Raw genomic sequence first — 144,179 nt, 5'->3', positions numbered from 1 at the left:
GGGTACCAACCGCCAACACCAGAGGGCTACGACGACAACGAGTCTGTCTATCTCGCTAGCGGTCGAATATACGGGCGAATGATACAAATACCGCACCTAGCGAGACACCCTCTACGTTTAAGGCAGGGACTACCGGGCATAGCCTTACTGACGAGTCCACCGGTAGTCCCGGGACGAAACGCAAAACTCTCTTTTCATCCGCCACACACAGAACCGGATTAAATCGTAAACAATTACTTAAGTACGGCTTATGATAAGAATCTAGACTAAAGTATTGGGGTTTTCCCAAGGATTCCAAAGAAAAGGCCCCGATGTCCTTTCATCTCCGATATACATAACATATATATAATAGTATAACTGTACCCGTATACATATATAATATATTGTATATCAACTTTATGTATTAACTTATTATTAATTTTTAATATTATATATCAATATTTATTATTAGGTATATGTTCTTATGCGCAATCGTGTTTAAGTATATCATACATAAACTTAAACGTAAGATTTCGCAACAAGATACGCTACTATTCAGTCAACTTCGTCAATATATAACAAAAGAGTTATAAATATACAGAGCAAAGAAGGAAAGAAAGAAATATAGGATATAATAATAATTACTGCTATTTATTAGTTATTAAAATATGTTAGAAATTAAATAATCATAAACGTTTTTATGCTGCCGCAACCTTTGACATTTTCAGGTATATTCCATCAGCGGGTTGGAGAAGGAACAATTGCCTCTTCTCAGGTTTATATACTTTGCGAGTCTTCTCACATACTTCGACCTTGAATTTAGACACGATGGTGACCATTCCTACATGCAATTGTTTCATTGCCAATCGTATGCCTGAAAGAAATATTATTTGGCATTGTTATTAAGATATTTGATATTATTATTATTAAGATCATTTGAAAATTATTGATTTCAAAATTCATAATTTAGGAACATTTTATTAGTTTTTTTATAAGAACGCTTCTTACCACTGCAGTGTCTTGGACCATCTCCAAATGGTAAGTGAGCCATTGCATGTCTGGTCTTAATATTTTCATCGGAAAATCTATCAGGATCGAACACTTCCGGATTTGGATAGATTTCTGGGTCTTTTTGAATTGCATAAACAGGTAGGAAGATTTGTTGACCCTTTGGTATGGTGACTTTTGTTCCTGAGAATGTGTAGGTTTCCATCGCTGTTCTTGACAGCCATTGGATTACTGGATACTTTCTTAAAGTTTCTATTAATAAATATACAGTAGTTAGGTATATTGAATACGCTTGGCTGTAGAAGATAATAATTTTTCAATTTTAGGTAGTAACTGGAAATTAAGAATTAAAAATTACGCATCAATGCATTGAAAATAATTTCAAATGAATTAGTAATAGACCCCGTCATGAAATAACGTTTTAATGAAAACTGTAAGAATTACATATACCTAGTAGGCACGCATTTAGATATTTCATTTCGCATATTCCGTCATAAGTGATCTCCCCATTATATTTCTTTAAGACACTTTGGATTTCCTCTCGGAGTTTGTCTTGAACTGTTTGGTTCCATGCAAGTTCGTACAAAGCGTTGCTGATCGTCAATGAGGAATTTCCGAAGCCAGCAAGGAAGAAAAGCTGAGCCTGAGATGCCAGGAACAAACTATCCGCTTCTGTAAATAATATATTATAGTGACTGTATTTATTTGATGAATTTATTTACAATAATGAAACAGGAAAGTACGACTATTTAGAGTTATTTCTTAATGTAGTAATGTAATACAACTAAAACAACTAAATTGGTACAACTAATCAATTTGCAATTCACAACTCACTACAATCGACAACTCGCAACTAACTAACTTTCCCCACCGAGTCATCCATTTATCACAGTTTTCACACTCCCATCACATGCACATGTTCCGCAGCCGTCCATGACCAACGATAGTCACGTACGCCTTTCCCAAGTTCTTTTTTTTTGTGCATACAATTTGTTCAGCAAATTTAGTAAATTTTTCTAACACTTTATTACTATATAACACGTGGATGGCTATCCCCAGTGGGATACCATTTTACAGTTTGTCAATTATATTTCTTTAACAAGATCGGTGAGATGTTTTGTCCTTAGCCTTCTTTTGATATGGGTTTTGCACGTTTTAGCAGCCAGCTGGTTTGGATGTGTTGTCGTTCTTTCCTTGTATTTTCTTGCGTACTTGCCGATTTTTTTTTAACCGTTGGTATTTTCAAGTCCTTGCGTATATCCTCGTTTCTAACATACCATGGGGCGTTGACTATTGTTCTGAGTAACTTCGATTGTAGCGAGTTTATTTATGTGGTAACTTGTATGGGTCTTAGAGTAAGGACAAGTGATGATGTTTTATTTAGAGTTAAGTTTAGTTTAATAGGCGATACCCAATATAAAACCCGATTACAATATCGTCGTACGTCTTATTATCATACTCGACTCTCAACTTCCAGATTCATACTCTCCGGCTCCTCCACTTACACTCTCTGACTTCTCAACTCACACTCTGGCTGTTCTAGCAACCCTTTGTCTTTTCCTAGGCCCACCACGCACGTGTTCCGCAGACGCTCGTTGTCAGGGTCACGTAGGCCATTTCTACAAAACTATACAATTGAAAAGACCGACGACACATTGATGGACCCGACGGCGCCTCGGCTCTCGCGACATTGTTCATGGTGAGCTTCATGTTTCTTAGGCCAGCAGGCATTCGACAAAGTATGGCACGAAGGGCTACTATACAAACTTAAAAAAATTTCTACCACACACCTACTACTCCACCCTAAAGTCCTACCTAACCAATAGACAATTCATGGTCAATACTTAGACGCCACTTCCACAACATTCCCAATAGAATCTGGCATGGCAGTGTCCTCAGACCCCTGCTGTTCTCCATCTACACTGCCGATTTACCAATATCAACAGAGATAACAATAGCAACATTTGCTGACGACACAGCGCTATTAGCTTCTCACGCAGACCCGATAATTGCTTCATCCACTCTCCAGCGATGTCTCGACTCAATGGAAAAGTGGTTTCATAAATGGGGCTTCAAAATTAACGAAAAGAAATCCTCACATGTAACCTTCACGCTCCGAAAACAAACCTGCCCCCAGGTCACTATCAACAATGCAACAGTTCCTAGCAGGGACTCAGTCCGATACCTGGGCATGACCCTGGACAGGAGGCTAACTTGGAAAAAACATATCTCAGATAAAACGAAGCAACTCAAGGAGAAACTCAAGAAATTCTATTGGCTCACAGGCCGACGCTCCAACCTAAGCACACAGAACAAAATTAGCCTCTACAAGACCGTAATAAAACCTGTCTGGACCTACGAAATCCAACTACGGGGAACAGCAAGTAACTCCAACATTGAAATACTTCAACGCTTCCAATCGAAAACGCTAAGATCCCTAATCGACACACCTTGGTATGTTATCAACGAAATAATTCACCGCGACCTCAAGATACCCACCAACCAAAATAGAGGCAACGCAAGCTAAAATTCTTAGAACAATAGTAAACGCACCATGGTACATTAGAAACGAGGACATTCGGAAAGACCTGGGAATACCAACGGTCAAGGAAGAGATTAGCAGATGTGCAAGAAGGTACAGAGAAAAAATAGCAACGCACCCGAACCGGCTGGCAGCGGAAACGGTCGGCACATCAAGCATAAAAAGAAGATTAAAAAGGAAACACCCAACAGATCTCACAAAGGACATAACCTAACAAACAAACACTCGCCTCACTAAAGAAATAAAATAATCAAATTCGAAGATGATATCTCACTGGGGGTAGCCATTCACATGTTACTTACCAATTAAGTTAGAAAAATTTACCAAATGACCAGCTGGACAAATTGTAAAGTATAAATTAAATAATAAAAAAAAACTGGATGAATATTTTGTCTAACAAAGGTATCGAGTAATAGTATATATAGCTCTTCTTAAAAAGAAATAGTTGTAGCGGCACTCGACAGTAAACATTACAACGGTTTCTGTCCCGTAGCTCGCCATACGCAGACTCTATTCTCCGGGTAAGATGATGACCAAATGTCGATGCATCTCCACAGTACATGTGCAGCTAGCCTGAGGTGCCGCTATCAATCTTAGGATTTAGTTAACTAAAGTCCTTCAAACAGACAAACAGTCTTTGTCCCAACTACGGGAAGATAGGGGAAGTCTGCTTTTCTCATGAACGATGCTTCCCGCCAGCAATTTTCCCTCAAGGGCGGCTAGCATCCTTTTCTAACCACCAACATGGAAATTGACCAACTAGCAGTAACGCCAATTTCCCTCACTTTCCGGACGAAGGCTTTCCTCGACGAATCCGATGATCTCGTGTCCTTATACACACCCCATCATAGTTTTCCTCTGCAGCATCATCGCGACGGAAAGTCATTCTCTCGTGAGGTCGTATTAGCGAGTTACTTAGCGTCTGTACACTCGGTGGATATTCCACGTTTTAACAAAGAGTTAGTTTAGTAATACTTGCACCGTAGCCAAGCAAGTTGAGTACGACTTGGGTTTTGGAAGAAAGCGCATTCTGTTATCCCGCGAATGCGATTAACGAAACGCGGTTTCGTTATTGAACCTAGGATCATTGTCATTAGCTTCTCGAGTATCTAATTACCACGGTTACTTGTCAAATTCTGTAATAATCATATTGGTACTAGTCAATGTCTTCTCTATTTCATAATAACAACGTGTAATCCAAATGAAGATTTGTTTCACGCCCCTAACCCTAATCATAATGTGAATCCGACAAATATATTTCGCATCTTCTTTCTCTTCCTCCCTCTCTCTCTCTCTCTCTCTCTCTCTCTTTCTCTCTTTCAGTTTTTCTTCTTCTTATAATTAAAATTATAATATACTAATTCTAAACAATAATATATGAAAGATTATCAAAATTTAAAACTTAGTTTTTATTATATAATCTTCAGGTACTTCAAGTCATACTAGCACATAATAAAAAATCAGTGTCTCATTTACTCTATACTTTACCAAATTTGTATGGATTCTGCATAAATAATTATGTACATATTTGCAAACTTGTTTAAAAGCATTTAAACATTTATCGAAGATGAAGACAAAAATACAATTTTTTATACAAAAACAATTTTAATCTTTTTTCTTACCTTTAAGGTTAATTTTCTCAGGGTGTTGTCTCAAATCTGCCAAAATATCGATAACATCTTTTGTGTGAACATTATTCTGAATTCTGTAATCCATAGCTTCTCTGGTGGCTGTTTCGAAGAAATTAATAACATCATGATCAGTGAAGAAGCGACCAAAAATTCTGAATAGGAATGGATATTCCCTCAATCTATCCGTGAGAAATTGTCCGTTGTTTGCTGCAAGAGCTCTCTTTCCCATTTTACGAAACTGACAGTTCTCATCCGTTATAGCATTCGTTTGAATACTAAACGCGCAAGCAGCGATCACGTCAATGGTGAATTTCGCGGCAGTATCACGAAATTCAATCGGCTCGCCCTTTTCTGCTAATTTCTCTAGGTACTTGTCATAAGTGTTCGCACAGTCTGTCATCAAGTGGAACATTTCCTTTAGCTTTCCTGTCGAGAAGAAGGGTGAAAGTTTGATTCTTAGTGGTCTCCATCTTTCTGCTTCCAGCCTGAAGATTTGCTCACTTAATGGTTCGACCTGTAAAATTATAAGAATTTTACCTGTTTGTTATATGTGGTATGAAAGATAAGCCGGAAACAATTTTAATACAATTATACCTATATAATTAGGTTATAGTTAATATAAATAAATATATTATTATACGACTACTCAGCGGCTACAATGCGGGTACCACAGGTTTTTTTTATTTAATTATTTACATTCACAATTTGTCCAGTTTGGACATTTGGTAGAATTTTTTAGCTGTTTGATTATCATGTGGGTAGCTACCCCCAGCGGGATACCATCTTCGTGTTTGTTGGGTTGTATCCTTTGTGAGGTCTGCTGGGTGTTTCCTTTTCAGTCCTCTATCCATGTTTGAGGTGTTGATCGTTTCCATAGCTAGCTGATTTGGGTGTGTTCCTATTCTTTCTTTATATTTTCCTGCGTGTCTTCTAATTTCCTCTTTGACCGTTGGTATTCCCAGGTCCGTATATCCTCGTTTCTAACGTACCATGGGGCGTTTATTATTCTTCTAAGAATTTTAGCTTGTACTGTCTCTATTTTGTTTATATGGCTCATTGCTGCTGTCCCCCATAATGGTATTCCGTACGTCCAGATTGGTTTTATGATCGTTCTGTATATTTTTAATTTATTTTCTATGCTTAATTTGGATTTTCGACTTGTTAGCCTATGCATTTGTCCCCTTGTTGTCTGTATTTTGTCTATTATTGATTTAGTATGCTGTTTCCATGTGAGTTGTGTTTCTAGGTGGAGTCCTAGGTCAAATGACTTGCCTTGTTTGCGGTATGTGCGTGCCATTCAGTAGGATGTTTGTTGGTGTCCGTTTTCGCAGTGTGAATGTAATATGGTTGCATTTATCGGGGTTTGCTTTTATTTGTTTATCTTGCAGCCACTTTTCTATTTTTGTGATATGTTCTTGTAGTAATTTGACTGCTGTTTCTGGGTTAGTGTGCCTGACTAGTACGGCCGTGTCGTCCGCGAATGTCAGTATTTTGCTATTGGTAGTTGTTGGTATGTTGGCCGTGTATAGTGTGTATAGTATTGGTCCTAAGACTCTTCCTTGCGGAACCCCTGCCTTGATGTCTTTGACTTCAGAGTATGTGTCCTTGATTTTTATTACGAAGGTTCTGCTGCTTAAGTAAGGTTTTATTAATTGGTATATTTGCTCCGGGAATTGTTTCCTGATTGTTTGTAGTAGGCTTTCGTGGTTTATTTTGTCAAATGCTTTCTCTATGTCCATAAAGAGGGCTGTACAGTATTGTTTGTTTTCTAGTGCTAGTATTATTTCGTTGACTAGCCTGTGCATTTGCTCTATTGTGGAGTGTTTATTCCTGAATCCAAATTGATGGTCTGGTATTAGTTTTTCTTTTTCTATTGTTGGTTTTAGGCGGTTATATATTATTTTTTCTAGTAATTTGGAAAACGCAGGTAATAATGATATTGGCCTGTAGGATGCAGTTAGATGTGGATTTTTGTTTGGTTTGGGTAACATTATGATCTGTGCTATTTTCCATAGTGCAGGTAAGTACTGTATTCTTAGAATTGCGTTGAATATTATCGTTGTTAGTCTTATTGCCTTTGAGGGAAGGTTTTTTAAGATTTTTCCATTGATCAAGTCAAATCCTGGTGCTTTACTTGTCTTTGTTGCCTTAATTAAGTTTGTAACTTCTTGCGCTGTTGTGCTGAGTATGGTGCAGCATTTATCAGTTGTGTTGCTGGCATTTTCCACTTCTTCATTTGTTTGCCATCTGGGGATGCTGTTATTAATTTCGTACGGTGAAAATATATTTTGTAGGTGCTTCGAAAATTCTTCTGCCTGCTCTTCGTTGCTTCTGGCCCATGTGTTGTCCATTTTTCTGATTGCTGGGTTTGATTTTATTGTTTTCTTAACTTTGTTAGTGACTTTCCATAGGGAGTAGTTGGTATTCTCATGCGCGGATAGTGATTCGATGAATTTTGAGAATTCGTTATTATGATGTTCCCTTATTTTATTCGTTAATTCCTTTGTAAGTTTATTTAGGTTTTTCTTGTTTTCTCGTGTTCTCTGCGTTTGCCATTGAAGCACTGTTTTACACGTCCGTTTAGCTCGGCTGCTCGAACAGAACTCGGTACCATAAGTAACGCGATTACGACAAGAATTAAAATGATTCTGGTATAATCGGACATTTCCATTTGATACTATAAATTATAAAAAATTATAGGTTGAATCAAAATCAAAATTAAAGGTAAGTCTTCGTTAATTTTTGCTAACAATAAGAAGCATTTTGTACTTTTATAGATTTTGCACTTTTGTAAATAAACGATAAAATGTACCTATTATGGTTAAAGAAGATACTCTTACATAAGATATTGATATTTAGTTGATGTTATGTAATAGACGAACCAACATCATAACAATGTCGCAATTGATAAATTTCGTATAAGTAGATATGTCCGGTTCGTCGTTATTACAAGAATTTCAACAAACGCACATATACAAAGTTTAATATCTACAAAGATACAGACTAGTATCTAATAAGGTCCAAAAACCTTGAGTTGTTGATAGCTTGAATTTAGATTATTTAATTTAGATTACGATAGATTAATGAATGTTTTGACAAAAGTAATTATTTGCATTAAAATTTTAAGTAATTTCATTATACAACTTTGATATAAGTGTAGTAATTGTTTTAAATGTCAAATAGTAGTTTCAATTATAGTACCTAACTGCTTCCGATTTCTGGGTACATGTACTTGGATAATACTTTTTTACTATAAAGTAATAATATTACAATATATATAAATGCTAATACGAATAATTGTTAAAAATAATGTATAACACCAATAATTTGTTAAAAATAATATAGTGAATGTGTATTCATTTGTGAATACTGAATTCTAAATTCAGTGGTGGGAAATTTTTTCTCTTTGAAGCTACTATTTAATTTACGTATCTTTGCACATTACGTATGCAAAAGTTGTTTATTCGTATCGTTAATATGAACAAACACATCATTTGTTTTCACTTATTCATCATTTCGTAGCAAAACATAGTAATAAATATGTGGAATTTACAATTTATAACAAGCTAATATATCTAACAAATAAAGATTCGCTTAAAAACAGAATGTAAAAAATCATTATAGTCGCATTTCTGACTATAAGGTAGGGAATTTGCAATCAACGGGTCATAACAGATAAAGTATAATCACACGTAAAAAAAAAATATTGAACTTTGTATCTTATTTACCAATAGCTTATTTTTAAAAATAATGATGTATTTCAATTTGTGTGGAAAATTTTATTTCATTTCGTTCTAATTTAAAACAACGTGAACGCCAACTCATTCAAGCTGTGAATAAATGGCTCACACAATAATAGCTGCAGGTGTTATAGCAATTGAACGTGATTTCTATCAATACAAGTATTGCGAAGCGTAATAAATACCAATAAATATAAGAATAAAATACCTCAATATTTTAGCTAATAAAGCCAATCAACTTTGGAAAATAACACGGAATAAAAGTACAGTCACGCTATGAAACTTCACATATCGAATTTATGATTTCCTTGCCTGTCCATAGGCTATTATTATGTAATTCAGCTCATATCTTAGTCTCTATTTTTCATACGACTTAGAGCGATTGCAAGAAATAAGACCGGAAAAATTGAACAAAACATTGAAACAATAAAAGTTTCAAATACGGTTTTAATATTCCGAACTTTTGTCTTACTTTGGTTTGTTTTTCCAAAATTTGTTTCACTAGCTATCAAACATACTGTATATTTGACTATTTTTATTTGTTCATTCTGGAACTTCTAACAAAATTTATTTAATAGCTACAACAGCTTTATTAGAATGAGCAATTTTCCAATAAACCCAATTATAATATAGCACGTAAAATTTCAATTACTTCATAAGATGTATATATCAATTATCATAATAATAATAAAATTAATGATTTGTTTCAGTAAAACATAAAATGTTAATACATATACCTCTCGTACGGCGCCATGCGTTCTTTGAGCAAACTTGTTAAAATCTTTAATAAGAACATCCTTGATCAAATCCAGATCTCTTAATACTAACAGCGGTTCGTGACCTCCGTAGACTCCAACCATCGGTTCATCTCTAAATTCATTGTAGGCTTTTTGGAAACAGTCCGTAGTCGAATCCTTTCCCAGAAGCACATCCTTGAAATTACCCAAAAATGGAAGAGGCTTTGGTCCTTTGACACCACGTTTTCGCCAGTAGTTTAACTTTATCATAGAATAGTAATAAAGCAGGACGAATACAGTGACAATAAATCCAATCGTCTCTATCATTAGCCAAGACATGATGATTTTGTTAAATTCTAATTTTTATCAAGTTGGAAGAAATTTTGCACAAGCACAAAGTCGATTTCCGAAAGGAATCTACAAAATTAACTTTTTCCCAGTTACTATGCTTTCTTTGATGCTTCACTGTCCCGATCTATTCGACGAAGTCCCGAAGAATGTAGATATGCTAATATAATTTGCGTCTTAAATACACCCAAATGTCGAAGTTTATCGAAATGTACGATATGCCTGTCTAAAGATGTATTCTGAATTTCGATAGCGCTGCGCCGCGTCGTAAAAACGTCGTTTCAGAATCTTTCTGGGTTCACGAACCTCGCTATGTTGTCGTGTAACAATACTTGCTATATTATATGCAGAAACGCGACAAAACAGACAATGTAATTGATAACGTGATCGAAATCGAGTTGCATTCTTTACGCAGATCTTGAAACGTCGAATCAGTAACGTCAATTTATATCAGAGGCCGGATGTGTGCAGGTTTCACCGCGTATCCTCAGTCACTTAAACTTTTTAAGTTTACTATTTCTGTGTTATCTGTTTATGGGTGGTCCTTGAAACAGCCCTTAGGTTGTTATACGTCCTTACTAATTACGGGGAAAGCAGGTAGTTTCCTAATGAGAAAAATCCAATACTTGACTAACGAAAAAGCTGGTTTTTCCCATAAACAATATTACCTACTAGCCACGTTGGTAGGAGGCTTTCTCCTCCTATCTTCATTTATTAACATGACTTATAACCAATTGGCATCGTGGATCGTTACCCTCACTTTTCCTAACGGAAGGTGCGAACAGCGAATCCGCGTTGTTAATTAAAAAGGGCACACCCACACCAAACTTTCCTCCGTAATGAGACGAGAACACCTGAGAGAAATAGAAAAAACCATCGAAGAGTGAACATCTCTCCGATCAGTGTATGATAAACTTGTGCTAGAAAATAAAGACAGTAGTTGTGTTACGACTCAGCTACTTTATTTCATCAACCTGACATTTACGTGATAATACACTTTAAATTTACGTGACAATACACTAAGCACAATACCACTGATTTCTGTTATATATGTATAGGTATACATAATTGCTAATATTATAATTATGTATTTTTATTATAATCATCGATTAAAATTATATAAGCAAGAAGATACGAGTCGATTAAAAAGAAAACATCTAACGAAGATCACTGACTGTGAGTAATTTTATAGCTAAATATGTAATTGTTACAAATACCTATACCGTTACATTTTAATATTTTATAATCTGTATTGTCATTTTTTGCATATGTTATATGTGTTATATATATATGTCGGAGATGAGAGGAAAACCGGAGCCTTCCCTTTGCAACTTTGGGAAAAGTCCTTTAATGCTTTAGCTTAGATTTTATCATAGCTGTAATCAAGCAATTGTTGTCATTCCATCTGATTGTAATTGTTCGAGATTTGTGATAGCGAAATTGGGTTCGAGGTGACAACTGGTCGCCGAACGTAGCCACGGTCACGGGATAAACGTTTTGCCTGACGAAGGTGTGGAGCGGTTGTATGGTTCTCCCTAGATATGTGGTTGTGGCGTACACGGCCTCAAGAACGGGCCTGGCCACATGGGATTGTACTTTGAAGGTGTCGATATAATGGGGCATACGTTGTATTAACTGCCTAGCAACGGCGTTTGGAACTTTCAACGAGTATACATCAAACTTTTGGCAGAAACTGCCTAGCAACGACGATTGGAACCTTCTCGATGCTTCCAACGAGCATATAACAAACAAATGCAATCGTACAGCGAGAAAAATTTCCATCAGATATGATTCGTGTATCGCCTTGGAGAGTGACACATCGAGCAGTATACCGAGCGTCTCAGCAATCGTATTTTTATGCTTAAAATTATTCTCAAAATATATCCACTTTTCATCGCCAGTCACAATTCGGTGGAGAAATGACTTTCTTTTGTATCTGGCGAGCAGCATTTCGCAAGTGGTTTTTCGGTTTTCTTGCTGTCTTTCATTCAGTTCATGTGGAACCCATTTTCCCACCTTCTGGATCTTTCCCATGGCTTTCAAACGTATGGAGACGGCTTCTCGTGTCACGTTTAATTGATCAGCGAGTTGTTGTTGCGTTTGAGCGTCATCCTCATCCAACAATGCTTGCAATTCACTGTCTTGAAACTTTTTCGGTGGTCTTCCACGTTCTTCGTTCCTCACGTCACAATTGCCACTTCTGAATTTTTTAAACCACTCAAAGCACTGTGATTTACCAAGAGCATGCTCACCGTAAGCTTCGACAAGCATTCGATGCGATTCTGCAGCAGTTTTCTTCAAATGGTAACAGAAAACCAATGCTATCCGCAAATCGTAGTTTCCAGGCACAAAATTTGACATGTTCAACGCTATTACAAACTATGCTGTTGTATGAAACTTGTATTGTTCTGAGTCGAAAATGTTTGTGAGATGTCAACAAAGACTTTTGGCATCAATGACGCAGTTTAGTGGTAACTACATTATCAGCTAGGCAAATTCCGGTTTCATACTTACAGGCCTGATATATACGCGTAAATATAATCTCTGCTTTGTAAAACGATGGCAAATTCAAACGAAGAATCGTTACGCGCCCTAAATTCTAATGTTAACCCGACATATATATATCGTGTTCACATTATTATTAGGGTTAGGAGTGTGAAACGAATTTTCATTTGGATTACATATTGTTGTTATACAATAGAGAAGACATTGACTAGTGCAAATATAATTATTAGTACGAGTGTGAATATTCCAGAATTGACAAGTAACCCCGGTGATTAAACACTAATGACAATGATCTTAATTTCGATAATGAATCCGCGGTCAACGGGATAACAAACTTTCTTTCAAACTTTCTTCCAAAGTCTAAGTTGGACTCGATTTACTTGTCTACGATTCAAGTATTACTAAACTAGCTCTTTGTTAAAACGTAAATATTCACCGAGCGCAAAGACGCTAAGTAACTCGCTAATACGACTTCACGAGAGAATGACTTTCCGTCGCGATGATGCTGCAGAGGAAAACTATGATGGGGTGTGTATAAGGACACGAGATCATCGGATTCGTCGAGGAAAGCCTTGGTCCGGAAAGTGAGGGAAATTGGCGTTACTGCTAGTTGGTCAATTTCCATGTTTGTGGTTAGAAAAGGATGCTAGCCGCCCTTGAGGGAAAGTTGCTGGCGGGAAGCATCGTTCGTGAGAAAAGCAGACTTCCCCTATCTTCCCGTAGTTGGGACAAAGACTGTTTGTCTGTTTGAAGGACTTTAGTTAACTAAATCCTAAGATTGATAGCGGCACCTCAGACTAGCTGCACATGTACTGTGGAGATGCATCGACATTTGGTCATCATCTTACCCGGAGAATAGAGTCTGCGTATGGCGAGCTACGGGACAGAAACCGTTGTAATGTTTACTGTCGAGTGCCGCTACAACTATTTCTTTTAAGGAGAGCTATAAAATTACTCCATTCCTATGTTAGGTAAAAACGTTCATTCCGTGACCGCGGCTACGTTCAGCGATTTGTTGTCTCCTCGAGCCCAAGCTCATTATCACAAATCTCGAACAATTATAATCGAGCTAAGTTATAGAGGCTAAAATATTGAAGTTTTTCCGAAGAATTCCAAAGAAAAGCCGCGGTGTCCTTTCATCTCCGACACGGCCATCCTGGCGATCATACGTCCTCGGGTGTAACTAAAATATTGGGTTTTCCCACATTAGACTCGATACAATTAACGTTGTTTACAATTTAGTTAAATGTCCAAATAAACCAAGGGTCCAGTTCAACAGCAAATTTTGTTCGGAGATTTGGTAACAAAAGGAATAAAAGAATACAAATTAGTAGCAACATGATTAGTATTCAAAATGCTAGTTGCATCCTGCGGGTTATCAGTTTGATCGCAATGGCCTGATGGGCCATTATCGATTTCGCACCCAAATGAATCTCGTTTTTCTGGATCGCACGACCACACAGGTCGTGCGTTTGATTACATTGTCGCCTCGGGTGCATGTGAACCCATCATACTACCTCATCAATGTTCATAGCATTATCGCTCATGGTGCATGTGATCCCATCACATGATCTTAACAAGCTTCATAGCATTATCACTCATGGTGCATGTGAACCAATCACACGCGACCTTACCAAGCTTCATAACATACTCGGCTAGATGTTATGGTCATTATGCTTATGATCCTCCGAGATCGGGGTACTCATATCGCCATGGTCACTGTTCTCGCCATCGCTACAGACACCCAACTCAGCGGGAATACAACTATCTGGCATTTTTCTCAATCTGTCGTGACTGTATTTATAGGGTCGTTCACTGTCTATTGTTTTCGAAACGTACCTATCTCCTTCCAGTATTTTAGCTATTACAAACGGGCCCTTAAATTTTGGATCTAAATTAGATTGATTTTATTTCCTCGTTTTTGCGTAATACGAAATCACCAAGATTAAACCTAACTACTTTAGCTTTAGTTTTGTCAAATCCACCTTTATCGTACCTAGCACTAATTTCTATGTTCTCCATTGCCTGCTGTCTTACATCGGAGATATCTACTTTTTGTGAACATAAGTTTCAACGTACCCATAATATGCTCTACCTGTCCGTTGGCCCTATTCGCACCAGTTGAGATTAAGTGAAGTTTAGTGTTTACCTTGACAGAAATCTTGGAATTCTTTGCCCGTAAAAACATCTCTCTTGATTCGCTATTATCCGGCAAGGACCGCCAAATAAAAATATAGCAGACTTAAGTGTTTTAACGGTACTAAGGGAATCTATTTTACGAGTATGATGCAGATATACGATATGTGAAGACGTCGACCAAAACAATGACATATTCTTTCGAATCACTTTTACCGCTTAGTTTGCCCGTTATGTCCATGTGAACTGTATGCCAAGGTATGCTGGTCTTAAGTATAGGATGTAATTCAGTTTGTAATTTACCTGAACTTGCCTTCGAAACTTGACAAACATGACAGTTCTCTACGAATTTACGAACATATTTCGCCATTCCTTCGAACCAGTAATACTCGTACAGCTTCTCAAGCGTTTTATCCTAACCTAAGTGCATAGTTGACTGGTGAACATGGTTAATAACAGATCACCTAACGCCTCTTGGGACAATGGGCAAGCAGAGAGTTCTGCCTTTTCTTTGTATTTTACGATAAAGGGTACCAGATCATAATTCATACACATTTGCGACATCTTCCGCGAGCTCATCATTTTGCAATTTAGTGACGATTTCTGAAATATGAGGATCCCGACATTATTTAGCTAACAGCCAATCTTCTGAGATTTCGGCCACATTAACTTCTTTTCTTTGACTTTGTTAATTATACTATGATCAACATCTATAGGATTCCGCGCAAAGAAATCTACGTGAGCCATTCGTTTACCTTCTCGATACACAATGTCAAAATTAAAAGTTTGTATGTAAGCCCAACACCTGTAACCCTGTCATTTAAATTCACCTTATTACTAGATACCTTTAAGGAATTACAATCAGTGACAACAAGAAATTCTCGTTCGTGTAAATTGTGGGGAAAATGTTTAACAGCATTTATAACTGCTAACGTCTCTAGCTCATATGAATGATATGTAGATTCCGCAGGGCTAGATCTTTTACTGTAGTATTCTACTATTCTACTTTTTACCTTCATCCTTATGCATTTAAGCAACCCCCTTATCCATCCGAACTAGCGTCAGTATGTAATTCTATCAGATAATTAGGGTCAAATATCGTTAACACCAAAATATCTGTCAGGACGGAAACTACCTTTTGCCTCAGCTTTTCGTGCTTATCTGTCCAAGTTATTTTTTTTTTTTTTTTTTTTTTTGTTACCGGAAGTAAGTGTGTATAGAGACGTGTGAAAATTTAGAGACGAATTTTCGGGAGAAACTAAACCTATGAATTGCCAATGCTGTGTGACGGTCGTCGGTTCAGGTAAAGAACTCAAGGCTGGTATTTTACCCGGATTGGGACGAACTTATCCGTTATGGATTACATATCCCAAGTAGAGTACCGATGTCTTTAGGAAAGAGCATTTAGAAAAATTAGAAGAAAATCCGGCATTTATGAGGGTATTTAATACGGTGTACAATCTTTCTAGAGCTTGATCTATGGAGATGGCAATAATTAGAACATCATCCAAATAGACAACAATGTACGAACGGCACGTTGACGTGTTTTCAAAGAAATCTCAAGAATGATCTCTCGTTTCGTTTGTTCACAACATTAAAACCACTAGCTGTTGTTGAATATAATGAAGAAAAGTGTGGTATAGATTATTCCGACCAAATGGTTTCTTATGCCACCACAATTAGAAGAGGGATCAAATGATACAGAAGACTTGGCATGCAACTTCGTCTGGGAATTTCTGTTGTAAACGCTTTGATGGTTTACGAAATTGCAGCAAGAACATAAATATTAGAATATTTAGAAAAATATTAGTTACAAAATTATTAGGGTTGTTTGAAAATGCAAAAATCCTTGTTTTCGACGGAGTCAGCATAATATCGCCGTTCGGAAAAATGATTCCGGAAGAAACATTAGACGCGCATGCGAACTATGTTATGCAAATAAAAGACGTCGAATGGACCGAATAAAGGCACAAAAGAATTTGAAGGAAATAACAATTTATTGTCCAAATTGTCCATCGGGGGTAACCAATGCTGTATACTTTCTAGAATTAGGATGAATAGGGATTTGGTGAACCCCGCTAGCCATGTCCAGACTAATAAAGTATCTCGCTTTTGCAATCTCGCGATTTGTTCCGCAATAAGGGGTAAAGGATATCGATCCGCGACCGTATTTTTATTTACTTCTCGAAAATCTGCAAATCATCTATCTGAACCATCGTTCGTCTTCACGTGTAACATAGGGCTCGCGAACGATGAATTACTAGGCCTTATGATATTTGGCTCTAATTGATTCGCTTATTCTCTCACGTACTATTCTGCGCTCTTCCTCGCGAAATCTATAAGGACTTCTTTGTACGGTGATGTTAGGATCAATTAATTGTATTTCTAACTGGCCTGTATTTACGCGAGTACGTAGAAAACCCGTAACGAATGAATCTTTGAATTTTCGAAAAGAAAAATTAATCGATTTTCATCACTACCACGTACATCAGTGTCAACTTTCCTCTGACACAGCATCGGCACCGTAACTTACTTATTCTTCAACGTTAGAGTAGTCAACATGTCAGTACCGGGTTAGTCTTTTCCCTTATTGCTACGTCAACTAGAACAAAAACTCTAAGAGCCTTGCTCGATTACTAACGAATATTGTGCCAGTGTATCGCATCTCTATACACCAAATCATTGTCTACAACGTATATCACAAGCAACGGTGTAATTTAAGTGTTAAAAATATATAGTTTTTATAACCCTGTTAATCGCAGAGTTATATCCTCTCCCTATCTCAACTAAAATCAGGGGATCGATCAACTCGTGGTGTCGATTATTATAATCGTAATGGGAATTTACAACTCCCGTTGACGTGTTTCTTCGCGATTGCGTCTCCCCGCGATTGGTCTATTGCGCGATTTCGTTCTATAACGTAAGAAATTTTCTGGTGGTAGATCACACCTCAATATTAATCCACCTTCTATAAAACAGTTTAAAAAACTTAAATCAGACGTTACAGTTGCTAAAATCCCTACAAACCATTCTTTCCCCAGAAATATGAAACTCAACCTATAGTTTCAACTAAGACGCTAATAATCTATTACAAAAAAATAACTTGCTAAAATTTCTTTCTAACTAATAAATAATTATAATGTAGAACAGAGAATCTCCAATTTACTAAGAATGAGTCAGAAGATAAATCTTGTACCTACGCAATAAATTTTCATTATCCTAAAATCTATTACCTCAAAGATCTCGGCAATGACGAGACTATTCTCGCCATTCATTATTTATCTATATAAATCCTCGCCGTTCTTTATCTCTTGGACGTTTCCCTTACAAAAGATATCACAGACGCGCAATTTTTCTAAATCTACGAGTAACCGATATATGCTACACCGATGGTGTTTACAACGACCAAGCTCGTTCGCGATCGTATAAATTACTTTAGCCGAGTAATTTAATCGCGTCGCATCGCACAGGTTACATTCTAATTAACGAAGCGCAGCATGGAGGAACAGGTAGGAAGAAGAAGGAAAAACGCGGCGGAAGCCAATAACGAGCTACGTTCTCGAAAACAACACGCGATAACCTGTTTCGTTTTGTAACACGGTGTTGTTCGATCGAGATTAATTCGATTGCATCGTAGGCCGCATCCGTTCCCACGACTTTATCAGGAACCGTCGTTGCTGTGGCTCGCGTGTACAGTGTGCAGTGTGCATGTACAGTACGCATATAATCGAAATGCGCAACTAAATCAAGTGGTAAATGAATTGATGAAATCCATTTAACCGCGTGTCCATCCAGTCGGAATTAGAATAAGTTCGTAAAGCGTCCGTGCATTATCGAAGTGATGATAGGTCGTAAGTTAGCGTTTGCGAAATTTCCTGTTTTGCTTTGTTGATTTATCTTTCGGGGGATAAATTAAATTTTTTACGAACGCGATTTGTTTAGGAAATTTCAGACTCGATGCACTATCGTTGAATTACAGATGTTTATACACAATGTACATTAAATGCACATGCATATTTTCGCAGTAATTGACTAATTATTAAATTAGTAATTTTGAAAATTCCTTTAGGTCTGTGGAGCAGTTTATTGTTGGAATTTATTAATACTGACTAAGAATGAGAGACTGAAAATCAGAATAAGCAATTTAGAAAATAATTATTTATTCATTGTCAAAATTTATTGTATTTCTGGGATCAAATATAAATAGTATACGGTATTACTTTTAACTTTTCATAAGAAACAAATATTAATGATTGTATTATGTATGTTGTCACTTGAAACGTGAAATTTTATCGACGTTATGATAATTGAGATTCTACATTATTAACCGATGGGTATGTATAGGTGGAAATGTTGGAGGAAGATTAACGTTAAAATCATATTTTTTACATTTACATATTTACACTTTTTGCAAAACACCAATGTCCAGATTATTCGTAGGGTTATTTGGTCTCGGATAGATATCCTCGAGAGCAAGAATTTCATCGTGAAACGAATGCATCAAAGATATTGTAATTTATCTTTTGGCTAGTGAGCGATGTATTGCTTCAGGCAACAATGATAACTCACTCGTTCAAGGTCATGAATCGAAAAATAGCGGATACAGGTCACGTTATGTCCCTTTTTTTGTCGATTAATAGGGAGCATGTCAGTGTTAACGGCCAATAAATTGTCTTATTTGATAGAAGCTGGCTGCAGCCCGAGAATATCATTTTTGTTGATACACAGGCACATTTCTGCGGGAAATTTCAATTTCTCACGGATGCATGTAGTTTTAGGTGAGAGAAGAATGAAACAAAAAATGTAAAATGAAAAGTTGGTCACTCTTTGAACTCTTGTTCAAACGTTATAAGTTTCGACCGATCATTTATCTTATTCGCTCATTCAAATTGAACGGTTTGCTCTTAAAACAGCCTTTAACCATATACGGTAACGAACATATAGGTAAATAGAAAAATTCCTCATTTCACGTTTAATTTAATTTAGTTTATAATTATTACTCGAAATAAAAATTGGGAAAAATTGAGAAATGTTCTACACTTATAGTGCTTCAAGGTATAAGACATGTATTTTTAGACAAAAAAGAAATCGAGATAAAAAGTTTATAATACAACAAATTGAATCTACGATTAAACATTTTGCTATTTATATATTTATTTCATCGTATATTATGCAATAATATAAACAATATTGTTGCGAGTACATATTTAGCAGCCAGAGTGGGAGGAAACAATGTCTTCACTGTATAAAGAGTGAACCTTCTGGAACGTTTAATACATAATCCGATGAGTTCTAATCTCGCAACAGTATTAAAATTCTTCTAAACACGTAAGTTGAAAAAATATCTATTGTATGTATGTTTATGATAGTTGACGATTTAGTGTCGCTTTGAGGAAAGGTTAGATAATGCGTCTAATATCGATGTTGCAAAAAGCTGTTAAAATATGTTTGCGGCGAATACGTTGCTATTTGTCAATGAACATATGTAATGATAAATAATAACATAATAATAGTATACTTACATACGTAATAAATAATAACATAATGATAGTATAGCAATCTTTACTATGACCCTCGTAATTAAAAATGTACAATGTTCGTGACAAATGTTTTTATGTAGTTGTTCATTGTAGTAGTTTCACGACTATAAAAGACAATAAGTTGTGATAAAATCACAGATCCACCAGATGTTACATTACCAAACGGGATTCTTTTCCTGGGATAACCGAATGACAATATTATTAGCTAACAGATTGAAATAGTCCATTTAATGCTACTTGCTGTCTAGGATACTAGCTGTCAGGATGCTCTTCTGGTTGTTCACAGTCTGCGCGTTAGGATGGTGCATGGTGCAGGTAAGGATAAAATAATTGAATAATTAACTTTTTCCTACAAATGATGTATTAAGTCGTGTAGTAAGTTTATTTTCTCTTTGGAGTAATATTTTATGAAATACTATAAAAACGTTCCACGTTGTTCAAAAGTTCGAGGTACGTTTGCTTTTTGGATGAAACAAACCTATTGTAATTATAACCATTTTTTTTAGTAGAAACAATTACAGTTTGAATATTGCAAGAAAATAATACATTTTTAATTTTAATTTAAGTAATTTATATTTGTTAATATAAGGCAGATTACGACATACTATTGGAAGATATTGACTGTAGTCAAATTAATGAAGAATATATAAAGTCATGCGATCTTGAACTAAACTATGATAGCACATATGGGGCTAGTCTGAACGTGTATGTAGAGATCATTAAAACACTTCCTGAGGACACTAAGGTATGTATTTAAAGTATTTTCGATTACAGTATCATAAATAACGATTAATCATTTAGTTTAAACAATTTAATAAAAATTTCAATACATTAGGTTGTCCGAAAAGTGTCTTTCTTTCGCAAACGTGTTTTTTTACAACAGTGCACCTTCATGCACAATCGTGATACCAAGTCTGTGAAATGTCGCGGTGTTTATCTCAACAGAACAAAATGGATCGTACGTAATTCGACAAAATAATATAAAACAAAAAACGTTGTGCATCTATTATTTCCTCATAAAACGAAAGAAACTTTTCGAACAACCTAATATATGTAGTTGTAGTACAACCGTCTTACGTCAACTAAGATTGTCGCTCTAATTTTTTATATTTCGTATATTGGCTGCTATTTCTACCTACATATGTACGTGCATATAAGTATCTTACTATATTCGAAATTTTTCTACAATTGCTTTGAATATTAATCATTTTTAGTTGTTTAACTTATAAAAACATGTAAAAATTTGTAGTTGTTAACACATATTCGAGTTTATAGTTTAAATGTACATTTACCTCAATGTAACAGTAATATCATCAAGTGTTTTAATTACTTAGCGCTGTGAGTAGGAAATAACTATGATACGTAATACCTACCTGGAATACCTACTTACAAGGGAAGTTTTTGTAATGTAATCATGATTACTAACCGTAAGTTAACTTTGCATCTCATTGAGATGCGTCTTCTTATCGATCTCTTTGAATAGAGAAAATTCCGCTTTCTTAGAGGAAAATGATGAACGTATATCCATTGAAAAAAAAATGTTATTTGCATATTTTCTTCTTACAAGTATTCAAACGATCATTATAGCGAGACCAGTGAATTCTCTAGTTAAATCTCTTTTTTTTATTTGAGTTCTTCCAATTATACATGAAAGAGAAATAAACGACGATTAGATTAAAAAAAAGATATATGTATGTATATAGTAATTAGGTAAATTAATTATGTGGTTTTAGAAAAGCTTTATTAAAATAGAAATGGCTTTTATATTATCTTCTCTATTAATAATATGTATTATAGTTTATATTAAAACAATAATCCTACCACGAAAACGGAGTGATTAAAATAAAGGTTAAAAAATTCATTATATTATCATGTAACGCATGTATTATTATAATACATATTATGATATATACAAGACATATTAATTATATCTCCTTGTAATAGAAACGATATGAAATTATGTAAAATATATATAATATATAATATATATAATAGATATTATATATATAACCTATACATGATAGATTACAGAATTACTCGTATCATTAAATTAATATTCGTATCATCAACATTTGTTTTATAGGTAACAGCCGACGTATTTACGGTTCGAATGGGTGAATATACGGTTGATCTTGGGCTTCATGTAGATAAAAGTATTTGTGAGATTGTAGCGGATTCAAAATCTATAATGGTACCTATGCTAAGAGCAATCGACATGGATAACGATAATTGCCCTCCGGACCCGGTGTGTAAACAATTTGATACTCAAAAATGTAATACAGACGAGAACCTTAATTTATTTTTATCAAAGAGGAATTAATTATTTTTTCATCCATATTTTATTATATGCCTAATAAAATACAAATTTTGTTTTTTATTTTGATAAACTATTTTACAATATATGTATATATGTAATGAGCAAAGAAAGAAATCATCTTGTATTACATACATTTTTCTGAGAACGTTAGGTAATTAACTTTATAATTTATTACATTTTAGGGGGTTTACCAACTAGAAGACTACGTAATTGACAACATGGATGGTTTACCGCCATCACTTCCCGATGGTCATTATTTATTTAATATGACATTAACAAACGAAGATACCACCATAGTGCACATTGATGTTTATATAAGAATATACTGATCAATTTTTCGAACCTATATTCGTATAGAATTTAAAATAATGTTTAAAATAAAGATTGACCAGCAAGCATACGATACGTTGTTTACAATATTTTAAATATTCTTACTGAGGTATCTGCTAACTTATAGTTATTGAATTAGCGTACGTATTTTGCTACATATTGCAGATTTTTTTTTTTATTTATTTGTTGAAATTACAATCAATTCTCGCGTTGAGAATTTTTAGTAATTTTTCTGGCGTGGCGCAGTGACATGGCTGTTTATTTACAATAAGTTAATACTTATTATAGATAGGTATAATTTATAAGTATTATAAGTAAGTGCATATGCTTAATTTGGATAATTAAATGAATCTAACGTTTAGGTCTAGCGGATAGTGCCTCTTCAGCCTGCGAATCTGGTCCGTCGTATCGAGTAGTCCAGTGATTAGGGGGTTTCGGTGTTTGTTGATTCTTTTGCTATATCTGTCGCCATATTTTGCTATTTCTTCTTTGACGGTGGGTATCTTGAGGTCGCGGTGTATTGTTTCATTGGTTACATACCAAGGTGCGTCAATTAGGGATCTTAGCGTTTTCGATTGAAAGCGTTGGAGTATTTCAATGTTGGAGTTACTTGCTGTTCCCCATAGTTGGATTCCAGACAGGTTTTATTACGGTCTTGTAGAGGGTAATTTTATTCTGTATATTTAGTTTGGAGCGTCGGCCCGTGAGCCAATAGAGTTTTTTTAGTTTGTCCTTTAGTTGCTTCCTTTTATCTGAGATGTGTGTCTTCCACGTTAGTCTCCTGTCCAGGGTCATGCCCAGGAATCGGACTGTGTCCCTGCTAGGAACTGTTGCATTGTTGATAGTGACCTGGGGGCAGGTTTGTTTTCGGAGCGTGAAGGTTACATGTGAGGATTTCTTTTCGTTGACTTTGAAGACCCATTTGTGAAACCACTTTTCCATGGAGTCGAGACTTCGCTGGAGAGTAGATGAGGCTATTACGGGGTCTGCGTGGGTAGCTAATAGCGCTGTGTCGTCTGCAAATGTCGCTATTGTTATATCGTTTGATATAGGTAGGTCGGCAGTGTAGATGGAGTACAGTAGGGGTCCGAGGACACTACCTTGGGGTATGCCGGCTTCTATTGGGAATGTTGCAGAAGTGGCGTCTAGGCATTTAACCATGAATTGTCTATTGGTTAGGTAAGATTTTAGGATGGAGTAGTAAGGGTGGGGTAGGATCTTTTTAAGTTTGTATAGTAGCCCTTCATGCCATACTTTATCGAATGCCTGTTGGATGTCTAGGAAAACCGCTGAGCAATATTTTTTCTTTTCGAGTGTTTGGCTGATCGTATGAGTTAAGCGGTGGATTTGCTCTACTGTAGAATGATGTTTTCAGAAGCCGAATTGGTGATCTGGGAGTGTTTTCAAGTTCTCTAGGATTGGAAGGAGTCGATTCGTGAGCATCTTCTCGAATAGTTTGGACAGGGTAGGTAAAAGACTGATTGGGCGATAGGAGCAGGTTTCGTATATCGGTTTACCGGGTTTAGGGATGAGGGTAATCAATGAGATTTTCCAAGCCTTAGGATAGTGTTCCAGGCGAAGGATAGCATTAAAAATCGATGTGATGAGTGCTATCCCTTTTGTGGGAAGTTCCTTGATTGCTCTATTGCCTATTAGGTCGTGTCCTGCTGCTTTCTTGGGTTTTAGGCGACTGATTGTTTCTATAGTCTCTGCAGAGGAGAAGGGTTCGATAGGAGGGGACATTTGGAAGGGGGTGTGCAGGTATTCAGTAACGTCCGCGGCGGCTTGGGGGGAATGGGGTTTGAATACTTTTGACAAGTGTTTTGCAAACAGGTCGGCTTTTTCTATAGGGCTTCGCGCCCATCCACCTTGCGGACGGCGGATAGGTGGGATTATTTGTGGGGGGCGTGTGAGTTTCCTGGAGGCCTTCCATAGTGAGTAGTTGGCGTCGGCTGTGGGGGATAAGCTGGCGAGGTATTTATGGAAACAGTCGTTTTTACAGTTTCTTAAGGTTCTGGATAGCTTTCTAGTTGCGTTGTTAAGTTTGCGTTTGTCCTCCGGTGTTCTATGGGTCTGCCATACTCTTCTTAGTCTACGTTTTTCTGCTATTTTTTTTTAGTATGTATTGGGGATATTCTTGTTTGCTGTTAGATGGCTTTGTCGGTGTGGAGAGGCGGATTGCGTTTATTATGCTCGTGTTTAAGTATTCCGTGGCTGCTTCGATATCTTCCTTTGTTTTTAGTGGGGTGAAGGCTGAGGTTGAGTGTGTAAAGACTTCTCTGAAGAGCTGCCAGTTGGTGTATTGGTTGTGAATGGAGCCATTAGGTGTATTCTCGATGATTGTTGAACTGACTGTTGCTATCACGGGAGAATGATCAGAGGAGAGATCAGCCGAGGAGTTGATCTGGACGTGTCTTGATGGGATATTTCTAGTTATGAAGAAGTCGAGAAGGTCGGGTATTTTGTTGGTGTCAGTGGGCCGGTATGTGGGTTCGTATGTGGTGAGGTAGTTGAGGTTGTTGTTTATTATGCTGTTTAAGAGGTTTTTGCCTCTTGCTGTAACCAGTCTGCTGCCCCATTGGATGTGCTTGGCGTTATAGTCTCCTCCAACTATGAATCTATTGCCCAAGGTGTCCAGGAAGTTATCAAAGTCTTCTTTGGCGATGGAGTGTCTGGGAGGGCAGTATACTGCTGAGGTGGTGATTGAGCCATGACAGTCTTCTATTGCTACGTTTGTTGCTTGGAGGTAGTCTTTCTGGAATGATGGGAGTTCGTAGTGCTTAATACTTGCTTTGATTATTATTCCGGTGCCACCGTGGGCCTTTCCGCTGGGGTGTTGGGTATGGTAGAATTTGTAACCATTTATTTTCAGGTAGCTCTTGTCGGTGAAGTGGGTTTCCGATACGAGCATTACGTCGATTTGCTGGTGTTTTAAGAAGAGTTCTAGTTCAAGTTTGTGTTGCGCTAGACCGTTGGCGTTCCAGAGTGCTGTGCGCCTTGGTTTTATTTTGAGTCGGGGCGTGCTAATTTTTCCACGATGAGTGTTAGTAGCGATAGCAAGTGATTTATTTGCTCCGATTGTTTCTCTATTAGCTTTTCAAGCCTAGAGAAGTTGTCTGTGTTAGGTGGGTTGGGGACACTATTTTGGGGAAGATTCCTTTGGCTATTCTGGTTATTTTGGATGCCTTGTACTGCTTGGGCATAGGAGGTTGAGGTGGTAATGAATTTGGTAGGACTGGGTGTTTGGTTGGTTGAGGGGGTTGGGGTAGTCGTGAATTTCGGCGGGCTGGGTGTTTGGTTGGATACCTCTTTTGCTCTGAGCTTAGGGTACCTGTTCGTGTATAGTGTTTTATATGCTGGGCAGCCTTTGTAGTTGGCAGGGTGGTCCCCTTAGCAGTGGATGCATTTCGCTGGGGTTTCTGGTGATTTGGCGCACTGGTCAGTGGAGTGAGTGCCTGTGCATTTAACGCAGCGGAAAATATGGTTGCAGTATTTCTGCGTATGACCGTACCTTTGGCACCTTTTGCACTGCACTATTTCTTTTTTCACGAGCGGTGGTTCGATCTTTACTATCGCGTTCATTAGGCGACTGATGTTGTAGATTTCCTTATTGTTCGGTTTTTGTTTAATGTCTAGGAAGAATAAGGATAACGGGTCTTTCGAGACTCTATGCCTTATATTACTTACGTTGATGACTTCGTGGCCGAGTTTTGAGAGTTCGTATTTTAGTTCGTCTATGTCTGCTGAGTGGTGTATGTTTCGTAGGACCACCCGGAAAGGCCTTTCCTGTTTGAGTTGGTAGGTGTGGAAGTTGGCGTTCAGGGTCCTGAGTGTCTTGGTGAGTTTTCTGTAAGCTTCTGGGTTCGTCGGTAGTATTTTTACTTTGTTGCTGCTTATCTTAAGGTTATATTCCTCCTTGCTGATATCTCTCTCTAGGGACTTGATCATTGTCTGTATGTCAATGACGTCGTCCACAAATATTGGTGGGGGAGGGGGGATTCTCTGTGAGTGTTGGTTTGGTGGCGGTTCTACGATTTCCATGGCGTCGTTTGAGGATTCCAATACGGCGAACCTGTTGTGTGTGTTTATTTGCGTTGCTGTTTCTATTTTCCTTTTCTTTGTAGTGTTAGCGTCGTTAGTGCGGAGAGTTCTGCAACACTTCTGCCACGGGGGGGGGGGGGGCGGTAGCACGGGGTAGCTGCGAGTCTGCTCCGGAGAGCCTGGTCGCGGTTGCTGGGCCATCATCGAGCTAGTTAATTCGGAATGAACAACTAGTCGTGAGGCTGTGAGGCTAGTATTCGGGTTGGGGTTTGCGTGGGATTTTCTTCTCCCTAAAGGGTAAGGGACACTTAGCTGTGTTCTCTTTCGACGGTTGGGCGACACGTGTTGTTTTCGAACTACGCTGGGCACTAGAGACACGTCTGCACGCTTCGGCACTCCACAGCGAACTGACATATTGCAGATGAGTTGAGATTTTACGGATGAGTCAGTAAATTAACCCTCGCAGCCAGGTCACCATAATTTGATCTATAGATCGCTCACCGTATCAGCCGACTCGCATCTTACAGAAAATAAAACGACGAAAACAAAACAATGTTATTGCAAAACTATCTGTCTGTGGATCAATTTAACCCATCATTCGGGCTCTCCGTTGCTATTTCACTATTCGGTACCCAAAAAATTAGTTATGAGGATTCATAATTGATTTTTACTAACCTTTCAATTGTCCCTTTATGAAATCAGCAGATGACCCAATATTTATGTGTATCTATACATACTTGCAATATATTTATTTTCACCATGCCACTTTAATTATAATCTCTTTTATGTTTTACATTTTAATTATAATCATTTTACATATTATAACATACACTCCTTGTCAAAGAGATAGCCCAGGTGTGCTATCCTTTATGTTTTCGCACGTTCGCGGGGAGACACGATCTCGAAGAAGCGCGCCAACGGGAGTCGTAAATTCCCGTTACGATTTGCTAATCGACGCCGCGAATCGTTCGATCCCTTATTTCTTTTGAGATAATAAGGGTGGTTAAATGAAAGATAACGCTGCTGCTAACAGGTTATTATATATTTTCACAAACCAACAACTTCGGTGTAACACAAAATGAATATTTGCTATGAGATGACTACGAATGAGTGCGACCTGAGTCTCTAGACGGATTATCGCGTATACTGATGGATTTGTCGACTCACTGTATTCGAATTGTTGACTGCTTGACGAGATGCTTGATTGAGACTGACTGATCTTCGGGTGCAAACCCGGTCGAACGATGTTGACCGTTCGAAGGATGTAAAATCAGTGATGTTCGGAGACGATGCTGTGGCGGAGGAAAGCTAAGGATGGGTGTGTCTAGCGCACGGGACCATCGAATTTGTTGGTGACGATTTTGGCTAAGAGAGTGAGGGAAATAGTCTTCGTTGTTAACTGGTTCAACGAAGGGTCTTAACCGCCCTCGAGAGAAAGTGGTTAGTGGGAGGAAAGTTGCATCATACGTGAGAAAAACTAACTTTCCCTTGTCAAGCCGTAGTAGACAAAGGTCTTTAGAAATGCTTCGGAAACAGACGTTTGTTCAGTTTGAAAGACCTCGACTAGGAAATTCCTGAGATTTATGGAAGGTACTTGAGACTATTGAGGGTACGCGGTGAGTATCCGAAGACATCTGGTTGCCATCTTGTCCGCGGTGTGTGGCCTGGGCTAGGTAGAGTGTTACGCGACGTAACACTTTAATTTCTCAATGACGCGTGTAAAGTTTTTCGTCTGTAGCGTATAATATTAAAACATTATGAGCTCAGAATATGCGGTTCGTTGAAAATAATTAAAAATATTATGAGGTTTAGTGTGTAACAAAAAAAAATTGTTTTATTCTAAGAACGAAATAATAGCACACTCTGTTAGTATGTTTAGAAATTGCTCAGTAGTTTATGATCTAATGATGATGATGATGATAATGAATAATGATGATGAGTAAAGATAACAGTGCAATATTATATAAATTTGTAAGTATGGAACGCCGAAAAATATTAAACAAGTCTGAAAAAAAGCAAATTCTTGAACTAAAGCAGCAACAGTTGTCAGTAGCAAAAATATCGAAAGTAATAAGAAGAAGTCGTAAAGTAATACAGAATTTCTTAAAAAATGTTGAAGATTATGACAAAAAGAAAAGTACTGGTCGGCCGTTATCGTTATCCGATCGTGATAGGCGAGCAATTTTGCGTGTAACTTCCAACTCGCAGTTAACAACAAAGCAAATAATGGGAAAATCTAGTGTTTTGGATTTGGGTATGGTCGTTCTCACATAAGCAAAGTCAGCCTCTGTTCTGTTCTCACATGTAACTCAATTTTGTTTTTTTAATTAATTTAATTAATATTTTGGATTATGCTTACCTGAAATGTAATTACAAAGCAACTTTTTTTAAATTTAAAATTGCATTCAACTGCCAGAATTATGAGTGAATTACAATACATTGTTCGCATTCTTATGAATATCAAGGCCCTCTTTCTATTTCGTCGGGCAATTTTCATTTTTAACGTATTGAACATTTAGAGATGCGGAACTAACGTGAAAACAACAAATCACACAAAAAAGTTCGAATATTAATTTTGTAACGACATACTTTTTATTTACATATACTTACATCGGCGATCATTAAATAAGAAATAGATGTATCATCGATAACACAATTTCAGGACCTATGTTTTCTTGTACGGTTTGTTGATCTTATAGTTCACTAAAAATTCGTTAAATTCATTAGCTTCAAGAGCCGAGGAAATATAATTCTTCTCATCCGTGGAATGTCTTGGAGAAAACGATCGTCGAACGATGAACGAGGTTAAAGGAAAACCGGATTACAGTGAATCATCTATGCTATGCTGAAGGTTCAAATTGCGTTTTCTCTCAAAGTTCATCTGATCGGAGATTCGAATTAAGTTAGCGTGCTCGTTTTGAAGAGCCCTCCTCAGCTCCTGAAGCTTCCAATCTGCCTCCGTTCGCTTTTCCGCTATCTGTTTCTGCAAAGCAGCTATACGCTGGTTCAAAATATTATAATCCGCCTTTGACGGAGTCGCTGGTTCATAACCATCGCACGGCACCGCTCTACTGTCCTGGTGCACCATGTCCAATGTCAACTGACAAATCTTATCGTGAAGCTCAGCTAACTGTGTCAATGTCAATGACTGCAAAGAAAAAGAACAAAGGAAAAGATTGGAAAATATTTACGTAATGTCGTATTTTTATGGACATAACTGAAAGATTGTCATCACAGAGAATAGATTCAATTGATAAAGCTGACAATTAAGTTAGAAATATCCCATTTTTTGATAGATGAACAAAATTATGAATGTAATTTGCTTAAAGTTATATTATTTAAATTTTTACTTCAATTTGAAGATACATTTAGAACATTCAATTTAATAGAACGGAGAAAGTAGGACATTTATTAATTTCTGAAGTACGGAATGATTTATTAGATCTATCAGGTTTATTCAGTTAGTAAGTAACATCACTAATCCACATCATTGTGATTCACATGCGGTAACCAACGTCGGGGTAATACAATATTATATCGATATTACATAATTCAATAACGCACCAATATTCGTATATATCAAAAAATATTTGTACTATCTATATGTTAAACATTTCCATATATGAATAAAGCGCTTTTTAAATTATTTTTCATTATAGAAATTCTTGATAATGTTACAGCATCGATTCTCAATAACTGATGATTTGAAAGATATAATCAATACCAATAAATTTGCAGGTAAAATGAGAAATAAAAAATTCAAATTTCTCTTATGAGAAATTACGCATGAATTATTAACGTTTATGTTAAAATTTATTAGTTTGTTGAAGATTCGAATCTAGAACCATTTCACGCGAAATCTTATGACAATACATTTTTTCATTCTTACATTTTTAAATGGATGCTTTTTTATCAAAGATTTGAATTATCTATCTATAAATATGTTTCTCTCACTTTTCATTAAGGAAATCTTTTTTGCATAAAAATTGTAGCTAGTGCCAAGTCCCGATTAACATAGAATCATTCGGCCATTAGAAATATACAAAAATAAAATTCCAATACTATGTAAATTCTACTAGTATATCTAATGGATCTCGTCTTCGGACTTACGTTCAGCCAGCTGTCAGGATCGAAAATGCCCTCGCCAGGTTTAGCCTGTGCATTACATTAAAATAATAAATGATCGTATTAATACATATACATATAAATATGAGTTTTTTCGTAAAGCTACATCTAATTGTTAATAAATACTGTTATTAAGTATCTTTATTATTAAGAATCATATTTTATTTAAATATTTAAATATACCATAAATATTTATGCTTTTATACATTTTTAAATATTACGAAAAAAAACCAAAACAATGTGTTGATTTTTATTTTAATAGATATTATTATGTAGACTACTTCAATAAAACGAATATACCTAATTATACCTAATTATAAGAGAAGAAACGTAAAGTCGTTTATCATTTATCAATAGTCACAGTTTTTTTATCCTTAAAAACTTTAAAATAATAACATAATTTTAATTTAGGTTCTTACCTTTTCAGTTGTCAAAATAGTTTAAAATGAAAGAAATTTCGAAAACTGCTTTAGTAGGAAATTATTCAAAAAAACAGAAACAATCACTTGATACGTTATCAATAAATGAATTCCCTTGTTAACTATGTTATATGTTAGTCTTTCGAAATATACGACTTAAAATATTTAAAATATAAAACTTGTTTAATATACCTATCTATCGCATATGTTATACATACTCCAAGATTTTTTATTTCCTGTTCCGTTTGATAGATATCATTAGATAAATCATGAGATTTCTTCAACAAATCTGCAATGTCTTTCTTTAATACTGGATCAATTTCTGGTTCTTCTTCCGGCCTGTCCGCCATTTTCGGTTCTGTAGCTTTACCTTCCAAATATCTAATATAATTCCGAATGCGCAGCACACCTATTTTAAATGTTACAAAATGTATATTTTACACTTTGTAATTTAAGGTATAAATTCGGAATACAATATACTTTAATAACTAAAGATCTAATAGGTTATGACTATGAATACTATCAAATGTAAATCGTTAAAATTGTAGAAACTCTAAAACTCTGAATTTGGAAACAATTCGATATACCTTTCTTTGATTTAACATATTTTTATTTAAGAAACTTTTTTTTTATTCGTTTTAAAATTTCATGATTTTTTCTTCAGCTATAATAATTATTTCCCTCCTCTATCAATTTAATTAGCATAATATTGCGTCGTATTTAGTAATATACATCATAATGTAAAAATTAGATGTAACCACGATGGATTTTTATTTCTCATTTTAAAGCAAGCATGGAAACGAAAATTCTTGAACTTTGAACTATTCATGCACTTTCATCTTTTTCCATGAACGAGGAAAAATATTTGTAGCATATATAATAATATGTAAACATTGAGTATTTATAAATATTTACAATAAAATTAAATAAATTTAATGCGATTCGATATACGATACACGTCATTGAGAAGTATTAATTTAAATACGATTTATTTCAATTATATAGTCACACTTTTATGTGAGCTACTGACAATGAGATCTTTATAAATAATTGTAGAATCGGCAAAGTTTTTAAGATTGTAAGCTCATTTAGATTAAGATCAGAAATTACATCAAATAAAAATTCTAAATAGTCGTATTCAGTAACATTCGTTAATAACAGTTGCTTTAATCATGAATTTGCGGTTGTAACAAGCAATAAAACGATAAAAATCAGTCTTCGGAACTTTCGCGTTCTTTATTTGTAGAAAAGTTAATGTAATTTTTACCTTCATTCTGTTTTTTGAATTTCTTCCCCAGTAATTCATTCCCCTTTATGAAATCACCGCAGTCATCCAAAATATCTTTGTCCATCTCCGTTTCCTTGGGCTCCACCTTTTTCACTGCATAAAATTGATTTCATTAAAAATATTTTATATATATATATGTCGGGTTTACATTAGAATTAGGGTTAGGGGCGTGAAACGAATCTTCGTTTGGATTACACGTTGTCGTTATGCAAGAGAGAAGACATTGACTAGTGCAAATACGATTATCATAGAACCGGACAAATAACCGTGGTAGTTAGATACTCGAGAAACTAATGACAATGATCCTAGGTTCAATAACGAATCCGCTGTCAACGGGATAACAGGATGCGCCTTCCTCCAAAGCCCAAATCGTACTCGACTTGCTTGGCTACGATGGAAGTATAACTAAACTAACTCTTTGTTAAAACGTGGAATATCCACCGAGCGTACAGACGCTAAGTAACTCGCTAATACGTCCTCACGAGAGAATTTGTAACTCCCAGCAAAAAACCAAAAATAACATCAAATGCAAATGCTAGGTGGGCTTTCTTTTTTTTTATTAACGTGGAGGAAATCCGCACGGACACCAGGCCGCTTCTGGGGAAAAGCGGCGTGGTAGTGCCGGACTCCAACCAACTAAAACCTCCACGATGACCGTCTCGGCCCGGGCCCGGGAACCGGTGTGAGCGATATATTCTTCTTACAGTCTAAAAATATCAGAGCACAAGCACTTTAAAGTCGAAGTAAAAGGAGAAGATTGTCGCTGTAAAATTATACCTGATACTGTCTGAGGTAAATAATAATATTAAATGCCGTTCATTAACCACTCTGCTTAAATTTGCAAAGTGACTTGAACAAAAGATCAACTACTTGCTCTTCTAATTTGGATTCCAAACAAATTGAAAGGATAATTATCATACCTTCTTTCAATTTTGCATTTTCTCTTTTCAGCTTTCCCAATTCCTTGCGTAGCCTTTCCCTCTCCTCTTGGCAATCGAATAACTGGCTTTTCAGTTTCTCATTTCCATCTTTTAACTCGTCATTCTCTTTCTTCAATTTATCCAGATCCATGGCTAGCGCAGTATCGCGTTCTCTGTGCCTATTTTTCTCATCCCTTAGTTTACCTAATTCCGACCGCAATTCACCATAATCGCTTTTCAATTTATCCAAATCGGCTTTTAATTTATTCACTTCGTTCTTCGCCGTGTTTAAATCGTCCTGCAGTTTTGCATTTTGCGACTTCAAATCTGTCAATCCATTACGCAATCTTTCGTTCTCTGTTTGACAATCGGCTAACTCACCCTTGAGATTCGCATTCTCTTTCTTTATTTTGGCTAATTCTTTCTCCAATTCTGCGTCCCGTTCTTTCTGACTATCTCTCTCCTTCTTCAGGTCAGCTAATTCAGACTTCAATTTGTCGTAATCGCTTTTTAATTTGTCCAAATCATTTCTTAACCTATTCGATTCCTCTATGGCGTTATTTAAATTGTTTTGCAGTTCTGCATTCTCTGATTTCAATCTATCTAGCTCTGGCCTCAGCCTATCCAGTTCTTTTTTAGCATCTTCTAATTGTTTCTTCAAAGACTCGAGCTCGTTCACTGTGTTCTCGAGATCGGCTATTTTGTTATTCAAGTCGTCGTTTTCTTTCTCTAGATCGTTTAGCTGTTTCTCCGCTTCTGCCAATTTGTTTTTCGTTCCAGTTAACTCCGTCGCCAACTTTGCATTGTCATTCTTTAGATTCGCGTTTTCGTTCTTCAGATTCGCGTTTTCGTTTCCCAGCTTCGTATTATCGTCCTTCAGAGTTTCTAATTGCCCGTTCAACTTGGTTAATTCCACATTCAGCTTTTCGTTCTCGTTTCTCAGCTTATCGTTTTCGCTGCGAACCTTATCCAACGCCGCTTTTAGAGCGGTCAGCTCATTCTTCATGTCGGCCAATTCCTTCTTGGCCGCATCTTTTGCGGCCATCTGTTCTTCTAGCTCGTTTGTACGATTGTTTAGCTGTTCGCGAAAACGATAGAGTTCGTTGACCAGTTCTTTTTTCTCGGCTAACAAATCGGATAGTTCACTTTCCAGCAACTTTATCTTTGCTTCCGCGTCCGCGAGCGCCTTCTTCAGCTTATCGATCTCGTTCTTTATACGATTGTTTCCCTTTGTCAGTTCATCCAACTCATTTTTCACTTCGTTTAATTGTTTTTGCAACCTATCGTTCTCAGTTTGGCAAATTTGCAGATCTGCCCTCAATTTTTCCGCAGCTGCCACCTCTGCATTCAAGATTGATTTCAATCTATCGATCTCTGCTTTCTGTCCATCGCCTTCTCCTTTCAGCCTAGTATACTCGTCTTCGAAATTTTTCCTATCTTGCAGAAGGTTTACGTTCTCCTCTTTAAGAGAATCTAAATCAGCCATCAAGGTATTATATTCGTCCTTTAAACTTTTCAAGAGATCCAATTGAGACTTTAGTGCGTTATTGGCATCTCTTAATATAGAAACCTCTTCTTTGCACTTCTCCAGTTCATTTTTTGTTACCGCAAGCTGTCTTCCTAGGTCGTCTATTTCGTTTCTGTATCTGTTGTTGTCAGCTCTCAATTTACCTAGTTCCTTTTTCAAGGCATCCAGTTCCTCCTTCAAGGCCGCAATTTCTGAATCACCCTTATTTCTGGCCGATTTTTCTGCTTCGAATGCTTTTTCCTGTTGCTCGAGTTGAGAAGTTAAATCGACAAGCTTCTTGTCAAGCTCGCCTTTCTCAATCTTGAAACGGTACATCTCTGCTTCTAGTGCTTTCTTCGAAGCCTAGTAGATATTAAAATCAAATTTAGGAACATTGAAAATGATACAAGTGTTGTAGATTAATGGATGTTTCACTTCTTTTCAATTAATTTATAATTAATAAATAAAGACATTTCTCGTATGAAAGATACAAATATTTTTAATGAAAAATTACGCTAAAACATTAAAATTATTGCTAAAATACCTAAAATACTTAATAAATTTATGTATATTATGCATATACGTATGTATAATATAATACTTAGTACCAAAATTTAATGATACATTATAATAAAAATATATACCAAGATAAATACGCATTTTTAAGTTAATACTTATAAATCAACACAATTTACCTGGCATTCGAGCAAATCTTTCAAGGCTTTCTCAAGATCAGCTTTCGATTTATCAATGTCCAACTGAAGTTTGCAGTTCTCCATTTTCCAATGATCTATGTTTGCTTCCAGTTTAGCAATTTTTTCTTTTAATTCATCGATTAATTTCTTCAGATCAGCAATCTCTCGTTTCAGATCCGCACATTCCGATTTCAAATTCGATAGATCATGATCCATATCCAATAACTTGGCTTTTAGACCTTGATTTTCCTGTTTCAAAGTGTCATTTTCTGTCCTAGCATTGGCCAGGTTCTTACTTAGATCGTGCACCTGATCCTCCAGTATCTTCAGATCGTTCTGTATCTTTTCATTGTCAGCCGTTTCTCTAGCCAATTTTGCTTTGAAATCGTTGGCCTCGTTCTCCAAACTCGTCAAATCGTCCCGCAATTTATCATTTTCACTATGCAAACGGGAGATCAGCGGCTCCAGAGACCGAATTTTCTCCTCGGCTCTGTCGAGATTAGCCTTTAATTTATTCAATTCGTCGTTCGATGATTGCAATTGTTCCCGTGATATTCCAAGTTCGTCCTTTAATTTGTCATTCTCTTCCTTGCACGAGTTTATCTCTCCTTTCAGCTTCTCATTTTCAGCTTCCAGATGATCCTTCTCCACTCTGAATTTTTCGTTTTCCATCTTACAGTCGCTCAATTGCTTGCTCAATCGATCTCTTTCGCCTTTCAAAAGAGAATTCTCATTCTTCAGATTATTTAACTCCGCCGACAAACTGTCCCCTTCGCCCCTCATTCCCTGAATTTCAGACTTCAAACCGCTGTTTTCAGTTCTCAGCTGATCCATCTCGCCAACACATTTATCCAGTCCGTTTTTCAAAGAACCTATCTCAGATTTCAATTGATCCATATCCTCTAGGGCTTTTTCCAATTCATGTCTCAAACGATCAACTTCACCAAGTAAATCCTCATTTTCCGACTTCAATTTATCGAATGCCACTAATTTTTCTTCCAATTCCGCGTTTTTTGCTTTCAGATTGGCGATTTCTTTCGTTAAGCGATCATCAAGTCCGTGAATATCAGACTTGAATGCTTGATTCTCCAATTTAAGCTGGTCGCTCTCAGTTCTCAGCTTTTCCATCTCGTCCACGCACTTATCGAGTGCGTTTTTCAGAGATGTTACTTCGGATTTCAATCGATCAACTTCTTCCCAGGCTTTTGCCAATTCCTGTTTCAAACGATCTACTTCATCAAGCAAATCAACATTTTCTAGTTTCATTTTATCCAATTCACTTAACTTTTCTTCCAATTCTGAGATTTCTGCTTTTAAATCGTCATTGTCTTTCATTAAGTGATCGGTAATTGCTTGCATCTCAGACTTCAAGGTTTCGTTCTGTTTTTTGAGGTCGCCATTTTCGATTCTCAGCTTTTGCATCTCGCCCACACAACTATCGAGTCCATCCTTCAAGGAACCTATTTCGGATTTCAATTGATCAATGTCCTCCAACGCTTTTTCTAATTCTTTTGTCAGAAGATCTACTTCAGCCAGTAAATCTGTATTTCTTCCCTTTAACTTATCCATCTCCTCCAGCTTTCCTTGTAATTCTATTATTTTAGATTTCAAATCATCATTTTCCTTCGTTAAGCGATTCTTTTCGAACTTGCAGTTCTCTACTTGTTCTTGCAGCTTTGCAAGTTCAAGTACCTTATCCTTATCCGTCGCTTTTAACGCGTCACCAGCGGCTTTTAGTTCCTCCGCTTGCCTTCTGGAATCCTCAAGGTCATCCCTTAACGCTTTCATATCTCGTTTCAGTGAATCGTTCTCAAGATTGATCCCATCGAGGCTCTTCTGTAGCTCATCCTTCTGTAGTTTCAGTTTATTAAGTTCTTTACCAGTTTCGTCCAATTTGGCTACCAGACTCTCGTTCTCCGCCATCGCTTGTTCCAGCTGCTTTTTGATACCATTATTCTCGTTCAACAATGCATCGCGTTCTTGCTTCGCCTTGGCCAATTCATCCTCCAGTTTGTTGATCTCTGCTTGCAAATTGTCCAAAGCCTGCTTCATGCTATCGTAGTCGTTCCTTAGCTGGTAATTCAAATTGTCTAGCTCCTTCATCCTTTTCATCAGATCATCGTTCTCGCTCTCCAACTGCTCTAACCGAGCCCTCAACTTTTCCCTCTCGCCGACCGATGCTTCTAACGTTTCGCGAAGCTCGTCGTTCTCCTTCCTTTCGGCATCGATCTGATCTTTCAGATCGAAAATCTCCCTCTGTAACAATTCAATCTCATCTCGGTCTCTCTCCAGTTCCTTCTCCAATGCGGTCCTGGCGCCCCTTTCATCCTCCAGTTGTCCAATGAACGCCTCCATCTGTTTCCTTGCCTCGTCCAGTTCGTTCGACAAATTTTCCTTGTCTCGCCTTAAAGTGTTCACCTCACTTTCGAGATTCGCTATTATCGCTTTCGCGGCTGCAAGGTCCTCTTCGAAGCCGTGTAGCTTTTCCGAAAGTGCGTTTTTATCCAGACAGCACTGTTCCAGCTTCGCGTTTAGCGTCTTGCACTCTTCCAACTCATTCTTCAGTTTGGTTATCTCAGCTTTCAAATCATCGATCTCGTCATTTGCCTCATCGAGTTTTGACTGTAATTCTGCCGTCTTATTCTTGTACTCCTTCTCCAAGTTGTTCCTCTGCTCTAGTAAATCTATTATCTGATCGTCTCTATCCTTCAGTGCTTCTCGCAGTTTGTTTAGTTCGTTCAGTAATTCAGTTTTCTCTGATTTGAGATCATGTAACTCTGATTTCAGGTTCTCCACTTCGGATTTCAGAGAAGATAACCCCAATAAGTCTATTTCTGATTGTCTTAGGTTGTTCAGCAGTCCTGCGATCTAAAAAAGGAGCTACAGTTTTTTAATTGTTTTTAATTGGTATCATGGTTTCGGTTAATATCATATTTTCGAATTTCATTAAAAAATATTTTATTTATATATATGTCGGGTTCCCATTATGATTAGGGGCGTGTAACGAATCTTCATTTGGATTAAACATTGTTATTATGCAATAGAGAAGACATTTACTAGTACCAATATGATTATTACAGAATTTGACAAGTAACCGTGGTAATTAGATACTCGAGATGGTATTATCGTTTTACAATATTAACAAACTTTTACTGCTATATAATAAATTTTACAAACTTATTTGGAATAGCCAGCTGACGTTAACTTTAAGTTTAGAACTATCGAGATGTAATACCTTGTCATCTTTCCTCCTAAGTTCCTCTTTCATGGCTTCTATCTGTTCCTCTAAACCTTTTTGGCTGATCATCGATTCCAGTTCTTTGTTCAGTGCATCGATTTGCTCGTCCCTTTCTTCTAACTGCTTTCTTAGATCAGCCACGATATCCTCGCAGTTGTTCAGCTTATGCAATAAATCTGAAATGTCAATATACTCCGGCACTGTGGTTGTTTCGGCCGTTTGCAATATCGTTTCTGGCGTTTTCTTTCCTTCGAGATCAACCAATGCACTGCGCAAATCTGTCACTTGTGCAAGAAGACGTTCGTTTTCCAAACGCAGATCATCGCAGTTCTTGGAAAGATCCACCAAGGTTTCAATCGATTTCTCCACAACTTTGGAAATCTGTTGTTCAGCCGCTTCACCTTTCATAAGATCACGCAGTTTTGCCCTTAAACGATATATCGCAGGGCAGCTGATGTCCTCTTCGGTCTGCGCCAGCTTCAACCTCAAATCCGATATCATGTCTCGCAATCTGTCAGAGCAAGAACATTTCTTTGACATCTTGCAATTGAGGTCATAAAAAATTTTCAAAGAAGTATGTTTCATGGATAGTTTTGGTAGAAGATATACATTGAAGTGATAACATTAATCAGGTTTGGAAATACAAAACATTTTGATGGATAAAATACAAATTTAAAAGGCGTAAGAGGAAATAAGCAACTCTTGTCTTATCAGGAATGTAAGGTTTCAGACTTAGTTTAGTTAAAATTTACTATAAATTACATGTGTCGAACATTAACGTCTACAATAAAAATATGAAATTTCATTATCGTAACATTAGTATATAACCAGAATGTTGGTGTGATTTCCTCAGGTGAATGTAAATTTGGAAGAAACGCTATGTATGTTTCTGCAGTCGTAGATTTATTTGAGCACAGTTAATCGACCAAACGTCCAGATACATATGAACAATGACATATATATTTCTGCTACCAATGATTCATTGTTGGGAAGCGGAAACGATTAAACGAGATCTACGAAGCGGAGAAAGTAGCGAGCAGTACTCTTTCTTTTCAAGCGCGAAACCCTCTCTAAGATATCTTATCTTCTCTCTGAGAAAGTGGATCGTGGCGTCAGGATCGTCACAGCAATCTCGCTCGGCAAGAGTTTCCTCAAGATCCCTCGCTTTATCTTGCAGCACCGTGTTTGCATTTTGCAGCCTTTCGATTTCTTCTCGGGAGTGCACTAGCAGCGGATCGGGCTTCAACATCTCATCCGCATTTACACCTACACGAAAACATCTGATCTTTAGAAACATTCGCAACAGTGAATATGTACGATACTGTTCAAAGAAAGCGCTCTAAATTTTGAAAAAAGTCCCTGATGCTAGGAAGCTCCAGTCTACATTCCGAAACAGTCTTCGGTTTGTATTACTATTACGGAATTTACTAGTAAAACGGATGAATACATATAGTACTACGTCCTAAAATGAATAATGTAGCGAAAGTTTGATGTATTATGGGAATAGTACAGGAAAGGTGCTAATGAGAAAATGAAGATTACAGAAATAAAATATATCTACGAGTTTGTTGACTTTGATGTTATTTAATAATTAAAATTTATTGGTATATTTAATACAACTAAAACATAGTTAAAAACAGAAACAATCTATCCAATCCAAAAGTGTAAGTTTTATAGCAGTAGGTGAGAAATCCATCAAGTTTTGTGAAAAAACTAACAGCATATCGAATACCTAAAATATGATAACTAGACTGCGAATTTTTATGAAAATTTACATTTTTATAAACACAACTAAAAAACTGGAGATTGAATACAAATTGTTTACCTGTTAAAAAGTAGATACCTAGATATAACCAATACTTCGATATTTATATGCATTTTCTGTATTTTTCCATCTTTAAATTTCGCATAAATGTATAAAAATGCGCAGTCCATTATAATCGATTAAACTTTTAAAATGAAAATATTTGAAGTACATGTTTTTTAAGAGAATCCCCGAAGCAGAATTTTTTTAACAGTTTGCGTTCATAAAATAACCTAATGCTCAGTTAAAGTGTCACGTCCCGTGCGAAAATAAAATTGAACATTTCTTTCAAATCAAGGTAATTTTAAACGTTTATTTGAAACCGTGTTTACAGTATTTGAAGTGAAAGGCAGTTAAAGCCGCTAAAAGCTATATCTTGCGAAAACTTATCTATGTTTTTATATTTACCTAACTATGTTTTTATAACGATATTAAGACAATTTAAATTGTAAACAAATCGGCAGTTTGAACAAAGTTTGGGGATCTTCCCAAACATTTTCAAAAAGACCCCGACGTTTTTTCATCTCCGACAGATATAGATAAATACAGCGACTCAGAGAAGTCAGTAACAATAATTACCGTTCTTCTATCGAATAATAATATTACCGTTCGTCAACCAAATAATTACCATTTGAAGAGTTGGTTATCATTTTGTCAATTGTCAATATCGAAATCGAGTAAGATTTGTATAAATCATTACATATTGTTAATTTACTTTCGAACAACTTTAATCCTCTTCCGTGACAGTATTCCCGCACATAGCAGGTTAGCCGAAAGGGGAACTTACTGCCAGTTGCATTAAATGTCAGTTAACGCTACCTTCTCGTCGGCAACTAAACAGAACGTGACAAAAGACACTTGTTCGCGAACTATTGAACGAGACGATCAGTATGTATGTAATTTCTGCCGTTTCGCTCTTTATAGTACTAATTGCGTGGAACGTTACTCCTTTCGACTTGAATCAAACAACTAACTCGTAAGGGAGGAGAAACGCAATCACAAGAGTATCCGTACAGAATTCCGATTAATCAATTTCGCACAAGCTAACTACTAAACGAATCAGAGAGAGAAAGAGAGAGAGACAGACAGACAGAAAGAGAGAGAGAGAGAGAGAGAGAGAACAAGAAGGAGAGATTCAGAAAGGAGAAAAAAAGAAGAGAAGGGGATAATCTACGAAATATCATACATCGATACCGAATGATTGGAGGGCTTGTTTCAAAGACCTATTTTCGCTCTCGAGTTGAAGTCTTTCCATTCGCCACTTTTTCATCTGACACTTCATTACAGTGAGCTTCTTCAAGGCAAACGAGAGATCGTAGATTTCTGCTTCTTTGTCGCTGAATGGATCGTAACTACAGCAACAGCACGGCTCGTGCGGTGGATCGATCGATTCTTGCGACGATGCCTCGCATCCGCACCGACAAACCTCCATTATTCGAATAATCTTTCAAAATTTTCCGTAATTAGAAACCGCTTGCCTCTCAGCATAAGACAAGAATTTTAACATCGATTCGTAGCTGTAAGAAGGAAACGACCTTAAAGCTTAGAGGCCGAGCGAACTGGTTTTAGAAATTCAGACTTAATAGTAAAGAAGCTTTATACAATAATAATGTCGACCAAAGAACAGAATGATTGTATCCTAATATTTTCTATTCCTATTTGTAGAACATCTACGATCGGCGTTCTTACTTCGTTCTCTAACCTTCTAAATCCGTTTTTCCGCCAACCATTATTTTAGAGGTTATCCAAACATAACTATTTTCCTGCTGTGTGTTCTTTCCTCCCTGTCACCGCGCCGGTGTCGCCGAATCACCGATATAAGTGAATTATGATCGTAAACCAATTACAGACAGTTCGACGCATCTAAGCGTGAAACTAGCCTCGAGCACCAGATCAAACAATACATTTAGTCTAGATATACGAGGTTGACATGATGTATTTTGACGCGGCAGTCACACTTTTGCTGCCACACGATAGCGGTCATCGATAAAGATCGATAATCTGATTTAACGTCAGACTGGTCTGTTTTATTGGGCCACGTAATAAATTCGTTTATATTTTGACGACACGACACTTAGGTAGATGCCATTTTCATACATAATATATATATGTATTATTTAACGTGTTTCCATAAATATCCAGAGCGCACCATTCTCTATAAAATTTAGGATAACTTTTCCATTGTTTGCTATAATTTCCAGATCATAGATTAACATCATCGAAATGGCAAAAAAAAAAATATCTTTCCGTACAATATCAGCTGGCTGCTACTTTTCTTTGCTCTATATATGCAAATTAACTGTCCAAAGACTGAATATTTTTTCTGAAATTCTGTCAAAAATACCTTATTTCTATATTATAAAGTTACTTACTTTAAAATTACAAGATTCATACACGGAAAGTCGCGCTCCTACAAATTTTGAAATTCTTCAAATGAAAATAAAAGAAATATGTACATTTTCAAATAAATAATTCGGTATACTTCTGTAACTAAGTAATTAAGAATAAAGAAAAGTGCATAATAACTTCTCTGTACTGTTTTATTATAAATTACTGGAAGAAATTAAAAATATGATTTTACTATAATGGTATGTTGTTCCACTTTTTATGATTACTGTTACGCCACGAGGCTTACCACAGGCTGTATTTTCTAACCGTCGCTCGCGGTCCTACAGTGTCGCAGGCAGATCGTCTTATCTGCCCGCCGGATCATATACAATGTATCGACGAGCGTGTAACGTCAATTCACATCAGGCCACACACCGCGGACAGGATGGCACCCAGATGACTGCACATCCTTGGCGCGTACCCTCAATAGTCTTAAGTACCCACCAGGGGTCTTGGAATTTTCATAGTTAAGGTCCTTCGAATAGTTCGCTGTGGAGTGCCGAAGCGTGCAGACGTGTCTCTAGTGCCCAGTGTACTCCGAAAACAACACGTGTCACCCAACCGTCGAAAGTGAACACAGCCAAGTGTTTCCTACCCTTTAGGGAGAAGAAAATTCCACGCACCTAACCCCAATCCGAATACTAGTCTCATAGCCTCACGACTAGTTATTCATTTTGAATTAACTAGCTCGATGATGGCCCAGCAATCGCGACCAGGCTCTCCGGAGCAGACTCGCAACTACTCCGCGCTACCTCCTCCGTGGCAGAAGTGTAGCAGAACTCTCCGCACCAACGACGCTAATATTACAAAGAAACGGAAAATATAAACACCAAAACCAGACATGAACGACACCCGGAACGAACAATCAACGATAGAAATAAACACCCACAACAGGTTCGCCGTATTGCAATCCACTAACGACGCCATGGAAATCACAGAACCGCTGCCAAACCCACAAACACAGAGAATCCCCCCTCCCCCACCAATATTTGTGGATGACGTCATCGACATACAGACAATGATCAAGTCCTTAGAGAGAGATATCTCCAAGGAGGACTACAACTTAAAGATAAATAACAATAAAGTAAAAATACTGCCGAGGAACCCAGAAGCTTACAGAAAACTCACCAAGATACTTAGAACCCTAAACGCCAACTTCCACACCTACCAACTCAAACAGGAAAGGCCTTTCCGGGTGGTCCTACGAAACATCCACCACTTAGCAGACATAGACGAACTCAAATACGAACTCTCAAAACTCGGCCACGAAGTCATCAACGTAAGTAATATAAGGCATAGAGTCTCGAAAGACCCATTATCCTTATTTTTCATAGACATAAAACAAAAGCCGAACAATAAGGAAATCTACAATATCAGTCGCCTAATGAACGCGATAGTAAAATTCGAACCACCGCTTGTGAAAAAAGAAATAGTGCAATGCAAAAGGTGCCAAAGGTACGGTCATACGCAGAAATACTGCAACCATATTTTCCGCTGCGTTAAATGCACAGGCACTCACTCCACTGACCAGTGCGCCAAATCACCAGAAACCCCAGCGAAATGCATCCACTGCTAAGGGGACCACCCTGCCAACTACAAAGGCTGCCCAGCATATAAAACACTATACACGAACAGGTACCCTAAGCTCAGAGCAAAAGAGGTATCCAACCAAACAACCAGCCCGCCGAAATTCTCGACTACCCCAACCCCCTCAACCAACCAAACACCCAGTCCTACCAATTTCATCTCCACCTCAACCTCCTATGCCCAAGCATTACAAGGCATCCAAAATAACCCGAACAGCCAAAGGAACCTTCCCCAAAACAGTGTCCCCAACCCACCAAACGCAGACAACTCCTCAAGGCTCGAAAAGCTAATAGAGAAACAATCGGAGCAAATAAATCACTTGCTATCGCTACTAACACTCATCGTGGAAAAATTAGCACGCCCCGACTCAAAATAAAACCAAGGCGCATAGCTCTCTGGAACGCCAACGGTCTAGCGCAACACAAACGTGAACTAGAACTCTTCTTAAAACACCAGCAAATCGACGTAATGCTCGTATCGGAAACCCACTTCACCGACAAGAGCTACCTGAAAATAAATGGTTACAAATTCTACCATACTCAACACCCCAGCGGAAAGGCCCACGGTGGCACTGGAATAATAATAAAAGCAAGTATTAAGCACTACGAACTTCCATCATTCCAGAAAGACTACCTCCAAGCAACAAACGTAGCAATAGAAGACTGTCATGGCACAATCACCACTTCAGCAGTATGCTGCCCTCCCAGACACTCCATCGCCAAAGAAAACTTTGATAACTTCCTGGACACCCTGGGCAATAGATTCATAGCTGGAGGAGACAATAACGCCAAGCACACCCAATGGGGCAGCAGACTGGTTACAGCAAGAGGCAAAAACCTCTTAAACAGCATAATAAACAACAACCTCAACTACCTCACCACATACGAACCCACATACTGGCCCACTGACACCAACAAAATACCCGGCCTTCTCGACTTCTTCGTAACTAAAAATATCTCATCAAGACACGTCCTGATCAACTCCTCGGCTGATCTCTCCTCTGATCATTCTCCCGTGATAGCAACAGTCAGTTCAACAATCATCGAGAATACACCTAATGGCTCCATTCACAACCAACACACCAACTAGCAGCTCTTTAGAGAAGTCTTTACACACTCAACCTCAGCCTTAACTCCACTAAAAACAAAGGAAGAAATCGAAGCAGCCACGGAATACTTAAACACGAGCATAATAAACGCAATCCGCCTCTCCACACCGACAAAGCCATCTAACAGCAAACAAGAATATCCCCAATACATACTAAAAAAAATAGCAGAAAAACGTAGACTAAGAAGAGTATGGCAGACCCATAGAACACCGGATGACAAACGCAAACTAAACAACGCAACTAGAAAGCTATCCAAAACCTTAAAAAATTATAAAAACGACTGTTTCCATAAATACCTCGCCAGCTTATCCCCCACAGCCGACTCCAACTACTCGTTATGGAAGGCCTCCAGGAAACTCACACGCCCCCCACAAATAATCCCACCTATCCGCCGTCCGCAAGGTGGATGGGCGCGAAGCCCTATAGAAAAAGCCGACCTGTTTGCTAAATACTTGTCAAAAGTATCCAAATCCCATTCCCTCAAAGCCGCCGCGGACGTTACTGAATACTTGCACACCCCCTTCCAAATGTCCCCTCCTATCGAACCCTTCACCTCTGCAGAGACTATAGAAACAATCAGTCGCCTAAACCCCAAGAAAGCAGCAGGACACGACCTAATAGGCAATAAAGCAATCAAGGAACTGCCCATAAAAGGGATAGCACTCATCACATCGATTTTTAATGCTATCCTTCGCCTGGAACACTATCCTAAAGCCTGGAAAATCTCATTGATTACCCTCATCCCTAAACCCGGTAAACCGATATACGAAACCAGCTCCTATCGCCCAGTCAGTCTTTTACCTACCCTGTCTAAACTATTCGAGAAGATGCTCACGAATCGACTCCTTCCACTCCTAGAGAACTTGAAAACACTCCCAGATCACCAATTTGGCTTCCGAAAACAACATTCAACAGTAGAGCAAATCCACCGCATAACCCATACGATCAGCCAAACACTCGAAAAGAAAAAATATTGCTCAGCGGTTTTCCTAGACATCCAACAGGCATTCGACAAAGTATGGCATGAAGGGCTACTATACAAGCTTAAAAAGATCCTACCTCACCCCTACTACTCCATCCTAAAATCCTACCTAATCAATAGACAATTCATGGTTAAATGCCTAGACGCCACTTCCGCAACATTTCCAATAGAATCCGGCATACCCCAAGGTAATGTCCTCGGACCCCTACTGTACTCCATCTACACTGCCGACCTATCTATATCAAACGAGATAACAATAGCAACATTTGCTGACGACACAGCGCTACTAGCTACCCACGCAGACCCGGTAATAGCCTCATCCACTCTCCAGCGAAGCCTCGACTCCATGGAAAAGTGGTTTCATAAATGGGGCTTCAAAGTTAACGAAAAGAAAACCTCACATGTAACCTTCACGCTCCGAAAACAAACCTGCCCCCAGATCACCATCAACAATGCAACAGTTCCTAGCAGGGACACAGTCCGATACCTGGGCATGACCCTGAACAGGAGACTAACGTGGAAGAAACACATCTCAGATAAAACAAAGCAACTTGTTGAGGTTATTCGGTGTGTAAACAGAGAAAACACGTGGATAAATTGTAAGGTAGAAAATATATTTAAATAGAAGTGTAATAAGTAAAAATACAATTTGAGCTGGTCCAGATCCGCACGCTAGCTGTGTTACCTAATGACTGAAAAACCCCGAAGCCAACGTCGCCTGTCTACTGTTTATGGCCTGACTTCGTCGCAGTCTTTTGTCTACACGCTGTCGATGGCTTCAGTGCTTGAGAAAACTAAAAAAGACCAGATGTAGAGTTTTCTTAGAAGTGGTAACCACTTCAACACAACTAAAGGACAAACTAAAAAAACTCTATTGGCTCACGGGCCGACGCTCCAAACTAAACATACAGAATAAAATTACCCTCTACAAGACCGCAATAAAACCTGTCTGGACCTACGGAATCCAACTATGGGGAACAGCAAGTAACTCCAACATCGAAATACTACAACGCTTCCAATCGAAAATGCTAAGATCCTTAATAGACGCACCTTGGTATGTTACCAACGAAACCATCCATCGCGACCTCAAGATACCCACAGTCAAAGAGGAAATAGCAAAATATAGCGACAGATATAGCAAAAGAGTCAACAAACACCGAAACCCCCTAATCACTGAACTGCTTGATACGACGGACCAGATTCGCAGGCTGAAAAGGAACTATCCGCTAGACCTAAACGCTAGATTCAATTAGTTATCTAAATTAAGTAATATTCACTTATTTATTATACTTACTTATAAATTATACTTATCTATAATAAGTATTAACTTATTATAAATAATCAGCCATGTCACTGCGCCACGCCAGAAAAATTACTGAAAATTCTCAACGCGAGAATTGATTGTAATTTTAACAAATAAATAAATAAATAAATAAATAAATAACCTTTGTTAGACAAAGCGTTCATCTCTTGACCGCTGCTACGTTTGACGACTGACTGTCGCCTCGAGCCCAAGCTCATTATCACAGATCTCGAACAATTACAATCGGATTGAATAACTGCAATTGTTTAATTACAGCTATAGTAGATTCTAGATTACAATGTTGCTGGATTATCCAAAATTCCAAAGGCTCCGGTGTTCTTTCACCTTCGACATATATATACATATATATCATATAATATTAACAGCTAAAAATATGTGTAATGTTATGATAGAAAATTTTTCATCATTATAATATTAAATATTAATATTGAGTGCATTATAGATTATAGTATTACATATTATCATATAATAATATTACTATTACATATATACTATTACTATACAGTATTATATAGCATTATAAGTTAATGGTAATATTTATTAAAACGTCGTCACTGAGACTCCTCACATTCCTCAAAGTGACGTCCGATTGCACGCGACTGTTGCACGTGGGTATAGCACATATGCATACATATATTCTATATACTTTGCAGCCGCACACGACTGATTTGTCGCGATAAATCGTGCCTTAATTTCGCATTAGCGAGCGACCCGTAGTCGCAACAGCATGAATGAAAATCGTGCCATGTACGATAATGCAGTCGCGCGACTAGTCGCAAAAATAAAAAAAGGTCTTTTCTCTGAAAAAAGAGACCTAAGACTCTAAGAGTTGTATGGGATTGAGATGGAAGTTAGATATATATAAACCAAGCCCTTCTCTCTATGTTCAACTGTAAAACTGAATAAATAAATATATTAATGATAATAATAATAATAATAACAAAACAGCATTATGACGCTGTGCTGCTTTATGTGTACTAGAAGTAAGAAGAAATATATGTATGTAATATCGTGATATAATGTATTTACAGAGTGGACAATAGAGATGTTAATCAGACAGAAAAAGACGATTGTTGATTAACCTGAACTACTCATACCAAACGTACAGAAAACAGCGCAATCCACACTCTCTCGGCAACGCCACTCGCAACCTCCGTCTCCGCTCAACTCGCACTCGGCTCCTCGACTCGCACTCTCTGCTTTTCGACTCGCACTCTGCTCCTCGACTGACCCTCTCTGGCCGTTGTCCCATTCTATTGCCTTTTTCCTAGGCCCACCGCACACGTGTTCTGCAGACGCTCGTAGCCAGGGTCACGTAGGTCTTTTCCACAAAACTATGCACTTGAAAAGACCGATGACACATTGATGGGCCCGACGGCGCCTCGGCTCTCGCGACATTGTTCATAGTTCGCCCGATATTTCTTAGGCCTTTCGTCCACGATACTACATGTATAGAATGCACTGATTTTCAAAAAATGTCAGTTTCTAGATTTTGATATAATATATAATTACAAATTAAATTTTTTACAATAAATAAATAAATAAAACCATTAGCGCTCTGTATACTTCATTTCTGAAATTTAATAATCGATGTACATGCATAGTACATTGCATATATATGTATATATCATGCGATGTAGAAAATATTCAGCAAAAAAGAAAACGTTTATGGATATTTTAAATGTACCCCATCAAATTAGTTGTAATATTCTATTAATTTGTATGATTCGCTGCTTTGCATAACGGCATAGACGGATATTACAGAAATACCAACTTCCGGACGCACCTTGAATTATGCACGATGACGATGTAGTTGCTATGTTGATAAAGAAAATTTTTCAGATGTTAGAAAATGCAATGAAACCATGTTCATAATTACATTTAACCTACTTGTGTATATAAAATGTCGAAATTAATACAAAATATTATAAAAAATGTAAATATTCGAAATATATTTATTCTTTTAAACCCCTGCTATCTTTTAGGTATATGTATCAACAAATCCTTCTGTTTTCAATTTTATGAACATATTTGTATCAACAATAATACTAAGGCATAGTTATATTTATCATCGACAAATTACATAGTCTATCTCTCATCGTTCTAATCGTTTTATAAGTTCAAGTTCACCTTTAAAAAAGAAATATACGATTAGTATAATTCTACAAGAAATAACTCTGTAATCGATATTTAAAAAAAAGAGTATGTCAGTCAAAATATTAATTTCCACTAAACAAAAAACGATATGTGACGGCAACTATTTCTATGACACGATTAAAAATGTCAAATGAATTTTCAACGACGTAACCACAAATTTTTAGACAAAAATTCCTTAAAAATGTGAAATGCTGTAAAAAATAAAAATTTTATGTACGTATACAGATGCAGAAAATCTGAGAACTGTGTTTAATGCCTCCTTAAATAATTTGTATTCAATATATAGTAAGTCATTTATTTATTTATTTACAAAACTTACGCTGTAACTTACATGCATGTATACTGTACATTATTTAGGTCTACAAGTTTAGATATGTACTTGAATTATGAAAATAAGTGAGTCAATAATAAAAATTACAGTTATCAAATATCAAAGTAGGAAAGTATCAAATACAGCTTCAATATAAAAATTAAGTTATAGTTATATGTATATGGCGAGACCGTGATTATCTAAACTAATTATGGTACATGCTGTTCGGATAATCGAATAACTTTGTTCTCATATGGCAAAATATAATTTATTTTCATCTATTGTATAAATATTACTATTAAATAAGAATAAAAGCTATTGCAGAAAGTAAAGGAGAAAAAGAGACAAGAAGTAAGGACAGAGGTAGATGTTGATAATAATTATAGTTTATAAAATTTGTAAACCAAATCCTATTCTATCCCAATTCAAGGCCGCTAGGCTGGAATAAAACTATCTATCGATACAAAATCAAAAGCTTTTGAGTAGAAACGTAACAGTTTCTATTCTTGTTTTTCAATCTATCTTGCAAAGGATCATTTGCAAATTTTTCATTAATCAATATTCCGTTAATTCTTCTACTTGACTATGTAAACAAAATCTACATAAAGGTATTTTTGCATCACTTTCAGCACCGTCAATTCAACCGAGCAAAACTCGGCCAGCGAATATATCTCTGACGTAACTGGATCGTGATCAGCACACCGACTCGGAAATTTCAGTTAAAATTAATCGAAACGAACATTTTGGTTTCACTTACATGGTAGGCAGACGAATATCTAACAATGATGGACGCATATCTTGACAATTGTCTATCGATCGAGGTAAATAACGATAACGCGTTCAAAGAGAAGTCGAGAATAGCACACGTTGCAGCTACCACACTATGTAAGATGAATAGTATAATGAAGCAGATGAGAAACTGGCGAGATGACCGTATGAAATTACGATCCAACATTTGGCGGTTGAAGCTAGCTTTACGAGTCGCTGCAAGAAACACGGACGACACTTTGCACGCTGTCCGATTGATCGAACATCAAAGAGTAGAAATCAGACGGCTAGAAACGGTGAATAAAGATTTGAAAAAAGAAATCGCTGATATTAAATCGGCTCTGCTAAATGGAGACTACGTTACGCGAGAAACCGCTTGGAAATCCGATGATAAGATCGTGGAAGTTAAACAGGAGTACTTAGTCGAGAGAGAACGTTTGAACAACGAGATTCAATATCTGAAAAGTCGGTTGAACGAGGTGGAAGAGAGTCACGAACACAGTTCGGAAGTGGAACACTTAAAATGCAAGCTGAAGCACTTCATGATGGTCGACTACACTATGGAAATTATATTCATCGATATAGTTAACAAAGTCGCCGAGACAATAGCGAATCTATCCGAGGAACTAGTGAATGTAAACGATCGTTTGCACAAGTCGCAAACGAAAAACGATAATTTGTACGTCGAGATCAATAAACTGAAAGCTGTGATAAGATACAGAAATGGTAATCTCACGGATTATCGGAAGAGAATTGTTGAGCTGGATAATCTAACGAAACGTTTGAAGACAGAATTAAATAGATTCAAAGTTAATGACGGCAATAATTCTTGGAACATTGACTCGAATAGTCAGAATAACCTTAATAATATCGAACGACTGGCAAAAGATTTAAGAAACAAGTTAAAAAACAACCATGAGGCACTGCTTGCTGATGGCGATCCGGATTGCTTAAAATATATACAGAAAATCATCGAATTGAGCGTTAATTTAAAGCAACTGCACATCGGATTTGCAAAATTTAGTGACCAACTTAATCCATTATCTCTAGGCAAAGTAATGAAATCTAACGAGTATTTGAAACAACTTGCAACATTGGATTCGACTTTAAAGGAAATCGACGTCGAAATTGATAAGTTAAAGAATAATCATATAAACAACCATTATAGAATTGGCGGCAGCGATGGTCTAGAATACTTAATCAAAATAAAAGAACTCGAGACGATCATCGAGAAGACACGGTCGACCATGAATAGATTGAATCATCGTGCGGAAGGAAATTCAAACAAATCGAAAGACCTTGAAGAATTGGAAAATTTCGTCGGTAGAGTGTGTCACGAGATTAAGCAGTTAGAAGTGATCGTCGTATCCAGCGATCGTCTAAGTACATTCAAGAGAATTGATCAGTTGGAGGGTTTGATCGTTCGATTAAAGTCGGAACTGAATGAGAAAGACGCCCATATAAACGTTCTTGACCAGGAATTGTTCGGTACTGAAAATTTGTTGGAACAAAAAAGAAAAGAATTGGAGCATACACAGAAAGAGATCGCCATGATAATGGAAGATAACAAAATTTCGAAGTTGAGAATGAAGATGATGGAGGAGAAAGCGTTGGAACTCCAGCGTGATCAGGAGGATTCGAGAAAGGAGCTGGTACAATTACAAAAGATGGAACGCGAAGCGAGCTTAACGAGAAAAAAATTACAAAATCTTCAGAGCGATAAGGAAAGATTGTTAAAGGAAATGGGAAAAATTCGTGACGCCGTACAAAAGAAAAGCGAGGAAGCAAGGAGCGTTCTTATCGAGAGAAACACGATGGAGAAAGCATTAAACGCCAAGATCACGGACTTGACACGAAACCTTCAGATTACTTTGAAGGAAAATAAAAAATTAAAAGAAAATGAAAATGCAAAGCGTTCGGAAAAAGCGATGGAGAGAATGAACGCTGAATTACAACAACTGAAGGTGGACTTAGCAATTTCGAATGAAAATTTTGATAATGCGAATCGCGAAATTGCCGATCTGAAAGTTAAATTGCACCATTTTTCTGATGTTAAAACAAGACTGGAAACGAACATTTTTCATTTAGAGTCGAAAAAAGAGGTGCTCGTGTATCAACTAGGAGCAGAAAAAGCTACCGCCGATGAACGACTGAAAGATTTCACCAACTTAAAATCCGATTACAACGAATTAGACATCAAAAGGGCGAATCTCGAGAAAGAAAAGGAACAATTAAACGCCAATTTGACGAATATAAAGATCGAAAAGGAGCTACTAGAAAAATCCGTAAATCACGTTCGCACCAAATGTACCATGCTTGAGGACAAGATTGATAAGTATAAATATGAACGCGACAGTCTACTCGAAGAAATCAGAAACTTTAGAACGAGCAACGAAACAGAATCGAACAGGACCGGCGACAAAATAAAACAACTAGAATTTGAAAACTCGAAACTGCACGACGATTTAAATGAACTGACTTTAAAGAAAATTAGCTTCGAAGACCGCGTGCAAACACTTCTGTTAGAAAAGAATCAACTCGCAACACGTATTAACGAACTAGACAAGAACGATGTCACACTAAACAATCTATTGAACCAAGTTAAAACGGTGAATGAACAACAATCTGTTGTCGAATTAAACAAATTAAAAGCGGATTATAGTAAAATGAGATCGGAAAACATGACTCTACAAACTACTCTCGATGAGGTAAGACAAAACAACGAAACGTTGAGAAAAGCAACCGAGGAACTGAACTTGAGACTGAATGAAATTCACAGCGAATGCAAGATATTGGAGAACCAACTACAAATTTTAGAGGTGATGAACGCCACATTGAAAAAAGAAAAACAATTGTTGGAACAGGAGTATACGACCAGTTTACGATCCAAAATCTCCAATATGGAAAAAGAGGAAACAGTGGCGTATAGCGAGTCGATTCTTAGCCAACAAAATGAACAAATCGTGGAGCGTGCAACGAGAAAAGCTGTCAATAGCAAATCTGGTAAACGCTTGAATGACAAAATAAAATTAATGGAAGTAAAAGAAGAACTAAAGAAAGTGATTGTAGAAAACGAATCGTTACGATTCGAGGTATTAAACTTGAGGAGTCAGAACTTTGAAGTTAAAATGCAATTGGCTTGCACGAAGGACGAGCTTCGAAAGCAGAAGACTGAATTAGTAGAGAACGAAACGAATGGAATCGTGTTTAAACCTATCTCAAACAAGCTAAAAATCGTGAATCTTTATTATAAAGAGATCAATAGTTACTTGAGTCATGATATGAATAATACAAGTGCAGTAACACGTATCAGTCAGCCAGATATATGCCCTTATGACAGGTCGACAACGGAACAAGTCGGAACGCAAATCGAGAAATTAATGGAAATTGCGAACAAACTAAAAGTGCAGAACATTGCCCTAAAAATGGAGATAAATTCTCTAAGATGCAGCTTGGTTGTTAATTTCACGAAAGACGAGAAAAGGAAGGAAGAGCTGCGAATCGCGACTGAAGAAATTCAAGCATTGAAAACGGAATTGACGACACTGAGGGACGAAAAAGAGTCGTTACGGGTTCGGTTGGATACAGCGAATTCGAAATTGGATCGGTTAGAATCTGAGAAAACTGCTTTGAAAAATGAGCTATGTGCCTTAAGGAAAATCAATTCCGGTCTCAAACACAAAACAAGCGAATTACACTGCGCTTATCAAAAGTTGAAGGAGAAGAGTGTAGAATTTGAGAGCTGTATCATGAGAGCGATTAATAAAATAAAAAGATATACGATGAGTGCGGATAATCTGGACAATCCAAGTGATTTGAAAGATCTTTTAAAAAAGTACATCTCGAGCGAAGAAATTTTATATTCAATCGAACAGAGAATAAACATAGAAGATACATACAAAAATTTTAAGATGATGTAATTCGATAAAATTATTTCGTTATAATGAAATAAATTGATAGAGTATGTACGTAACTACGTATAAAGAAGACAAATTGTAATATAGGGCCTATTTTTATTTTTAGGCAGTTTTTTTATAACAAGTGAGCTAAGTAAGTTAAATATGTATTTTAATTTGATTCAATCCTGAAAGCACAGCATTTTATTTACTGTCACGTTAGGGCTAGGTTAGGGTTAGTTTAGCATGGTTGAGGAAGCTGTCGAGATGGTATCGCAGATAAAATACCTGCGTCTCATCATCGACAGCCACTGGACGTTCGAGCCGCATTTTGACTCCTTAGTCCCAAAGGTGTCGGCAGCGGTCAACGCTTTGTGCGGTCTGCTGCCGAACATCGGCGGGGCAGGAATCGCGGTGTGCCGACTATACGAATGTGCCGTTTAGTCCCTAGCGTTATACCCCCATAACGGAACCCCGGTATGGGCAGACGATCTGATGGCGAGTCGCCGCAGCATTCTGCTCTTAACACGTTGACTACCACGACACCGACTTCGGGTGTCAGCAAAGTTTCTGGTCAGGCCACGTAACCCATATTTAGGTGTCGCTTATTTGACTACTTGCGAAGGATCGTCGTAGGTATTTGAAAAAATATTCTGTAATAATAAATTGTTAATTAATAAATAATTGTAATAATAATTGAATTGTTATAAAATAGAAATACGGAAATGGTTTATTAAAAAAATTATTTAGGATGTAAAACTTTAAAGCATTCTATACATAGCTGAGATTGGTCGGGACAATTTGGACAATAAGTTGTTGTTTTCTTCAAATTCTTTTGTACCTTTATTCGGTCCATTCGACGTCTTTTATTTGCATAACATAGTTTGCATGCACGTCAAATGCTTCTTCCGGAATCATTTTTCCGAACGGCGATATTATGCTGACTCCGTCGAAGACAAGGATTTTTTGTATTTTCAGACAATCCTAATAATTGTCTAAATATTCTAATATTTATATTTTTTCCTGTTGCAATTTTGTAAACCGTCAAAGCGTTTACAACAGAAATTCCCAGAAAGAATTGAATGCCAAGTTTTCTGTACCATTTGATTCCCTTTCTAATTGTGGTGGCATAAGAAATCATTTGGTCGGAATAATCTATACCACACTTTCCTTTATTATATTCAACAACAGCTAGTGTTTTTAATGTTGCGAACAAATGAAACGAAACCACTGTGGAGAGGACAGGGACACGGCGCAGCACACGTTGGAATTTTGTCCGGCGTGGGAGCTGTCCCGCTACACCCTGCGTCTCGTAATAGGCGAGAGATTCGCCCCATCGGCGATCGTGCAGGTAATGGTGAGTGGGCAACAGGAGTACGAGGCTGTTCGCTCCTATTACGAGCAAGTTATGCTGGTAAAGGAGCGGACAGAAAGGAAGAGAGAGAGAGAAAAGCTCTCACTCTTGTAGAGTAACACATCTGTGTAGAGTAACTCGGACGACGACTAGCAGGCGCTAGGGGCAATGACCTCCCCTAACGCCACAGTTAATCAGTTAGGTAGTTTACAGGATTGGCTCAGCGAGAAGTTGCGGGCAGTGCACCGGCAGTAATTCGCAAGAGGTCCCGGGGCACTCCTATCAAACGCGTAGGTAGGCCATCGTGGAGTTTTAGTGTCTTCCCCAGAATCCAGCGGAGTGTCCATGAGGATTTCTCCACATATAAAAAAAAAAGAAGATTAGGGTTAGTTTAGGGTATTTGTTACCACTACAAGCGGCCTACACCGGGCACGTCAACGAAAGTGTTATAAATACTTGCTAATTACAAACAGATTATTGTATACGCTTCTTTTGTACCTCTCATCTAACATATTCGTTCATTGCTCATTCCTTTTTCATATTGTTTTAATTTAATATCTGTTTATTCTTTTTCCATATTTAAAGAGTACAAATAAAACGAAACAAGGAAATTTACCTTTGCATTTAGAAATTGATTTTACACCGATAGATCTGACATTACATAATATGTATATGATACCAGAGAGGATTTCCTCTCATATACATATATAGATGGAGATGGAAAGAAGTCCTCTGAAAGGAATGCGAATCTGATTGGTTGTTTTGACATACTCAATACAATCGTAAAGTTAAACATGCATATTGACCAAAAGTATCGCATATAAAAACAGAACAAGGCAGTAACGCGTAACGATGAGTGATATAAGGCCGTATGTAAGTACATACTTACCTCCCTTACCCCTGTGCCGCCACGGTGGACTTCTTCCCATTTCCGTGTTGTACAATCTATGTATACGTGTATTAATAAATATGTACTTACATACTTGCATACTTACATACAACAAGGCACTTTGTGTCTCACGTTCTGAAATACCGACCTCGATTCCTTTCTTAACCCCTCTGCGATTTGCTGCGGTAAATATAGGAATCATCTAATACTATATTAAATGGATAACATCGCATGTGACATAAAAATGGTAAGGGGATCAGGTAACTCTTAAAACAAGTCGTGGGTCATGAAAAAGCATTGCATCGATTACATGTCACGTCTATTTTGTACTTCGTCTGCGATATAATGTTGAAAAGAGTGTAAATTTAAAGACATTTATGAAAAGTTAGTAAAGCATAAAATAGTCTAAAATTTCGTACCGTGATTCGTAAATAGCTATACATATTTTAACTACATCTAAATATAAAATTTAAATGTGAAATATGGAACATTAAACCAAACAAAAATTCAGCACTATTTTGAAGTCAGAGATTGGAAATAAAAGTATTTCGACTTTACCTATAAATCACTTCATGTTTAATCAAATCTTCTAATATTAACATTAATACAATTTTCTGCAAGCAAAATTATTTTCTATTATTAACAATATAACATACATAAATACTAATATCTAAAATCGCTTTGATTCATTAATACATATATCTTCCCAAATCATAAAATCCAGTTGAAATCCAAACAATATTTTATTATTTGTTTTGAAAACTTGTATCTTTGTATCTGTTTCTCTGTAATATTGAAATATATATTTTATGAGCATCATATGAATCGTCATATCATAATATGAATAGCTTTTATATTATTGCTCATAAGATATGTATTTCAATATTGTAGTAGGTTTTAAGAAGTAATGATTAATATTTACATAATTATAAAACTGTGGTCTGTTTACTAGTAATTGTTCTTTGTTTATAGTTTTTGTTTCATTTAAAAAATAAGATAAATTATCTTGTATTTTTATGTTTGTACCACTACATTGAACATCATCAGAGTATTACTGTCTGTTCTTGTTCACGTGGAGTTATAGTTACTATATTGGCAGAAATATCTACACTTTTGTCCTCCACCACACTTCAAGCAATATTTCAGAATTATAGAATGGGTATAAAGTATAAACAAGCAACCATAGACATTGATCAGATTACTCAGAAGTATTAGTTTGACTTAACACTTGATATCAACAAAGAATTAAGCTGAACGTTGCCTATACAGAAGAAATGTTAATAAATAAGTTAATATACAGTAATAATACAAATTATAACTTACAATCAATGAGAAATGCATCATGCTACTGCTTTTCAGTATCTACTGATGCTTCCTCGAATCTGCTTGACTTTATAGCAACTCACTTTAAATACTAAAGTAAAAATTCATATTGACAGATTATATGTACTTAATTTCAAGGTCTCTAACTATCCAACATCTTAGGATTATACCTCTAACATTTATTTAATGCCAACTCCAAAGTCATTACATAGAAAAAATATACTATGAATGCAATAATTATAAACGCAATAATTTATAAATATTCTTTTATTGACTAATATACACACAAAGCCAACATATAAATAAAAATTTCTCTCACAAAGCTTTATCTTTCAACTGACTCTATAGGTATTACATTGCAACCCAAAAGACCATTACCAATCCAAGGACGTGGAATTAAAGTCAGGGCTACAATATTAGATCCACGTTTGATTTTTATATTTACTGTCTTATATCTGCTATTTTGTACCAAAGTTCCAATATCTTTTAACGATTTAAAATTCCGACAATCAATGGAACCAAATTCTAAGATGAGATCATCAACTTGGATTCCCTATATAATTTAACATTTGTAAATCACAGTTTCATGAGTTTAGAAACATTATGGAAATCTAAAATAAATTTTTTACCGCTATTTCTGCTGGAGAACCTGGGGATACTAAATTCACTTTCAAGAAAGGATCCAATTGTGCATTATCTTGAACAATAGCTGTAGTTGCAAGAGAATTTTCTGCTTGATCTCCTGCTAGGGCATGCAATTTATGCAAACCTTCTTCTATTTTCTTCATCAATGTTTTATGATCATTTCTGAGACCTAATCACTTAATAATGTACTAATAAGTCCAAGTTAGTAGAATCTCATGCGAGAAAATTGCGTAGTATTTAGACGCACATATTATCTTATGTCTCACATGTCTCACTTGGTAAACATCAATGTCATTTCGTGGATATCCCTCGCAGTCCACCAGAGGATCATCCATGCCAACATGATTCTACAATTCATACATATGTATAAACATTCGGTCATTTCCTCGAAAATTTGACACATCATTCTAGTATAAACTATATTATGTTTATTTTCAATAACGTCATTAAACAGATATTCTGTGCAAATTTAAAATATATCAATATATGTACATACAATATCTAAGATTTCTTTTAAAGCCTTCAAATCCGATTCAATTTTATCTTTGTCTTTCATAAGCTGAAGAACGTAATCCTTAGCTTCCTGTAACTCCATGTCGACCACCATTTTCACTAGACTGACGTACGCAGTATATCATCAAGTATGTAACTTGAAAATGAAAACATGAAAAATCATTTTTAAATTCTCAATGCATTTTCAAGATTTCACTTTCATAAATTAAAAACGAATATATAATAATTAAAATTTTTTTCTAGATAATGAGTAGTACACATTTAGATGTCGTAATTTGTAATTAATATATTTTTATATACATTTCGATATAATATTTCAATAATATTTTATAAGTTTTATACATATTATACATATATAAATATAAATAAATAAATAAATATATATATATATATATATATATATATATATATATATATATATATATATATATATATATATATATATATATATATATGTATTTAAGACATCTGCAATTTCAAAAATAGGGCTTTCAAATATCGCGCTTCATAAACAACCGTTTGCTTTCCATTTGGAGTAATAGAAAACATATCTTGCATATCAAAAGGCTCTTCTACTACTGTTACCACGTCCCTTCCGTAAACTAGAAAGAAAAGTAATAATATTTCAACAATTGTACGAAAATATTGTTAAATATATAAAAATCGAAAATACATACCTTCACAGTGTTCTAAAAATTGTATACACTCCTGGAGTATAGTGTCTTTTAAAACTACTAATTGTTTAGCCAACTGTTCTAAAAGGGATAGAAAACACCTCTTCGCGTAAAACCAAGTATCTGTTCCTAACTTTTTATTGTAAGGTTCCAAACTTTTCATTACCCTAGATATACCGAATTCGTAATTTCCTTTAGAACAATATAAAGTTCCGATTACCAAATTCACAATACATAAATGAAATAATTTTTTATCTTGATCCTCTCGTGAAACAACTTGCTCTTCTTTTTCTATCTTTTTCATTAATCCTTCAGCTTCCGCATTTTGGGATGTCATGATATAACTTACACATAAATTAGCGAGTACTATAGCGCTCACATCTAAAATCTAAAAGTTTTATAATATTTAATAATTTCCATATTAACATACATATATGTATAGATCGCACTATAAAAAGCTAAGGATGAAACAACTAACATTATCATATCTTTTTCTAACAATTGGCTCATAAAATCCCGTTGCTTCTTTAAACTTATTTTCTTGCATAAAAAGGGTGTGAGCTACATTTAATTTCCATATATCATGTTCATTGCAAAATTCGACGCTTTTCCTAAAAATTTTTTCGACTTGCGTATAATTTCCAAGTTCCCAGTAAATTTTAGCCTGTGCCATTAAAACTGGAACATATCTTTCCAAAGCTTCCTCGTAATCATTAACAGCTTTTTTAACAGCGCTATCGTCATGATTTAATCGTGCTTCCTGAACTCTTTTTGTTGCTTTCCGCAATATTTCCATATGTTTGTTACCGAGATCGTCAAATTTGCGATATGCTTCTTCTGGTGAAGTTTGTTGTGTGATTAATGCATCCAGAAAATCATATAAATACTAAAAAACAAATATTATTATAATTACAATAAAAATTTTCATATTATTTTTAATTTTCATAAATTTGTATTGAATACAAGAATATACTAATAACATTTTCATTTATCAGTCTCTGCATTCTAAAATTCATTTTCTTGCTATAGTCCTGCATTTAGCATTATGAGTATGAGTAAACCTAACCTTTGCATCAAGTTTGACTGATATTTATCTGTTGTTGTTGCTTCTTGCCTAAATACATTTACAGAAATGACAAGGTGCAAATTAAATCAAATATTTATTGGAGAAGTTGCATCTGTACAAAATTATGGAGCTTTTATCAGAATTCCAGGTTGTTCCTTCCAGGGATTGATACATAAATCACAAGTATTAGAAAAATATATTCGCAATCAATTAACTTATTTATATTCTACAATACAATTAGTTTGTATTTTTGTAATTTTATATGTTTTCATAATTTCATTAGGTAAGCTCTGCTCATATCAATAATGTTGGAGAAGTTTTGCAAAAAGGAGAACGTATATGGTGTAAAGTTATTCATATTGGAGATGATGGCAAAATAGGACTATCTATGAAGCATGTAAATCAAGGAAATGGTACAGATTTAGATCCAAATGGAATACAGCTACAAAGAGATGTGCAAAAGAAAAGACCTATAGAAAAACATGATCGTAGAACTATACACTTAGAAGCAATCCTTAATACTACATGTATGAAATGTGGAACTGCTGGTCATTTATCTAAAGACTGTTTTATGAGTCCTGATGGAAAACGGTATGAATTGATCCCAGAAATTGAAGAAAAACAAGACGTTATACAAATACAAAGTGATATAAGTAAAAAAGACACAAGACATAAACAGAAGAAATTAAAAAGGAAAAAGAAAGCAAAAAAAATCAAACAAGATGCACTTGATAGTGATTCTGATGAAAAAGATGTAATTAAAAAGAAAAAGAAGAAATATTCTAAAGACCAAAAGAAGAAAAAGAAGAAACATGAGAGTTCTTGTAGTGATAAAAATTCTAGCGATAGTTCTTCTAGTCATGATGTGAAAGCTCATAAACGAAAGCATTCAGAAAGTTCAGGAAAATGTACTAAAAAGTGTAAACATTCAAAAACTAAATATGCTAGTGAATGAAAGCATAAAAACTAGAATGTAAATTTAATCTTCATGCCGATTTTGTATATTTTTAAATTATTAAAATATTTCTCTTGAAATATCTATTTTACAGTGTATCTAACAATATAATAATAAAAATCATACTTACTGATGTTAAATATTTATAGGTCAAGTGTACATTTTCAGCAAGAACATCTGCTGCTAGATCATAATATTGGTATTTGCAATATAACAATAATAAGTTTGCAAAAGTTTCAGGTGGAAATGGATTTTGTTGTAGTAAAAACTGAAGTTTCTCAAATCCTTCACTTGGCTTTGTATCCATATTTATTAAAGCCTGATTATGCAAAGTGACAGCATCAAGTTCTTCCTCAGATCTAGGAGGCATATCTGTTAATGCTTCTTTTGCTGATTCATCTAAAAGCAGTAAATAAAGAGCATGGAATATTAAATACACTATGGAAACTTAAACTTAAAAAATTAAATTGAACTATGGGATGATTACAATTTTGTAATTGATATTCTATGGCTGCTTTCAAGTTAAATGCTTCTGTTAAAGCTGTTTCATGAAGTGTTAATGTATTTCCAACACTGCGTACTTCTATACCTTCTGTTGTCATACCCACTCCTAATTCTGGATGTTCCCTTATTCCTTGTTCTATAATATCCGCTATCACATGCATAATATGTGTTAATATAAAATATTATATTTTAAATATTTGCTTATGAACCTAATGATTTATAACAATATAAATGTTACCGATATGTTTTAATGATGCAGCATATTCTTTTAATTTAAAATAACAAAGTGCCACATTGTATGATAAATGAGGCTTGAAACCTACAATTTGCAATGCATTTACAAATTTTTTTAAAGCTTGTTCATACTGTTCCTCCTAAACAAGAAAGTAGTATACATTATTACGTAAACAGAAATTTTACTTCTTTCCCTTTGGTACTTTTTGTACCTTATATAGAAGACATCCTAAATTAATTTCTGTATCAACATCATCCATTGGACATTGATCTACAAGATTTTTCGCAGCAACAACGTCTTCTTGCCCATATTTTATTGCTGCCTGTAGTTTCTTTACTTTAAATTCCAAATTGCTTTGATTAATGATGTTGGAACATATTGTCCAAGCCTCTTGATACATACATGCTTGGTGTAAAGATTGAGCATGATACAACTTATATATACTTTCATTAGGACATAATTGAACTAACTTTTCATAACATTGTGCAGAAGCTATGAAATCTTGTGTATAAAAATAACAGTGAGCAAGGAGAGACAAACAAGGCCTAGACTGTAAAATAAGTTATTAGCACAGAACATTGATATTGATAAAGAAATTGATATTTCAACATAGTCATACATACAATGGGGTAAAAATCTAGAAGAATAATCAAAACTTTTATTGTTTCTGAATATCGTTGTTCTTTAATCTGAAAAATTAATTTCCGTACTGTACTTCTTCGATATTTAAAAAAATCGCTTTTAAAATTTATCATTTGACTTTAACACATATATGCTATTAAAATATTAAATTGTATACTTGTAATTAAAGGAATAAATTTTTAAATAGTTAAGTAATCTCTAAACTTAAAACACTGACTAAAGAAGTAATAGAATTTCTGACATGTAAGTGAATTGTACCATTGAATAAATAGCTTTTGTGTATTTTCCATCTTTAATATGCACATTTGGTATAAAAGTAGTCATCTTTTTAGGATAATTTTTCTATTCACAAAACATTGAATTGTCTCTATACAATAAAGTTTTAATGACCTCACTATGTTACACGTAATGTGTGTATAGTATATAATGTTATGATACAAGAGGAATATCGTAACTATGGAAACAACTGCTTTTTTGTAAAGGAAATCAAATCTCATATATTTAATACTATGTATTTTAAAAATCAAAATATAAGGAACAAAACTCAGTCACGACATGATTTTTTTATAATAAATAAGTATCTACAGAGATTTGTTATTTGTAAAACATTTTCTTACATTTTGTATATATGTATTATATATTGAGTTTATATAATATTACAATAATCCCACTATGTACATTTATGTATCAAATTTTTATGTATTCATTTCTTTGTAATTCGAGCTTAGCTAAAATAAAATTACATGAACAACAACGTATTTATTACTCATTTACATTTAATACAGATCCATTTTTGTATTGAATAACAAACTTTTGTTCTTTAAAATATTTACATATGTATTACTCATAACATGATATAAGAACGGCTTAAAACTAGATGCATAATTAAAGTCAAAGATCGTGTCCGTAAATTGCAAAATGTAATGAATTTATATTCTTGATCGCAAAAACATGAGCATAAACTAGCGCCCTCTTAAGGACAATGAACAGTCAAAATAGTAGATATATACTCGTATATCTGACTTTTAAATGAATTTTCAAAGAGACTCGATGCAGAGTATAAGTATGTATATAGGACCACATAACACGTAGTAAGAACGCAAGAACTAAAGAACATTGAAGTATCCGTGTTTCGATCGTCGTTTCACCAATAGCTTTTTTGCGGATCCGATAACATACATATATGTAGTATGTAAACCAACGACGATTCGTACGTACTATAAGTGGTATAAGCACCGCAGAGTCTCGATAGCGCACTAGTACTATACGCAGATTGAGTGCGTGTGTGACTTCCCTCGTTGGAGAAATGTCGTCGGCACTCGTGGCCGCTAAATAAACGACGAAACATGTCCGGACCGATAGTCAGTCGTGCGCAGACACTCGGCGGTGATGTTCAAATTGGTATAACGGTAGGCTGTGTTATCTGTAACAGAACTGACAAGCTCCTAAGGTGTTCACGGTGCAAGGCCGTATTTTATTGCACCAAAGAACACCAGAGGCGGGATTGGAAACGTCACAAAGAATTTTGTGCGACTCATTCTGTGGAATCGATCGTATCAAATACCGTTTCGGCTACTAGTCAAAATTTCACTTTGAAATCCGCTAAAAAGGAATCCTCCTTAAGAAACTGCCAGAATTTAACTACACCAGTGGTTTCTAACCTAAGCGAGAAGTCGGTGTTAGAAAAAACGCGAGGTTTGAACGCTGCTCCAGAAGTGCATAATAACGGGAAACATCTTGGCGGTACGTGAAACTTGATCTTGTTCCCACGTGCCTTTTTATAAAACTATTTCACGTTAGAATTTTAGAGTTGTGTAATCTTTTACTAGCTAATAATGTATTATATACTATAAAATATGTATGATTTTTTGTAAAATAAATACAACTTCTTTGTTTCATTTATTTTAATTAATAATTGTTGCATGATTTTGTTGTTTACAGGAACCAACAAACAGATAGAAAAGATAAAAGGACAATTAAATCATAAGGATAGTCGAAATTCCAAGAGGAAATCCAATAACACTAAGACAAAAGGTACTTGTACTAACAGAGTGGATGGATGGACTTCTCCCATAACATATGAAGGAAGTTCTGAAGACACGATCTTGGGTGCCAGAACAGAATTGTTGAATCCTGCTCTAGAAGGTTCAAGAATCCTAGATAACCTACAGGACCATGAATTAGATATGCCTACACAACATCATAACGGTATGAAGAACTTTCCAGAGGTTCGTTTAACTCGTGAAGAAGAACTTTTACCACCTTTCCTCCATAAAAATAAAAATAATCTTGAAGAATTAATAGATGATATAAGCAGAAATGTGATTAGAGACATGGATGAATATGGTATGTGTGTGGTAGACAATTTTCTAGGAACCGAAAAAGGTCTTGCAGTGTTAAACGAAGTTTTAAATATGTACAGTGCTGGGTTATTTAAGGATGGACAATTGGTTTCTAATAAAGCAGGTGCAAATGACTTAAAGACAATTCGTGGTGATCAAATAACGTGGCTTGACGGAAAAGAAAAACAATGTCAAAACATTGGAATGCTCATATCTCAAGTTGATGCTGTCATTATGAGGGCAAATAAAATGTGCAACAATGGGAAAATGGGAAATTACACGATTAATGGAAGAACGAAGGTAAGCATAAAAATAGTCCCACATTTTATATATCATATAGTTTTGTTATCATTACATATGACAAAAGTATACATTAGTCTTATATTTATTTCAATCTTTAATTTATGTCTTGTGTTGAATATCCTTACTTTGTCAAAGTTTATGTTTGTACTATTTGAATCATAAGTAAGCATTTCAAAATATGTATTAATAATTAATAAGATATGTATTAATACTCCATTAATCGATATACTAATGCCTATTAATAATCTTATAGATATACAAACACATTCTTGTAAGTCTATATACATTATTAAGTTCACTATATTTCTATAGTTTTGATAATTTCTTTTTATTTCTAAATCAATTTTAGAAGCATTGAAAATGTTATTGTAAGGAAAATTTTTCTTTTACTCATTTAATATGATAAATTTGTTTCATGTTTGATTATGCGTAAAATATTAATTCATCGAACGCATAATTGAATAGTTATTATAATTTGAAATAAACTTTGGCAATAAAACTGTTTTCTTTTTTATGAATACAATACACAATCACATACATATATTTTTAACAATTGAAAATTTTGATAGTTTAATATGTTTATACAAACTGCTCATGTTTTATTCCAATATTGTAATCTTCTACATAATTGTTATATTATATGGCTTTTGTTAAACAGTTATATATTTTATTTATTATCATAAAAATTGTACAATATTACTTATACGTGTAAAAAATAGCATTTAAGAAATTAAATTTGTTACAATATTTACATATTTAAATTGTTAGATAACAGTAGATTGAAAATGTTATTAATTTTAAGCAACTATCAGACTAAGTTCCAATCTATGTATGTATATCATTATGGAGAACGAGAATTATACAAACCAATGAAAAAGTAGTTTCTTGAATATCGTGAAAACAATGCAAATGCGGAAATATTTGTAACACTGGCCAGAAGAAATGATCTGTTGTTTTGCACGATAGCCGTAACAATCAAATTAATCACTGAGATGCAAACCAATTCACGTTTTCTGATTTACTATAAAAATCTGATGAACGATATTGGTAAGGGGGGGACGCGCGTTCATTCTAGGTATCAAAGCAGTGAAAAAGCAAATCCCTTGAAGCATCGGTTTAATTTCTTTAGCAGCCAGAAAGGAGAGGGAGGAAGCGACGGTAGGCAGAGAAGGTCAGGATTCCGAAATTGCAGTGATCTTTCGGGTAGCTCGTGCGCTAAACAGAGAACCGAAACGAGAGTAGCAAACCACGAAGTGCAGTCGGTCACGTACGCCGTACGGCTGACTCGTTCATACAATTATGCAGTTATCTCTTTCTCCCTATCTTTCACTGACTCTCTTTCGTCTCTTATGCCAGAAAGTAGGCAGTGTGTATGCGTTTTTCTCGATTACGCATCCTGTCTCCCGTAAGGCCGTAAACAGAATCTAAACCGCGAGCGAATGAGTGGGACGATATGAGGTGTTATGTAGACCGACCTAAGTAATCAGTAAAGTATCAATGATCAGTAGCGACTTAGAAGTGTAGTTTTCTCAAGTAAATACTTTATTCGTATAATATATGCTACATTTGGTTCATATGTTCGTGTACATTTGATTATTTTCCAGACAACGAAAACAAAATTGTTCATCTGAACTTGTTTGGTTCCATACAGGAAACAGAATGACAGAATTGAATTGTCGTGTGATTGGTGGTGTTGGATATAAAGATTTTAAGGTTATCTCGACTCACTTTTTCTTCTATAAAATTGTGTGATTTAATAAACTAATGTTGTAACGCGCTTTGAAATAAATTTATCGAGCTGAATAACTTTTTATATACTCTTGAATAACTTTTTAGATATTACCACGAATATCGACGATATTTGCCATTGTTTTCTCAATATATGACAGCGGATTTCATTTCTCTTCATTGATTTTCCGTGATATGCAGATATTCTACATAATGTTATGAGTATCACTGTTCTAAATTATTTTATCACTATTATTTATTACTATATACAGTAATATTTCCTAACATTGTTTGAAGGTACATGTTATGGAACTCAATGTATTTTTGATATTAAATGTTATTGTGATGCAATGCAAATATACATTTGTATTAAAATACATAAAACACGAACGACAAAGAATAGAAATAAAGAAGAAATAAAGAAGAAAAGTGAATGTGATCCTAAAATTCTTGCAACTAATTGTAAAAGTCTGAAAAAAAAGTTTTTAATCTTACTATCGTAATTGATTCTCCTTTTAAACTAAACAAAGCTTTGTCTCTTCAGAAATCGAAGAAACAAGCGAATACATATTTTTAAACCAAACATATTGCTCCGTTCTGTTGCTGCTTCCATTTATAGTTCGCAAGAAAATATTCGATACAATTCGAATTCTTTTGCTGTCTCGCACCAAATCTCCCATTTAATTAAGTTGAACTTCGTTTCTGGATACCATTCTTCTTTAACTTTTTTTTGCATTTTCTGATAGTACTCGAAGAATTTGGAATTGAACATTTCACAAGTATTGTATAAATATGAGAACTACCACCTAACTGTTATAATTTTTCCTTTGCACGTCGAGTGAAGTACAAAGAGAAAAATAATTGCGGCAATGGTTAAATGTGTTTTTAAAACATATTCACTTTTTCATGTTGAAGTTGAATCCTAACTTACTGACGATAAATGATGATATAATATTGAAATTCATTGATTCAACGTAAAATCATATTTTTTATGTATTCTAGGTTCTAGATAGAAGATTGCTATCTATCTAGACTAGAAGAGTGCTATCAGTATCGTATCTGCATAATGAGAAAGCTAGGTACTTCATCTTAAGGGGAATTTTATCGTTAGATAATTGTGTATTGTTAAAATTACACGATATTGCGTAACGATATTTCGGATCAATACGACTTTATTTACAAATATTCAAAAATAGTGCTGAGTTACTGACAATATTTTGAAATATTGCATTATTTAACGCGAATTCATCCTAATGCAAAGAACATATATTTAGCTCTTCCCTATCAGGTTCGGGCGAACTTCCGGTTTTACAATGTGTGAAGAACATTTATGAAAATAATTACAAATTAATTAGTAATTACCAATAAACATAAAAAATAAAAATAATAATTTTTAAAACAGCGTGCAATATGTTAGATATCTATATTCATTGCTTATTTTTTTGGCAAATAAGTATATTTAATAGAAGTTAAAATTCTATATTTTATGTTTTATTTTTGGAGTAATTGACTATTGTACACAAAGTGACTTGACAGGTAATTAATTCCGTGACTAAATAATTTCATAAGCTAGAAAGAATAATCTTGCATAAATGTGAAATCCATTATATGAAACTGAAATACTAAATGTTATTAAATATAAAGAAATATGACAAATTATACTGTTTTTTTAAAGGTAATATTTAAATTATGCATTCTTTAATACATAGTTCTTTCATCGATAGTCACTAATATATTCGTGTTAGGTCGTTCACTTTCGATTAAGTCCTTACAACCGACTGGTTGCATCTCGCTCTTTAACCTTCGTGAAGGTGAAAAAATCAACGAGGTATAAATGTACATACATACAAAGTATGTATGCATTTGCACATATAGTTAGACGGTTGAGAGCGTGCCAATCATGTCTGAAAACGATTTCATTCGTCTCTCTAGCGTCGTGTCGTTTCCACGAGGGTATTTACCGGTGTTTGTTGACTTTCTGATCGGTATGACATATCTTCCGTGTTATTTATAATTATAATAGCCGCGTTACAATGCTTTACGGCTCACGATATTCCCTTTACATTTCAAAATTTAACTATCTGTTTCGCGATAAGTAGAGATTTTCGCGTTACTATATGAATATTTAAAAAATATAAAACATACAAATATACGCAAATATATAATAAATGACTTGAAATTTCTCAGTTTCATTTTCGTGGTACACGATCATAGGATCTTTTAGACGATTTTTTGAAGATCGATGTTCCGCAAAATCGATGGTCTTAAATGTATATTTATTCAACAACAAGTTTCAGCTATAGATTATTAGCAATGTTAATTAATAATTTTAATGATCAATATGATTCTTTAAATCTACTCTCTAAATTAAACTTTGTTCCTTTTTTTATATTAACATTTTTTCATATCTTATATTTTCTAGATTAATACAAAATAAAAGTCACTTCTCGTTACCAGATTATTATGAAATTCCTTATTTTTGGTCATTATCGCTTATCATTTTGAAATTTTTAACATTTACATTTCTGACTTTGTCATATTTTCATTTTCATCAGTATGTATTCCAAACTTGCACTAGACATATACAAAAATATAACAAAATTTTACATGTCTCTTCGAAAGAGATTTTCAATTATCAGGAAAGGTAATAAATGAAAACTTCATGGCAATGTAGCAACAGGAAATATTATAATCTGGTAGAATCTAGTATGTTGAAGCGCATGGAAATTTTTATAATTTATGACATGCGCATATACAAATACAGAGAGAGAGAAATATGAAGTAAATTGAGCATAGATAACAATATTTCCTTGTTCAATGTGCGATGTATACCAAATCTTTCCTACGAAAAATTCTTTTACAGCAACCATACATAAATGGTATTATAGCGTAGGGAGAGGCATTACTTAAAACTTAAATGATTGTTTAAAACTTGGAATGTAAGGATATGTTTATTAAGATCAAAATAGATGAATACCATATACGTTTTCCTGAAGGGTGATCCAACGACTGTCGAACAATCAAGTGTAACTCAATTACGCCAACCTAACAACAAAAAATTTACAATCCGCGTTCACGTTCACGCCACTAAGTTGCTTCGTGCGCGACAAACATTGGATCGCCTACAAAGTTACATTTGATAAAGAATTTTTACAGTTGTCTATGTAATTATGTATCTACTTAAAAGCAGAATGTATTATGAATATAGTCAATAATATAGAAAAATTGTATGATTCTAATCGGTGACTCATACTCATACTGCAGAAATATTTTCCGTATTCGAAGTGTAACAAACGTCGTATGTTTTCCTTTCGGTTCTATGAAACACGTGCAATAACATTAGTAAAGCGGTTTCCCCCTGAAACGTAATACCTGTTTCATTTAAATGAATAACATACGGATGTTTTTCCATTCCTTTTCGGTTTGTTGCCTCGATTGTTTCTGATTAATTGCATTGTAACTATAGTTGTGAAGATTTGGTTGTCACATTACAACGAGTATTAGTTTCAATGAAATGAGGTTTGAAATAATTTTTGGACGTTGTTCAAATGCTAAAAATCCGATTGTGGCATAGTTGCTGTATATCGAAAATAATGCGAATTTAGAAGAGGATAGAAAGAGAAGAGGATGTGGCTTTGCTTCTTCCAGTGAATTGTCGCTTCTAGTCCAAAGCCTTATTTAATATTCATGATGTCTAAAAACGGCTGTGAAATTTAAGGTTGTTAAAAAATATCTTTCACAAAGTAGCTTTAGTACAATTTTCAGTATATTTTTCGCTAATTAATTTATTTTTTGCGATAAAAACATGCATATCATGTATGATTAGAAATTCGAAATTTAATATAATTCAGTGAGTAATTATATTGTACAAAGGTGTTAACGTTAACCGGTCACTTAAACCAGTTGTATTATACAAACTGTTGAACTATGAATAACGTAAACGTCGTATTTGGTACGACACTGTTATTTATTTTTTAAACGGTATGTTATATTCGTTGCATTTCGAATTTATATTCGTGAAGAAATAGTGATGAAGAAATAGTGAAAAAATAACCTTCATCTCATCTTCGGCTTATTTTCGAGCAAATGATATTTAAGAAGTTGACGGTTGATATTCGTATTAATCTTATAAAATATTTCTCAGTTCTAATTTTTAATATATTTTAAAAATATTGCGTTAAAAACTAATTGAATGTCAAAAAAAGAATTTTCAATAGCTAATGCGTAATTTATGAGAAATATAAACTGCGTCATTCATAATACCACTTCTGCAGATTTATTTAAGCATTGATCGGTCATTTATTCTTCCGCAATTTGTGCTGTGGCCTTTTCTCCGTTTTTTACATACTTAGGTACGTTCAGAAATTTAATCAAAATATGATAATGCATATTTTCAATATATGTATTTACTAAATTGTACATCATTTATATACACGGTAAGAATTATCAGAATTTTGTTAATCGTTTGCATGTGATTGTCTATTTTAAAGTTTGATTGTATTTGAAAGTATTTAAGCAGAATACCCAGAAATATATTTTTTATTTTGGTGTTTCTGTCATCTTTTGTACACAAAGCAAGAAATATTGGGATTTTTCGATATAAATTGCTCTTATTGAAGAAAATATTACGAGATTTATTAAAAATATTTGAATGTAATTGATATTGTATATTGCATTGCGCATAAGTGGCTAAGTGGTTGCAATTCTGATAACAATTCGAGTTTAATCATATGTTTCGTTAAAATCGTTCAGTCGCAAGTACGATGATCAATCATAAATTACAAAACAAGCAGCACATATAATTATCCATCAAACATGCAAAACAATTTTTTATTACTTTCTCCTCTATTAAATTAAACTTTTGTTAGGAAAACAACGGATATAAAAAACAAACGAAGAAAGATTAATGAGCTAAAATCTAACAGCAGGAATAGTAAAACATTTAACATACAATCAACATTCGAGACGTAGAAAAATTTCTAAAACGTGTCGAAAAAATCACCCATAGATATTATTATTATTTATTACTTCATCTATACAGGTAGTTTTTTAATTTAACAATAGGATTGCACTTGAGTAGACAACTTAAATCTTAAATCTTAAACCTTAAACCTGAGAAAATTCACCGATGTTTATTTTATGTTTTACCCATACGGAACATTATAAAAAATTAAACATTCATAAAAAATATGAAGAAATATTTAAAAGTTCAAGGAAAAAGCAGATTTTTCAACTCTTTACGGTCAAATGTTATGTTACGTATGTAATATTTGGTTCGATTTTTTCCACTTCTTATATTTAAAAATAGTAAAATGTATAGTCACTATTGGTTACAAAAATGTGAAAATATACCTGTCTAAATTATGCATTTTTTTAAGCTGTAACTTACTAATCATAGACCATTTAGAATAAAATGTCGAATGCTGCACAGATTATGAAGGATTAATTAAAATTTGACAGATTCTTCCACAAACAGCCACACGAAAGTATGTATCATTTTCTGCCCTCCTTTCTATTTTTCTCTTTCTTATTCAAAGGTATGTACCATCTTCTCAGTCTCTTTTTAAACTTGTACCAAACAAAGGGACAAAGATCGCACACAGACGTTTGACTTTCGGTTTAATAAACACGATAAAACAAATTTCACTGTGCGCAGCATTCATATCAGACGACTCTATCGCGTATTCACGTCAAGAATTCACATATTTTTGACGCTGCTGTTCGTAATCTATCGCAACGATTCTTACGTTATTATCGCGATGGCGTACTTTTGGCAGGTTGTGTTACTTATCTAAGGAACGTGACGAGCTGCACGTAAAGTGTACGATATCGAACGTTTTGTCTCGATGTTGCAGTCTATCTATAATATATCGCATCAGTCTGCAGATAACGAGGTCACTGGGAGGAACGAGAGGAAAAAAGATTTCAAACAAGGTGTACGCGCTCTTTAATACTGTATACGTCTTGTAAATCACAGAATCGCAGGTTATTGTCAATTTAAGTCAATTTATACGATTATGATTCATGTTAGAAAAGAATGTTTCGTATTTAATATGCTTCAGCAATTTCTGTCGTCGAATGGCGCGGCGGAAATTAAGAAAGATAATAGTTAACTGATTACACGAATGTTTTTCTGCTGTCTCTAACGTTTAAAACAAAACGATGAGCACGGCGACGAGCTCAGTATCAATTGTTCGCCTCTCAAGGTGATTCGATGGTGCACAATAGTTATTGAATACTATCGATATGGATGTCAATATTGAACGTGGTAAAATGTGATCGTTTTGAAGAAAAAATATTTCCGATTGAACCATATACGTGTCTGGAAGATGTTCTTTGTTATCGAATAGCTGTTTCGTTTGTATCGTTTATAACTTGGCACGGTGAAAGGTATTTGCCATTCTGGATCACTATTAGAGAATGCGTATCGAGTGTCTATTTACTTGAATTAGAATGCGCATTTTTCGGTAATTCGGTAGAGACCTTGAAGAAGTCAAAGTGTTTTTAAGAAAACTCATTGTTATACATAATATGGAAGTTTGTAAATGGTTTTAATAACTATTTCTTTCCTTTTTTTTTGTTTACTATTCGTGACCAATTGTCAGAGTAAGATTTACGTCGTTTGTTTAACGAATTTATTTGATTAAGTGCAACTATAGAATTCAAAAGCAAATTTTTACCACAATATTTAATTAACAGTAGCGAATAATATTTACTTCTGAGAAAAAGTTTATGATCTCTTGAAATTCATAAAAGAGAGTAAATTAATCAACCTCCTAATATAATATAAACAACAAAATGTATTCATATGGAGCACAATATGCTGATTCGTCAAATTCTCGCACACCTTTCTCATTTTGCAGTTGAAGCGACATTAAATGTTAAGTAAGAAAAACATACTATATATCTCGATTTTGAGAATTGGTAACGACAAAGACACATCCCATGGATTTCTTACGCGGATGACAATGACGCACCCTTATACATTGACGTTTTTGATTTCAAAACGTAAACATAAAAACGATCGTATGACACATATTTCGTGGATTACGTAATAATATACACGCCGCCTAATGTAGTGCCAAGGACATCGAGGTTAGTGGTCTATTTAGGTCAAGGCAAATTGTGATCAGTATTTGTATGCATATACGCCCTACCTCTGAAGAAACTGTGTAACTGACTATCTCAGCCCTTCTCGGGCATATGTGCGCACTCATTGTCAGGGACCTTTGACTGCTCTGCTATTTAACGTTTCATTGATACGTCTAGCTAGACGTTTAGCTAGCTATACGTCTAGCTAGCTAAAGTTTACTTTACGTTTACTGAAACCTTTAAAATATTCCATAAACATCTGCTCTTGTAACTCTAAAATCATTGATTGTTTCATTTGTGTAGATATAAATAGGATTACTAGGTTACGGATATTTATATAAATTCATATTCTTATGAACGCAATTAAAGAAATGGTAAGTATCTAAACAATTTGCAAAATATTTTATATGAAAACACTTTCCGATGGTTATATGTATACATATAACTTGGTACGCAATATGAAAAAATAAACAAAATTATATAATTTTTAAATTTTATCGATTACTAATTGATTAATTTTCTGAATATACATATGTAGGACTAAAACAAAATGACGAAGTGAGTAGAAAATTGCGTTAGAAGTTTCAGTTCTAGACTTTTAATATTGATTACGCTTGAATTGATAATTCAATTTAATAATTGTTATCATTCTTATATTTAAAAAATGAATAAAAATTTCGTAAAATAATTCAACTACGTGTTTCACTACCTATACGAGATGCATCATTACCTATTACGATCTATAATCTGTAATAAAAATCTAATAAATTAATTTTTTATAAAATGATTTAAAATCAACAATGATATAAGAACTTTGGGAAAATACACATACTTATAATACGGTAGAAACAAATACCTTAGATATATTGGTCTTCCATAAATATGCTACGCGCCTATTTAACTTCTGATAATGTAAGATTATTAATTACGATATCTGACATTTGTTTTATTACATCTCTGAGACCACTTATCTTCGTCATTTTGTCGTTTTTAATTTAAAAACGCTGTTTATAAGTAGTTGATTGAATTTGATTTATGTTTAAGTTAAAACGGTTGCCATTATAGAATGATCTCTCTCTGATCTATCTCTTTCTGTTTAAAAAATCAACGAGCTGTTATTACAAATTTCACGACATATTCAGATCTACATTCCTAACGATTAGTCAGCTTGCGAATGCATATAAGCCAGTTCGCAAGAACAGTTTCGTTTTTTCGATTAAGATGATGCGATGCATTATTTTTCAGGCGATGGTGGCTTGTTATCCTGGTCACGGTTCGCATTACGTGAAACATGTGGATAACCCCAATCGAGATGGAAGATGTATCACAGCTATATACTATCTTAACCGAGATTGGGATATCAAGGTAAGATCTATGTGCATGCCACGAATAAATATGCAAAGAAATTTATATCACTTAAATGAAAATTTAGTACCGAAATACATATTTAGTTATTTTTATCATTATACTAAGGCTTCAAGAGATAAAATAGTTATTTGCGCTTGATTGTACTAATTTCTTAATGTTCATAATATATTTCTAATAAATATATAATTAAATACAGATAAGATATATTGAAAATTCCATCAAGTTTCTCCATCTTCTTTTATAACTCATCAATAAGTTGTAATCTGTAATTTACAAATATAATTTTATGTTACATTGCTAACTGATTTTTATTAAGATTTAAAATTTTTGTTCTATTCTTGCCTTTTTTAATTCTAAAATAATGCATGAACAATTTTATAGTCCAAAGTAGCCACTACAATAATGATGTGTGCCTTCTGAAAACTAATTTCCTGTGAGGTATAGATTTCAGGGCCGTCCCTTTGAGTGATGTTTCATGAGATTTTCCTTTACTTCAATGATTTTGTGTAGTCTTTCGAAAGTGTCTATTTTCGTTTGGTTACAAATAGTAAGTAGATAGAAAATCACAACTTTACGAAGTCAATTCAAAATACAAATTTCTATTATAATTTATTCACATTAGAATAGAAGTTTTAAAGATGTATGTATATACAAGAAATGCAACAGTATCGTGCTAGAATAGATGTCTGATTGACTGAACTCTAGTTGAATCCACTTACCTGAAAATTCACATTCTTTGAGTGAAAAAATTTAGTGATTTCCTGTATGAACTATTTAACCCCCCTCATTTTCGAGTAAATGTTCTGCTTCGCTTAACCTTTTGATGGTGTAATAAGATAACATAAAATCAACACTATAGAAAATAATTAACAATCCTTTTTATCGTCGAGTCATTGCATTTTTGGTATTACATATAAGGGACATGTACATACTTCCAACTTTTTACAACAAATAAATATTAATAATAATATTACGCATGGTAATATATGTACAATATATACAGGATATTGTAATTTAGTATATTTGAATGATACACTTGTGAGAGAGTTAAATTCGTTAAGTTAATCAGAAGTGATTGTAAAAAGGTAACAAATTACAAACTGTACAAAAAATAACGATTTGTTTATATTAATGTATGTATATATTTCTATTCTTGTATTATAATAAATTGTAATGATCATATAATAACTAGAATCGTATAATAATTTACAATAAATTATAACAATAACAGCATGATGACTCGTTCTCACATGTACTTTCCTTATTACTTCAACCTGCACGTGCGACTATGCGTGTTTGAATGTTAAAAGTGAGGACACTCTGAGAAAGGGTAGGCGATAGAGTTGAATAGAGCACGAAGGGCATCCAGGGCCTACGTGAGTTGCCCCATGTAACGCTTCCGTCTCGCATATGCACGAGAATCTCGTATTGAGCAATGTTTACGTTGACCTACACAGAAAATAGGGGCTGTCAAACATATGCTGTCTTGAAAAATATAAAAGCACCGTTTGTAGAATGTCTCATCTCACAACGTGTGCCTGTTCCTGTTACCTTTAACCGTGAATGAATACATACATTTCTTTCGAACAAGAACATTATTAAAGAGAAACTTGATGAATTTGTGTAAAGTCCTCATGTTTATATTGACCTCTTTCCAAACAAGCTTTGAGTCTGGAACTTTTGTATCTCTAAATGCGTTCAAATTTTGCTTTAATGAAAGAATTAAAAAGTTAACGAACTCAAAGAACCCAGAAGTTTTCTTTATTGAAGTAGCTAATTTTTAAGAAAATTCATATTGTAATCAATCAACGAATTAAAAAAAAAATAGGAGTAATTGATTTAGAAATTCACCCTCATCACCGATTTTGATGATTTTTGAATATATCGTCGAGGTCCTGATATTGGGAAACTTTTTTCTATACATGTAGCGGCCGCTCGATCCTACTTTCCGAGATATTTGCAAAAAAACTGTCGATATCACTACAGTGAATTCTGTCTATAAATATACATCCGCGGCAGCGTATGCGTTAGTATTGGTTGTCAGCCGCCTTGCGGTGGCCGAATACAATGCCCTAACTCAAACCTAACTCTTATCTTTTGTTTATGGTTAGTATGTATGAACGAGAGTTGGGCGAACTTGAATATTACAATATTTGGATATTCCGATCATTTCTATTAAGCTGGACGAAATGTCTGCTATAACTCAATTAAACACAAATATCATCAATGTATTAGGTTTAGTTTTGGGTTATTTTTCTCAATCCGGATGCAGTGAGGAGACCGGCAATGCTTGCGTAAAATAGTAATAAATTCAATATAGGGACAAAATGATTAAGAGACTCAAAGGTGAAGAGAGTCAAATCTTTTACGCTACTTACAGCCAGATCTGTGATAAGATTTAAATAATGAGTCTCAAGTACATAAGCACAGGACTCAATGTGCTAAGAATGACAGCTTTTTACGAATATCTTGGAAGCTAGGGCGTAGCAGTTACATATATAGAAAAAAATTGTTCGGAATCATCTACTCTCCCTGCCGACAACATACATATTAAAAAATCGTCGAAATCGATGATGAGGGTAAACCTCTAAATAATTAGTTTAAATTTAATTATTCTAAATAATCGAAATAAGAATTTATATCACAACAATTTCATGCTGAGTAACACAAAATATTACTATATTTAAAGAGTAATCTTTATATAAATGTCAATAGTAAAAGTACGTATGTTCTTGAATTTGTGTTTATTTTATTTAAACTTTCGCTATTGTTTTATCTTCACATCTGCAAATTTAATCATTAATTTTTTCTATTTTTCATTGAAATATTATATTGGGACAAATAATATTGTGACTCATTAATACTTAATGAGTATGATTGGTAATAAATTATGAATAATAATGTATTAAAGAATGAACATCTTTTGTATTAAATTGTATTAAACAAAAAACATCTCACACGGAAATTGCAAGACTGCGAAATCTCGAATGAATTAGCTGTACGTATGTGTATTTGATGCTTTAGGCTGATGGTAAAACAGCTTCGAAAGATTTTGAGTGCACGATCTTTTGTTTTCGAGAAATTAATAACTTTTTTATATCTTATTTTATAAATTCTTTTAATATTAATATTATGTTTTTTTTTAATATTAAACTTTTATAGTTTGCTTTGGTACATTTTTTATTCTGTTTATTTATTATGGTACTCTTGCATATGCCCACAATTTTGATGGGAGAAATTGTAATAAAAACATTTAAAATATAAAAAATTACTACACCAAGAACATAATTCGATATTCGCAGTTTTTGCTATCACCTTGTATGAATTTATAAATATTCTTCAGACAATTGTTTAGACATGCTATGATCTAATAAATGAATAATTCTCGAAATATATCACTTTAAATTGACAAATTTATTGTAAATTTTTATTTCAAATTATTTCTCATCTTATAATACTATATAATAATAAATTGTATTATTTTTGCATCAACAGGAAAACGGCGGCCTTTTGAGGATATTCCCAGAAGGCTGGCGTGATCAAGTGGCGGATATTGAACCTCTCTTCGACAGAATATTGTTCTTCTGGTCTGATAGGAGAAATCCGCACGAAGTTCAGCCAGCTTACAAAACCAGATATGCAATCACTCTATGGTACTTCGACGCGGAAGAAAGGAATCAAGCTTGCCGTAGATATCAAAGAGAAAGTAGGTACACAATATATGTATGTATCAGTTAGAACCAAAGATAACAGTTAGAAAAAAATAACAGATTTTTTATTGTTCAAAATGATTATAAAAATGTATTAATGATACTAAAAATAAAATAATACATATTTAATTAAAAAAAGATAAATTTTGAATGAAGAGACAACCAAAATTAGATAAAACTTTACAAGCAACCAATATGTTATTCAAATTTGAAATGATATATGTACATATTTGATTTAACTATTGATTTTTCAGGAGAATTGCACGCGAAGAAAGAGAGTTCGTGAGACATGGAGTCTGAAGGACCGTTACACCGTCCGTCGACTGAAATTGTAACTCTACTAGTTGAACTTATGCATCTGTACATAGTTACACGAAGAAAGCACTGGTATATAAACTATTATGTATTATTCTGTATTATGATATAGCTGAGAGTGTAGGAGATGCTGACATCGGAGTATATAAAAATTTAAGGACGTGCAATAGATATAAGCGTGTTCTTCTTTTTTTATATAGCGGCAGTGTAATATATTTCGATAAGTATGTGAGCGTAGTCCTGAGAGTTCATAATTATACATATTAACTATTAATCTTTGTTTTTTCTAACACTAATGCTCATACCTTAATCGAACGTTTCAGATGTAATAAAAGTTTAACATACGCTTGCCACGATTGAAAGTACGTTATATCGATATGATACTTAGCTTCAAATATTTGGAGCACTAAACGCAGATTTTTGCGGCATTCGTAATCCGTATACGATTGCTAAAATTATATAATGTACAGAGAGAACGAGAAAACGTGTGTGTGTGCGTACGATACGAGTGGAAATTTCTGCTAGAGAAAAAAATCAATCCAAATAATAAAAATTAATGTTTCTACACACACACACACACACAACCCAATGCGTTAAATGATATATGTGTGTGTGTGTGCGTGCGTGCGTGCGCGCGCGCGCGCATATACATATACATACACATACACATACACATACACATACACATACACATACACATACACATACACATACACATACACATACACATACACATACACATACACATACACATACACATACACATACACATACACATACACATACACATACACATACACATACACATACACATACACATACACATACACATACATACATACATACATACATACATACATACATACATACATACATACATACATACATACATACATACATACATACATACATACATACATACATACATACATACATACATACATACATACATACATACATACATACATACATACATACATACATATACATATACATATACATATACATACATACATACATACATACATACATACATACATACATACATACATACATACATACATACATACATACATACATACATACATACATACATACATACATACATACATACATACATACATATATACATATATATATATATATATATATATATATATATATATATATATATATATATCGTAAAATTTGCTGAACAGAAATTGTGTCTTAATTATTATATTTACATAACTTACGTATGTTCCCTTTAACTGTACAGCTGGTATTATTGATAGCAGTTCAGCTCGTTATTAATACGAAATTGTAATATTTGCAGATCATACTATCGCGTTTTATTATTGCATCTCATACGTTATACGTTGTTTTACAAAGTTATGATCCTTATAATGTTTAATTAAACGGCCAGTAATTGACTTATGCTTCCAGCGCAGTGAATTGAGATATGCCGCGGCCCAGTCTGTACCTGTAATATTGTTATGTACATTGCGAAGAGGTAGAAACACATGTGTTTAATATTGTATGTATCTATTTATATAAATCGATAAGAAAAATAATTAAATAAACGCGTATTTCCTGTGTCCCAGATAGAAAGTCTGATATACAAATTTGTTAGGCAGTCTGAAGAGAAGTGAGGAGAGTGTTAAATTTGCCTGAGGTGTATTATGTTGATAATATTAAACATATTCGATCATAAGAGTCACTAAGTTATTCTTCAATATTATTTCGTTGCATTGCTAAACAACATGGACCAAGAAGTTATCCAGTATTCTCAATGAATAAAATAAAATAAAATAATTTTTAATTATAATTAAATTATTTAATAAAGATTAAGTTATTTTCAATAACCAAACTTGGCTTATGAGATCTGTGATGTGAAAATATATACTCTATAAAATTGGCATGCAATTGTTCATAGAGAGGTAGAAGGTACAGTAAATTACTATTATTATTGAATTTACAAAAATATGTTACTTGTTAATACTTTATTTCAAACGTCAATAATAATTTGTTGTTAAACACCATCCATATCTTTGGGAATAGCACAATGTTCAACTAAATTTAGCGCTGGAACGTATACTTTGAAGGAATGGTCGTTTTTTGAAAATGATCCTGGATTGATTATATGACAATTAGAATAGGTAGTTTCATATGCTTCAAATCCATCTGCAGTTACAATGAGATCTGGAGTAGGATATATTTGTAATGCATGATTGTATTTCCAATATATAGGTAACATTGGAAGACTTAGAGGAGTCAGATGAGATTGAGAGATAATTGATTTTGCATACTGAAACATTTATCAAAAATAAAGTTACACACTTTTATATAACATACATAAACAATCAGTAATATAATAAAGCTTACATGATCGTGGATATTGCCTTGAAATGGAAAGTAAAGAGTATTCCTACACATTTTCGTTAAAATATCTCCCCTTAGTACCACAATTTCTTTCGTACAATACTGAATTCTACATGGATTAGTAGCAAATATTGCTCCAGGTATATTTTTCCTAAAATCTTCTGTAAGATTTTTGGGCAGTGGCAATTTTGGCAAAATTTTTGGTGATCCAATATCATCTATTGCAGGTACAAAAATAAATTTGGAAGTTTGGTTTATATCTGGATATTGTATTATTATATCAGCAAGATTTTTTAATCCCTCTATCAATTTTTGCCTGCTTGATGGTTTTGCAGGAAAACTTAAAAAATGTCCACATAATACAAAAGCTATAGGTGGATATTCAGAATATCCTTCCAACATAATTTTAAATTTGCGTAAAACAATTTTATCATCTAACCACATTTCGGATACAAAAACAATCATTCCATCTTTGTTACTTTCTTCATAAGTTTTTAGTTTTTCAGAAAGTTTCAAAGAAAACTTGCTCAAACCACCAAATGTATTAGCATTGCCGAAATCTACACGTGCATTACTAGATGATTCTGCTGGTGGAAAACCTAAATTTTTCACATGTAAAATACCATCCTTGAAATCTCCATTAGCTATTACTATAGAGCATTCCATGATCAAACCATCCTGAAATCTGTATACAAATATTAAGGAAAGTGCAATTAACAGATAATTGATTTAGCATACTGAAACATTTATAAATATTCATGTTTACATAAATGATTACATAAATCTGGAGCTTCAAAAGGATATTGCTTTTTGTAAATCAACTTTTATTGTACCTCCTGTGTCTTCCAAATAATATTCACCCTCTACTAATTGAGAGAGAAGACCCATAACATAAACATTTCCTTCTTTACTTCCACTCAACAGATGTTCAATTGGTACTAATTCAATCCAATCTTTTTTTCTTTCACCAGGCATTGGAGGAGTAAATAATTCATGTCTCATAGTTCTGTACCAAAGCAACTCAAATCTATCTTTAAAAAGTATGGATTTATATTGTGCTTCGGCAACCAAATTTGGTGTTACAGTTTCCAAAACAAATTTGTTCTCAGACAACTCATATTTGATTCTAGGTATATCAAATACATCTATAACATTTAGTACTGTTTCTGTATCCTTTAACGCATTGGGTTTTATACATTCTTCTATTGCTAGCTTCAAATTTTCAATGGTTATCTGTGTATCACTTAAATTTTGAGCTAAAACTTGCTCTATTACTTGCATTAGCCACATTTCACGTTCATTTTCTTCTACATTTAGAAGTTCCTTAGCAAGTGAAATGCTAAGTTTCCTAGGCAACAAAAAATTTCATTCGTAAAAAATTAAGAAATAAAATTAAGATTTGGTATACTTACATAATACTATATGTAATACATTAAAAATTTATATACCTTGAAAGTACAAGTCCGTATAACGAAAAGGTACTTTGTACCGCATTTATTAATTTTTCACCAGGCATAATTACAGATGCTTATATTACATTTATATACATTATATCCTACGGAAAATATTTCTTTCAGATTAGCAATATTGAAAATATCATAAAATTAACAATAAATAAAAATATAAAATAAACATTAAGCTTTCATATAACACTATTACTTTCATCTAATCATTCTAAAGTATAAAGAATATTAAATATTATCGCAACAATTTCCCGCTTTTTGCTGAAATATATATATGTGACTTATGTTATCCTAAAACCATCTAAAATTTCCACTTACAAAATATTTTCTGGCTGAACTTCGTCTTAATGGGAATAAAACTATTGCTATTTAGTAGTTTTTAATGCGTAGAATCTGAAAATGCAATTTTTAACTTCAGAAATTCAGCGATTCAAAAGTTATACGTACATAAAGTTGAGCATTTTTAATATATTTAATAGTTTACTTTGACGTCATGTTGCCTTCTATCCAAGATTCGTCCAATGAGTGGAATCGCTGGCTGTAACAAGTGTACGTATGTAACAGGTTACGTTAATATGTCAATTTTTGACAAAGTTCATTTACATTATGCGTCAACACTTTAATTATAGACATTAAAAATGTTTAACTTTACATATGTGTAACTTCTGAACCGCTGGATTTCTACAACTATGACTTGCATTTTCAAATTTTACGCATTGAAAATTATTAAATAGCAACAAAAAAAGTCAATAATTTAATTTTCATTAAAATAAAGTTTAACCTGTTTTCTTTTTTTAACTGTATACATAGTTATGTAGTTGGTTAATTTTTGTTCTCTTTGTAAGAATTGGAAGAATTGGAGGACGTGGAATGATGCTTTGGCTTCGCTTTTGCATCGGAGATGGCACGTTAAATTCCCCTATACTCTATATCTGTCCAACGAAACAGGGCAGTAAATGCAAATAAAACTTGATTGTTGCGGTTGCAACTATTGGCTGCTGACTAGTGACATTCGAGGGTTACACTTTTGTTTATCATTTTAACTGCATAACTTTTTAATTACAGAGTGTTATAATTAATAATTGATAGGTGACAATTATCAAATTATTACGAAACGAAATTCATGGAAAGTTTTGATAGAGCATATAAAATATAATTAGCCAATCAATTTTAAGTACACTTAATATATTTAGGTTATGTATTATATTCAAGCAAAGTACGATCAAGTGTGGATGATTATAGTGCGATAGGTCGTGATTGTAATCTGTAAGTATTAAAACACATTGTGATTAATTATAAATTGATAAACAATTTTGTAAGTGATTATGAAATATATTTTGTTTGCAAAAGATATCTTTCATATGTAAGTTTTTCAGGAAGATAATATAAATCAGGTTTAGTTAAATACATATAAGAGATATAGCTGGATATTTTCTGTTTTGCATAAACGTAAACAGAAAGATTATATAAAAATGGATTATCAGTTATGGGGGATTACTGCTGCCTTAATTGGTCTTCATGTTGTGTGGTATAAAATACAATGTAGAATACCAGAAGAAGATCGACGTCCACATCCCTTTGTAAGAGTCTATCAGCAGATTATGAAGAAAGATAGTACATAATTAGAGATAATATACTTGTATAATGTGTAATAAATGTTTAGTAAACATAATTTATAAAGTAATATTTATTTAGTTAGCATAAGAAATAGGATGATAATGTTTAATAAAATTAAGAAAAGTTAAACTTATGTGAGAGGCTGTATTTTGTAATTAACTTTCAAGAAGAACAATCTATTAATATATATGTACCTTATAAATAAATAAATAAATAAATATATATAATAGTATACAATAATATTATTTTATACAAAATTTTATTTTAAGATGTATATGTAATATAGATACAATAAATAAATAAATATATATATATGATATTGAAATCATATTAGTTAAACAAAATCTCTTCAGTAGTTATAAACACAAACGTGCAAAACAAAAATAAAATTTATTAACAATCATTAATTGATATAATGAAAATCTATAAAGTTTAAATAAATAGTCAAATAAATATATATGTATACATGTATAATTATATTACAATCACAGAGGAGCTTAATTACAGCCTTTAATCATAGGCAGATGATCGAAGTCCTGCTGCTGATGATGCATGGAGGAGCTTTTCGGCCGATTTTCATTTTGACTATGTACTGAAGCACCAGGCTTGGGAAGTTGGGGTAATACCATTTGACTGTAATTACTATTCTAAAATACAATAGATATACAGTAGGTAAGGGTATTTTTGTTACCAATTTTGTATGCAATATATTATCTTGTTGTATATTTTAGTATTTGATATAAATTTTGTAGTAAGAAAAATGTCATGTATCTTTTCTATCTGGTTCATTATTCATTGTATTCTTGTTATTATAAAATTGTACATACTCGTGATCGATCTCGATATTTTTTAAGCTTATCGAATTCCTCCATTTCAACTTCGGGCATTTTGAAATGAAAATTCTCAAAATAAGAATGTTGTAGAAGTTGTTCACAAGACCATCTTTCGTCAGGATCTTTGTTCAAACACTTCTTAAGAAAGTCAAGCTGTTAGATGAAATGAATGGAGTCAATTAAATCTTCCTATAATCAATTTACTAAAAATTTTTTATTTAAACCGTTCATTTAAGATAAAGAAAGCAATGTAAAAATTCACCTGTAGAATTGTATTGCCTCTATTAGGTAGAGCAGTTTCGAGGGGCGTGAGGGTTTGAGGAGTCGGTAAAGTGATACCAGCGAAAAATTCATTTTGCTGAAAAATAGCTATGTGTCTCGGCAATAAGTCACCAATAGTCCTTCGAATTAAATACAATTGATCCACGTCTGATTTTCCTGGCCATAACGCTTCTCCACGTATTAATTCTGCGAAAACACAACCAATTGCCCACACATCGACTGGTGTACCATATTGAGTATCTCCTACCTGTTGAAGACCACGTTCTCTTAGTAATTAAAAATAATTTAATTATTATAATACAAGTCAATAAAATCTAGAAGTACGAAAAAGATCCAAGCAGAATACGAATAAATATCCTTAGTGAATTAATTAATAAAATACATTATTTAAACGAATCAAAAAAATATATAATTTTTTTATTAGTATGCTAGATTAATATCTATATTAATTTTATTTTTTGTTTTAACCAATTTATCGTTAATGTCACGCACAAGATTTCAACGGTTAGAGATAATGAATTATTAATAACAAGTGCGTATAGAATGGAATCTTAAAAAAGTAATGGAAAGAAATGATTATATTTTGTAAAAAAAATTACCAGCAGTTCAGGCGCTCTGTACCATCTAGTTGCGACGTATTCTGTGTAATTTTCACCAGGACTGAGCATTCGTGCGAAACCAAAATCGCACAATTTCACTACGCCATCGGCTGTAATTAAAATATTTTCCGGTTTTACATCCCTGTGAACGCAACCTAGTCGATGACAATACGCGATGCCCTGCAGAATTTGCCATGTAAGCTGCTTCGTGGTGATTTCTGGACATCCGCTCGGATACCTCTCCATCTCGTTCAGTAGCGTGTACTCGCAATATTCGAAGACTAGGTGCAATTTCCGTTTCCGTCTGAAGACCTCCAGAAGATTGACTAAATTCGGATGTTTCAAATTCTAGAAATCAAATTATCTTTATAATCAAAACGTTTTTTAAATATACTGCACGCAATACAATGAGTTTGGGAAACTCAAGGATTAAACAACCAACAGTTCAACTTTTTTTGGTACAACAGTATGAAAGTGACACATAAAAGAAAGTTTAAGATTGATACATTATAAATTACAGTAATTTTTATACTGAAAATTGTTTACTATATCGTAAGGTAAAACTACGTGAGTTAAGTATAAGATCGTTATTCGAAAGCGTTGATTCGAAATAACAGAAGTCGCGTAGGATATTCTTCGACGTTCGTCTGTGTTGACGATTGTATTAAGAATGAATGAGAATAATCCTAAGTGTCGGAATCATAAAACCGTTAGGGCCCGCAAGTCCACGATGCAGGAAGGGAGAGGACTTCATTTATGTTATCTTCAAGTGTTCGCCTTCACGTCTTGAAAAGTTTCGCCAAAGACGAACAAAAACAAGCATCTTCTATTTCCAGTGTTCTTTATATTTTTGTTTACTACGAGAAGATACGGGAAAGTTAGTTTTCTCACATTCGGTATTTTCCGTTAGCAATTTTCTCTCATGGGCGGCTAAGACCCTTCCTAGTCCACCAGGGTTCTTGTGCTCCAATCAAAAGCAACGTCTATCGCCCTTGCTTTCCTAAACAAAATTGTCCTTAACGAATCAGCTCATCTTGTGGTCTCAGACACACCCACCCCTAGCTTTCCTCCGCCACAACATCGTCACTAAACCATTCATTCTCTATCTTTAGAATAGTCAACACCTTTTACCGAGTTTCTACCCTTAGACCGGTCGCGTACTTAACGTATCAGTGTAACTAAGTTTTACATAAAGTTGTTGGAGTGAACTGTGATTTATGTGTGTTAATTCAGTGTATATTCCACTGTGATTGCTGAATTCATAATAAAGTTTAATAAAAGCAAAATTGATAGTTGCGTTACGACTCAGCTATTTTATTTTATCATCCAACCCCCAAGTTTACATGACAGTCGCCTCGTAGCGCGCTGTAAATTTAATTAACTACCGTTGCGAATATCTTTTTATATCGTAATATAAAGAATTTAATTAATTATTTTTCGATACTCTATATTCGATTGACAAAATCGTTTTGTCGTTGGAACAGATTTTCAAAAAAATTTCTTACAGTATCGCGTCACATGTAATTGTGAATGATTATTTAGATTGGGGTTAGGTTCGAAAATTAGAAGAGTCTGACGGCAATATGCAAAGAAAGAAGTTGTTTAAAATTTTTATTTCTATTACATATTAGAAGATCATGTAAATCTAAGATGATGTCAGTTTCGTAGTTACCTTCTTATAATATATAAGCTTTCTTTCACCACATCGACTTTGATAATTTTTGAATATGTGTAGAAATCAACATTATGAACAACTTTTCCCATATATATAACTATCGCTCAACTTTAGTTTCCGAGATATTCGCAAAAAATTGTTGGCAGTGTAGGCACCATACACAATAAGTATTACCAATAATTGTGCGTTCCTAGCGTATACGTTAGTATTGGCGTTAGTATTCTTATCTTTTTTTTGTAGTTTATATAGATCTTGAATATATTAAAAAATTATCGAAATCAGAAATTTTTTGCTTTGGTTTGTTATTGCGGACAGCGTTTGCGATCAAAAGTCGTGTGGAAAGAAAATCATTAACATCACGCCCCGTATTTGCTGTACGGACGAAAGAAGTTATCCTTGAGGCGAAATGTCAGAACAGAGTGGACGCTCGTTTGAATGCGCATATGTTTGGAAGAGAACTCTTTGATTATTTCGATAAGGTTAGGTCATCGAGAGCAGAACACGCTAAGATATTGACCGCCACGGTATTGACCGTTGGCCACTTCTTGCAGTCGACGTCGACGGTGAATTTATATTGCTACGTTGCTGTGCAAGAGCACGAATTTTTCTTCCACGAGCTGATCGATATTCTTAAAAAACTCTATGAAATGTCAAACATCTATATTCTAATTAAGGCTAATAATACTTTTGAGAATTTCTCCATATTTTTTGAACGAAGTTTTCTTAATTCGAGACTAGCCACTGCGAGCTGTAGTACCTTCAGCTTGTAAGGGGTCGTTCACTTGAAGGTATGGGTATACATATGTATATACGTAAAGCGTTAGAACCATGTTGGAAGAAGAGAGAAGTAAAGAAAGACATGAGACTTATTTTCAGATAGCTTGATCCTAGCCTTGTGATATCTAACAGTTCCTTTCTTCTCCACCCTTTCTTTTTGTATACATACTACAGGCATAGGAAAGGAATCTCTTTTCAACTTATTAAATATTGAAACTGCTGTTCTATTTTGTGATATTATACGATCTCCGTCTTCTTTCAATTTAAGACATTTTATCATCTCAAACACAGTATATACGTATCAGATTGATAAACAAAATATCTAATTTTTTTCAGGTGGCGATAATATTTATGATAAAGATTACGATGATACAGAAATTTTGAAATGATCATGCTTGTTCTGCTATATCGCTACCATGTGACTTATGTAGTATGATTTGACAATAGGTCTTGCAGTAACGATAAGTCAAATGATAGTGATTATATTGTATAAGTGGCCTAAGAATTTTACACATTATTGTATTTTCAAGCATAACGACTGACCTTAAGAAGCCTTATTTCACGTAGTGCGATTTTGCGTATAAGAGGATCATCCTCAGTTTGTTGGAACTTTTTAACAGCTACCAATTTTCCAGTTTGCCGATCTCTACACTGGAAGACTACACCGTAGCTACCCTCCCCAAGACGCGCCAGTCGTTCGTATCGGTCCATCGCCTTGCTTGGCGCGCGTGACCTATAAAAAAAAATAAATTCTTTATAAGTAATAATTACAATTGGTCACGAGATACAGCCATATAGGTACGTAGCTCAATGAGACATCGTACTTAAATATTAATAAGGAAATAATGTTGACATTGAAAGATAAGAGTATATATATATATATATATATATATATATATGTACTTGCTTATTGTACACATATACTCTATATCATATTTCTTTATTTGTCCTTTTTTAATGATTCACCATTTCATAGTGTTGTGTTTCGATTATTTAATTACGTGAAATTTGAAATTTATATTTCGATGCGATCATTATTAAAAGAATTATAGAATAGCGAGAGGTCGTGAAACACCGATATTTTTTACTAGTAGTTCTGTATCGAAGTATGTGACACAGTTATGAGTACGATGCGGATGTTATCTTCTGTGACACGCGTGTTCCCATTGAAGTGCAATGACAATCGCGATTCATGAAATACATTTCTCACATCATTTATTGGATGAACAGCGTAGCACTTAGCTACATACTAACTTTTGATTCTAGAACGTATACATACACTAACGATTATAAATGAAAATGATCCTTATGTTGTTAATTAATGTTGATTATAATCTTGTTAATGTCTGAAATGAAGCAAAAGAACACTTTTGAAAAAGGTAAGTTACTTTCTTACTTTGCCACCTGTATTTAAATATGGCCAAGTGAGGAGATTGAAGGATAAGTAATAAATACAAACGTATTTAATTTGGGGAAACTTCTACGATTTAGAACTTTTTATTTTAAATAATAAAATATCTTATTGTACGTAGCCGCAAAGATTTGTAAATTTATAATAATATTTTCTAAGTAAATTATATTTTATTTTTTGTACTTATACATATTCTTTTTGGGAACAGCTTCACTTTTCCACGGATAAATGAGGAAAATATAGTTTTGTATGCAAATGCAATAGATTTGAAATAAGTAAAAGTGTCCCCTATCTGAGTATTAAGGTATGTGTAACTTATAGGATTGCCAGTAGACGTGATACTAGAAATCTTTCCACCAATAGCGGATAAAACGAAAGTTTCTAGTAAATTTTGGGCTCGTACATACTTTTTATACTTGGCAAGACATGGCAAAGAGGTGAACTGTTGCGCAAAGAGCATGCTAGCACTGTAAAGGCTGCGGATCAGACTGTCTGTATTCTCGCCAATGACCAAGGGTCAAGCTCCCCTGTTTCGCTTTATTCGAATCGGAATTCAGAGCGCAGGCGCCCTTAAATCACGTAATATAGACCAGCTTGTGTAAAAATCTCATGTCTCCCGAATAATCATATGGAAAATGTGTTATTTTGTATAGTGAACAAATGCACAAACAAATTTGTTTTTTATTTAATACTTCACAATGTTTAGTCTTCGATATGTTTCTCTCATTTTTCTATTTATCTTCATATTTCTCTAAGTTTACATGTGCAGTGAGTCACAGAAGTATTCGTATTTTTATAATTATTGAATTTATATAACTAATATCTTTTTTAACAATAAACACTTTGCATTATTTATCGATAGGAATATATATGTAATAATTAAGCTTTTGATCGATATATCGTTTATTGAAAAACAGCAATTTGTTATGATATAAACTTTAAACATCAAATGAAATTGTAATTGCAAGGGTACGAATACTTCTGTGACTCACTTTATGTATATATTATAAATCGTACAAACTTTCAGTGAAAATGTTCCATTTTGAATCTGATATTTTTGTTTTTGATAAAGACTGAAAGGTTATGAAGAACATGTGAGTTTCGTGAGTCCATTGGAAGCTTACCAAAGCGGCACACGCTGCCCATAGTTTGCAAATCTTAAATCGTTGACCATATCGAGACAAGTGGAAACAGTTCATCAGCATATTCGTGTTGTTTTAGCGTTACCAAAATCAGTGGTTCCGGATATTCGATAATTTAGCTATCGTTAAACAGTTAAGACAGAATTAACTTTAAATCGGTAGAAAATGCATCGCTGCCATCAAAAAGGTTAATGGTGTTAATTAAAAACGTTTCAACTGCTCTGCAATGGTATCATATTGAATTGGCTAATTTCGTGAGTCATGAGAATCGAAAATCTATTAACTTCAGTTAATAAGGAACAACTTTCAGTTATCGTCCCTATTAAGTAAGTGGATTGAAGAATGGTAAGAAATCTTTTAAAGAAACCTTCTTTATCGTTATAATTAAGAAAATAATGTCAACATAAATGATGTCACAAATATAGTCTGCTGAAGAATAATAAGGTTAATACCGTTACTGTTCTCATCAAATAAGTCGCGGGTTACCGCCGAGTAAAAAGTAATAGAATTGATTTAGACCTTTTTCCGCGTCGCGTTGCGTTAAATTCATGCAACAATTGTAAATTTTATCTGCTCAAAGAATATTTATTATTATATAATTCTATTATTCATTATTTGTTGCTACTATAATTATAATCACAATTATAATTATTATTACATTATATTTATTATAATTATAATTATATTATTTATTATTATTATTGTAAATCGTATGTAAAGTAAAGTTCTACTTGTTACAAATGTCGGTCGTAATACGAATCCTATAATTACAACATGGACAAGAAGAAACTGATAAAACTCCTATTTTGTTTTCATTAATAATTTACGGTAGCTTTCTTCATTATGTTGCAAAAATGATTCGAATTGTTTGATAATACAACCTTTATTAATAAAGTATTATTATTAAAATTAATACGAAACACATATTCTTATGCAGAAAGTTTCAGCAATAAGAATTGCTTGATTTAGATTGTTGTAAGAAATAAAATCTTGCATCATATGAAATATATATGTAATATTCTTATGCATAAAAGTGTAAAAACAAAACTTTCCTAATTTATATTGTTCTGTCATTTAGAATATTCGTTATTGTGCAACGTTTCTTTTACAATTTATTCATATTTATTTGAACAATTATCTTATACGTACAAAAATCCCAGAATGGAGTTCATAGGATTTTGATGTTGAAACACCCTGATTGTTGAACATGCCGAGCGCTACTGAACCCGCTGAAAGACTACTTTACGTTACTGTTGACTTCTTGATTATTGATAATCGATATTAAGTTGCCATATTGTCCATGTTTAAATAACGACCATGAAACAAGGTGGATTGTTTTTAGCGTAGAAATGAAGTGACGCAAATTATGCAACTTTGAATCGAGTTTAGTGGATTTAATAAGACTAGTTGGAAATCATATTTGAATAAAATAAACAGTTTAATTACAACATAGAATAATTGGAAATTTTAGATATGGATTCGTCATTTTTTCTTTAGAACTCTGACAATAAGTTTAATCTAGTAAAGATTATATTATGAATGCGCTAAGAAGGGTATGAATTACACAATGATGAAATCTTTAGTGGCAGTCGCATATATTGTAAGTTTATGGCAGAAAATGTAGAACAGTCATATGAAATATTCATTTTTCAATTAGATTATCTTAATATTTATAGATGCAACTATATTAGCGAGAACTACATAGAACCCAAGAACTCACTAGATTTTGAAAAGATTTTTATTTTCCAGAAATTTTATGTTATTCTCGTATTTATGACAAGGAATTGAACGTATAAAACCAGCTAGCTACACATAATACTATCCGAAAAGTGATCTAGTACTATTAAAGTATTACAAAGTTTAACATTAATAATATAAAAATTTAATATATTTTAACATTTAATGTAATAATATCCTACAATCAACTTGTACACTATTTTTGTCATTTAATTTTTACGTCATCTTTGGATTATATTTCTTATTATCTGTAGTCGTAATATTTGACACGTTAAGGCAGTATCTTTAAAGTAATGAAAGTTCATCCTTTGACATTTTAACAAACTGTTCGACGAACTACCACATTGTGTAGCAATTATTGTTTTGCGCTAAGAAAATTACTCTACTTTAGGACTAGTGTTAAAATTTTGTTAATGCATCAACTGTATTTAATGGCTATTCACAACGTCTAATGTATACAATGTGTCTTACGTGTTTAAACTACATAGCAAATATCGATCGATTTAATTCAATGTCAAAGTTAAATGTTCTGGAAAGAGTAGATCTTCAGATTCCGGTCATGGTATCCTTTACTTATATTTTTCTACCATTCTTTGTTTCAAAAAACGTAAAACTATTTGTAAACAATAAATTTGCAAACAGTAAATGTGAAGTTAAGCAAAATAAATAGAAAGAAATGTTCTATTTTCAAATAAAACTAAAATTGGCTATAAATTAAATAAAATAGAAAAATGTCACAAAAATACCATTATGTCATATACATGTTAAAATTCGAAAAGACGCCACGAATATATTCACAGATATTCAGATTACGAAAAATAATATATTGGGTTGCAACTAAGTGATTGCGGATTTTGTTATTACCACCTAATGACAATGTCATTAATAATACGACTACTGATAATAATAACCAAAAAAAAAACAACTTAGTATTTATCATAATTCTCTAATATTATATTATATCTAATATTATTCTAACTCTACTCTAATAATATATCTAATATTAATATTGTCAATAAAAATGAAAATGCTATAAATAGAAATTAAATAAAGAAAGGATTTTATTCAATTATTAACAGATTCTCTACTTGAGAAATCATCATCGTCACCGTAAAGCGATAGATTCAAAACTATTTCGCAAAGAAGACAAAAATTATTAATATCGTACAAAATTTTATGGATATTAAATGTGAAAGGTTGAATAAAGGAAAGATTCGTAACAAAATAGTCAGTGTTTACCTCCTTGGTAGCAGAGGTAGTGTGCTACCTAAAAGCCAAAGCTTTCTATCTTGGAGCCATTTGTCCATGCGAAGGCTTCTCACAGAAATTTCGTCTGTTTGATGGAATATCCAAAATGCATCGTTGATAACCTTTGTTTGACTCTACTTGATCGCATCTGAGGCGTCGGCATTATCGATAAAAATATCTTGCGGTGTAGTAGTCGTATTATTACTGACAGCGGTACCTTTCACCAGTGTATCCAACCGATTAAATGTTCGACCATTTGTTTAACTACGTCACTGAGACTGATCAATAATCCGCACGAGTTGCTAGCATTAACTGAGGACAGAATAGTCGTGGCATTAAATGAGACTTCGTGTCTCTTCTGTTCTGTTGGTTCTGAAATACCAACGATCATATAAAAAGGTCTCGATGCTCATATACCGAAGTCTAGGGAAATCTGTTCAGAAATTGAGTCGTGAAAAATCAACGTGGAAGACAAGAAGGTTCTTGTTCTACGCATGCGTGACATAATATCAATGTCTTAGACAAAGACACAAATACTCTACTCGTCTCTATCTACCTCGCAAGAACGCTGATTTTGTTGATCTTTCATGTGAATTTCTCACGACTAGACACGATTCAATTTTCGGACGGTTTTCCCTAGCGAGTATAGAGGCCTGTTTATATGATCGTAAAAATATCGAACTGAAAAAAGTTAGAGAGTTCCTTACGCCATCTATGATTCGCTACGGCGAACATAGAAATTAGTACATTCAACTCAATTCTCGATCGTAATGCAGCCAATGTAGTATGCATATGTAGCTATAGAAGCTACATTCGTTAAACTCTTGAAAGAAACTCTGTCAACCTCCTATGAAAACTGTTGGCAGCGATAGGCTCCAACTTGATGTAAATGGATACACACTTTTATTATTTTTTTGAATTATTCTTTATTCTCTAATTATCAAAAATGCAAGAAGATATTTCACATGAAAGTTGTTTCATTTAATAGGGAAACGTAATATAATATTAGGGCGAGTTTGTAAGAAAGCTATTTCCTTTCTGATTTCGATGATTCTTTAATATGTTCTATGATCTAATCGATCGTCGTTGGCCGGATTCCTACGACACCCACGCGGTGAGCGCGAACGCGAGCGCGCGGCGATCGAGAACGCGGACGCGTATGGAGGCTGAGTCTCCTCTACCAATCGCTTCAGTTGTGCCAATTGCGTTTCTCGGCCTGCGTCTTTCGTGTTGTACCGGCGAGATGTTCGAGGAAGAATCATGTTTCCTCTTCCAGCTTGTAATGGGCGGACCGCGAGGTGCCGGCCCGTTCATTTTCTCTTTTTCTTCTTTTCCTTCTTCCTTCGCACTCCGCACTGCACGAGATCACTGTTAAATGTTTCGCACTATAACACGTGAGTGTATCCCATTTCTGATATGTAAGAAAGTAATTGAACGAGTTCAAAACAATCGCGTTTATAGTATGTTCTGTATATTTGGAAATGCCGAACTTGTGTGGTTTCACTTGAATTAATGTTCGTCCACGTTGACGATTGTACAAAGAATAACCGAGTATATTTGGCGTCGCAGCCGAGAAACCGTTGAAGCCCGCTGATCTGTATACTAGTAAGGGAGAGGGCATAGTTTACGGCATCCTCAAGTGGCTTCTTTATCTTTCCTTGGAACCAGGGATGATGAAATCCAGGCAATGGCTATGAGCGTTCGAAACCTCGTGTTTTCAGGTGTTGCAATCGCAAGACGTTTGGACCCGTTGGCATGCACACCATAGAGATGAGAAAGTTTTTTTTTTTTTTTATTTATTTGTTGAAATTACAATCAATTCTCGCGTTGAGAATTTTCAGTAATTTTTCAGGCGTGGCGCAGTGACATGGCTGTTTATTTACAATAAGTTAATACTTGTTATAGATAGGTATAATTTATAAGTATTATAAGTAAGTGCATATGCTTAATTTGGATAACTAAATGAATCTAGCGTTTAGGTCTAGCGAGTAGTGCCTCCTCAGCCTGCGAATCTGGTCCGTCGTATCAAGTAGTCCAGTGATTAGGGGGTTGTTAAGGAAATTCGAGGATTTGGAAATACAAATAATTGACTATATTTCACACACAACAGCTATACATCTATATTACACTCTGAAGAACGTCTTGCACGCACGCTTGTCGCCAACCGACTATCCAGAATCTTCTAACATCTGGCAACAGTCTTTTGTCTCCACTAAGACCTGGACGCCCTCTGACCTTTACACACACACTCTTATGTAGAGTGTAAATGTATCACTTCCCTAACACGCCTCCTTACATTTATACTGTACACTTAATTTTATTTACATACTTGTCGAATTAACAAAATATTTAACATTTATCGCTTTATTTACATTTCTCTTATTTTACATTCATCCATGACCTAAACCTTTCAAATTTCTCTCTACACAGTGCCTTCGTAAAAATATCCGCAGTGTTTTCTTCTGTACTTACTTTTATTATGTTTATCTTATTTTCCTTTACGTACTCGTAAACGTAGTGGTAATGAACTTCGATGTGTTTAGAATTTTTTGTAAAAGTTCCGTATTTTGCTATACTCATTACTCCAGAGTTATCCTCATAGATTTTTACAGGGTTATCGTCTACATTTACATCGAAGATTTTCATTAGTTCTCTGATAGTCATTACTTCGCTCACCGCTTCCGATAGAGCTACATACTCTGCATACGTCGAGGCTTTTGTCACACACCTTTGTTTTTTAGACTTCCATCCAATTACATTTCCATACAATCTAATTACATACCCAGAAGTCGATTTCCTATCTATATGATCTCCTGCCCAATCAGCGTCCACATAACAATCTATCGTTTCGCACTTTTCATTTCTTTTATAATGTAGCCCTAAATCTCTATCCCGGTACAAATATTTCAATATTCGCAAGGCATATTTAAAATGTGTCTCGTTACAACAATCTTGAAATCTACTCAGATAATTCACACTATAACTTATATCGGGTCTGGTATTTACACTAATATACAGCAATGCGCCAATTAAATTCTTGTATCCAATGTCCTCTCTATTTATCTCAGCTTTTTCAATTTTTAAGTTGGTCTCCATAGGTGTACAGTACAATTTGCTATTATGTAATTTATATTTGTTTGCTAATGATTCTATGTATTTCTTTTGGCTTAATCTCATTTCATTTTTTTAAATAATCATACTCTATATTTATTCCAAGATATTCTTTTGCTTCACCTAAATCTTTCATTTCAAATTTATCAGTTAATAATTTTTTTTACACTTTGTATCTTCCCTTTGTTTTTACTACAAATCAACAAATCGTCTACGTATATTAACAAATAAACAACATTTTCTCCCTCTCCATAAGTATATAGGCACAGCTCTATATTGTTCTTTTTAAAACCTAATCTCGTCACATACTTATCAAAACATTCATACCAGTCCCTCGGACTTTCTTTTAACCCATAAAGCGCTTTCGATAATTTACAAACTCTATTCGTTCCGTCCGCATATCCCTTTGGTTGATTTACATATACCTCCGAGGTTACTTCACCATTTAAAAAGGCAGTTTCTACATCCATTTGCTCAATTATTAATCCATTTTGACAACAATATGATAGCAATATCTTAAAGGTCTGATTACTCGCCACTGGAGAATATATATCATCGGCTACGTCTCTTTGTTGAAATCCCCTTACCACTAATCTAGCCTTATACCTGTCCTCTGATTTTTTCGTGTAAACCCATTTTACATCTAATACTTCTTTGCCTTTTACCCTTTCTACCAATTTCCAAGTTTTATTCTTATAGAGACATTCTATTTCCTTATCCATAGCCTGTTTCCAAACTTCATTATTTTCGCAACAAATCGCCTCCTCAAATGTACGAGGGATATCTACTTTACAATAATTTGCATGCATCTCGCAAATATTTTCCTTTTCTGGATACCTTACTGGAGTTTTCTTAATACGTGTAGATCTCCTAGGAGTGTTTGAGCTTTCAATACTACTATTATTTTCATCTTTCCTACCTTCTAACTCTTCCTTGTCCATACCATCCAATGAATAGTTATCTTCGTTATCATTTCTATCTGCCTCTAATGAATTTTCCTCAAAACCGATACATTTAGTGTCTGTCTCTATGACCTCTACATGTCTAGCTATTGTTATTTTCCCACCTAATAAGACTCTGTATCCTACTTCACTATATCCTAATAGAATTCCCATATCTGCCTTCTTGTCCCATTTGGAAACTCTTTTTTGTTCTGGCCTTCTTACAAAAACTTTACTTCCATATAGATGTAGATTTTTAACACTTGGTTTTCTCCCGAAGAATATTTCAAAAGGTGTCTTTCTCTCTATAGTATTCGCTAATATCCGATTTTTCAAGTATACCGCTGTACAAACTATTTCCGGCCAGTATCTTTTATGTACTTTCGCTTCCGCTAACAAGCAACGCGCCATGTCCATCACTGTTCTATTATACCTTTCCGCTGTCCCGTTTAATTCATGTACGTATGTTGGGCAATTATTTATTCTTATACCTTTATCCCTAGCAAATTTATAAATTCGATTATTTAAATATTCTTTACCATTATCGCATCTTAATATTTTTAACTTCTTGCCCGTTAAATTTTCGGCTTCATTTACGAACTGTACGAAAGAATCAAAGACCTCATCTTTTGATTTTATACAATAGATCCTAGCTATTTTACTATAATCATCGATAAATGAAATGAAATATTTTTCTCCATTGAATCCGGTGGTTTTAAAGGGACCACATACGTCCGTATGAATAATTTCCATTATTTCCCTAGCCTTAGTTCGATTATTTTTGAAAGGTAAGTTATGCATTTTGCTTTCTATACACACCCTACATTTCAAAAGTTCCTTTTCAGATTCATTCGGTATGCCAGTCACTAGCTGCTCTTTACCCAAAATCTCTAAATATTTAAAATTTACGTGTCCTAGCATCCTATGCCATCTTTCCTTTTTACTCATACCACTACGTTCGGCGCTGTTTACTAAGTGCTTCTTCCCTTTCAATATACTTTTTATTCTGTATGTCCCATTCTCTTTGAACGCTACAGCTGTAAGTTTATTATCCTCATCTATTACTTTCGCAATATTTCCTTTGGAAATAACCGTATTCTTATTGTCTGTTAGTTTACCTAAACTAATCAAATTTGCGGACATTTCTTTCGCGTAAAATACTTTCCTCATATTTATTTCATTTTGTTTTCCGAATGCTTCAAAATAACTTATAACATTCCCAACTTTTGTCGCTTTTATCGGTCTATTATCGCCTAAATATATATTTACCGGTTCTTTTAGGTCGATAGATTTATCGAAATAATTTATATTATTAATTATGTGATCGGTACAACCGCTATCTAATAGCCACACTATTTCGTTCTTACTTATTTCATTCGTCTCACTGCTGTTTGCTGCGTGCGCCGTTGCTGTCCATATGCCTGCTCTTGAGTTTCCATGCTCGCCCGTGCCGGTTGTTGATTGACGATGAAAGTTTCCACGTCCTCTGCTCGTATTGCCTTTGTTCCCTCTTCCTCTGTTTCGACCACGTGTTGGCCCATGCCAATAGCCGTTACTGCTTCCCGCTTGGACGCCATTTTGACACTCTCTCGCAAAGTGTCCTAATCTTCCACATCTGAAGCATCCTTCCCTTTTTGCAGAAAAGGCGTTGGTTTGCCTTTCTCCTCGATTGGATTTATTTTTCTTCTCTGCTATCTCTATTTTATTTTTTACATACGCTACCGTTTGATCCTCTTCTTTCAATGCGTCTATTATGTCCGCTATGTAGCTGTATTCTTCGGGTAACGTATTCAGCATGTAATTCAGCTTTTCCCTCTCACTTACTTGTGCGTCCGCACTTTTTAATTCATTTATTAATTTTTCGAAATCGTTAAAGAATGATGCTGAATCACTGTAGTTCTCCAGTCTTATGTTTTCCAATCTCCTTCTGCATACGATCTGCAGTGCCGTCGACTCTTTCAAGTACATTTCATCGAACCTTTTTATTATATCATACGCCGTTTTTCCTTCCCTAACATACTCCAATTGTCTGTTCGATATTGCACTATAAATTATATTTATCGCCTTCAAATCCTTTTTGTCCCAGTCTTCATCGTCTCTTTCGTTCTTCATTCTAGTTGTAACAACCTCGCATTCCTTATATTTGAGAAACATCGTGATTCTTTGCTTCCACATTCCATAATCCTCACCATCGAATATAGGTATCATGATTTCCGATCTCTCCATTTTAATTGATTCTTCTTTTTTTTTCTTTTCTTACTCAAGCGTTCCTACGTGCTCGAAGTATATTTTTTTTCTCTGAAAGTTTTTTTTTCTTTACTGAAAACTCACTCGCAAGATCGTAACCACGCACTAAATATCTTGCAAAACTAGTAACCACGCTCTGCTACCATGTTAAGGAAATTCGAGAATTTGGGAATACAAATAATTGACTATATTTCCCACACAACAGTTATACATCTATATTACACTCTGAAGAACGTCTTACACGCACGCTTGTCGCCAACCGACTATCCTAGATTCTTCTAACATCTGGCAACAGTTTTTTGTCTCCACTAAGACCTTGACGCCCTCTAACCCTTACACACACACTCTCATGTACAGTGTAAATGTATCACTTCCCTAACAATATAATAACCTGTTAGTAGCAGCGTTATCTTCATTTTAACTACCCTTATTATCCCAAAGGAAATAAGGGATCGAACGATTCGCGGCGTCGATTAGTAAATCGTAACGGGAATTTACGGCTCCCGTTGGCGCGCTCCTTCGAGATCGTGTCTCCCCGCGAACGTGCGAAAACACCCTGTCTTTATTTACTGTTCTTTTACTCCATTTATTATTTTGTTTTTGGGGCCTCTCTCCTTCATTAGCATTAGTGCTGCTTTTTGTTAGTGCTCTGTATAGAGACGTGCCGACAAATTTATCTATTTTTCCCGCTAAGTTTTCCTTATTGGTTCTGAACTCGTCCCGTATATTCTTTAGTTCATTGTATATTCCCCGTGCGGGAGGGGGGACTTCGGAAGCCTGTTCAATTTCCTTCCTCAGGCTGCGCCGCCATTCATTATTCGATTCTTCATTTAATTCATTAATATTGCTCCATACTGGGGCATTGCCTGAGTTAACGGGCTCGCATCCTCCCTCCTGTTCTCGAGTCCTCACTATTAATTTTCATCTTTTTCCTTTTATTCTTTATTTGTTCGAGCGTTTGAGGACTTTACTTATTTCTATATTAGGGTACTTATAATCCTTATATATTTCATCGAGCTCCATCAGGAGAGCCACCTCTTTTACCGTCCATATTCTACTTGGGCGCTTGCCTCTTTGAGTCCCGAAACTCATGGGGCAAGTTTCACACTTAAACGCTCCTTCATTACTTTGACTTGTGCCACTACATTTCGGTATGTGGCACCTAGCCCCATGTAGCTTCGGGAAATTTCTTCCACAATGCATGCATCCCCACTGAATGCGGGCACCCACATGATGCAGACTAAGGTGCCTGTCCTGGTCCATCAACGTCATAAAGAAAAGGCAAACTTCCCTTTTCTCGCAGACCGGACAAGCAACCTTGTCCCCCATTAAAGACTCCATTATCTTAGCAATCGTATCCAGGGGCCTAGCCAAGTCGTCATCTATGGTCCCCTCCAAAGCGGATAAATCCGCCACAGCGCTTCCGGGATCGAGAAGCGCTGCGTCCGAGGCATCTTTGTTACTCTTACTGATCTTAACAAAATTTTGTGTAATCTATTCTTCATATTCCAATCATGCCCTCTCATAATCCATTATATAGCCAAGTCGTCGTTATCAGTCAAAGGAACGGATTCCTTTATTACTTTGTATTAAGTTCTTAAACTTCACGGTATAAAACCGTTTGATCGGCAAGCCGATTCGTCATTCCGTATTGTCTTCCGCTCCTTCGTCGCCGCACTCCGTTTAGCCATGGACACCGTGTCCAGGGGACCGGCGGTACCACAGGGAGGTAAGAGTGCGACTTGAGCAGGCGAGAAGCCTCTCCTGCTCCCGAGCAACCATGGCTGTCCAAGGGACCCACAGTACGACCATGAAATAGTGGCGTGCTGCTTACACCCGAACTGTGGAACCCTGAAAACGAGGCGCATACTTCCGAGGTACCTACTCGTAGGGATTTGCAACTAATATTTGCCTTAAAATTGATAAATCAATTAACAAGGCAAATAGATAATAAAGAAATACATAAATATAGTTAATTAATAAATAGTAGACGTTATCTCTTTTAAAAAATAAATAAATAAATAATATATAAATAAATAATTTGAGATTTGTCATTCGATAAAAGATTGTTGTCCGAATTCATTTATGTCAGAGTATAAAAGAATAAATAAATAAATAGCATACACGAATAAAATAATTTAGATAATAAAATAAAATAGGTTCTCTGACACCCATCTAAAAATCTATTACATATCTCAATGGAGCTTTACAAGACGTTCGTGGAACCTGTGGAACCTCAAAGAGGCTCCATACTTCCGAGGTACCCCCTCGTAGGGATTTAAAATTATTATCATTTAATTGACATAAGTCAATTTTCAATGAATAATAAATAATTAATTCATATGTACAATTGATTTAGTAAATAAATATATTAATAAATAAATAAATTAATTAATTAACAAAATTCTCTCATCCGTTTAAAAATATATTTCCCATCTCTATGGAGCTCCTCAAGACTTGTAGTGTCGTGGAAATTAAAATATAAATTTTTTCCCGACTACTTACAATTTATTAATAATTAATTGAATATACAAGTATTAATTGGACAGAAAACGATATTTGTTTCAATGAAACTAAATGCGATACTCGTATCTATCTCAAATAACTTTACAGTTATTGAATCTCTCTCTCTCTCTCTCTCTCTATAGCAACTCTGACAACTCGATCAACTCTAACGACTCTACTCTTCGATGTCTCGATTAGCTCTCTCAACTCTACTCTTCGATGTCTTGATCAACTCTTTAAAAACCGCATTTATAAATTTCTGAAAGACGGCTGGCGAATTACATAATCCAAATGGCATCTTAAGGAATTCATACTGGCCCGTGGGGACTACGAATGCTGTATACTTTCTACTACTTTCCCCAACAGGAACATGAAAGAATCCGTTCTTGAGATCCAGAGTGCTGAATACCCTCGAGCCCTGCAACGAATCTAATTGGACTTCGATCAAGGGCAGCGGGTATCTGTCCTTCACTACTTTTCGATTTAGCTGTCTGTAATCGACACAGATTCTAGTCGAGCTATCTTTCTTTTTGACTAAAACATCCGCCACATTTTGATTTGTTTATCGACTTAGACCTTGTCTTGTGGAGATAGTCTTCACGGCCTTTCGTAAACTGGAAGATCATCCTGTAATATCACGTTCATTTCGATTGCTACTTCGCGTGTCTTCTGTGGCCTATAATCTCGGATCAGATTTTTTACTGCCTGCCTATGTTGCATGTCCTTAACGTGGGACAAATCTATCTCACTCGCCTGTGTCTCTACATCTATTTTGAGGACTTCCGGACACTCATCGGGATTTTCGTCTTTTATTCTACGAATAAAAGATTCTCCCCTTTTTATACTTATTTCAATAGTGTCCAAAAAGTCTGCGCCAATAATAAACGAATGTTGCATCACTGTGTCTGGAATTACGTGTATCGTTGTACAGTACGACTCATTGTCTATAACAATATTCGTCGAAAATTTCCCGAGCGTAAAATTTCTTCCGGAACCGACACCGCGAAATCCAATGATTTCCCGACTTAATCCGGGCGCTCCGATTTTTGCATGCTGATCTGCTCGCATTAGAGTCAGCTCACTACCAGTGTCAAATCCTCTTCACCCGACAACCGTTCGTCTTCAACGTTTGCCATTTTTATTCTTTTTCTACTCTAGCACAAATAGCTCCGTTAAAACGTGTCGTTCTCTGTCTTATTCAATCCTGGACGAGCCCCCACTTGTAGTACAGCTTCAACACCGGTTTCTCGCTCAGCGCTGCTTTCAGCCTTGCAAACGCTTCTCGCTCGCGCAACTCAAACCTGAACGGAACATCTTCTCTTAGCAGATCCGACAATGGTCTCGCAATGATAGAATATTGGGGCACAAACTTTCTAAAGTATCCCGTTAAACCAAGGAAACTCTAAACATCTCTAGCGGGCCGAGGCTCCGGAAAATTAGCGACGGCCCTGGTTTTGCATTCCGATGACTGAACGTTACCGCTTTCGACAATGTGGCCCAAATATTCTATCCTTGTCTGTAGAAATCGACACTTATTCCAGTTTATGAGTAGTCCGTGCTCGCTAGCGACATGCAATACCGATCTTAGCTTTTCAATTCCACTCGAAAGGTCAGTCGATGGCACAATCAAATCGTCCATGTACGTCAGAATAGCCCCTCTGCTGCCGAGCACAACGGGCAATATTGCTCCCTCTTCCTGGCCATATATAGACTTTAGGTAATTCAAGCATGGGCGGTATTTGTTGACCTTTTTCTTATGAGCTCTTTGGAGGTAATCTCTATTCTCATAGCGGACTGTGACGTCGACTATGAGAATCCGTTTCTCGTTTTTAACCGCAAGGTCCGGCTTATATTGATTACCCCCTATTTTAACTGCAGGCTCAACAAACACCTCGTTTGATTCTCTGAGCTTATTTGCCAGGAACATCTTAACTTCATCATGCCTTTTGATTCTAAGGCCCTTCATAGATTGGAATAACCCTAGGACATGCCCTGGTTTTGGTGCCAAAGGTGTTTGTGCGAAATCGCAAGGCATCGATAAATCGTGATGGTTTTAACAAATTGTGCTCTTTCAACCATACATTGCCAAGCTTCTCTTTCGCGAGGTCAGCCACTCCTTGCCCCTGACTTCTAAGTTCGGCCCATTGTTTGACATGTTCTAATTTGAGTTTTTTACTGGCCTTCTCAGTATCCTCGGAAGTGGCCGGCCAATTAATCCTCAGGGAGTTTGCGATCATCTTTAATTCTTTCTTTGTATCCTCGCTGATTATACTTGCTGCCGCTGGGTCTATTGATCCTTCATTCTTTAGAGCGCTCCTTAGGGTACCGAGTTTTACAATGCGCTCGAACCTCGGCAACCTTAGACCTCCATAATTTTTAGGAGCGTAGAAGAATCCGGTGGCCGTAGATGGTACCAAGTGTAAAATCGATTTGAACTCCTGCCTGACCTCGCTGTCCTTAAGTTTCAGGACTCCGTCTCCTCGTGGATTTATCAAAAGATGGTAAATGAAGCGAGGAAAAATATATTTTGTTAGGAATTCAATTTTCCGGCATGGTTTCAAGGAGAGCTTGCGGACTCTCCTCATCATGCTCAGAATTTCAGGCACAACTATGCCACAGTGGACGCCTTTCCAAGGCCCAATTTTTGCGTCCAGTTACCTGAATGCTTCTTCTGGGTTAACTACTGGTATTTTGTTATCGTGACGTTGACCACGAGAATCCGTTCCTCGTTTTTAAGTACGAGGTCCGGCTTGAGCATATTACCCCCTACCCCCAATGTAGGTTCGACAAATACCTCGTTATTTCTCATTAGCGAGGATTGATTTCACCTCATCGTACCTCTCAATCCTTAGGCATTTGGTGTATTGGCTCCGGACTAAGATGTGTCCGAAGGTTTCCGGTTGGGCACGACATCTTCTACAAGCCACGTCTACTTTTTTGTCGGCCTGTGCCAATACAGTAAGCATCCCAAAGGTGTTTGTCCTAAATCTTATGGCATTGATAAATCTCGACGGCTTGAGCAGATTATATTACTTGAGAAGTTTTATTCCTTGAGAAGTCATTAACTCCATGGCCCTTTTTTTTGCGCGCGCGAGGAGGGGAAAATGCTATTACGCATACCCAGTGACCCGCGTCACCAGGTAATGTGGAACTCGGCAGGGGACATCGCCGTACAAACTCCTCATTCTCCCTCTGCTGCGGTACTCGAGGTGCCAACCCGGTACAGCCATTTGACATTACTTCGGGTTGGCCTCTACACAACGTACCTAATTTTTAACTATCTTCTCTCCTCGACTCTGGCCCTTCTTCTCCTCCTTCCTTCCCTTCTTCTTGTGACCTCCATCTCCCTTTCTTTAGAAAGCCGGCATTTCATCGCCTTTGTGCAGAATTCATAAAACCTATTCCACAACCATTCCTCCGCGGCCATCTTCTCAACGACACGGTTCTCCAATTTAAAATCTTTACCGATCTCGACCTCCAACTCCGTTCTTTCCACCGTCCTTCTAGGGCACCATAAGGGCACATGCTCGGCGTCATCCAGCACCGCACCACAATCCCAACTGCTGTGCGACTCTTCACCGATCCTATGACGGTACCAGTTAAAGATACCGTGTCCCGTAAGGATCTGCATCGTATAATAGTTGATCCTCCTCTTTCTTCTGTAGAAGATCAGCGGATCTTCTACCAGTCTTCTAGTAGAATTGTAAGGGTTTTGGAACGCCCACTCCAATCTCCACTTGTCCTCTGCCTCCGTCTTCAAATCCTTCATTTCATCTTGCTATTTTCTCAGGGCTCTCGTTGATCCGCCTCTTCACTCCATACTGCTTCCACCGCTACCATGCCTTGATGTAAATCGGCATGCTACTAGTAAGCATACACAGTGCCCCATGTGACACCGTCCAGTAGACGATAAACGTACGGATCAACGCTGCCATTTGCGCCCTTCTCATGATCGTCCTATTTGTTTCTCTTCCCAGGGAGGAGGCCCATATCGATGCGCCATATAGAACCACAGACTCCCAGACGCCGTAATATACTCTCCTGACTAAATCGTTGGACCCGCCGACATTTGGGTGTAGGCTTCGTATGGCGCCCAAGAACCGTTCCGCTTTATCACAAACTGCTTTGAGGTGGGGGGACAATCCCCTAGCACTATCCAACACTACCCCTAGGTACTTCACAACACGTCTAGTGGAAACCTCCCCCCCTCCCAACCTTCACGCCAAAGTTAAAAATCGTCGGTATCCTGTTCCTTGTTAAGAGGCTAACTTCCGTCTTCTCCCTGGCCAAGTGCAATCCAGCCTCGCGGTACCACCTCGTGGCCAAGGCTATGACTGCCTTTATCTTGTCATTGATGCCGTGGGACCCTATGACCTTGAGTAGAACCGCCAGATCGTCGGCGAACTGCTTCGGTATCCTTCTCCCGATCCAGCGCCTCCAGCCCCCGTCATACACGAGATTCCACAGTAACGGTCCTAAGACTGACCCCTGCGGAACCCCCGCGTAGATGTTCCTCCTTACAACACCGTCCCGGCAGTGCACCAGTAATCTCCTCTCAGCCAGATAGTCTCCTAACAACTCCTGTAACCATCCCGATAGCCGTCTCCTTCGAACCTCCTCCATTATCCTCTCCCACTCTCAATAGAGTGTTGAAGGCGTTCTTCACATCAAGGGCGACCAGAACACACACCAGGCCCTTCCTTCTGCACTCTTCAGCAACTGCGACCGTCCTATCCAGGGCTTCAAAAGTCCCCCTCCTTCTCCTGTAGCCATACTGGTCCCTATGGAAGGTATCCTGACCAACGCTCCTCTCAATGAGCATTTTAAGCGTGTGCTCCCACACCTTGCTCAATGCCGGCAATATGCTAATCGGCCTATACGCCGATGACATCGCAGGATCTTTGCCAAGCTTGGGTATTAGTAGGTCTTTGCTCCGCGAATAACCTCACGACAGTGCCAGGATTCCCATCCACTCCAGCCGCCTTCCTGGGATCGCATTTCCCAACGGCCATCCTCAAGTCTACTTCCTTGATGAGTAACCCTCCTTCTTCGCCAGGTAGGATCGATGCCTCTTCCTGTGTAGCCGGTCGCAGTTCCTGCCTGGTGACAAAGAGATCATCCAGAATTCCCTCCACTTTGTCTCTTCCAAGGGGCTCCGTTGGCACTGACCGCATCATTCTCCTTCTCACAACTCGATACGCCCTGCCCCATGGATCCTGATCTAAGATGGCACAGAACCACTTCCAACTCTTCTCCTTGTTACGCCCGATCGCCCTTTTCAGTCGCCTCCTAGCTTCCTTGAATTCGGCCACCAGGACCTCGGCATCATCCTTGCGGGCCGCCACCGCTCGCTGGGCACTTCTTCTAACTCTCAGAGTTTCGCTCCTTAACGTAGCGAACTCATCACTCCACCGATTATTAGTGCTCCTCTTCGCACCCGCCGGGTATCTCTTCTTCAACTCCACGGCACACGTATGCTCCAGACTCTTGTGCAGTCATCCGCCGCATGCCGTCTCGTCAAATTTAAAATCATTTTCATCATAGACTCCGTCAAGTTTGTTTAGGAATCCCTCTACGTCCATCTCTTTCGTCAAGTATTTAAAGGCGCCACCCGCCACCCGCTTAATATTATCTCTAACTTTATGTTCAATATAAAAATGGTCAGAAGCTGAGTATCAATCTAGGACCCTACTCCCCCTCCAACTCAGCCTCTTTCGTCGATTAACACTAAGTATATCCGGGAAACTAGTCCTTCCGTTTCTCAGGAAGGAATAGTTTCCCATCGTCCTAATAGGTATAAGTTCGTTCCTCGTTGTAACGTCCAGCAGGCATGTTCCCCTACGTTCCGTCCTAGAACCCCCCCCACCGAGGATTTCGCATTGAAGTCATCGGCAACCATAAGCGCCGTTCCCCTTTTCCTCCCCTCCTTTATGACCGCTTCCAGTTCCTTTAAATAATCATTGAACTGGTCCTTACTCTTATTAGGGGAACAATACCCACTAACGCAAACCACGTCACAAACCCTGACCCCTACAATCTCTACATTTCTTATCAGGGTTTCGCTCGCCGCATGTTTTCCATTAAACAGAGTGACCCATATCGATGCATCCCCACCCTCGTCATTAAACCAAAATGGCAACTGCCTATAGGGCTCGGAGATGACCACAATGTCCACCCTGCTTTCGCATACGCACTGCATCATTAGGTCTTGCGCAAGCCTGCATCTATTTAGATTTATTTGCAGAACCCTAACTGGGCCCCCGTCTATTCCTAACACCTAAACGCTCCATAGGGCACGCCAACGAACCCGTTACATGCCTTGCATTTATGCCACCATGTTTCAAACACATGGCGCATCTCGGCTCTTTATTGCAATCTTTCATAATATGCTCAGTGCTGTTGCACCTCCTACACAACTCTCTGCCAGGACATGCAACAGGACACCTTGCCGCCACGTGCCCCAACATGTGGCGCTTATAACAACGCGGAACATTAGTTAACTGCCTAACAGAAGCTAACGTTAGTCCAGTTCTCAGCCTCCTCTCTCTCTCATCACTAGGCACTCCATTCGCCGGGAGGACCACCGCCGCCTCTTGCGTGCCCCATGGTACTGCTTTTATAGATTTGACTTCTACATCAACATTCTCCTCGATTCCCCACTGCGACGTGATATCTTCCACCAGCTCTTCCATGTTTGTGAGGGAATCAATGTTCCGTATTTGTAGGGTCGCCCTGTTCACTAGAGCGGCCACCTCGGTACTATCACACAAGGCGGCTCTCATTTGGCCGCCGCCTCGCTAACCACTACCGTCCTATCGAATTCAATTAGAATGTGGCTCGCCCTCGTCCTACGAAACCCCGTGGCTCTCCCCAATGAACTCCTCACCGCCATTATCCTCTTATAAACATGAAGCCATTCGCAACCTTCCTGCACCTTAATTAGAATGGCTTCCTTCTTCCTCCTGTTTCTTGGTACGCCTTTCTTTTCGGCACCAACCTGCCGGTTGTTTCCCGGACGCACCATCGGGGTAGCTTGCTCTAAGGGAGCTCTCCTCTCCCTCTTCCTTTTTTCTACCCTCATCCACCCTTCGGAGTCCTCGCTGAAGTCATCCCTCTCCTCTTCGGGGCCTCTTATACTCCTCAACTCTCATAATTTCAGCCGGCGATACTATCCTTCTTTTTGGTATCCGCCCTTAGCTATCGTCACTTCTCGCTTCATCTCCGCCCTGTCTGCCCTTTTATTAACCTTGACAGCCTCTCTCCTTCTTCCTCTTTCCTTGTGATCCCCACACTGCTCCAAGGAAGACAGGATGCCTTTCATCAGGTTGCGGATTTCGCGCTGACGTTCCTCTCAACCACCCTCCTGGCCCCCGTTGGCCGCGGATTCGTTATTGAGCCTGAGACCATCGTCACTAGTGTCGCGAGTGCCGAACCGCCGTGATCAATTGTCAAGACTGTAATAATTCTATCATTGTAATAAACTACACCTGTGTATTCCGTACCAATGGCTAATTCTCGAGAAGATTCATTTGACGCCCACAACCCTACTCCCAGTGCAAATCCGACATATATATGTCGGAGATAAGAGGACACCGGTGCCTTCCCTCTGAAACCTCGGGAAAATCCATAAAAACATTGTAACTAAAATCTACAGTTGTAACTAAACGATTTGCCGTCATTCTACCCAATTGTATTTGTTTGAGACTTGTGACAATGACCTTGGGGTCAAGGCGAGAATTAGTCGCCGAATGTAGCCGCGGTCAACGGGACGAACTCTCCATCTAACAAAGGCATTGAGTAATCCTATAGATCTCCTTAAAAGAAAGATTTGTAGTAACACGTGGCAGAAAACATTCCAATGGTTTCTGTCCCGTAGCTCGCCACACGCAGATCCTATTCTCCGGGCAGGATGTTTACCAGATGCCGACGCGTCTCCGCAGCACGTGATCGGCTAGCCCGAGGACCGTTATAAACACTAATATCTAATTACCTAAAATCCTTCAACAGATACACAGTCTTTGTCTCAGTTACGGGAAGACAGGAGAGACCTATTTTCCACGAACGACGTCTCCCACTAGCAACCCTCCCTCAAGGGCGGCTAGCATCATTTTCTAACTACCGATATGGAGATTGGCCAATTAGCAGCAACGTCAATTTCCCTTACTTTCTGAACGAAGGCTTTTTCGAAGAATCCGATGATCTCGTGTCCTTAGACACACCCCATTATAGTTTTCCTCTGTGGCATCATCGGGACGGGAAAGACATTCCCGCTCGCGATCTCATCGATGAAAAAGAGTAACCCCTTACGATCAGTGAATATTACGCGTCCGACTTAGATTTTGTGAGTGCGTTCATCTATCATCCCGTCGACCGCGGATTTGTTATTGAACCTAGGATCATTGTCATTAGCTTCTCGAGTACCTAACTACCACGGTTACTTGTCCGGTTCTATAATAATCGTATTTGCACTAGTCCATGTCTTCTCTATTGCATAACGACAACGTGTAACCCAAACGAAGATTCGTTTCACGCCCCTAACCCTAATTCTAATGTAAACCCGACATATGTATACATATATTTGTATATATATATGTATATATATATATATATATATATATATATGTAATTTATACTATAATAATGAACACTAGAATGTAAGAACATATTAAATAAATTGTTGACAGGAAAAATGAGTTATTTGGTCATCCTACTCACTCTATTCGGAACAACACACGGTCTATTAGGATATGATTGCAACGGGAACCATCTGAATGTCTCCACCATTTCATTAAGCTCTATTGGAGATTGTAATAGAAAACCCGTACAGACGGAAAGTTAGGAAACATATATACAACTATTGCAACTTTCGGAATTTGACTTCGCTAGAGTAAGACAATGTAAGGTGCAAATTACACGAATGATATACTGTTGCGGCATGCACTCTCACATGTCAGTAGTACATAACGGATTCGCCGAAACCTCCACGAGACAACGGCTCAACAATGCACAAGGATGCATCAAGACGGCACTTTGTCCCTCGGACCTGAAACTTTTATAGTAGGCCTAAAAGACAATATGACGATGACAAACTCCCTTGTCCTAGCTGGAAAACTAACATATAGCAGCTGCCAAGGAACGCAATACACAGATCCCTACGGAAGCTGAGAAGGAGTTGTTGTACAAGCCACGGTAAAGATAAGCCTAAGATCAGGAACAGTACCAGTGCGGATCGAAGCAAATAAAATCCTATTAAGGTCAGGAACAGCATGCGCTTTTAATGAAGGAACCTGTTTGGATTCAGAAGATGGATACACCTATTGGCAACCACATCCACCATCCCTATGTAAGTTCGATCAATACGACGTCCTGTACGAAGGAATCGCCATAAAAATCCAAGAAATAAAAACTAATAGCAACTCGATGCTACCGGTTTTTGCCTTGACGGCTCAAGAAATAACCTTTGTGCTAACCAAAATTGGAGAACAGCCTTTATACGGATACACCCTGTTGTCCACAGAACACCCCAAGCTGTTACTCCTAAAAACAACTAAAGGAAATACATTTATAACCGTAGAGGATTGATCTTACCGAATATCACGAATAACAGTCTATATGTTTGTGAGTAATTTATTACAGTTATTACTTTGACACAAAACACAAGTCCAGGTATAATAAGTTTTACAAAATAAATACACGCGTGTCAAGAGACTTCGTATACACGTATGATGCGTCGGTATGCTTATGCTGCGATCGCTGAACTCTCTCGCTCGTCATTTCGTTTGTTTATTTATACTGGTCGGGGGTCAGTCGGAAAGTTTGAACTCGACTGCGTTTGATGGTTGAAAGTAGCGGCGACATTGTTTTTCTCGAAGTTCATTACTCCTTGCAATACCCGTGACCTAACGGTCATGATACTCCGAAACAAAACAACAATAGGATTTGAATTTGTCCTGCTCGTGTGCCGCTACATAACCAAACGTAAAACAGCAGTCGAAAATTTGGATATATTCACATACGTTAACTCAAAATTCATTTATGTGGAAAAACACATCAGAAGACAAATGACGGCAATCTATCAGGATATATTGACACAAAGATGCATCTCGGAAAAGAAAATAATAGAGAATGCATTGAGTTTAACAACTATATTACCTGATGAATTTGCGTATGCAATAACCAAAACTGCAGGACACATGGCCTTGATCGCAGGAAAAGCAGTACACATAGTTAAATGCATTCCAGTTCCAGTAAAAGTACGCCACACGACGGAATGTTACATGGAATTACCCGTTTAGCAAGGAAACGATACGGCATACTTAATGCCTAAGACTCATATCATAACAAAACACGGAAACCACAGAGAGTGTAGCACGATATTGCCAACACTATATAACATCGATGGAATGTGGCACAAGCTCATGCCAAAACCAATAGAGGCAATGGCACCACTAGGGCTCCGTCCAAACCTACACCAAACGTGGCAATATTCTGCACATCGTCGTTAGCTACGAGTGGAATATACACTCAAAACGACCTGGATGCACTCCGAGATCATGTCATGTTTCCAGCAGAAAAAACTGCAGTCTTGAACACCATAGCCAGAGGAGCAGCAGGAAAGGCAATTGTACCGGGAACAGTAAATGTTCTAGTTATTATGGATGAAACTACATTGACTGCAATAGCAAAAAATGCAGCGTCAAAACTATGGAATGGCTTTATTGAATTTGGAACATTTAGCGCACTAATACTTGGAATCTTCATAATACTAAAGATAATAAAGACAATAGTTGGCATAGTTATACATGGGTACCAATTACGCGAGACTTACGGGATGTGGAATCGCTCCCGACTCGGAGCAATATGCGGCTCAGTCACCCACCTACTATTGTACATCAAAGGAAAACGTAACGTCGAAGATCAAACACAACCACAAGGAATATCAATTACATCAAACGATATACTGGATCAACAACCAACACCCACTACGTCCGCTCTAAATGAACTAGAGGACACGATTAGTCAAATTTCCTCCGGAAATGTGAACTTCAAGAGGGGGTCCGAAATATAGAATATCGCAATATACAAACAACGCAAGTGACAGTTCGAACACCCCAAAACAAACGCACGGTACAACGAAAATGGAAGTTCTTTGATAAAAGATTCATTAAACGTAGTTATATATAGAGAATTGACATACGAGAGTAAATAACAAATAATAAAATAGAAATAGATACTCCGACGAAGTAGTAAAAATAAAGAATATAACATAACCTATACCAACTAAGAACCCGAGCGAGCTGAAAATCAATCCGGAACAAGAATAATTATATCCGACGACAGGAAGATATACTTACAATTAATTAACGAAGATGGAATACGCAAATGCAAAACAAACTATTAAATAAAACCAACTAGTAAATCGAATAAGCTGGTAAAATCTATAAATTAAAATAATTATATACCACATAATAGCAAAAGAGAATAAATGGAAGACACACTTTAATCAAACAAGAAGAAAAAGGAGAAATTATAAAACAACTAATTAATAAACTGAATGAACTGCGAACTCACCTGATGAATCCAAAATAAAATAACGATGAAATAATTAGGAAAAAGGGACAAGAATACATATTATATTTTATTAACAAATACAAGAAATAAATGGATAAATAAGATAACTAAATAAACCTGTTAACAAACCAAGTGATTAGGAATAGTTCACATTTTAATAAAATTATTACATTACAAGTTATATATATGTATGAGATCGATATTCTAATAAATAAATATAAAAAATTAAAAATGCATTGTTTATCCTATTGGAAAATTACATCGTAAAAAAATATATATGTCGGAGAAGAGTCAGGAACAGGGTTGTGGGCATTTGATAGACCTCCCTTGGAGTTGGCCGTCGTTGTGTGATAATGAAAACACGGCCTGATGCTACGAGTATGGACACTACCGATTCGACAATCAACAGCGGTGGTTGGGCACTTGCGATGTTAGTGACGTTGGTCTTAAGTTCGATGACGAATCCGCGGTCAACGGAATGAAAGATATACTTGCTCTAACTCAAACTCACTGATCGTCAGGCGCTGCTCCCTTTGTCGGTGGGATTTCAAGAAAGAATGAATTTTCGTCCCAATGATGCCACAGAGGAAAACTATGATGGGGTGTGTCTAAGGACACGAGATCATCGGATCCGTCGGGTATAGCCCTCGTTCCGAAAGTAAGGGAAATTGACGTCGCTGTCAATTGGTCAGTTTGGGGACAAAGACTGTCTGTCCGTTTGGAAAATCTTAATTGCCGGAAAAACCCAAGTTTTATAGCGGGTCCTCGGGCTAACTGGACTTGTGCTGTGTATGTGCCTCAACATCAGGTATTCATTGTCCGAAGGAACCGTTGGAATGTTTTACTGTCAAGTACCTCTATTGGTATTTCTTTTAATGAGGGTCATACTATAATTCCACACCTTTGTTAGGCGAAGCGCCCGTCCCGTTGACCGCGGCTACGTTCGGCGACTGATGGTCGCCTTGAGCCCAAGTTTATTATCACAAATCGCAAACAAGTACAATTGGGCAGGATGACGGCAAATTGTTTAATTACGATTGTAAACTGTAATTACGATTTTACGGATTTTCCCGAAGTTCCAGAGGGACGGCTCCGGTGTCCTTTCATCTCCGACATATATATGTGTGTTCTACATTATTAAATCAAATATTAAAATATACAATATTACAACTAGCTCTAGCGAAACATAACCTACGCCACGAAACATATATATACATTCCAAACTAAACCTACTAATTTAAATAAATAAAATATGACACTATAGTATTAAAAACAATTAACATGTAGACAAACTTAAAGAATCACGTTGTGAAATAAAATACATATATATATATACTACTATGTCAAACAACTAATAATCTATGAACGTAACGAAATAAATATACAAAACCACCTCATAAAATTTACATTACAGAGGATTTAACCAACATATATATATGTCGGAGATGAAAGGAAAGCCGAAGCCTTTCCTTGGAAATTTTGGGAACATCCTCTAGTACTTTAGCCTAGATTTTATTATAGCTGTAATTAAGCAATTGTTGTCATTCGATCTGATTGTAATTGTTCGAATCATTCGATGTCATTCGATCTGATTGTAATAGCGAAATTGGGTTCAAGGTGACAATTGGTCGCTGAACGTAGCCACGGTCACGGGATGAACGTTTTGCCTGACGGAGGTGTGGAGCAGTTGTATAGTTCTCCCTAGAAATGTGGTTGTGGCGGCATACGGCCTCAAGAACGGGTCTAGCCACATAGGATTGTACTTTGGAGGTGTCGATATAATGAGACACACGTTGTATTAATAATCAAACTCCAGACAGAAACTGCCTAGCAACGGCGTTTGGAACTTTCTCGATGCTTCCAACGAGTATACATCAAACTTTTGGTAGAAACTGCCTAGCAACGGCGATTGGAACCTTCTCGATGCCTCTGTCACGTAAAATAACAAAATAAAAAAGGAATTTGAGATGAAAAATAAAAAAAGAAAACTTTATTTTTTTCTAACATCAATACACTTTACAATCTACTTCCGAACTCTAGGTGTGACTTTCTAAGACTGACTCTTATGATTTTACTTTCGATCGGATCCGATTACTTTCTTTTGTCATCCCTCAACATCCCCACCGTCCATGCATTTGCTAGACGTCCGCGATCGTTGCCACGTGCTCTTTCTTCTAGAACCTTCGGTGGAAGGACCGTTGGGATGTTGATGGTTCATTAGGCACTTCAGCGATATACATTGTCGCCGAGTACCGCCACATCTTTATCTCTATCGTCAGTCCGTCGGATTTGAAGTATGCCGGTCGTGACACTTCCAACGAGCATATAACAAACAAATGCAATCGTACAGCGAGAAAGATTTCCATCAGATTATTATTCGTGTGATCGCCTTGGAAAGTGATACATCGAGCAGTTTATCGAGCGTCTCAGCAATCGTATTTTTGTGCCTAAAATTATTCTACGCATAGGAAAGAGTTATCTTGTTGACCGTGGATTCGTTTGAACCCAAGAACATTGTTAATAGCGTTCATTAAACTCATTATTCGTTAAACTTATTATTCGTAAAACATATTATTCGTTAATCTTATTATTCGTTAAACTTATTATTCGTTAATCTTATCATTTGTTAAACTTATTATTTGTTAATCTTATTATTCATTAAACTCAATATTCATTATACTTTGTAAAGTCTTGTATATACGCGTAAATATAATCTCTGTTTTGTAAAACGATGGCTAATTCAATGGTTGGCTAATTCGATGGTTACGCCCTAAATTCTAATGTTAATCCGACATATATATATATATATATATATATATATATATATATATATATATATGTCGGGTTATCATTAGGATTTAAGGCGCGTTATGATTCTTCGTTTGAATTAGCCATTGTTTTACAAAGCAGAGAATATATTTACGCGAATAAACAAGATTTTACAAAATATTATGAATAATGAGTTTAATAAATGATAAGATTAACAAAAGATAAGTTTAATTAATAATTAGATTAAAGAATAATAAGTTTAACGAACAATAAGAGGAACGAATAATATGTCTTACGAATAATGATTTAACGAATAATGAGATTAACGATTGATAGGTTTTACGAGTAATGAATTTAATTTAGGCTATTAACAATGTTCCGGGGTTCAAACGAATCCACGGTCAACGGGATAACTCTTTACTATGCGTAGAATAATTTTAAACACAAAAATACGATTGCTGAGACACTCGGTAAATTGCTCGATGTATCACTTTCCAAGGCGATCACACGAATGAATATCTGATGAAAATCTTTTTCGCTATACGACTGAATTTGTTTGTTATATGCTCGCTGGAGACATCGAGAAGGTTCCAATCGTTGTTGCTAGGCAATTTCTGTCAAAAGTTTGTTGTATACTCTTTGGAAACATCGAGAAAGATCCAAACGCCGTTACTAGGCAGTTTCTGTCTGGAGATTGATTCCTAATACAACGTGTGTCCCATTATATCGACATCTCTAAAGTACAATTCTATGTGATTTCTAGGGAGAACAATACAACCGATCCACACCTTCGTCAGGCAAAACGTTTATCCCGTGACCGTGGCTAAGTTCGGCGACCAGTTGTCACCTCGAACCCACTTTCGTTTTCACAAATATCAAACAATTACAAATGACAATTGCTTAATTACAGTTATGATAAAATCTAGGCTAAAGTATTAGAAGGCTTCCTCAAAATTGCAAAGGAAGGCTCCGGTTTTCCTTTCATCTCCGACATATATATATATATTGTACACAACCAAAAACAACACAAGTGTCACACGACTCCCTCAGTAGCCTCGACCCTTCGTTCCTGCTCACAACACTTCACACGATGACTACGTCTTCTGGGGCCACTCACGGGTTCTTTATAACACTTCTTTTTCTTGCGTTGAAACACCACATGCAGCGAACAAAATAAACCAAAAAGAAAAGGAATAAACTAAATACAAGAAAACAAAATAAGATACGCACTAGAACAGTCTGCGTGGGAATCTCTGACGACGATACTTTAATCCATCATCCAACGCTAATATCAAAATCACCAAAACCTATAACAGTAAACTAGATCAAACACCAGGGGCAATGGAAATAATAATTAAATCTACGTAACAAGGATTTACCAAATCAATAATCAAAAGGCACAAACCACCATCCGGAAAGCCGACCACACTTACAGCACGCCAATGCAAGAGGGAAAGACAGTAAACAAAATATATCTTATTAAACAAAATCAAAGAATATAAACAAAAACACTTTAGTAAAACAGCACCTGTTCGGAACACATGTAGGCACATATACACATATAAATAAATAAAACACTGCCACTAAATAAACTCAGAATTCATACACGGGGAGCATCCGGATACATCTCACGAAACCTATCTAAACACCATGAGAGTACGTCCGGGCAAGTACCACCCTGATCTGAGGAATGGTGGCGTAGATAAGCCTCCAACACTTGATCAGGGATCTCCTCTGGAAAACGAACCTTCGCACCGGTATCTGTATCGACCACTTCGACCATAGAAGAACCTGGCGGCAACTCAAGGGTGTCCTCATCGGAGAAAGTTAGGTCGACAACGGAAGGATCCTCAAGACTCGACAATGGGGTTGGAGCCACACTACTGCTACCCTCCGTGGAAAATGATTTCCCCAACCTCCTTAACTTATGTCTGCGAGCTTTCACACCGCCACGACGACCAGATTTTCTTGAACGTTTCAAAGAGGTATGAACGGCCTACGCCTTCCTCTATTTCTTTTCTTCCTCTCACACTAAAATAAAACACACAAGTTTAAGGAAATGAACAACAATATGAAACAGGATGAAGTCAAAACAAATCAAAATAATACATACTTCAGATACATCGGTATCCATGATCTAACATAACCTGCATTCATAAAAAGAAGACATGGAAATGCAGTAAAGAAAATCGACACTACCAAACATACAAAATATTGAACAATCGAAACCACTCATTACTGTGAATTATTACATAAAAAGGAAAACTAACCTAAAAACTCACTAAGCAAATTAAACTCGCCAAGTAAAACGAACTCGCCAAACAATTAACAACTGTTACGAACTGCCACTTCACACCATCCCTTATGAAGTGACGTGTTATTTTTAATGGTTTTTTGGGGGAAGATAGTACGGCGTCCCACACGTGCAAAGACTCGGCAAAACACTAAGTTGCCACGTGCCTTGTACGTTCCATTCACACCAGCAAAGAAATTACTAGACATATCACAAATGCAACCTCAGCAAGGACAAGCTGCCACGCGCCTGGCACATTCCACTGGCATCAATAGGGAAGGCCAGGGAAGGATCGCAGACGCAACCTCAGCAAAAGACGAGCCAGTACAATATTTACATTTTATCACGCACCTTGTATGTCCCTAACACCAAATGATACATGAGAAATTAAGAAGACGAAACTTCAGCAGCACCTACGTGTCTCACGGATATGATAAATTAGAAATAGCGTAAACAAGATAATCAAGAAGGCGAAACTTCAGCAGACTCCGCCTGTCCCAAAAATATGAGATAATCAAGAAGACGAAACTTCAACACAATCCGCGAAAGTAGGCAGTTACAATTGTCCTTGTTTGTTTTAAATCGATTCTAAACCGTTGAATTTGCAGAATTTTTTTTTTGTTTATGGTGATTTAATTTAATTTGATTTGATCTAATTTGAATTTAATAGGAAGGGAAAATTTAAATGATATGATTGTATTTAAGATATTGATTTAAGATTTCAGATTAAGTTCTATTTCTAAAGTTTAAAAAATTCTTTTTTATCGAAACTTTCGATTTACACGGTAGTTGCTGCCACCAGAAATAGTCTAAGGACTATTTCAATTAGAGAAATTTCTTTAGATGGTTTATTAATGAATTAATTGCTCGTGGGCAGCGTTAACTAATATTCAGGCTACTGATAGATAAATTCCACGTTTTCGGCTAACCTGCTATGTGCAGGGATACTGGCACGGGAGAGGATTAAAGCTGGGTAAGATAAATATTTGTGCTCGTTGCACGGATTTTATTTGAATGTTGAATTATTTAGATTGTTACGTATATATATGTCGGGTTTGCATTAGAATTAGGGTTAGGGGCGTGAAACGAATCTTCGTTTGGGTTACACGTTGTCGTTATGCAATAGAGAAGACATTGACTAGTGCAAATACGATTATTATAGAGCCGGACAAGTAACCGCGGTAGTTAGGCACTCGAGAAACTAATGACAATGATCCTAGGTTCAATAACGAATCCGCGGTCGACGGGATGATAGATGAACGTACTCACAAAACCTAAGTCGGATGCGTGATATTCACTGGTCGTAAAGGGTTACTCCTTTCATCAGTGAGATCGCGAACGAGAATGCCTTTCCCGTCCCGATGATGCCACAGAGGAAAACTATAATGGAGTGTGTCTAAGGATACGAGATCATCGGATTCGTCGAGAAAAGCCTTCGTTCAGAAAGTAAGGGAAATTGACGTTGCTGCTAATTGGTCAATCTCCATATCGGTGGTTAGAAAAAGATGCTAGCCGCCTTCGAGGGAAAGTTGCTAGTGGGAGACGCCGCTCGTTGAAAAATATGTCTCCCCTATCTTCCCGTAGTTGGGACAAAGACTATTTGTCTGTTTGAAGGACTTTAGTTAACTAAACCTTAAGATTTATAACGGGCCCTCGGACTAGCCGAACATGTACTGCGGAGACGCATCGACATCTGGCAATCATCTTACTCGAAGTATAGGGTCTGCGTGTGGCGAGCCACGGGACAGAAACCGTTGGAATGTTTACTATCGCGTGTCGCCACGAATATTTCCTTTAAGGAGAGTTATAGAATTACTCCATACCTTTGCTAGGCAAAGCGTTCATCCCGTGACCGCGGCTACGTTCGGCGACTGACTGTCGCCTCGAGCCCAAGCTCATTATCACAACTCTCGAACAATTACAATCGGATTGAATAACTACAATTGTTCAATTACAGACTCCGGTGTTCTTTCATCTCCGACATATATATATATTTTCACGACGTAATCTTCCAATGGGATAAACAATGCATTTTAAAATTTTTTTTTTTTATTTATTTATTAGAATATTGATCTCATACATACATATATAACTTGTAATGTGATAATAAAAATTTTTTATTAGAATGTTAACTATGTATAATTACTTGGTTTGTTAACAGGTTTATTTAGTTATTTTATTTATCCATTTATTTTTTGTTATTTAATAAAATATAACATGTATTCTTGTCCCTTTTCCTAATTATTTCCTTGTTGTTATTTTATTTCAGATTCATCAGGTGAGTTCGCAGTTCACTATTAATTAGTTGTTTTATAATTTCTCCTTTTCTTGTTGATTAATTAAAATGTGTCTTCCATTTATTCTCTTCTGCTATTATGTGGTATATAATTATTTTAACTTCTAGATTTTACCTGCTTCTTCGATTTACTAGTTGGTTTTATTTGTCGGGTCACGATTCGAATTTTGGGCGCGCGACGACTCTTCATGTGGACTAGCCATCGTTTCACAAAGCCGAGATTTTATTTACACGTATATACAGGTCTATCACTAAGCTTAACAAATAATAAGTACGACTAATAATAAGTCTAACAAACACTAAGCCTAACGAATAATACGATCTACGAATAATTAAATTAAATAATACTATTAGCAATGTTTGAGTTCAAACGAATCCACGGTCACCGGGATAACTCCTTACTAAGCGAAACTAACTTGGACGCAAATGCGATCGTCGAAAATGCTCGATGTATCACTCTCCAAGGCAATCGCAAGAATGCCAGCCTCGTGGAGATTTTTCTCCCTGTACGATTGCATTTTGTTTTCTATACCCGTTTGGAAGCATCGAGAAGGTTCCAAACGCCGTTGCTAGGCACACTCGTTGGAAGCATCGAGAAAGTTCCAAACGCCGTTGCTAGGCAGTTTCTGCCTGGAGTTTTGATTACTAATACAATGTATGTACCATTGCATCGGCACCTCCGAGGCAACATCACACGTGGCTCGGCCCGCTCTCGAGGCCGCATGCCGCCACAACCACATTTCTCGGAAAACACATACAACCACTCCAGACCTCCGTTAGATAAAACATCCATCCCGTGACCGTGGCTACGTTCAGCGACCGATTGTCACCTCGAACCCAATCTCGCTTATTACAAATCTTAAGCAATTACAACTATAATAAAGTCTAGGCTAAGGTACTAGAGGATGTTCCCAAAATTTCCAAGGAAAGGCTTCGGCTTTCCTTTCATCTCCGACACGGCCATCCTGACTATCACACGTCCTCGGGTGTACCTTCGTCAACAAAACAAAAGGAAACAGGATTAGTATCATTGTGATTAGCATTCAAAGTGCCAGTTGCATTCTGCGTGCTTTCAGTCGGGTCGTAATGACATGACGGACCATTCTCGATTTCACACCCAAATGGGTCTCATCCTTCGAATCGCACATACTCTCAAAGTTCGTTACATAACCAGCTTCGTAACACGATCGCTGTCAACACTAGACCGCCTCCAGCCTCGTGACATTGTCACTGCCGGTACTAGACCGCCTCCAGCCTCGTGACATCGTCGCTGTCGGTACTAGACCAGCTCCAAATCCGTGACATTGTCGCTGTCGGTACTAGACCAGCTCTAACCTCGTGACATTGTCGCTGTCGGTACTAAACCGGCTCCCAGCTTCGTGACATTTTCGCTGTCGGTACTAAACCGGCTCCCAGCTTCGTGACATTTTCGCTGTCGGTACTAAACCGGCTCCCAGCTTCGTGACATTTTCGCTGTCGGTACTAAACCGGCTCCCAGCTTCGTGACATCGTCGCTGTCGGTACTAAACCGGCTCCCAGCTTCGTGACATCGTCACTTCCAGTGCCTGACCGCACTGAACTCCATCCCATGGCCGCACCTGGGCTCATATAATTCTACGATCCTCTGGGATCGGGGTACTCACATCGCCATGGTCACTGTTCTCGTCATCACAACAGACATCCAACTCCGCAGGAATGCAACTATCCGGCATTTTCCTTAACCTGTCATGACTGTACTTGTATGACCTTTTCCCATCCAGTGTTTTCAAGGTATATCGGTCTCCTTCCAGGACCTCCGATATTACAAACGGACCCCTGAATTTTGGATCCAGTTTTGTCTGGTTCCTTTCTTCATTTTGGCGTAGTACCAAATCACCGGGATTAAACCTAACTACTTTAGCTTTGGTTTTATCGAATCTCTCTTTGTCATACCTAGCACTAGTTTCCATCTCTTTTATTGCCTGTTGTCTTACACTGGAGATATCTATTTCTTTTTCCTCGATGTTATCAGGTAGTAATAAGTCATACGGTCTTGCTGCTCTACCAATCAATAACTCTAAAGGACTCGATTTGGTTACGCGGTTGATGGTGCAATTCAAAGCCAATTGCATCTCCCCGATCGCGTCTTGCCATGAACGCCCGGTCGTTTCTACCGTTGTGAACATATTTTTTAACGTGCTCATAACACGTTCTACTTGGCCATTGGCCCTACTTGCACCGGTCGCGATCAAATGAACTTTGATTTGTTTGCTTGCACAGAATTCTTGAAATTCCCGGCCCGTGAAACATCTACCCTGATCTGCTATTACCCGACAGGGACTACCGAACAAAAACACGGCGGACTTAAGTGCCTTGATAACGCTAAGCGAATCCAATTTGCGTGTGTGATGTAAGTGCACGAATTTCGTAAAGGCATCGATCAAGACGACGACATACTCTTTCGAGTCATTCTTGCCACTCAGCTTGCCCGTTATGTCCATGTGCACCGTATGCCACGGTATGCCGGTCTTAGGTATAGGATGCAGTTCAGCCTGTATTTTATCTGAACTAGCCTTCGAAACTCTACAAGCATGGCAGTTCTCGACAAATTTGCGAACGTACTTCGCCATTCCCTCGAACCAATAATACTCATAGAGCTTCTCGAGCGTTTTATCCCATCCTAAGTGCATAATTGACTGATGCACATGGTTGATGACGGACCATCTAAAACCTCTCGGAACAATGGGTAAGCAAAGGGTTCTGCCCTTTCGTTGTATTTTACGGTAAAGTGTACCGGATCGCAGTTCGTAGGTATTCGCGATATCTTCCGCGAGCTCTTCGTTCTGCAAATTATTAACGATTTCGGAGATTTGCGGATCGCGACGTTGTTCCGCTAATAGCCAATCCTCGGAGATCTCGGCCAGATTAATCTCTTTCTCTGCGACCTTGTCTATCATACGGCGATTCAAGTCTACGGGGTTTCGCGAAAAGAAATCTACGTGGGCCATTCGTTTACCCTCTCGATACATGATGTCAAAATCGAATGTTTGCAAATAAGCCCACCACCTATAAACCCGGTCGTTTAAGTTTACTTTGTTGCTGGAGGCTTTCAAAGAATTACAGTCGGTAACTACTAAGAATTTCCGTCCATGTAAGTAGTGTCGGAAATGCTTGACGGCGCTTACTACTGCTAGTGTCTCCAGTTCGTACGAATGATACCTAGATTCCGCGGGACTGGTCCTTTTACTATAATATTCGATGACTCTGTTTTCCTTTTCGACTTTGTGCATTAAAATAGCTCCATACCCCTCCGAACTAGCGTCGGTATGTAGCTCTATGGGACGATTGGGATCAAATATCATTAACACCGGCGCGTCGGTCAGAACGGAAATTATCTGTTGTCTTATCTTTTCGTGCCTGTCCGTCCAAGTTACGTGCTTGTTACTAGAAGTGAGTGCGTACAAGGGTTTCATCACTTGTGAAAATTTAGGAATAAATTTTCGGAAGTAAGAGGCCACACCTATAAACTGCCTAAGCTGTGTGACGGTCGACGGTGCAGGTAAAGAATTCAAAGCTTGTATTTTTCCCGGGTTTGGACGAACTTCTCCGTTACGAATTACATATCCCAAATAAAGTACCGACGTTTTCAGAAAAGAACATTTAGCGAAATTGAAAGAAAATCCGGCGTTTACGAGAGTGTTTAGTACAGTGTGCAACCTTTCTAGAGCTTGATCTATTGAGTCGGCGATTATTAGAACGTCGTCCAAATAAACAACGACATACGAATAAGCGAGGTCGCCTAAGGCCTTGAAAATGGCTCTCTGGAAAACGGCTGGTGCATTTTTCAACCCAAACGGCATCGTCACGTATTCGTATTGACCGTCGGGGGTAACGAACGCAGTATATTCCGTCGAGTTAGGATGAATGGGAATCTGATGAAATCCGCTAGCCATGTCCAGGCTAATGAAGTATCTCGCACTCTGCAATCTCGCGATTTGGTCAGCAATAAGGGGTAAGGGATACCGATCCGCGACCGTATTTTTATTCAGCGCTCGAAAGTCTACACACAATCTGTCTGAGCCGTCCTTCTTCTTCACGAGTATCATAGGGCTCGCGAACGGCGAATTACTAGGTTTTACGATTTGTGCTTTCATTAATTCGTCCATTCTCTCGCGTACTATTCTTCGCTCTTCCTCGCTAAGCCTGTAAGGGCTTCTCTGCACGGTGACGTTGGGATCAATTAGCCGTATTTCCAACTGACCCGTACTGACGCGAGTACGCGGGAAACCCGTAATAAATGATTCTTTAAATTTTTCGAGAACAGAGATTAATCGATCTTTGTCGTTACCGATCACATCAGTGTCAACCTCGTTAATGTTGACCGCATCTTCCGCGACTTTACCACAAGCGTTAACGACCTTTGTTTTACAAATAACGAGGCTATTTTGCGTGATATTTACGTCGAATCCCTGGCTCAAAATCTCGCGACCAATCATGATGTCGTATTTTAGGTAATCGTCGGCAAGGACATGAAAAACTATCTCCAATGTAAGACCGTTAATACAAACAGTGGACAAAATCTGAAGTGTACTCTTAATACAAGTATTCCCGATCCCCCGCATCACTACCACATCGGTTATTCTTTTACCCGAAAATTTCGAGGCTAGGGACTCTTTGATTAACGAACACTCGGCCCCAGAATCAAAGTAAAATGGATACGACTCACCCAGATGGCTTAATCTACCAGCCGTGCAGTGGAGCTTCCACTACACAGGAGTCGATCCGGCGTTCGTCAATGGAATCGTAGTTTCTTTTCCGCGATGATGGGCAATTAGGCGCGATATGTCCCTCCTCGTGGCATTTGAAGCAGGTCACCTTCGACGATGCGGCTGGTCGTTTTTCCTTCGGGTTTCGTATATCCTGCTCCTTCCCCGTTTGTATTTGCAGGCGACACTCCGTTCTCCTATGTCCGAGAGCACCACAGCGGTAGCACTTAATCCGAGGAACTGATAGCCTGCTTCGTTTAGCTTCAGGTTCCGTTAGTGAATTTCTTGGCGAAAATGTCGGCTGATCGTTGTAAGGGAGAATCCTCATTTCATCATGAAATTGGTCCTCCGTCCTGATATTATTCGCGAGCGTTAGTCGCCGAAAGCGTCGATCTTGTGAACTCAGTATATAAAGGGCGAGGGCATTGATCACTTCGGGCATCGTTAGATCTTGCAACTTCATCTGCAGCATGGAGCGGAGGCGACTACCGTACGCTCCCGGGGATTCAGTCTCCGACGGTCGTTCTCTGGATATCCTTATTAACGCCGAAACGGCTGTCTCTCTGCCACCAAAACGCGAAAGAAATTGTTCCTTAAACGTTGGCCAGGTAAGCTTTCCACCGCGCACCATTTGTGAAAGCCAATGCGCAGCAGGACCCCTTAGGGCGCGATTTAGAGCAGAAAGTAACGCACTATCTTGCATCGGGTGGTCTTTCAAAATCAAATCAGCATGAGAGCACCACGCGGATGGATCGGCGCCCGCACCTTCGGGGTCAAAACGTGGTAACGTTGTATCCTTAGATTCCGTACTCGGTCTTTGCTCCTCCGGTTTGTGCGCTAGCGTCTGAATTAACTCGCGCATAAGGACCATTTGCTCTTGTAGCACTTTAAACGGTTCTGATCCCACTTCTGATGTCGGGTCACGATTCGAATTTTGGGCGCGCGACGACTCTTCATGTGGACTAGCCATCGTTTCACAAAGCCGAGATTTTATTTACACGTATATACAGGTCTATCACTAAGCTTAACAAATAATAAGTACAACTAATAATAAGTCTAACAAACACTAAGCCTAATGAATAATACGATCTACGAATAATTAAATTAAATAATACTATTAGCAATGTTTGAGTTCAAACGAATCCACGGTCACCGGGATAACTCCTTACTAAGCGAAACTAACTTGGACGCAAATGCGATCGTCGAAAATGCTCGATGTATCACTCTCCAAGGCAATCGCAAGAATGCCAGCCTCGTGGAGATTTTTCTCCCTGTACGATTGCATTTTGTTTTCTATACCCGTTTGGAAGCATCGAGAAGGTTCCAAACGCCGTTGCTAGGCACACTCGTTGGAAGCATCGAGAAAGTTCCAAACGCCGTTGCTAGGCAGTTTCTGCCTGGAGTTTTGATTACTAATACAATGTATGTACCATTGCATCGGCACCTCCGAGGCAACATCACACGTGGCTCGGCCCGCTCTCGAGGCCGCATGCCGCCACAACCACATTTCTCGGAAAACACATACAACCACTCCAGACCTCCGTTAGATAAAACATCCATCCCGTGACCGTGGCTACGTTCAGCGACCGATTGTCACCTCGAACCCAATCTCGCTTATTACAAATCTTAAGCAATTACAACTATAATAAAGTCTAGGCTAAGGTACTAGAGGATGTTCCCAAAATTTCCAAGGAAAGGCTTCGGCTTTCCTTTCATCTCCGACATATATATATATATATATATATATATATATATATATATATATATATATATATATATACACGTAATTACGTATATATACGAATATATACGTATATATACGAATTCGACATTCAAATAAAAATCCGTTCAACAAGGACAAATATTTATTGTACCCAGCTTTAATCCTCTCCCGTGCCAGTATCCCTGCACATAGCAGGTTAGCCGAAAAGTGGAATTCGTTTGCCAGATGCATTAAACGTTAGTTAATGCTACCCATTAAACGTAAACTATTGGATAAGCACTTACGAAGTAAGAAAAACCCCGACAGACGAAGGTACAAGGATTGTTTTCCTACAGCCAAGAAGGTGATTACAGAGGCACTTCCAGACTGGGAATTCAATCTAGTAGTTAGCGAAAATACACGACAGACGAAGGTACAAAGATTTGTATTCCTACAGCCAAGAACGTGCTACAGATGCACTTCCAGACTGGGAATTCAATCTAGTTACCAAAGACACTATAGACGAACAATACCCATCACACACTAACACTCCTAGCTTAAAGAAAATAATAATAATAATAATAATAAAAAGAAAATTTTTGAAATAGTCCTTAGACTATTTCTGGTGGCAGCAACTACCGTATTAATCAGAAATCTAAATCAATATTTCATACACAATAATATCATTTCAATATTTCCCTTCCGATTAAACTCAATTCAAACAAAAAATAAATTCAATAAAATTAAAATTTAAAATTTGATCGATTTAAACAAATAAGTATGTAACAGAGAGATAGATTTTTGGTGGCAGCGGTGGGATTAATGACGAAGACTAATTTCTACTCTTTCGGGCGATTAACACAATATGGTTTATGACAAACGCTATTGTATGATGTAGGCGATGGTAATCGATTGGGTGGAATGCGTCTCGCAATGTTCGCAAATAGGTGAACTCGAGGGCGAAAAACTCGGTGCAGAATCTTCGCGAGTTAATTCTAATTCTTCTCGGCGCCTCTTTTCTTCCCTTTTAACTTCTGCAGCAATTAATCGTTTATACCAACGTTTGGCTCGCTTCTTGCTGAGATGACTTTTATCTTTTCGATTCTTTCTTGATCTGATATGATCAAGGTGAAATGAATATCATTCTCTGTGTGCGACTTGTGCGATTTCGCAAGCCTTGCCCAAAGACGGGCGATATTTGCCAACGATGGGAGGAGGAATGCGAAAATCGATAAGTGTTTCCGATAATTGAAAACACCGCTAACACAGGTTTAACACAGCGAATAATCAGTTAGATTTAACAATTTAGAAGATATAAGTCGTTCTTGGCAACTAATGGAGTCGTAAGCGAGAAATGATTATTTTAATTGGCAACTGGGTTCACTGTGGACAATCAGTGTGGCTTCGTAGGCCTCGCCCAAGGATGAGCAATCTGCTAACGATGGGAAAAGGAAAACGAAAACCATAGATGTTCTCTGCGTTGAAAACACGGTAATCACTAGTTGATATAGCGAACAATTATAAACGAAATTAGATCGAAATTTGATAAAGTTGTTTTATTACAGACAATTTATTATATCTTGGCCAAGAACGTTTATTTCAATTTTATATCGTGAATTCAAGACGTTCGGATGAAATCTACGTAAATTGTGTGCTTGATAGTTTTATCTGTCAACTATAGCTGCCGACGGGTGCTTTTGTTCAGAGACAACTTTGTTCGACTGCAAGTTAAAAGAAAAGAGGATATACAATTTCAAATTTCCTACCTTGATTAGATGTAAAGTCGATCGACGGTATGTATGGCTTGGTGATGTGTCGAATTTTGACAATTAACTTTGATTCCGCAGATGAAGTGACAATACGAATGTTTAATTCGAATAATGATTTTTTGAAACCATTTTTAATATTCGATTTCGACGGACAGAGTGACGATGTGAACGATTTGAATTTTGGATGAAGACTCTTGAAACTACTTAACTTTTCTAATATTCGATTTCGACGGACAGAGTGACGATGTGAATGGTCTGAATTTTGAATAAGGACTCTTCTACTCTATGTTATTCCCGCTTATTTATAATATCCTAATTGTCACGTGAAAATATGATTTATTTTGTAACGCATAAAGGTTACTATATGCACGTGTTAATTATCCAAAATGGCCGCCTGTGAATGTTCGTAGTATATAGTGACATTTTATTAATGTGAAATCTATTATTTATCCGTTAATTATTTGTGACTTTATTTTGATAGTTGACGTATAATTGCAGTGGGAATAATATTATTTTGCATTTATTTAATGTGCGTAGCGCGGGACGTGACAGTATTGTTCGTGTGAATATATATATATATATATATATATATATATATATATGTCGGAGCGGACATTAGTATTAGGGTTAGGGGCGTGAAACGAATCTTCGTTTGGGTTACACGTTGTCGTTATGCAATAGAGAAGACATTGACTAGTGCAAATACGATTATTATAGAGCCGGACAAGTAACCGCGGTAGTTAGGCACTCGAGAAACTAATGACAATGATCCTAGGCTCAATAACGAATCCGCCATCGACGGGATGATAGATGAACGTACTCACAAAACCTAAGTCGGATGCGTGATATTCACTGGTCGTAAAGGGTTACTCCTTTCATCAGTGAGATCGCGAACGAGAATGCCTTTCCCGTCCCGATGATGCCACAGAGGAAAACTATAATGGGGTGTGTCTAAGGATACGAGATCATCGGATTCGTCGAGAAAAGCCTTCGTTCAGAAAGTAAGGGAAATTGACGTTGCTGCTAATTGGCCAATCTCCATATCGGTGGTTAGAAAAAGATGCTAGCCGCCTTCGAGGGAAAGTTGCTAGTGGGAGACGCCGCTCGTTGAAAAATATGTCTCCCCTATCTTCCTGTAGTTGGGACAAAGACTGTTTGTCTGTTTGAAGGACTTTAGTTAACTAAACCTTAAGATTTATAACGGGCCCTCGGGCTAGCCGAACATGTACTGCGGAGACGCATCGACATCTGGCAATCATCTTACTCGAAGAATAGGGTCTGAGTGTGGCGAGCCACGGGACAGAAACCGTTGGAATGTTTACTGTCGAGTGTTACAACTATTTCCTCCTTAAGGAGAGCTATAGAATTATTCCATGCCTTTGTTAGACAAAGCGTTCATCCCGTGACCGCGGCTACGTTCGGCGACTGACTGTCGTCTCGAGCCCAAGCTCATTATCACAACTCTCGAACAATTACAATCGGATTGAATAACTACAATTGTTCAATTACAGCTAAAGTAGACTCTAGGTTACAATGTTGCGGGATTATCCAAAATTCCAAAGGCTCCGGTGTTCTTTCATCTCCGACATATAAATATACATAAATACATACATATATATATATTTGTAATTTATACTATAATAATGAACACTAGAATATAAGAACATATCAAATAAATTGTTGACAGGGAAAATGAGTTATTTGGTCATCCTACTCACTCTATTCGGAACAACAAACTCGGTTTAATAGGATATGATTGCAACGGGAACCATTTGAATGTCACCACCATCTCGTTAAACTCTATTGGAGATTGCAATATAAAACCCGTACAGACGGAAAGTCAGGAAACATATATACAACTATTGCAACTTTCGGAATTTGACTTCGCTAGAGCAAGACAATGTAAGGTGCAAATTACGCGAATGATATACTATTGCGGCATGCACTCCCACACGTCAACAGTACATAATGGATTCGCCGAATACCCCCACGAGACAACGGCTTAACAATGCACAAGGATGCACCAAGACGGCACTTTTTCCCTCGGACCTGAAACTTTCATAGTAGGCTTAAAAGACAATATGACGATGATAAACTCCCTTGTCCTAGCCGGAAAACTAACAAACGATGGCAGCTGCCAGGGAACACAATACGCAGATCCCTACGGAAGCTGGGAAGGAGTTGTCATGCAAGCCACGGTAAAGATATGCCTAAGATCAGGAACAGTACCAGTGCGGATCGAAGCAAATAAAATCATACTAAGGTCAGGAACAACCTGCGCTTTTAATGAAGGAACCTGTTTGGATTTAGAAGATGGATACACCTATTGGCAACCACATCCACCATCCCTATGTAAGTTCGATCAGTACGACGTCTTGTACGAAGGAATCGCCACAAAAATTCAAGAAATAAAAACCAATAGCAACCCGACGGCACCGGTTTTTGCCTTGACTACTCAAGAAATAACCTTTGTGCTAACCAAAACTGGAGAACAGCCTCTGTGCGGATACACCCTGTTATCCACAGAACACCCTAAGCTCTTTCTCCTAGAAACAACTAAAGGAAATACATTTATACCCAAACGTAAATCAGCAGTCGAAAATTTAGATATATTCGCATACGTAAACTCAAAATTCATTTACGTGGAAAAACATATCAGAAGACAAATGACTGCACTCTATCAGGATATATTGACACAAAGATGCATCTCGGAAAAGACAATAATAGAGAATGCATTAAGTCTAGCAACTATATTACCTGATGAATTTGCGTATGCAATAATCAAAACTCCAGGACACATGGCCTTGGTCGCAGGAGAAGCAGTACATATAGTTAAATGCATTCCAGTCCAAGCGAAAGTACGTCATACAACGGAATGTTACATGGAATTACCCGTTTGGCAAGGAAACAACACGGCATACTTAATGCCTAAGACTCGAGTCATAACAAAACACGGAAACCACAGAGAGTGTAGCGCAATATTGCCAACACTATAGAACATCGATGGAATATGGCACAAGCTCATGCCAAAACCAATAGAGGCAATGGCACCACTAGAGCTCTGCCCAAACCTACACCAAACGTGGCAATACTCTGCGCCATCGTCATTAGCCACGAGTGGAATATACACTCAAAACGACCTGGATGCACTCCGAGATCATGTCATGTTTCCAGCAGAAAAAACTGCAGTCTTGAACACCATAGCCAGAGGAGCAGCAGGAAAGGCAATTGTACCGGGAACAGTAAATGTTCTAGTTATTATGGATGAAACTACATTGACTGCAATAGCAAAAAATACAGCGTCAAAACTATGGAATGGCTTTATTGAATTTGGAACATTTAGCGCACTAATACTTGGAATCTTCATAATACTAAAGATAATAAAGACAATAGTTGGCATAGTTATACATGGGTACCAATTACGCGAGACTTACGGGATGTGGAATCGCTCCCGACTCGGAGCAATATGCGGCTCAGTCACCCACCTACTATTGTACATCAAAGGAAAACGTAACGTCGAAGATCAAACACAACCACAAGGAATATCAATTACATCAAACGATATACTGGATCAACAACCAACACCCACTACGTCCGCTCTAAATGAACTAGAGGACACGATTAGTCAAATTTCCGGAGGAAATTTGAACTTCAAGAGGGGGTCCGAAATATAGAATATCGCAATATACAAACAACGCAAGTGACAGTTCGAACACCCCAAAACAAACGCACGGTACAACGAAAATGGAAGTTCTTTGATAAAAGATTCATTAAACGTAGTTATATATAGAGAATTAACATACGAGAGTAAATAACAAATAATAAAATAGAAATAGATACTCCGACGAAGTAGTAAAAATAAAGAATATAACATAACCTATACCAACTAAGAACCCGAGCGAGCTGAAAATCAATCCGGAACAAGAACAATTATATCCGACGACAGGAAGATATACTTACAATTAATTAAAGAAGATGGAATACGCAAATGCAAAACAAACTATTAAATATGTCGGAGATGAAAGGAAAGCCGAAGCCTTTCCTTGGAAATTTTGGGAACATCCTCTAGTACCTTAGCCTAGACTTTATTATAGTTGTAATTGCTTAAGATTTGTAATAAGCGAGATTGGGTTCGAGGTGACAATCGGTCGCTGAACGTAGCCACGGTCACGGGATGGATGTTTTATCTAACGGAGGTCTGGAGTGGTTGTATGTGTTTTCCGAGAAATGTGGTTGTGGCGGCATGCGGCCTCGAGAGCGGGCCGAGCCACGTGTGATGTTGCCTCGGAGGTGCCGATGCAATGGTACATACATTGTATTAGTAATCAAAACTCCAGGCAGAAACTGCCTAGCAACGGCGTTTGGAACTTTCTCGATGCTTCCAACGAGTGTGCCTAGCAACGGCGTTTGGAACCTTCTCGATGCTTCCAAACGGGTATAGAAAACAAAATGCAATCGTACAGGGAGAAAAATCTCCACGAGGCTGGCATTCTTGCGATTGCCTTGGAGAGTGATACATCGAGCATTTTCGACGATCGCATTTGCGTCCAAGTTAGTTTCGCTTAGTAAGGAGTTATCCCGGTGACCGTGGATTCGTTTGAACTCAAACATTGCTAATAGTATTATTTAATTTAATTATTCGTAGATCGTATTATTCATTAGGCTTAGTGTTTGTTAGACTTATTATTAGTTGTACTTATTATTTGTTAAGCTTAGTGATAGACCTGTATATACGTGTAAATAAAATCTCGGCTTTGTGAAACGATGGCTAGTCCACATGAAGAGTCGTCGCGCGCCCAAAATTCGAATCGTGACCCGATATATATATATATATATATATATGTATATGTATATATTAGTGTTAGAGGAGGTAGAACAAGAATTTTCGCGTTGACGGATTGGATAAGAATGTGAAATTTTTCGTTGTTTGATATAAATTTATTTTTACGTTTGCCTTCCTCTTCTCTTTTAATTTCGCTATAGTAGTTTGTCGTTAGAACCAAAGCTCAGTTCATTTACTACGATGGTTTCCATGGGTTTTGGTACGAATTTGTGCCAGAGTCCGTCGATATTGTATAGTGTAGGTAGTACCGCGCTACATTCTCTGTAGTTTCCGTGTTGCGTTAGAATGTGTGTTTTTGGCGTTAAAAATGCGGTGCGATTCCCTTGCCAAACGGGTAGTTCCGAGTAGCATTCTGTTGTATGTCGTACTTTTACTTGTACCGGAATGCATTTGACTATGTGGACTGCTTCTCCTGCGATCAGGGCCATGTGTCCTGGAGTTTTGGTTATGGTATATGCAAATTCATCGGGCAGTAAGATTGCTAAGCTTAAAGCATTCTCTATTAGTTTCTTCTGCGTGGTACATCTTTGTGTCAATATATCATGGTACAAGGTTGTCATTTGTCGTTTAATATGTTTCTCTACGTAAATGAATTTTGAGTTGACGTATGCGAATATGTCCAAGTTTTCGACTGCTGTCTTTCTTTTGGAGATGAACGTATTTCCTCTTGTTGTTTCTAACAGGAACAATTTGGGGTGTTCGGTGGATAGTAGGGTATATCCACACAGTGGCTGTTCTCCGGTTTTAGTCAGTGCAAATGTTACTTCCTGCGTTGTTAGTGCGTAAACTGGTTGTGCTGATTCTTTGTTGGTTTTTATTTCCTGGATCTTTGTAGCAATTCCTTCATATAGTACATCGTACTGATCAAATTTGCATGGTGAGGGTGGTTGTGGTTGCCAATAAGTGTATCCGTCTTCAGCGTCTAGACAGTTTCCTTCGCTAAAGGTACATACCGTTCCTGATTTCAGTAGAATTTTGTTCGCCTCGATCCGTACTGGCACGACTGCTGATTTTAAACTTATCCTCACTGTTGCTTGTACGACGACCTTTTCCCAGCTCCTGTATGGGTCTACATACTGTGTTCCCTGGCAGCTGCCGTCGTCTGTTAGCTTGCCGGCTAGGACAAGCGACCTTGTTTCTGTTGCATTATCCTTTAGACCAACTATAAGGTTTTGCGGTCCGAGTGAAAACGTGCCGTCTTGGTGCATCCTTGCACATTGTTGGGCGGTTGTTTCATGGAGGTATTCGGCGAATCCATTATGCACTGCCGACGTGTGAGAGTGCATGCCGCAGTAATATACGATTCGAGTTATTTGCACCTTGCATTGCCTTACGTTGGTAAATTCAAATTCTGAGAGTTGAAGTAATTGTATATAAATATCTTGGGTTTCAGTCAATGTAGGCTGTATGCTGCAGTCCCCGATGGAGTTTAGAGAGATAGTGGTAACATTGAGGTGGTTGCCGTTGCACTCATATCCTACCAGGCCGTTTTGATGAGGGTGAGTACGATGACTAGGTGGTTCATCTTCCTATCAACAATTTATTAAATTGTTTCTTACTCTCGGGTTTATTAGAAATAAGAATAACCTTTTATTATTATTAATTTTATATATATAAAAAGTTTATATTTATATTTTTTTTCCTCTCTCTCTCTCTTTTTTCTTTTTTTTTTTTTTTTTTTTTTTATTACAATTATAGCTTGTCTTTGAATATATATATATATATTATTATATATATACATATATATATATATATATACATATATGTGTGTGTGTGTGTGTGTGTGTGTGTGTGTGTGTGTGTGTGTGTGTGTGTGTGTGTGTGTGTGTGTGTGTGTGTGTGTGTGCGTGCGTGCGCGTGTGCGTGCGTGCGTGTAATGGTAAATATAACGACTTATTTTACGAGTCACTTGGATTATCAATAGATATGGCCTACTTTACAACATGCGTGTATATATATATTGGTAAACATTGGGTGAAAGTTATGTGCATAGTTATAAATGTCATTTGTTTATAGGTGGATAGCATCAGTGTTTGGTCTTGTGCGTAGTATACAAGTACTTCATAGTTCTACGGCGCGGATCACTGTTCCTTGAACTAAAAAGTTTCTTTCAAGGTGAGTTAGATTAGTGTAAACGATCATGCATTGGAGGCATGATATAGCGGGTTATAGGTCCGCTAGGTTTATATCACACATGCGACAGTATGATATTCGTGTTCTTGCAGGTACTCCGCATATGAAATGAGTGGGTGGGTCGTCACATAGGTCCTGGTCGTCTGGATCTAGGTTATCGAAACAGTCTTGACAAAGATGTCCGTTATCTAAATGGTAGACAGAACGTATCAACCGAACACAGAGGCAAGACTGGACATCCTCCGTCGCTTCCAGATCAAATGCGGGTACAAGCCCGTCTGAGTCCTCTATGTTAGGGTTGATGAACTCGCCACCTGTTCTGTACATACATATGAGAACAGTTAATATATATATTTTATAAATTTTATAGGTTTTGTTCGGACCTATCCTGTATGTGGTATAATATAATATGTTATGGTTATGTTAGTTGTTATTACATATATTTTCCTTATCTCTCTCCCTTCTCTTTTTTTTCTTCTTTTTTTTATATTTTTTGTTCAGTACCTAGCATTGCCATTATAATGCTGTATTACATTGTATTGGCTATTATATGTATTGGGGTGCGTATGTGTGGGGTGCGCGTGACGAATTTTCAACATGGTCGCTTGCGTGTATCGTTTGTTTAATGTCGACAATAGCGTGTTGTTGAAATAGTGAATTTGTTATTGTAATTTATTTTATAGTGTTTCTGTAATATTGTTTTGTGTTTCATGATATTGTGTGTGTCAATATCGTGTGCTACCCTAATACGATAGCATGGATTGTGTTGTTTTCGAATTTCGATAGTCATTGTTTTGATTATACGTGACTCGCATTTATATAAATCTCATTTAATTTACTTAATGTTTTTTTTTTCTTTTTTTTTTGTATTGCGTATTGTGTTACTAGATATTTTGTGTAATGCAACTTTATCCTTTTGCACCGAGTTCAGTCATGTTGTTAATATTTAGTTAATCTATCTTGATTAATTTCTAACCTATTCCTGTGTTTATTAACCTTTCTTATTTACCCTATTAATTTATTATTGCATGTACTTGCTATTTGCTATTATTTTGTGTATGATATGAGTTAGTTCCCTTATTAGTGATTAAAATCTACTTGTTAGATTAACATTGTTTGTAATTCTTCAGATTCTACTCTTTCGATGCTGCATCACTTACCTGGATCGTTCCCGCAACATCATCCGATTCTTTGATATGCCTTAAATACTTACTACGGTTGTCTTCAATCGTCTTATATCTGTGGCCATAAAGGTACTGTTTAGTTTATTTAATTTAATATGTGTATAATGCATTGTGCATGCGACCGCTATTGTGCATTACAAAATCTGTTTCTACATGTTAGATATAATAATATAACAATACTACGTAGGTTAATACAGTATACTATCCTTTTACTCCGGTTATATTTATTACTAACTCTCAATTAATCTATCTTAATTATTTTCTAACCACTTTCTATACTTATCAGCTATTTTATTTCTTCTTATTAATCTGCAAAATTCATGCATGTACACTTCCTTGTATGGTGATTGATTGTTCACGAGATAAGTTGCACTTTCACTGTTTTAATTATTCGTTGAACTAACACGTTTTACATTCAAACAGTAATTGGAGCACTCGTAATAATCTTCCTTTTCCTTTTAGGTTTCCGCTATCTGTGTTATTCGACGAACAGTGTCGCGCTTCCGCAGTATTGTTATAACATTTAGTAACGTTGTATTTTGCATTAAGGCAATTGAAGTTAATTCGTTCATTTATTTTCAGCTGGCTGTTGTACATGGTGTTCCGCAAACAGGGATCCATAACCTATTTTGCACGTAAACCTTCTTGTATGATGATTACTTGTTCACAAGGTAACTCTCACTTTCACCCTTTTAATTATTCATTGAATCAACACATTTTATATTCAAACAATAATTGGAGTACACATAATAATTTTCCTTTTTTTCTTTTAGGTTTCCGCTATCTGTATTATTCGACAAACAGTGTCACACCTCCTTTTGATTTAACCACAATATAGTTATAACATTTAGTAACCTTGTATTTTGCACTGAGACAATTGAAACTAATTTATTCACTTATTTTAGGTAGCTGTCATACATTACGTTCCACAAACAAGGATCCATAACCTATATTTGCACATACACTTTCTTGTATGTTGATTACTTGTTCACAAGGTAACTTTCACTTTCACTAATTAATTATTCATTGAGTTAACACGTTTTATATTCAAACAATAATTGAAGCACATATAATAATTCTCCCTTTTTCCTTTTAGGTTTTCGCTATCTGTGTTATTCGACAAACAGCACTACAACATACACTACTGCACTACGTTGCCCACTGAAATCACTTTATTCATTGTTTATTTCGATTATGCGCTAGTTTTAACTTGTTTAAGTGCACTGTTCGCGGAATCCCTTTTACTTCGATCTTGACGTTTTGGTTCTGCAAGATTTCTAGCACTTTATGTGGTCCAGTATATTGATTGGAGAATTTTCCTTTACTAGGTTCTTTTAGTAGATATATCGAATCTCCTATTTTAAAATTTTGAGAGTTGATTCGTCCGTCGTAATATTCTTTTGATCTTAGTTTGGATTTTATCAAATTTTCTCTTGCCATTCGTTGTACGGTGTTAATTTTATCGAACAGATCTTCGAGATATTCTGCGTATGTTGGTTCCATGTTCTCTTCGATTATTACTTCACCAGTAGGTTCTCTGGCTAGATGTCCAAAAACTAATTCGTGCGGAGAGAATTTCGTTCCTTCGTGTGCAGAGGTATTATAGGAATACATAGCTAATTCCACCCATTCGTCCCAATTTCTGGAATTTTCAATGTATAATTTGAGATATTCAATCAGTACGTGGTGAGATCTTTCCATTGAACCGTTACTTTGTGGATTGTGTTATTGTTAAATTTTATAATTTATCAATAGCACTGTTTTATTGTTGTGTTTCGAGTGGTTTATTTTTATAGAGTGTTCGCTTAATTAATTTGATAGTAATATGTGCATAGTTTGTTATTACCAGTTCTACCGCGTAACATAACCTTATTTCTCTACGCCAGACTTAATACAATTATGCTATATTAACTTAGTACAATATAATAATTTTTATCTTAATCGCGTTTGTCGTTGATACTCAGTTAATCAGTTTTGATTAATTCATAACCTATTCCTATATTATTGGCTATTTTCTGTTTCTTTGTTATGAAGTTGTTGTTACCTTGTGCGTGTAATTTGCAGCTTTTACATAGAATTTAGGAGCTAATCTATACATTGCTAGTTAAAATCTTTATTGTTTATAGGTTCTACAATTCTAATCCTTCAACGCTGAGTCCTTTACTTGGAACGGTTACATGGTGCGCGTTTGGTATCTTCTGGTTCTTCGTTACATGCCTAACACTTATCAAGACTACTTTTACTTATCCTAGAATTGTAAGTATATATATATAGATTATATATAAAACACTATATTTTGTAAATATCTGTATAGTAAAATAGTCTGTCCACTATCTTGTTTGCTAAGACCGCTTCGTCAACGTTGGATTATTTGTTATGGCGTCACAAATTTTTCCTTGATTATCCAGTTTCCTGTTGTCGTCTCGACTGTTTCGGTAGTATCTGGTTCAGTATTCCGTAAGTATTCACTTAAGATTGGTAGTAGGCTTCTTGTAACTGCGTCCGCTTTAATGTATATCTTCCGATGTGAGTAACGAGCTTCTTATTATTATCAATTTCTATTCCAAGATGGTTTACAATGTTCTTCCCCTTTTTAGGTTATGATTGGTTACCTCGGTATATATTACCTTCGATATCTTCATACCGTCGTATATTATGTTTGCAAAGTTGGATCCATAGTCCATTCTCGTGGAGCTTCTGCGTACACACTTCCTTTAACGATGATTGGTTGCATACAAACCTCGTTAACTTATAAGGTACCTTTTCTTGTTTGCTAAGACCATTCCGTCAGTGTTGAATCGTTTGTTATAATGTCACTAATTTTTAACTTTCCAATTTTCTCACGTCTTCTTGATCATACCAGTAGTATCGACTGCGATTCTTCGTACACATTTACTCCAATTTGGTAGTTGGTTTCTCATCACTGCGTTGACTCTTGTATAAACTTCTTTGATGTGAGTAGTAAATTATCGTTGTCACTCTCTTAAGCTATCGTGGTTATTTCTTAACTCTTCCTGCACTTATTAACTTTATTTCTGCACTTATTAATTTTATTTCTTCTTATTAAGGACCGCTATGTCAATGCTGAGTTATTTCGTTATAATGTCACTAACTTTCTTGATTTTTTCGGTTTTATTTTCCATTAGCGAACTGTAAGTTTGTTGTCGAGCATCAATTATTGATTGTTGTGCTTCGTTTAGTTTAATTGAAATATAATTGTAAATTTTTAATAGTATTATTTTCTTCCATATATATTAAGGCAATTGAGGTTAGTTTATTTATTCGTTTCTGCTGACAGTCGTATACTATGTTCTACGGAGTGGGTCCACAACTTGTTTCTGCGAAATTCCTGCATGTACGCTTCCTTCTACGATGATTAATTGTGCACTAGGTGCTTTTAAGTTTCACTGCTTTTAATTATTTTATTGAATTAACATGTTGTGTATTTAAATGATGGTTAGGACATACACATAGTAATTTTCCTTTTTCTTTTACGTTTCTACTATCTGCATGATTCGATAAGCAGTGTCAAACTTCCTTTGGTTTAGACACAATATTGTTATAAACATTTAGTAGTATTATGTTTTGTATCGAAACAATTAAAGTTAATTCCTACATTTGTTTCAGCTGGCTGTCGTAGATTATGTTCTACGGATATGGACACATAACCTGTCTTCGCACATACACTTCCTTCTATGATGAGTAATTATTCACGAGGTACTTTTCACTTCCACTGTTTTGTAATTATTTTATTGAATTACACATTTTATATTTAAGTAATAGTTAGAGCACGCGTAGTAATTTTCCTTTTTCCTTTTAGGTTACCACTATCTGCAGTATTCGACAAGCAGTGTTGTTCCATATACTACTGTACTACGTTGTCTTTTGAAATCGTTC

The 144,179-nt window shown here is 36.3% G+C and overlaps 10 protein-coding genes and 3 long non-coding RNA genes across 22 annotated transcripts in view; 7 read left to right on the top strand and 6 right to left on the bottom strand.

The window, feature by feature from the left end:
- Positions 1-614: 614 nt before the first annotated feature.
- LOC126872226 (cytochrome P450 6B1-like) lies at positions 615-10,115 on the bottom strand. Its single transcript, XM_050631923.1, has 5 exons — positions 9,638-10,115; positions 5,152-5,674; positions 1,438-1,659; positions 988-1,239; positions 615-853 (listed from the first exon to the last, which is right to left on the bottom strand). The coding sequence occupies exons 1-5, from the start codon at positions 9,974-9,976 to the stop codon at positions 678-680; spliced, it is 1,512 nt and encodes a 503-aa protein (XP_050487880.1). The 5' UTR covers positions 9,977-10,115; the 3' UTR covers positions 615-677.
- Positions 10,116-20,306: 10,191 nt separating this feature from the next.
- Positions 20,307-22,883, top strand: LOC126872225 (uncharacterized). Its single transcript, XM_050631922.1, has 4 exons — positions 20,307-20,481; positions 20,756-20,911; positions 22,250-22,411; positions 22,666-22,883. The coding sequence occupies exons 1-4, from the start codon at positions 20,431-20,433 to the stop codon at positions 22,810-22,812; spliced, it is 516 nt and encodes a 171-aa protein (XP_050487879.1). The 5' UTR covers positions 20,307-20,430; the 3' UTR covers positions 22,813-22,883.
- Positions 22,884-29,369: 6,486 nt separating this feature from the next.
- LOC126872190 (myosin heavy chain, cardiac muscle isoform-like) lies at positions 29,370-39,547 on the bottom strand. Its single transcript, XM_050631830.1, has 8 exons — positions 39,044-39,547; positions 38,272-38,676; positions 35,809-38,124; positions 33,607-35,476; positions 32,666-32,779; positions 31,617-31,807; positions 30,965-31,009; positions 29,370-30,002 (listed from the first exon to the last, which is right to left on the bottom strand). The coding sequence occupies exons 1-8, from the start codon at positions 39,545-39,547 to the stop codon at positions 29,676-29,678; spliced, it is 5,772 nt and encodes a 1,923-aa protein (XP_050487787.1). The 3' UTR covers positions 29,370-29,675.
- Positions 39,548-50,497: 10,950 nt separating this feature from the next.
- On the top strand, positions 50,498-59,030 carry LOC126872227 (repetitive organellar protein-like). Its single transcript, XM_050631924.1, has one exon. The coding sequence runs from the start codon at positions 51,489-51,491 to the stop codon at positions 55,392-55,394; it is 3,906 nt and encodes a 1,301-aa protein (XP_050487881.1). The 5' UTR covers positions 50,498-51,488; the 3' UTR covers positions 55,395-59,030.
- Positions 59,031-59,185: 155 nt separating this feature from the next.
- LOC126872224 (26S proteasome non-ATPase regulatory subunit 9) lies at positions 59,186-60,240 on the bottom strand. The gene is made up of 4 exons (XM_050631921.1): positions 60,078-60,240; positions 59,829-59,928; positions 59,566-59,750; positions 59,186-59,489 (listed from the first exon to the last, which is right to left on the bottom strand). Exons 1-4 carry the CDS (start codon positions 60,186-60,188, stop codon positions 59,262-59,264), a joined length of 624 nt encoding a protein of 207 aa, XP_050487878.1. The 5' UTR covers positions 60,189-60,240; the 3' UTR covers positions 59,186-59,261.
- A 120-nt stretch (positions 60,241-60,360) lies between these two features.
- On the bottom strand, positions 60,361-64,576 carry LOC126872198 (tetratricopeptide repeat protein 30A). Its single transcript, XM_050631860.1, has 9 exons — positions 64,429-64,576; positions 64,152-64,217; positions 63,740-64,078; positions 63,532-63,667; positions 63,277-63,441; positions 62,920-63,188; positions 61,247-61,654; positions 60,772-61,156; positions 60,361-60,696 (listed from the first exon to the last, which is right to left on the bottom strand). Exons 1-9 carry the CDS (start codon positions 64,492-64,494, stop codon positions 60,554-60,556), a joined length of 1,977 nt encoding a protein of 658 aa, XP_050487817.1. The 5' UTR covers positions 64,495-64,576; the 3' UTR covers positions 60,361-60,553.
- On the top strand, positions 60,766-62,935 carry LOC126872221 (zinc finger CCHC domain-containing protein 17-like). 3 transcript variants are annotated; one of them, XM_050631914.1, is made up of 3 exons: positions 60,766-60,910; positions 61,899-62,017; positions 62,118-62,935. In XM_050631914.1, the coding sequence occupies exons 2-3, from the start codon at positions 61,901-61,903 to the stop codon at positions 62,787-62,789; spliced, it is 789 nt and encodes a 262-aa protein (XP_050487871.1). In that variant the 5' UTR covers positions 60,766-60,910; positions 61,899-61,900; the 3' UTR covers positions 62,790-62,935. The 3 variants fall into 3 exon arrangements, with proteins under 3 accessions (XP_050487871.1, XP_050487872.1, XP_050487870.1); XM_050631915.1 differs by having other exon boundaries at positions 60,850-60,910; positions 61,899-61,982; XM_050631913.1 differs by lacking the exon at positions 60,766-60,910 and having other exon boundaries at positions 61,649-62,017.
- A 940-nt stretch (positions 64,577-65,516) lies between the features above and the next one.
- On the top strand, positions 65,517-81,379 carry LOC126872211 (egl nine homolog 1). Its single transcript, XM_050631891.1, has 5 exons — positions 65,517-65,913; positions 66,112-66,812; positions 76,881-77,000; positions 80,499-80,709; positions 80,968-81,379. Exons 1-5 carry the CDS (start codon positions 65,517-65,519, stop codon positions 80,997-80,999), a joined length of 1,461 nt encoding a protein of 486 aa, XP_050487848.1. The 3' UTR covers positions 81,000-81,379.
- On the bottom strand, positions 78,117-85,782 carry LOC126872209 (DNA polymerase epsilon subunit 2). 6 transcript variants are annotated; one of them, XM_050631885.1, is made up of 8 exons: positions 85,634-85,770; positions 85,337-85,390; positions 85,171-85,245; positions 84,838-84,944; positions 84,194-84,737; positions 83,393-84,076; positions 83,010-83,315; positions 82,051-82,490 (listed from the first exon to the last, which is right to left on the bottom strand). In XM_050631885.1, exons 4-7 carry the CDS (start codon positions 84,903-84,905, stop codon positions 83,040-83,042), a joined length of 1,572 nt encoding a protein of 523 aa, XP_050487842.1. In that variant the 5' UTR covers positions 84,906-84,944; positions 85,171-85,245; positions 85,337-85,390; positions 85,634-85,770; the 3' UTR covers positions 82,051-82,490; positions 83,010-83,039. The 6 variants fall into 6 exon arrangements, 5 of the variants coding, with proteins under 5 accessions (XP_050487842.1, XP_050487843.1, XP_050487841.1 ...); XR_007691909.1 differs by lacking the exons at positions 85,171-85,245; positions 85,337-85,390 and adding an exon at positions 78,117-78,452 and having other exon boundaries at positions 82,264-82,490; positions 85,634-85,782; XM_050631886.1 differs by lacking the exon at positions 85,337-85,390.
- On the top strand, positions 82,484-83,187 carry LOC126872231 (uncharacterized). Its single transcript, XR_007691913.1, has 2 exons — positions 82,484-82,899; positions 82,948-83,187. It is a non-coding gene; the product is annotated as an uncharacterized LOC126872231 (long non-coding RNA).
- On the top strand, positions 85,397-86,602 carry LOC126872228 (uncharacterized). The gene is made up of 2 exons (XR_007691910.1): positions 85,397-86,118; positions 86,229-86,602. It is a non-coding gene; the product is annotated as an uncharacterized LOC126872228 (long non-coding RNA).
- A 109-nt stretch (positions 86,603-86,711) lies between these two features.
- LOC126872218 (cyclin-dependent kinase-like 4) lies at positions 86,712-96,577 on the bottom strand. Of its 3 annotated transcripts, none has more exons than XM_050631904.1 (6): positions 96,165-96,577; positions 91,179-91,368; positions 88,184-88,531; positions 87,565-87,831; positions 87,297-87,455; positions 86,712-87,116 (listed from the first exon to the last, which is right to left on the bottom strand). In XM_050631904.1, exons 1-6 carry the CDS (start codon positions 96,230-96,232, stop codon positions 86,967-86,969), a joined length of 1,182 nt encoding a protein of 393 aa, XP_050487861.1. In that variant the 5' UTR covers positions 96,233-96,577; the 3' UTR covers positions 86,712-86,966. The 3 variants fall into 3 exon arrangements, with proteins under 3 accessions (XP_050487861.1, XP_050487863.1, XP_050487862.1); XM_050631906.1 differs by lacking the exon at positions 96,165-96,577 and adding an exon at positions 94,338-94,709; XM_050631905.1 differs by lacking the exon at positions 96,165-96,577 and adding an exon at positions 92,454-92,806.
- Positions 96,578-138,838: 42,261 nt separating this feature from the next.
- Positions 138,839-144,179, top strand: part of LOC126872229 (uncharacterized) — a 5,730-nt gene continuing 389 nt past the window's right edge. The window contains exons 1-9 of the long non-coding RNA XR_007691911.1: positions 138,839-139,080; positions 139,191-139,718; positions 140,229-140,953; positions 142,409-142,538; positions 142,630-142,808; positions 142,880-143,038; positions 143,146-143,236; positions 143,910-144,022; positions 144,103-144,179. The exon at positions 144,103-144,179 is cut by the window's right edge and continues 389 nt beyond it. This is a non-coding gene — a long non-coding RNA (uncharacterized LOC126872229). The remainder of the gene's footprint in view (positions 139,081-139,190; positions 139,719-140,228; positions 140,954-142,408; positions 142,539-142,629; positions 142,809-142,879; positions 143,039-143,145; positions 143,237-143,909; positions 144,023-144,102) is intronic.

This window comes from Bombus huntii, chromosome 12 (genome assembly GCF_024542735.1).
Source record: "Bombus huntii isolate Logan2020A chromosome 12, iyBomHunt1.1, whole genome shotgun sequence".
Taxonomy (NCBI): Eukaryota; Metazoa; Arthropoda; class Insecta; order Hymenoptera; family Apidae; genus Bombus; species Bombus huntii.
This window is presented reverse-complemented; position numbering and strand designations above follow the sequence as displayed.

Excerpts from the sequence above, each read along its gene's own strand:
- LOC126872224 (XM_050631921.1), bottom strand. The coding sequence starts at position 60,188 with ATGGTGGTCGACATGGAGTTACAGGAAGCTAAGGATTACGTTCTTCAG. Across the intron at positions 59,751-59,828 it reads TGTGAGACATAAGATAATAT|GTCTCAGAAATGATCATAAA; the intron begins GTGCGTCTAAAT and ends TTAAGTGATTAG. Across the intron at positions 59,490-59,565 it reads GTTCTCCAGCAGAAATAGCG|GGAATCCAAGTTGATGATCT; the intron begins GTAAAAAATTTA and ends TAAATTATATAG.
- LOC126872221 (XM_050631914.1), top strand. The coding sequence starts at position 61,901 with ATGACAAGGTGCAAATTAAATCAAATATTTATTGGAGAAGTTGCATCT. Across the intron at positions 62,018-62,117 it reads GATTGATACATAAATCACAA|GTAAGCTCTGCTCATATCAA; the intron begins GTATTAGAAAAA and ends TAATTTCATTAG.
- LOC126872218 (XM_050631904.1), bottom strand. The coding sequence starts at position 96,232 with ATGGACAAATGGCTCCAAGATAGAAAGCTTTGGCTTTTAGGTAGCACA. Across the intron at positions 87,456-87,564 it reads GAGGCAATACAATTCTACAG|CTTGACTTTCTTAAGAAGTG; the intron begins GTGAATTTTTAC and ends TTCATCTAACAG. Across the intron at positions 87,117-87,296 it reads AATATCGAGATCGATCACGA|AATAGTAATTACAGTCAAAT; the intron begins GTATGTACAATT and ends ATTGTATTTTAG.
- LOC126872211 (XM_050631891.1), top strand. The coding sequence starts at position 65,517 with ATGTCCGGACCGATAGTCAGTCGTGCGCAGACACTCGGCGGTGATGTT. Across the intron at positions 66,813-76,880 it reads CGATTAATGGAAGAACGAAG|GCGATGGTGGCTTGTTATCC; the intron begins GTAAGCATAAAA and ends ATTATTTTTCAG. Across the intron at positions 77,001-80,498 it reads ACCGAGATTGGGATATCAAG|GAAAACGGCGGCCTTTTGAG; the intron begins GTAAGATCTATG and ends TTGCATCAACAG.
- LOC126872198 (XM_050631860.1), bottom strand. The coding sequence starts at position 64,494 with ATGACTACTTTTATACCAAATGTGCATATTAAAGATGGAAAATACACA. Across the intron at positions 64,079-64,151 it reads TTCTAGATTTTTACCCCATT|TCTAGGCCTTGTTTGTCTCT; the intron begins GTATGTATGACT and ends CTTATTTTACAG. Across the intron at positions 60,697-60,771 it reads ATTTTTAGAACACTGTGAAG|TTTACGGAAGGGACGTGGTA; the intron begins GTATGTATTTTC and ends TTTTCTTTCTAG.
- LOC126872209 (XM_050631884.1), bottom strand. The coding sequence starts at position 84,905 with ATGCCTGGTGAAAAATTAATAAATGCGGTACAAAGTACCTTTTCGTTA. Across the intron at positions 84,738-84,837 it reads TACGGACTTGTACTTTCAAG|GAAACTTAGCATTTCACTTG; the intron begins GTATATAAATTT and ends TTTGTTGCCTAG. Across the intron at positions 83,316-83,392 it reads AAGGCAATATCCACGATCAT|TATGCAAAATCAATTATCTC; the intron begins GTAAGCTTTATT and ends TAAATGTTTCAG.
- LOC126872190 (XM_050631830.1), bottom strand. The coding sequence starts at position 39,547 with ATGATATCGGATTTGAGGTTGAAGCTGGCGCAGACCGAAGAGGACATC. Across the intron at positions 32,780-33,606 it reads AAATGCAAAATTGAAAGAAG|TGAAAAAGGTGGAGCCCAAG; the intron begins GTATGATAATTA and ends AATTTTATGCAG. Across the intron at positions 30,003-30,964 it reads ATCCTGACAGCTGGCTGAAC|TCATTGACATTGACACAGTT; the intron begins GTAAGTCCGAAG and ends TTTTCTTTGCAG.
- LOC126872225 (XM_050631922.1), top strand. The coding sequence starts at position 20,431 with ATGCTCTTCTGGTTGTTCACAGTCTGCGCGTTAGGATGGTGCATGGTG. Across the intron at positions 20,482-20,755 it reads TAGGATGGTGCATGGTGCAG|GCAGATTACGACATACTATT; the intron begins GTAAGGATAAAA and ends TGTTAATATAAG. Across the intron at positions 22,412-22,665 it reads ATAATTGCCCTCCGGACCCG|GGGGTTTACCAACTAGAAGA; the intron begins GTGTGTAAACAA and ends ATTACATTTTAG.
- LOC126872226 (XM_050631923.1), bottom strand. The coding sequence starts at position 9,976 with ATGTCTTGGCTAATGATAGAGACGATTGGATTTATTGTCACTGTATTC. Across the intron at positions 5,675-9,637 it reads CGCATGGCGCCGTACGAGAG|GTCGAACCATTAAGTGAGCA; the intron begins GTATATGTATTA and ends ATAATTTTACAG. Across the intron at positions 1,240-1,437 it reads TCTAAATGCGTGCCTACTAG|AAACTTTAAGAAAGTATCCA; the intron begins GTATATGTAATT and ends ATTTATTAATAG.
- LOC126872227 (XM_050631924.1), top strand. The coding sequence starts at position 51,489 with ATGATGGACGCATATCTTGACAATTGTCTATCGATCGAGGTAAATAAC.